General features: G+C 33.6%; 4 protein-coding genes and 1 long non-coding RNA gene across 6 annotated transcripts; all 5 read right to left on the minus strand.

Moving 5' to 3' along the window:
- Positions 1 to 11067: 11067 nt before the first annotated feature.
- Positions 11068 to 17438, minus strand: LOC132757347 (leucine-rich repeat and fibronectin type-III domain-containing protein 5-like). The gene has a single exon (XM_060748603.1). It carries the CDS (start codon positions 17086 to 17088, stop codon positions 15544 to 15546), a length of 1545 nt encoding a protein of 514 aa, XP_060604586.1. The 5' UTR covers positions 17089 to 17438; the 3' UTR covers positions 11068 to 15543.
- A 10048-nt stretch (positions 17439 to 27486) lies between these two features.
- LOC132757348 (uncharacterized) lies at positions 27487 to 31599 on the minus strand. Its single transcript, XM_060748604.1, has 2 exons — positions 31354 to 31599; positions 27487 to 28677 (listed from the first exon to the last, which is right to left on the minus strand). Exon 2 carries the CDS (start codon positions 28646 to 28648, stop codon positions 27740 to 27742), a length of 909 nt encoding a protein of 302 aa, XP_060604587.1. The 5' UTR covers positions 28649 to 28677; positions 31354 to 31599; the 3' UTR covers positions 27487 to 27739.
- Positions 31600 to 37866: 6267 nt separating this feature from the next.
- LOC132757370 (exportin-7-like) lies at positions 37867 to 71557 on the minus strand. The gene is made up of 27 exons (XM_060748638.1): positions 71458 to 71557; positions 67201 to 67347; positions 66797 to 66890; positions 66140 to 66210; positions 65219 to 65392; positions 63353 to 63502; positions 62535 to 62661; positions 56244 to 56317; positions 54772 to 55044; positions 53860 to 54032; positions 53465 to 53522; positions 52535 to 52640; positions 51886 to 51991; positions 50593 to 50728; positions 49780 to 49853; positions 49405 to 49549; positions 48463 to 48619; positions 47270 to 47334; positions 46838 to 47034; positions 46102 to 46184; positions 45111 to 45167; positions 44136 to 44293; positions 43469 to 43607; positions 42847 to 43007; positions 41797 to 41895; positions 40951 to 41078; positions 37867 to 40523 (listed from the first exon to the last, which is right to left on the minus strand). The coding sequence occupies exons 1-27, from the start codon at positions 71470 to 71472 to the stop codon at positions 40412 to 40414; spliced, it is 3279 nt and encodes a 1092-aa protein (XP_060604621.1). The 5' UTR covers positions 71473 to 71557; the 3' UTR covers positions 37867 to 40411.
- Positions 71558 to 77393: 5836 nt separating this feature from the next.
- Positions 77394 to 81806, minus strand: LOC132757372 (uncharacterized). The gene is made up of 3 exons (XR_009629444.1): positions 81645 to 81806; positions 79705 to 79915; positions 77394 to 78045 (listed from the first exon to the last, which is right to left on the minus strand). It is a non-coding gene; the product is annotated as an uncharacterized LOC132757372 (long non-coding RNA).
- Positions 81807 to 92192: 10386 nt separating this feature from the next.
- On the minus strand, positions 92193 to 108006 carry LOC132757349 (solute carrier family 23 member 2-like). Of its 2 annotated transcripts, none has more exons than XM_060748606.1 (11): positions 107702 to 108006; positions 102252 to 102406; positions 100658 to 100746; positions 100267 to 100346; positions 98581 to 98762; positions 98039 to 98159; positions 95568 to 95724; positions 95147 to 95400; positions 94379 to 94658; positions 93699 to 93794; positions 92193 to 93140 (listed from the first exon to the last, which is right to left on the minus strand). In XM_060748606.1, the coding sequence occupies exons 1-11, from the start codon at positions 107822 to 107824 to the stop codon at positions 92842 to 92844; spliced, it is 1836 nt and encodes a 611-aa protein (XP_060604589.1). In that variant the 5' UTR covers positions 107825 to 108006; the 3' UTR covers positions 92193 to 92841. The 2 variants fall into 2 exon arrangements, with proteins under 2 accessions (XP_060604589.1, XP_060604590.1); XM_060748607.1 differs by having other exon boundaries at positions 100267 to 100343; positions 107702 to 108005.
- Positions 108007 to 113276: the final 5270 nt, after the last annotated feature.

Consider the following 113276-nt stretch of genomic DNA (forward strand, 5'->3'; position numbering starts at 1 on the left):
TGTTACACAGTTACGTCAATTGAAAAGTGTTGAATTTAAGAGAAAGATTTTACTCCCAAACGGAATTATAAATGCTCGGTATAAAAGGCTTAGTAACTTATGTAATCAAGATGGGACAATTAAATGAATACGTCATTGGTAGATGATAAATTTGCATTACCTCCAGATGTCGATATAAATAAAAACTTTTTTGTCTTTTTGAACAAGTGTGACAATAGTAGTGATTTCAATACATAAGATAACATAATAAGTGTAAAGATACGAAAATTATTTGTAATGTTGATTTAAAACCATCTTATAGATTTAATTTTTTGATAGAGAATTAAACTGACGTAGGCACGTTTTCAAACTTCAAACATCTTTTATGCACAGAAGTATTTTACCTAAATCAACATTGTTGTATTTAAATTAAGTCAATATGATTAGAGTTCTCACATCATAAAGTGAATTGGTCTATAATGGGCACTTTTTAAGTTTTTCAAATATCGATAAAAATAGTAGTCTAAATGAATCATTTTGATATTCGTATTAAATATTTCTGAAAAACAGAATGTTGATAGAGGTTTAAAGTGATTTAGTATGAACATATTTATTATAATTAATATTATTTCATGTGCATTTAATCTAAATAGATTGAATGACTTCATTAATCCTGATTTGCTATCAGTTAAATTGAACCTTTTTTACTTTACTTTTGTACTTCTTTTTTGATGAATTCTTTTGGAAAATTAACAAGTGCTTTTCTTTCTTCTTGTAGAAGGGTATATGTACATTGTACCTAGGGGAAGTGGATCATGGAATATTATAGCACATCATTCGCATAAAAACTATCGAATACACTAACCATTTTTAACATGCTATTGTTACATCTATTTTTTCCAAGCATACTCGTATCTTGTCTTTTTTGTTGTATTGTTTTGCAAAACAAAAAGCAAAGTATTATACGCCTTGGTTGTCTTCGTCAATAAAATGTTTCGAGATACGCATCGACGTGTGTGAGTACTTTTTTTAGCTGTACAAAGTCGTTTAATTTGGTAATGTTTTCAAGACAGGTACTTCATGTTTATGTGTTTGTAATCCGTGTTCCGTTACAGTGTTAACAGCTGTGTTTCTACTTGATTCATTGTAATCAACAGAAGTGTAAAAATTGTATGTTTCAACGACATTTTTATATTCAGAAGTGTTTAAGAACTTACAATGCGATGCACATTTGTATTACTATGTATTGATATATGTGATGATTGATATATGTGTATGTATTGATATATGTGAATCATTTGATTTGTCACAATAATCACAACAAAACATGTACATTGAGAGCTAAACAAATACAAGGGGACAAAACATCAACATCTTAATTGTAATCGCACACTGTAAAAAAGGGAGAGAAAAAATCTGGAGAAAGAGTGAACCCTCATAAGCATCAATCACAACAAAATTACATGAAAAAATGCAGACGCGGTGTACATGAGGGATAATGAAAAATTGCAACATTCCCACGCTCCCTAGCACCGACTTGAACAGTACTCCAATTTCAACACTTATCAGTGATGGAATTCATGAACCCGAAAGTCCAGAAAAATATAACAACACTGAAGTACGTGGCAACTTTTTACAGTTGTAACACAGCATTTGACACCTAGTGTTGTGAAGTATAAAAATCTAGAGAAAGTGTGATTTCTCGGAAGCATTAATCACAACAAAATTACATGAAAATTGCAGTATCGGTTTGATTGAGTCTGTACATGAGGGATAATGAAAATTGCAACATCCTAAAGGCCCCATAGCAAGTAAGTTTACACTTTCATCAAATGAAAATTGAAATTCTTATACAACGTACATAAATATCATAAAAAGTAAATAAACAACACAATTCTAGCCATACTTTAATATATTTTTAGCTATCCACAATGCATTTTTAATGATGACATTTCCCTGAAATGAGTTTGAAATATCAATATCGCCCATTTTGATTAACCAGATCTTTCAAACAACGATAAACTTAAATGAATGCTTTGTGCTGCATAAAGATTGGTACAATTAAGTAAAACCCATTTGCTTTTGTTTTGTTCTATTTTGTGTGTATATTTACATGTATATAGGCAATAAAATATGGTTAAACTAAATAAATGAAAGCAATAAGTTTTCGTTTGATTAAACTCTTCTATACCATTCACCTTGTGGGCTATGTGCACGTAAAACGATACCCTTCATCATCATATCAAAATTATTTGACGCGACTCTATCGTTATTTGGTTGTATACTTCACATGCATTTGAACAATTACAATTTGAGAAATGAGGACCCGTTTATTATTGAGATTTATTTGGATTTCACCGAGTCAAATTTTTACTCCATTGTGGTTTGTGGTTGATTTCTAAACCTGATAAGATGTTGATATGGTATATATTTACTGCTTACATTACAACAACGACTCACACCAGGTTCTTGTTAGTGAAAACATTCAATTTGTTACATTCATTGTGGCATTTTTATTTACACAAAAATACTGAGCAAAAATGATATATTGGTGATTAGCACGTCATGAAAATGCTTTAAATTGTAATGTGTTATTTTACTTTTTTTATTTATGACCGTAATAAATGCATTGTAAAATGCATTAGTTATTAACTAACACGTGATAATTATCTCGTTAAAACTTGGAAACGGTTTCTTGAATTGATTAAGAACGGGCTATTTTGTCTCGTTTATGTTAATAGAACAGTTGGTAATTGGTAATATTTATTAGTACCCAATATACTTTTATTACATGCCATGACTTTCGCGTGTTAAGAGGGCATAAATTGCTTTGGCACCTGTATCAATTGAAATATATGACATATAACTACCAGACGACTTGCAATCGGTGTTGTCGCAAACAATAAGGATATTTTAGAGACTTACTCAAACATAATTAATCCGGTGGTTGCATCAGTTATGATTTTTATGTTTATATGTTAAATTCTGCTTAAGCCGATGCAAGGGGGCGTGGACGGTAACTTGCACTTTCCATTACCGTCCATGAACAGGCTCAATCAAACCGAGCCTGGTACATTTTCAATTTTGTCGTTTTAGGCGTTTTCTAGGTATTTCGTTTTTCTCAAATTAAACTTTCGTTATGATAAGCTTGTTTGGATGGAAGCATTTTGTTTTGCAATATTCTGTTATTAGCTTGATTTATATAAAGGTCAACCAGCAGTAGGTAGAATTCCTTTTGACTGATTAAATCCTGCTTGAAGCATTGTTGGTAAAGGTCATCCAGATTTTGGTGAGAAGTATTTTGATTGGTTTTATTAAGCTTGCAGTTTGTGTAGCTTGGTACATGTTTGGTACGACGCATTTGTTTTTTGTTTGTTTCTTTTTGTTGTTGTTGTATTTAGTTTTTTTCATTCTTTAATTTGATCAATATATACATACAACGTTAAGTTCATCGATTCCAGCCATTTTAAGTGTTGAAAATTGGGTACCGCCCAAGACGGTGATAGGGGACGTTAGGGATGGTGCAATTTTTCATTATCCCTCATGTGCAGACTCAATCTAACCGAGTCTGCAAGTTTCATGTAAATTTGTTGTGCTTAATGCTTCCGAGGGATCACCCTTTTCCACATTAACTACTCTTAACTTAAATGTCTCAAAGGCAACACATGACAGAATGTACAAATAACATCAATTTCGTGATTCACGTGCAGAAAAAAAAGATAATTAATAGTATTCTTAGCAGCAATTCAGATCAAATCACAGCATCTGACAGGGAAAATAGTACATTTCTTATTCTATATTCATATAATATGACTGCTCTAGGTTTCACATATGTTTTATTGTATTTGGCTGAATTAACACAAGTTAGGCTTTCAATATCTTGTGACAGTAAATTATTTCCACTTTAATGAGAATTTGTAAGAAAAACTGTTTCGTGTATATTGGCTTGAGGTAAAACTTAAAATCGAAATATTTGCATTAGTGCTGCCGGTGAGGTATTCAACCATTTGAAGATTGTTTCCGATATGTCACTCAAACGGAATTATCCGAAGCAAATATCGCAGATGTTACGACTTATTAAACTGAGTATGAACATTTTCCCGTTAGCAATATGTGTGAATTCATAAACCATTAATGAAAATAATGACAGGTCGTGTTTTATGAAACGCGAGTGCGCATGGTTTTCTTTCAATATCTTCACAGGTCTTGAATGGAGGTCATCCGTGGTCATCCGAGGTAAGGCTGAAACTTTTGAGAGAAAAATAAATAAAAATCGGGGTATATGATAATTGAAGTTGTAAAATTGAAATGTAAAATTAAAAAGTGCTATACCTTAACGGTAATGCCAATGAACTGCGGAAGATATTTGTATGTCTTTGTTGGTCATGCTGTATGGTACATTGACTTGATATGACATTTTAACATTTGATATGGCTTTTTGATTAATACAGAATTTATTTTAGTTCGATTGTGTAGGAAGCAATAAGCTTAAAGACTCACTCTCGAATCCGTTCCTGGAACAAGCCAGTATTGAGCAATGAGTGTAAAGTTTCTTACTTAAGCCCCTGACGGGGTTTGAACCAACAGAGACAACGATCCTTACATTATTGCTCCGACGCGATAACCATTCGGCCATGCCGCCAAAACAATGTTATGGCTTTTTTAACATTTGATGTGACTTTTTTGAACACATGACTTTTTTGAACACTTTTTATATCAATTTTGATTGTAAAGAAAAGCTATAACTTATTTGAACTTATATCGAGTCATGCTGTAATTCACACAGATATTATCCATCAACACAGTTACATATTTCAAGCATTGAGTAAGTCGCACTTTGTTCCGTCACATTTAAACACAATCATACACATTTTTGCAAATTGTTTTTTTCCACTACAGTTAATGAATTTCGTATAACCACTAATTTCATCATACAATCAATGCTTATTCTGCTTATTCTTAGTCAAACTATACCAGATGTTGATTTCCGGAAGTTAAAAGGACGGTAACCGACGTGTGGCAGGTATCGATTATTTGTATATATGGATAAATCCTTTACTAATTTCATAGGGATCAATTCGCTTCCCAATTATTAAGAATGCCATTTCGTAATGGGAATAAATTGTTGTCACGCCGGTAAGTATAAGTGTAAGTGTGATATGCAATACATAATATAGCCAACATCCCCAGGGGTGCTATATCACTGATATTAACGAATAATTTGATGTTCGGACATGACCTAGAGATGAACTTAAGATATCGCACATGGAAGGCGTTATCGTAAAATATATTTCACACGGATCGCTATTTATATTATCCATAATAATATTGACCCGTTCGTCTTCCGATTCTATTGCAGAAATAACACGGTTTGTATTGCCGTAATTTACCGCGGTTGTTAATTCATAATTTACAGCTATATGGCATTAATAAAAGCGATTTTTATGAGTTCATATCTAGGTAACTGTGGCGAGGGCCATAATACAATGTACTTGCATTGACTTGCTTTTATATTTGTAGTTTTTGTTTACTGCACAGTCTGGCATTAAAGGATTGACCTGCGTTTAGAAATTCTGTACCTTTGTCTAGATGTATTTCGATATACACTTATTGTAAAAGAATGCTATCAAAGCATATGATTTCATGTAAAATCTATCAAAAGATTATATAAAATAATAAAAAGTTTGTTCATCTTTTTGTACATAAAAACTGTTAGATGGCTTATAAGGTGAACTACTTTTTGAGACTTTATGCGATTATGCTTAATTGTTCATCAGGTTTATGCTATTCATGTTGTTATTTCCAATGCCATGTCAATCAAGCTCTTTTGTTTCGTATTTATTAATCCTGAAGTAAACTAATCTACATGGTATGTCTGTCTTATATGACGACTCAGAATTCCGTTAAAGTTCTTTAAAATAAAGATCAAAATATATGGGCGACAAAGCAGACATATATTTAAAAGTCATACAAGTATCTTTGACGATTTTTGAAAAAAGAAATGCCCTTAATGATGGTGAGAGTCCTTGTTTGCCTCCTTCTTACAATATTTAGTACACGGGTTTAGGGCCTTGGCAAAATCAACGGCCTTTCGTAGGCTAGTTGGACAGCTTCCACACATAGAAGAATGCAAAGTCCGGGAAGGGATTTGAACCCATACGGGTGGCATTAACGTTAAGCACTTAGTCATGGACGGATTCTAATATATTTCAGACCAGTGAAGCTTTTGATTTTTTTCAAGTGCTTTATACGTATAATGAAAATTTTCATTTAATTTAAAATGTATTATATATAACCAGAAAGCTAGTTAAGAGAAATTATTTCTCGTTCAACGGTAGACAAAATCTGATATAACAAGAAAGCGTAAATTGGTTTCAAATATATTTTTTTATTTCATTTCATAAAAACATAACAATATATAAATGAGAAAACGGTTTCCCTAGTAACGCTTATACTTGATCGACACATTTATACAGGTGAAATTACTAAATATAGATTTTATCAGATTATAATTTTTCGCAACTGAGAACAAAATTGGTTTTCAGCTGACTACATTCCTTGACAAATGGTATTTTAATAACACAATAAAAAAACGCTCACGTGCTCTTTACGTACAAACATAATGTGCAATATATTAATGAAAAATGCAGTTCGAGGCTGTATTTGCTTCATTTAAAATGAAAATTAGAAAAAGTAGTATCAAAATTAATGCTTTAACAATGGTATTAACAATGAAATATGGGAGGAAAACTAAATATATTATGATTTTCAACAATATTTAAACGTGTTACTTAATGTCTTCCCTAACTGCGAGTTTGAATGATGAAAAATAGAACAATTTAGACATTCGATTATTTTTTATAATATTTTTCAATTTTGACTTCGTTAGAGTTCTTATGTACATGTACTGATGCCACTGAAAAGGCTTAGCTTTGTGTCCACTAACAGAAAATATCTAAATTCATACGTTCACTTGTGTCAAAAATATGAAACAAAAAAAACAAATCTCACATAATTTACAAGCAATAATAGGTTATTAACTCGGATGAAAAAAAATATATCATTGTGAAAAAAAACAAAATACATTTTTAATCAAGAAATGGATTACATTTGTAATAACATGTTCAAAAATACTTAATTTTGGTAATTACATATTATCGCAAACCCTTTGAAATACATTTTTGGTTCACAAACTCTTTCCAACTTTGAGATCTAATTCATTATAATATCAAATAACTGACACATTAGCAGACGACATTAATGTGTTTCTAGCGATATACAATAAACAATCGTAACATATATTTTCAAAATCTCAGCAAAACACGAATACATGAATAAGAAAAAACATAACATAAATCATAGTTTTACATTTTGAATTTGTCGTCTGCTATTGAATGAAGATCATCAGAAATGCACACATTGTATTATAAACCTGCTAGATCATAGCTTGTGTAAAATCGTAACAAAAATGCCCTATTTACTGTGTATTATAACTTTATCAAGTAGGCTATCTACTAAAACGTTACAAACGGTTTACCACAATTTTACAAGGATTGGTTTTTTTTCAACAGAAACTGAACAGCATAAAAATCAGATATGTCAAAATCAGCATGTTCGTAAATCAACGACTGCAACATAAATAAAGATTTGATTTTCATATCCTATTTTCGCAATTCATGAAACATTCGTGGAATAGTTGCATTTGTAGAAAAAAATAGTCCAGATAAACAAGTTCGTACAAAGTACATAACTATATACATTACAAATTGACACTTTACATATGTTTGTCCCATTCTCATAATAGCCACATAAAATGCCGTGCGAAAGTTATACATACGGCGGCAATAAATATAGTACTAAATGCTATAATTATGTTATTACATGCCATAGTTGCCAGCCCATGAGATATGGCTTAATATCGTGTAAAATACACTCAGCTGACAAAAAATAAGCTGATCAATTTAAAAAGATAAACGACATAAGCAGTCTGGTAATAAAAAATCTCTTGGGAAATACGAGATATGCGATAATTCCTAAAGGGTCTTGTAGTATGGTATCAAACAAGACGCCGAGCAAACCTTGACTGGTACCCAGTTGATTAGCAGACGATATTTGTAGCAGACGACAATTTTCCCAAAATGCAAAGGTTAAATAAGGTACACAACCTGATTTCATACAATAACTCATAATCTGATATCGACTGTAAATGAGCATTTTGTTACTATGACTAATAATAAACATTCAATCAATGTGATTGCAGTGTTTAGCAACATCTAGCCTCGTTCTATGTTGTTAATACCACACTTATACGTCTATCACTAAATCTAATAACTTTAAAAAAAATCAATAGCAGCCGTAAACCTGTACTGTGAAAATAGATTTTATAGTTTCTGAATTCAGCGATAGGGGAAATTTAATAAAATCAATTTTCAGAAACAGCTGAGAGTAGAAAAAAAAACATGAGACTTTCCCACCGGTATAGGATATTCAAAGTTCATGAAAATATGCTTATAACAAAAACATATCCCGTAGCTTGTTCTGATATATTAAAACATACGGTTGGTATTCGTCAAATCTGAAGTTCTACGTTTATAAGAACTGATAAGCCAACTGGCTTTCCATTTATTCATAGCCTGTAGAGAAAGTAAATTCACAAACTGACGAGCTGAATATCAAAAACATGGCCGATATAATTTTGCATTTTCACAAGCAAATAGAAATAACAATAATTCAGCGCAATATTACAGAAAATGATCGCTAAAAGTAGTTTGTAAAATGAGCAATTTATATCATACATTTATTTCCGGGATATTATTTTGTAAACTAGAACTATTTTAATATTCACTTGTCATCTGGAGTCTTCGTTATTGAAGGAAGAGGGGAAACATGCACAGATAAATTTCTGGAAAGTTTTTATATTTCCCTAGAGCATACATCTTGAATTAGGAATGATTTGCCTACATTATACTGAAAAGATCTACTTGAGAAAAAAAATAAAAAAAAACACAGTGATTTATGTGAAAATGGAACAACGCGAAGTCATTTACTTTATCGATACATAATCTAAATAATACTGCATTTTTTTTCTTCAATTGAAATGCCCTTCAAAACAGCATAATGAGTTTTATCAAATTACACTTTAAAAACAAAAAATATCTCAGAATGCAGTTGAGAAAAAAAACTGTTTTAAGATTTAAAAGCAGTTGGGTTCCTGGCACTGATTCAAAACAACAGAGTTCTGCCGATTATCGCAATTGTGAGACCCGAATATTCTAAAATTTTGAATTTGTTTTTCCAAGATATGTCGACATATCGCAAGCATCTATATTTCATACAAAAAAAACTAGAAATGAGGAACGCTTGCTCAGAAATGACATGTATGAAAACTAAGTGTTTCTTTTGTAAATATAAATGCCCTTTACATCGTTTTAAATGCAAATAAAATGGTACAAAAGAGTAGTAACTTTTTAAATAAAAAGAGTAGTAACTCTTTAAATAAAAAAAAATAAAAATCAGATACAGTGAAAGAGTTATTGCCCTTACTATGTGATTATGTAAAAAATGTAATTCTTTAAACAAAATAAAATACATTGAAAAAAAGTTATCGCCCTTACTATAATTATGTAAAAAAAAGAGTTGTAACTCTAGCAAATGAGAAATAGTGATTGTAAGAGTTATCGTTCCTAGATACATATCAACAAATACAGATACAAATGTATTACAATGCAAGAATGATACTTTAATAAATGCACGAATCATAATGCCACATTCAAACATCAAGTTTCAAGATTTGCACAATTTCCCAGCAATTATGAATGAAAAAACCATATCAATTTCTTACAAACAGCTATAGAGCCTAGAATAATGAACAATATTTACTTCAAATACAAACAAAAATGACATGTACACAATACATTTCACCTACTTCCGGTTAAATTAGCAATTAATAATTCATTGTATGTCGCTAATTACTTTCAGTATCAATAAACCCACGACACCAATAAATTAATCACGAGTTCTGCTTCCTATCAAGATAATACCAGACGCAAAGAGTAAGGTCATATTTGTTCAACCGAATGTATTCACTACTTTTTTGTGCTAATGCAGTGAATAGTTTCTTTTTCCTGGGGTAACAGAAAGAGGTCAGGAGTAACAGAAAGAGAGTCTTTAATTATTCAGAGAGACCAAATACTGCATTTTTATGTGATAGAGTTACAAATTCTAGGAGATTTGCTTCTTACATAAACTTTTTTACCCAATCTTCGTATGTAATGTCTATCACTGTTCAAGAAGAAATAATTACAGCACCTTAATGGTGGCACTTTCAGGGCTTTACTCTAAAAGTATTTTCCATCATATATACAGTTGTATAAAAGACGGAGAGGAGAAAAAATGCCATTAACGTCTCTAAATTAAATAATGAATTTTCTCTCTTGGTCTTATTTTCTCGCGAGATTCACAAAGGGTTACAGCCCAAGGCAGCAGCTATGGACAATTAGAGGTTGACAAGTAAAGCGTTACTATGGCAACCGTTTTGTGCTGTCTTCAGATTTATGAGAAAAAATGGTCAGAGGATGCTTCAGAAGCGCAAAAACTCACAATTGTCTCACCAAATAAATCGATGATTGTTATTTTTTTCTTTGAGTTGTACACAAAAGAATGTCTGAATGGTGTGAAATAATAATTAACAATAAAATGTCGATGATTTCTCATGAATACATGTACAAACAAAAAAACAAATTCTTGGCGAGATAAAAAGTGTAAAAACAATATATGTATATGAAGCTATCAACACCATAGACATGAGACACATAGATAAATAAAATTGCACTAAAATGTCTGTGAAAACAACTATGTACACCAAAAATAATATACATGTATACATTATACAATACGATTCAATCTTTAACAATGTAACATAGATCCGATGGTCGCGATGAAATGAGCCGCGTCACGACAAAACCAATGGGTTTGCGACCAGCATGGAACCAGACCAGCCTGCGCATCCACGCAGTCTGATCAGGATCCATGCTGTTCGCTATCAGTTTCTCTACTTGTTATAGGGTATGCTGGTCGCAAACCCATTATGTTGGTTTTGTCGTGACACGGCTCAAATGTTCATAACATTGAGAAATGACAAAACTTTTATCGTGGTTTAAAAACGGGCAAACAATGCCATAATGCTGTTGTAAAACATCTTAAGTTTATTTCGAGTGAAAAAAATCCGGACGGTTTGTGGATCCCTTTTAACATTTTCATAAATATTTTGCATTTAGATTGAGTAAAAATGTACCATTTGTATAGATTTTTAGAAAACTGTTATTTTTAACTGGTCTTAAATACTTATACTTCTTAGACTTAAAAAAGGGAAAAGACACAAATTCAGTAACAGTGTCAGTGTCGCCATTGTCTATCTAACGTCATTAAATAAAACATCTTATGAGCCAATCAAAACCACGGTCACATTCAAATAATTTGAGCGATGCTATGAAAATTCAGTATCTAACAAAATTATAGCCCTAGATAAAATACCCCATCAATGATGCGCAGTTGTGAACAATGAACGCTGTCATGCTTTTCAAACCAAATCAAGCGTTTAACAATACGGATTATCATTGAATTGATCACGATTGGCAGATGCTTTCATCTTTTAATTGTCAGTTGCTGTTATGCGTGAAAAAAATACCCTATATATTACAGATAACGTTGTATTTCTCTATAAATTGTTGTGAAACACGAATCCAAAATGGTTTCAAGCCATGTATACATGTGATACACAATTTATATTGTATGCTATATATTATTTATACTGTATAATATCTTGCCACTTAGTATTTTATCTATGTGAACATTAATCTACCTACGATAAAAATTTTATGATGAAAAAAATAAGAGCAATGCTTCAAGAAACTCTTGAGTAGAGAAAAGGGTTCTATCTTCAGGAACTCTGGAACAAGCGTTCCTGGAGTAATATTTTTTTCGAATAAAATTGCGTCATTTGCGTAATTTTTTTTGCAAACAATTACGTATTCTGGCGTATGGATTTCCCATTATAAAGGTATTATAAATGCAAACGCAAGCTGTTACGCCATTACTAATCATTTGTAATGAAACATTTCGATAATTTCTATTTTCAAGAGCATTGACGCCATAACAGTGATATGCTCGTATCGCTTAGATAAAAACAATCAGAAATTCATTCTAAATATCTGTTATTAAAATCTTATAGACAGAAAGGTGCTACTTTACAGCAAAAATTAGGATAAAACAGTGTTAGATTTGTTTACTCGCGCTTTTGTTTTCATATCGACACATATTTTTGTTGTTGCCACACAGCTGTGAAAATGCGTTATGAAAACAATTGTAGTTTTAATCAAACCATAGTGTAAACATAACAGACTTTATGGTGCCAAATTATGATACGAAAAAAATCTGGGTGAAAAAAAATCCACCCAAGATGAACCGCTTAAGATACGAGAGAGGCGCTAAAAATAGATACTGGGAACGCGGAACATAAACATCACTTTAGAAATATCGACCTGTCAAAACAAATCTAACTCTTGCATTTATGTCAAATTATCTAAATGTAGATAACCAATAGATTATCAAATCTACCTTCGAAAACAAAAAAATAGCAGAAGGTAGATAGGTAAATTCTTTAAGATTGTTATCTTTGATTTATTCAAATTAAGATATAGATTAACGCTAATCCCAAAAAAGTTAAATAAACTTAAACAAAAGGATGAGCTTCGATAGTAATGAAAGTAATAATGTTCCTTACATTCACAGAAAAACTTTTGCAAAAAAATAAGGAAAGAGAAAAAAAACAGAAAAAAATATATATTAATATAACCTTGCATCAAGATAATACGTGTTTGACAGAACCCGGTTTTATTGAGTCTGTGAGATAATTAAAAGTTCAACATCTCCTACGCCCCCTAGCACCGGCTGAATCGGTATTCAAAGTTTAACACTAAACAAATTAAACTCAACAAGTCGGTCTTAATAACAAACCTATAAGCATCAAATTAAAAGTGCACGTTTCCCCTGAAACAGTTGAAGCAAAGATTATTTTCTTCTGGTTCAATGCTTGAAACATATGTATTCATGTAAATTTAAAACATATGTATTCATGTAAATTAAAACAACAGACTGACTTGTAATTAAGGTAAGTGAAGTGGCCTTAAGGCAGATGTTTAAATTAAGTTTTATGGACAGAACAATCATGTTTTATTCAAGGGCAGGCCTCGAGTTTAGAAATAAACTTGAAAAAAGATCAATATATAAACTTTACTAAATCAGATACACTTAAAAAAGGTTTCTAAGTTCAATTCGTTTGTTGGTGCTTTTGTTTGTTGTTGGTAATGGTTATAATGGTGGCTGGGGAGCTTGTCGATGTTGTTAATAATTAAACTTTAATGTTCATGTATTTATATTACTAGATCCGTTGACACGAGCAACTGACGAAAGACGTAGTAATAAAAAAATATCGAAAAATTCAGCGCTACTTATTTTCTGAAGGAGACATTTAATGACATTGGTCGCCGTGACATGTCAAAAACAATAGTTTTACTGCAAGTAATAAACGCGCCTTACTTATACAATTAGTGTATCTGCCATTGAAATGTTTGTGGTGGACAACCTGACGCTTATTTTCATATGCAGTGCATGACCGAAATCGTAAATCAGACCAAATCTACATTTTAATGCAGAAAGATTTGCATTCAGCATCAGAAATTAATTGTCCAAGTTGATGAACTTGTAAACTCATGAATAATTAAGTGACTATAGGTCACCAAGTTCAATCAATATACATGGTCGTTATTGTCTTCTTTTTCTTTCCTCTTAATGTAATACATCAAGAAACGTATACTGACTTTTTTCTAGACTTAATTGTAAACGTAATGATTTTTTTTTTACTAAATTTCCTACAGTCTAAAATTTCAGGAGTTTCAAATGCGATTTAAAACGCATTACCCTGTAATTATCGACTTTTAAGACACTTTTTAAAAAAAAGTACAAAAAATACTGAAAACTACCGAAAGCGAATAATTGGCCGTCTTTCCTTTTGTAGGAAAAATAATTAAATTTTTCAAAGAGACGAGCCTTTGATGTTTCAATTAGTGACGCTTTTTAGTCAGTTATTGTTAAAAACCCGCGATAAGAAAAATAAAAATGTTGTTGTTGAAAAATATCAATTAGTTCTGAATAAAAAGGTCCCTATATATCTTCAACACATCTAGTGTATCGATAACCAAAATGGCCTTAAGGCTATTCAACTGTCAAAATTAATGAAATTATTAAATTTCGTCCCACAATCAAGATTTAGGTTTTTGTTGTTCATTTATACTACAAAACTTTAAAATAATGATAATATAATATACGATGCATTGGATATTTACCTGTATCAGCTTTATCAAACAGTATTTTATAGCAAAAATCTAAATATTTTATACTACTCGCTGTAGTCAATATCAGTTGATCTTAAAATCATACAAGTTTAAGATATTAAACGATTTTTGTAAAAAGTAAGCATTTGAATTTATCGGATCATTACTTATCCACGTTTAATGCAATTAAATTTAAGTTTCCGTGACTTGAAACATGTTTCAAATTAATCTTGATCTTTGCGGAATTCGGTATAAATTTATGCATTTTCACAATTTTGCTTTAAGGCTTTTTCGTTAAAACTGGCATTATTTTGATAATTACAGTTTCAAAATAACGTGACAGAAAAATAATTTAGTACAATAAAGATGTGGTTTAAGTGTACGAATTGTCACTGGAAGGCGTAAATTCTTAACACGCAAAGTCTTATTGTACAAATAAAATTGAAGAACACTGAGAAAGAGGTAAAAAAATATATCGATGTAATTATCGCACCCAATACTTTTCGACCTTTCTGTGGTACGATTATTACAATTGACTGTATTGTCCACTATTTCATGACGAAACGCATTACTTGTAAAGTCCCTAGTTTAAAAAAGCCTGTAATTTTCTGTAAAGACAAGGCCTGTTTTTTGTCACATTCCGGAGTATTTAAGAAGCTTTTAATGACCACTTTTACTTTTTTCCCTTTATCTCCGTGATCTTAATTATTTGTGTCAAAACACGTTAAGGAAAAAGGAGAGAAATCTTTGCTACTGGGCTAGTTTAAAGGCCGACAGCAATGTCATCACTTCTTCACTGAATATAAACATTCCTTTGTTGGTTTTATTTAGTAATCCACTCAAACGTAAACCTTATCAAAGAGAGCCCGTATTGTTAAACACCATGGGTATTTGAAATCAGCACAGATTCAATATAATCCACCCGAAGCTTCTTTACCTCTAATAATAGGGTATTTTATCACTGCATCACTTTATTCCATTTGAGCTAATTTGGCAACACGATATTACGTTACCACCCCGAAGAAATTTTAAACGATTTCTATTAAAGAGGTGATTTTAAATACAGATTTCTTACAACGGTGTATGAACCCTTAAGTTTAGACAGGTGTGCTTTGAGCCAAATTGATGATAAAATATTTCAGTTTTATTTTCACAACCGACACAATGCTCAATGCTACACATGGATGTCAAATTTACGTCTTTCTAACATGGTGTGTTCAACCTCGTCCAGCTCCTTTCGACTCGGAGGACCGCTCCGAACGTCCGGGATTGTGATGCCATTTTGATGGGCGTTTGAATACCCTGATTTACTTTTATGTCTATAAAAAATATGGAACACAATAACACACAATAATAATGTTATCAAAAATGTGCCGACGACAGCACCGACGATGTCGCCGGCGGTAAATTGTACACCAGCACTATTAGTTTTCTGCGTCACGGCCTGCATGTTATTGGCAGAAACTTTACTTGAGTTCGTATTTACCACAGACTCTTTTGTCTCAGTTTTTATCTCGTCATATTTTTTCTTCTTTTCACCTTTGTCTATAACTATTTCTTTTATATCTGGTGATACGTCATTCATAGCGACATCTGTTTGATCAACGTCCGTCTGGTACTCTGGCACGGCCGGCCATGCAACGTTGATTGAGAAAGTAACATTTCCCGCCGGGTTATTAGCCACGCATTGGTATCTATTTTTAGAATTGGATTCCGGCGGTGTAACATACATTACACCTTCCATTTCTTTAGCTAAATGCTCTGATTTAGGAATAAACACTTCAGAATCGCCGTCGGGCTTCATCCAATATATCGTCGGCACTGGATCCCCGCTTGCGAGACAAGTCATTTTACCAACGTTATGCTCAAAAATAACATCTACGTTTTTAAACACAGGCAGTTGGCATTTGAAATCATCTTCTTGTAAATTATTGAATGGCTTCCCCCTTAATCGTACCGGGGACCTACACGATGGTGGTGAGCCACCCTCAAATATTCTCGAGTTGGAGAGGTAAAACTCATTCAACCACCTGGCCTCACAGTTACAGTGAATTGGGTTATCCCCTATTCTCAAGTGGCTTAAAGTCTTGAAAAGGAATAGCCACTGTGAATTAAACCTCTCGAATTTGTTGCCGTCCAACCACAAATTCTTCAGCGTCCCATTCATAGGTCGAATAATTTCAAGTGATAATTTATCAAGACCATTGTTTTGCATGTACAGTCCAGTAGTCTTTAACCCCGAGAACGCCATCGTCCTGATCACGACCCCTGGATTATCATTGAGGAATAAATGATCAAGGGTCAAGTCCCTAAAAGTATAGTCATAGATTGTTTTCAGCTTGTTCTTTCCAATGTCTAACCATTTCAGGTTTTTATTGTTTACAAACGTATCCGGTGCTATATGCTCAATACCACACCCTGTCAAATATAACTGTTCAAGATCCCCATATAACGTGAAGTTTTCTTTGCTAATATTCGGGTTAGAGAACGTATTGTCATTAAGATTAAGCTGGATTGTATCTCGCGGTATTCCACTGGGAATAAAAGGCAGTCCCTTTCTAGGGCAATACACTATTCTAGACAGAGATGGACAAAAGCACACCGCTGGGCATGTTGGAGCCGTGGTCCCGAGTCCTAAAAGCGCACATATGATGAGCACACTTAAAGCACTCCAACAATTCATTGTAAATATTCCACACGTTACAAATCCCGGCATCATGTTTGTAAAATTATTTCCACTGCTTAGTAAATACACTATTACTTCTGCAACATCACAATTCTTTCCTTAGATTCCACACTTCCTCAATCCGTTATTAAGTTCTTACGTATAATACTCCAAAATATATACAATATATTCACTTATCCCGCTTCGTGTAGAAAACATGAAGTTCTCTGTGTTAAATCCATTTTATATCTAAATAAATCCAATATTTATAACAAATGTTTGATAATACTGCAAATATTAACTTTCTATCTTCTCTCATCGACTAACATACATGTACTCTCTTTACTTCACATTCGTTAACTGACTACTACTATTGGCGAGAAATGCAGTGATGCGCGCGCAGCCTGGTGCGGAACATCAATACTATCGGTTAAGCGAACGAATTAATAATTTCTATGGGTTTAATAAATCGAGCGCACCTTCGGTTTGATAAAAGCCCCAGACACGATTTATTATGAAATATGAAATTATGTATAATCATATTCATTAAGTCATAATGTGAGCTTTTAATTTGCACAATAATTATTACGGCACTTTACAAATGTTTACAAATTACATAAACAATCGTAATACATCTATCAGGACAAGTAATTCAAGTAGCTACCCTGTTTAAACGTCCATGATATGAGGGAAAATGTAAACAAGCCAAATACATACCTCAATAAAATAAACGTAACCTATGATCCCAATTTTCGATGAGTGTGCTGCTTTAGCTTCTTTTACATTTACAAGCAGACGATGTAAATATTTACACATCCTTAAACAGCGATCGGCCATTATAAAACCTATTCATTATTTCAATTATAACACTCGTTCATTACCAACTACCTCCCGAAAAACGGACTCCGGTGACCTGTACTAGATTTTCATGTTATTTATTTTCCACGCATGGTTTTAAAGCAACTGTTTATAGAGTAGTCAAGTTTCTAATGGAGTGGGTTGATAAGAAAGAAATCATCTCTCAGAATGGTTCTACCTTAATTATGGGACTAAAAATGTAACTTTCTGTCCCAGCTTAATTGTATAGTTAAATCAGTATGATTATCCAATTATTTTAAATTTATTCAGGAAATCTGCTTCGTTAATTAACCAAAAGTAATAAATCTGGTATTGTACACTAAAGATAGAACCGGGGCCGGAATTCTGTCACGCACACATGAGAGTAAAGATCCGAATCCTTAATCTTATAACTTTTAATAGCTTACAAAAACCCCGGATTATCCCATAATCTACCGTAGGTAATCCGCTTATTGCACATCTTTATTTTCACGCGAAACAGTATGATGCTGATTCTAAGCACGTGCGCGTTTGTCTAACAAAAGATATTTTATCGTCAGGCCTGTGGGACGTATATTGTTACAGGGCTTTGTAGTTTTATCATGCTACGGCACGTGTCCAACATTACGATGGGAAGAAATTGAATGAACATATTAGAGCTATATCCATTTAAGTATCTTTCGATCGTGGGAGATTTTCATTTTGATTCACTTTTTCCACTTGACTTACACTTCGTCCTCATTTCCCATTCTCAAATATTGAGGGAAAACGGAAAAAAGGTTTAAGAAGTCAAGCAATTTCATACTTCTTCCTATTTAACATGGTAATACATGTAGTGTATTAACATTGATGTTTATTTACGAAGAACAAAAACAGCTAACTCACTTTAAGAGACATTATTTACAATAATTATACTATGCGAAATGCCTGTATTTAGGAATCGTCCGCGTACAAATGTCCTTTATGGAAAGGTCTGGTCATGACCACAAATGTTCATCTCGGCAATGTAACTTTCAAAATTCTAAAACTCGTAAAAAAACAGAACATTAAGGCTTAAATCGCCCAAAGTAGGCTCAAAAATAACTTTATTGCATGACATTTCTGATGAAATAATACTAAATGTACTAAAACATATAAATCATCCGGACTAAGGTTCTTTGCTCGTGGGAATAGAAAAAAAAGTACTTAAAAGAAAAAGAAAACTGTCGCGACATTTTTAATGTATGACTTTACAAAAAAAAAAGAGACCAAAAATGGGCTCGCCACACTTGGTTTGAACCTGAACAGAGTTGTTAATTGCCCGCTTAAGTAATTGGCATGCTTTGAAATATTAATTTTTTGAATGTCAATAGAAGAATGATAGTAATAGTTTCGTATTTTGTCTGCATTTAATACGTCTGTTAAATTTAAACATTGATCGTAAATTGCACTTAATGTAAACTTACGGCCAACGATGTTTTAATAAAGACTCTTTTATTTGCTCATTTTTCCTTGCCAACAATCAGATTAAATGTTTAGTACACTTTCATACAATTCGCCGTTACGATTTCATTCAATTGGTTAATGCACCAACAATCCCCAGCAATTACGTGTAATTTTGTGGTAGATAAACAAATACTCCGTGGAGTCATTGGAACTCAAAGACATCTTAAGAAAACAAAAGACCAAGGTTTAAATGGAAAGTTTAAACTGTCGTGCACGACGTAAATAACGTGTCATCGAAATATTGCTCAATATTTTGATGAAATTTAATAATGGTTTAATCAAGGGCGAAATTGGATATATCAAGTGGGTTCTACGATTAAATTTTCTTTTATATGCACCGAGACTTACTATGAAAACATTGACAAATATTTGTAGTAGTTTAAATAAGTTGTTTAAAATGAAAACAGTCAGATCAATTGCACTATTTATTGCCTTTGTACTACTTTCGCTGTAAACAAAGGGAGGCCACCTTGTTATTAAAGCAATAAAGTTGGCTACAGAGTTACAATCTCGTGAGTTTGTTTTTCCATTAAACGAAATTATAAACTCATTTTAAAGTCACGGATCGCGTATATCAAAGACGCGGAAAGGCAATAAATCGAAACTGAAAGGAAGACTATAAATCAGAGTTGGCAAGCAGGCAGAAGATTGCACGTACTGATAACGCTAAATACGTTATGTCAATAAATGTAACATCCGTGACGGTCGAGCATCTATTTACCTTAACAAGATATCAGTGACGGATATGACCCTGGGGTCTATAGATGTCATGTTTTTACGTATCGCAGGGTAGCCTTCAGGTGTAATAATTCGAAATCCAAATAACTCGTTACACGTACGTTAGCTCTTGAATAAACAAACCCACAAATATTTTCACAGATACTTACACTGTTTTATTTATCTTTTTGTAATGTTTTCATTGTACAATAGCAGATTAGACACTAAACCAATTTAAGATCTTCCGCCAAAATAAAAAACAACTTTATTCAACATTTTTATTTTTGTTGGTTTTCTTTTTCTATTTTTTTTCTTTACTTTTTCATTTCTTCTTCTTTATTATCACTATCTATACAATCTTCTTTATTATCACTATCTACAATCTGCACCTGATTTTGGCCGGGGTAAATTAAATGTCGACGTTAAAGTATTTACCCCCAAAAAATATCGCGCTGTATCACAGAATATATAAATGTATATGAAGGTTTTCAATATAAGAAAAGGGAATAATTGTTGAAAAATAATGACACTCATATCAATGCCTCGTGAAAAGGGAAAAAAGAAACACGTCATCGAACTTCATATTGGCAGAAACAAATCGATTTTTTTATCGATAAATTAAAATCAAACCTTTAAAAAAACGAATAAAAAGCAAGTTGTCAAATTCTATTTTCTGATTTATTTTGACAGAGTTGACAATCGTGTGACCGATTGCAAACATTAATATGACACAATGTCCATCAGCAGGTATAATTGTTTCAATCATATTTCTGATAGGTGGCGCGCGCACCTGGTTATAAATGGCGTTTATTTATCAGTCTGAAGGTGCAACAAACAATCGAAAATCACATTCCAGGGGAGCGCATCAGTGTAAAAATTCCGATAAAATATAATCTCCGTTAATCACCCCATGCAGATGGTCAAAAGTCGCAACTACCTTTGCAAAACCAACCATGATATGAATTTACCCACTAAGAAGATATACATCGCGTTTTGATGATACCCGATTTTCAGGTGCTTTTTTATGCAAGTCGTTTTTTATCTCCAAAATTGTTTTATCAAGATTTTTTTTCTAGTGTCAGCAATGATTATCTAAGTTGTTTTCCCAGAGCAGAACAAAGCATACTCTTTATTCGGAAAAAAGCACAGATTACAAAATGTTCTGAAATAACAGTGTGCAAATTGTGTACAAGAAAAAAGCAATAAGAATGGTTAATAATTCTTTTGGAATAATATTTAGTAAACAAAATAATCATATAATATGAGTTGCGATTGAAGTTATAGTTCTAACTGAAAAAAAATTGTGTTTGGTTTTAATTGTAATAACTTTGTTTAAAATGAAAAAAGGCAACCATAGCTTGTTTAAGTAAGTCAGTTATAACAAAAGCAGTCCTTTGAATAAGCTTTACGACTAAACGTAGCTAAACGACTTTGCAGAAATGCTTTCAATGTCAGACATGTAATGCATTTTAGGTAATAAATTTATACCGTTTATATGAAAAAATCAGAACAGGAATAATGAGACTGTATTTAATCAATACTTTATCTCCTCAAGACCTATTATTTATACATTGTGCATATTCATGTTAACAATAATAGCAATTTCCATCGCACTCATATTCATTACCAAAAGATAACAAAACTGACATCAGTTTTGATAAACTATCATTCAAACCACACATAAAATCTTGCCAATTTTCTCAACTATTCCCGAAGAGGTCAATCATGTAGGGACAGTAGCGTAAACAGCGCAATATTGTAGTAATGAAATTGTAATGTTGAAGCGTTCAGCGTCCCCATGGGATACAGGGTAATTACGGGGACATGTAATAAGTATTGTTGATCGTGTTTCATTATCAATAGTATGTAATTTAAGTTAACACGTTAATAGTTCTGATCATCATGTAACCCCGCGGGAGAGAAATTGAAACCGACTTGTAATTATCCAATTGAGATAAGTACAACGTACCTTTTATAAACCTACCTTTGTATTTACATTTACTTGTATGTAATTTTATCATGTACAATCCAAGTTACATCAAAATTGGCGATGTTTCTTGAGAGCTGACATGGGAATTCAATAAAAAAAAATGTCATTCAGAAAACTGACTTTTCAAATTGATTAAATGCGTCCAAAATGTAATGTTGATAGTCAAATCTCCAATGGATATCCCCAGGATCTCTCCTACTTTTACCTATGTCCATATTCTGTTGGATTCGGAAGTGATTTGCCAACAGTATTGAATTCTATACAGTTGGCTGACAAACTATGTTTTCATCTCGATCCCAAAAAAAGTTTCCATTTAATTTTCTCCTGATTGACAAAAGCAAAACTGAAAGAAAGAAAAAAAACACACTACCACACATTTTAAACAATGTGTTTGAAAAAACAATAAACAGTATTTGAACAGGAAAATCTCAAATGTAAGAGGTTTAAATTATGAGTGACTAAAAAGGGTGTAATTAGTTTTTTATTAAAGATATTTTATAAAAGTCAAATATAATATGATTTCCTATCAAACAACATATAGTAAAAGGTTTGGAGTATAACTATCTTAACTGATACTCCTAACAGTCAATGTTACACTATTTTTTTTAATTTTATGAAATTAATTTAAACTGGTATATATGATAATGTTCTTTGTAAGAAATTCTAAATAAAAGTTGTTGTATAAATCGGGGGACGAATAAAAAAGTAAATTCTATTAATTCTTTGTCTAATAGTGTCATAATTATTTCTGATAATTATGACTTTATGTATATATGTGAAATTCGACAAGTTTGTGATAATTTTACCCCCATTCATTAATTAACACGTAGTGTTAATTTATATTTCTTTAGCTATTGTCAACAATTATTACTTTTTTTTGACAATATTGAAGATGTGAGACTTTCCTTTCAACATTTTTTTCTCTCTTTAATTTAGCAAATTAATGTTACTTTTTTCCGCCTAAGGTATTGAAACCTTTCCAGGTATCGCTTATAAATCCTTATATCATTTTATATATAAAATTATATCACACCGGCCCGAGATCAAAAAGACTCTTGACAAATTTACGGGCAATTTTAGTGTTAACACCGTTAAACTGTCATCGTTTAATAGAAATTACGCGTAAACCCGTCAAAATAAGATCGTTGCGATAAATGAAGATTTTTATCGAATTTCTAAAAATTGTAAGATTTTAATCAAATAATGTAAATACACGCCGAATTAAACAAAACCGTATTTTTCTGCTGAAATGTAAATTAGCTGCAAGATCTTATCAAAAAGATAACATTTCAGAAACATGTGTAACTTCAATAACATTATTTGTTAAAATCTTTTGTTGGCACAGACTGTTCAATTGCTTCTTGCGCTTTTATCTTTCTTTGATTAAATTCAAGTTCAAAACTTGTTTGAGACTTGTTGCAATGATTTTTGATTGAGGTTACACATTTTAAAACATTTATTTATTTTATTTACGTCGCACTATTGAACATGCAGTCATTCAATATCGCATATTAGGGCTGGGGCGAGTATCCGAGTACTCGGATAATCACAAATCAAAATGAAAAATCGAGTTTGAATATTCGTAAGCCCAGAGATCGTGGATCGCGATCTAATTTTTTTTATACATTCACTGTTTTTCACACTCATAAAATCTAGAAAAATACAATTTGAGTATAAATTATATGAAGTTTACCTACATACAATTTGCCGGTTAAAGACCATGTACCATGATGCTGAGCTAGGAAGTAATTGGTTTCAAAAAAAAAAAAAAAAAAAAAAAAAATACTCATCCAAAGAATAAAAACATAATCCTAGTTTATATTTTATATCTTTAATGTTTAGTATTGTTTTTTTTTTTTAAATAAACATGTTTTTATGGGTGTCTTGATAACAAAAGATTTGTGGTTCGATTTGTGAATCGTAAGTGCTAAATCGTGGTTTGGATCGGATCGTCACTTATTGGACGATCCACGCCCCTATCGCATATTATGGTGACTGATTTGCGCCATGTCGTATTTTCGGTTTGAGGAGGGGGGGGGAAAACGTGAAAATTCGACAATGTCCCCTTTTTATTTGTATCCCATTGTCTTCGCCTGCCGCCCGCGGAGCGAAAATTAGACACGGCCGAATTTCATCTTCGTGAATTTACAATTTTAACTTCGTGAACACACGTTTCAAACATACGGCTTTCACAAATTAATGAAGTTGAAATAGTAAATTCATGAAGTTGAAATCATGAATTCGTGAAGATGAAAACTTGATTTCGTGAAGTTGAAATCGTGAAGTTCATGAAAGTTTAATTCATGAAGTTGAAATCGTGAATTCGTGAAGTTGTAATCGTGAAGTTCACAAAGTTAAAATTGTGAATTGAGGAAGATAAAATCGGGAATTTATAAAGTTAAAATGTCCGCAACGGTCTTTAGTACTGAATAGCTTTCATAAGACCTCATTATGACTTGTTAGTATCCCTCTGACAGAATTCTTATACAGATCTTTTTTTATTTCTATTTATACTATATTAACATACTGTGACCCGTTGGGGCCATCGCGAGACACGCATAACTAGAAACAACGAAAACACGGAAATACGATGGTGAAAAGTCGAAATAACAAAACTACGATGGACTCCGTATTAACGTTGCACAGGGTCTCAATTGATTCTAATCTCATGAAAATACTTCCAAGAAAGGAAATTAAAATTGTCAGTCCTGAACATTGACCTTTAAATGTTACTAGAACTTGACCCTTTCTAAAATGAACTTGTCAAGTTTCCTTTTTTTGAACTGACCATCATTCTGGGAATATCAAGATACACATTTAAAGTAAGTAAATAACAGTAAAAAGTCTGATCAGACTGCACGACTGGCTTGTCTTTGCCCTGATAGCATTTGCTTTTAGTTGGTTGAGGGTTAAGGTCAAACTCCTCGCAGCAGTTACTTCCCTTTCCTTAATCAGTACAGAATAAAGGGGAGATCACTGCGTGGAGATTGGGTTAAGGTATCATTTAGTTTTATATACACATATGCAGCTGTTTCGTAATTCAAAATAACACCATTTTAATGTTTGAATAATGAATTCTGCTTAAGCAGGTGCTTGGGGGCGTAGATGGCAACTTGCACTTTCTAGTAACGTCAATGAACAGGCTCAATTAAACCGAGCCTGTAGCATGTTTAGGGCGTTCTTTAGGGATTCGGTTTTTCTCTATTTTGAGCTGATGTGAATACGATACGTGCAATCGCCAAACTGTAATACACATTTATACAAATTTAAAGAAATCCTATAAGGAATAAAATATCAAGTACGAATCTGTTAGCTGGGAAATTAATTATATTCGCACCGTTAATACCCTACTTTATTCTATATAATAAGTTATACGTTAGAAATTTATTTATTTTTTACGTTAATATTACGTTAATGTGTGAAGCGTACGTGACGATGACGTAAATAGGGCTAGGTTAACGTTAGTTTACACTGACCCTGAAACGGTAAAGAAATAAGAAAAACATCTCCTATGTTTTATGTTAAATATCTAACTGCCGGATATGACGTCATCCTGCGGCAGACGACAAATTAATGTGAAATGTCGAATGATTTAAGCGGTTTAATTACATTATGTTAAAGTTGAAAAGTTAGTGTGTTTTGTTTACATCTTTTTTGTTTGTGATTTGATTCACACATGAATATTTTTTGGTTGAGACACCCAGGTCTTCCTCCACCAGTAAAGCTGGAAAGTCGCCATATGACCTATACTGTGTCAGTCCGACGTAAAACCCAATCAAATAAACATTTTCCAAATGCAAAAGCTGGGCAAATTCATTACACAAATTCAGCATGTTACGGTTAAAACCATTTAACTTTTTCTGAATAATTATATATATCACTTTCTTTACATTTTATTAATATGAATGAGAAAGAAATAGAGTCACAAAAGTTGTTATAATTATATAAATATGACGATAAATTTAGATATATAAGAAAACTGTGTCCCAGACAGAAAGAAAAACCGTTTGTTACGGTTTACTGTTAAACTTGAGTGTTGTCAAATTATTTATAACAGTTTCTAGCCTTAACAAATTTACTTATTTTAGCAGTTTTGAAAGCAAAATCTATACACTTTAACTTGAAAAACAATAACAGTAACAACGCCACCAAAAGCAACAACAACAACAGCAGCAACAACAAGAAGTAAATAACATTGCATGTTTTAAGGTTGAAAAGTTATGCAATTTATGTGACAAAAACTTGACAGGCGTTTACATGTATTTGAGCCGCGTCATGACAAAACCAACATAATGGGTTTGCGACCAGCATGGATCCAGACCAGCCTGCGCATCCACGCAGTCTGATCAGGATCCATGCTGTTCGCTAACAAACTCTGAAACTGATAGCGAACGGCATGGATCCTGATCAGACTGCGCGGATGCGCAGGCTGGTTTGGATCCATGCTGGTCGCAAACGCATTACGTTGGTTTTGTCATGACGCGGCTCATTTTATAATTATAATTAATATTTGATAGCTTAAATATGATGCTAGTCCATACTCATCTCTAATATCTGTAATATGTAATAATTTAATTGTTCCGCATAGAAAACGGATGTTGTTATCCACATATAAATTTATATGTTCAGTAAATATGAACTTCTGCCATAAAAATGAGCTTCTTCCATTCATATATCAAAATAGATGATGAATTGTCGGTTGTTTTATTTAACACACGTGTCGCAGAAATTTAAAAAGTATCATCTTCAATGACTATGAAAAGTAAGCTAGTTAATCGGTATTTCACCTACAATGATTGCATTACAAAGATTTCACACTTGCTTTCAATTATATTTGTATAAATGAATGGTTAAAAGGTTTATCGAGGGAGCGTGGACGGTATCTTGCATTTTCCGGTACCGTTCATGAACAAGCTCAATAAAACCGAGTCTGCAACATTTTTAATTTTGTCCTTGTGAGAGTTCTCATTCCGTTTTTCCCTATTTTATAGGTAGTCGATTTGGCACACAGCATACATTAAATGCATGCCAATGTTAACACACTGAATATATCCGAGTATAAATCAACTTAATCTTAGATCAAACTATTTTTCAGGTTACATCTTCTTCATTGAATGTTCATTGAATGTTCTAACTGAAACATTTGAGCCGCGTCACGACAAAACCAACATAATGCGTTTGCGAACAGCATGGATCCAGGCCAGCCTGCGCATCCTATTACAAGTAGAGAAACTGATAGCGAACAGCATGGATCCTGATCAGACTGCAGGCTGGTCTGGATCCATGCTGGTCGCAAACCCATTATGTTGGTTTTGTCGTGGCTCATTTATTTTACGTAAATGACACACAAAAACCTTTTATGTATATTGCAGTAGAGCAATAGAGACTTTTGTTGGGTATTCAAAAAATATGAACGAAAGAAACCAGGGATCAAAGATGTGATTTATTTAGTTCCCATTTGTATATTTTGTAAATAAGATACTCCCTACAACGACTTCCTCTCCACAACAAACACTCTGCTTATCTTTGTCTTATGTTGCTTTACTAAGGGATTAATGCAAATTTGTGTCGCATTGTCGTGTGTCCATATTCTTAAGGTAAAATCGAACTTCATATTGTTAGAAATACAAAAATGTACCAAAAACATTACATCAGACTAACATTAAACGTCATTTCCTAATTTGGTGATTCACTCACAAATTGACGTACATAATCTGCTGCAAAATATATTGAAATTGACAGAAAAGCAACTCCGATAATGGATCCAAGCAGATAAAAGAACGTTGAAAATTTCCCAAAGTTCTTAGCGCTGCGGTTGTTTCCGTTCTTGAATGAGCGGTCAGACTTTTGCATCAAGTGAACTGCCGGTAAACAGCACAGGAAGAAGAAAAACAGGAAGCAAGGACATTGCAGCGTGCTGTGGAAGCGGTGATTGATTTTGTTGAATGGATTTGGAACGATATGATGCTGTTTAAGTGGATTTGACGACGAAGAATTGAACAAAAAATGAAACGGAAATGGATCTTTTGTTTTATCCGATGAATCAGTCAGATCTTGATCGATTTCAGCCCCAGGCTCACTTGCAGCGTATCCGGGGTTGTCACGCCCACTGAGTATTTTATCGTCCTTTCTACTACTCACTGGACTTGGTGGGCAGCTTATAGATTTATTCGGGCGAATTGTTTGAAATTGTTCCCATTCTTCACCTATTTCAAAAGTACACTGCCTCGTGGACACCTCACGTGCTTTAAGTTCAAGTCGAGGCTTTTCGTCACTTCCGCCTACTGTGTAAACGGAAGTTGGTGATTTCGGTGCTTTTGATTTAGTAGATGAGGATTTTTCAGAGATTGGAGAGCTAGGCTTTTCAACATGAATACCAATCTGGGCGTACTGAGAGTGCTCGTCTTTGAATGACCTTGGCCTTTTTCGGCGCCTTTTTTCTCGCAGTTCTTTATTGCACGATGAATCCTGATCAGAAGTCTCGATGGTGATGTCCTGGTTATGAATCACTATTTCATTATGACTTGGAAATGAGGTTGCTATGGCAACATCGCCAGATTCTAGTCTGTCATTGACATCCGCCATTCTCGGATTTCTGCTAACATAGGAACACCCTGAAATAAGAGACCTTTATCAATAAAACGCCCATCATAAAACACGACATTTAAACATAACTAATTAACACTTTAAAAAGGCGAAGAAAAAATAAAATACAACAACACTCGTTAATTGTAATTCGTAATTTTTTGACGGTAAGATTGATAGATGTGAAAAGTAACAAATGTTGATCTTTTAAATGGTTAATCTTTTTATGTGACGTATTACAACATACATAATTATGTATTTACGAGTTACCTTAATGTGTTTTTGACGGTGTAAATATAAGATATATACAAAAAGTAAGTTTTACAAAGTTTTTGATTCAAAGCCCAATTTGTTCAGAAATGTTTTGAGTTGTCCTAATTTCTAAAATAAATCTTTCTTTTTTTATATTGGCCAAATACTATTTTAGGCAAACACATGTAATGTTAGGACTATATTGTCCATTTTTTTATAGTTTCATTAAAACTACAGAGAGCTTACGTTGCTTTATATGCATTGTAGTTTATCCTTGTTTGAATTAAGACAATCGTTTTATGGGATTTCAATTAAAATTGAACCTTTGATCAGTCGGCTGTTCTTACACTTCGACCTATTGAAATGAAAATATGTTTGGCTTTAATTGACGGGACCAAAAACTCTTTTCGACTGAACACGAGTCCCAGTAAGAAAAAAAATGACCTAAGCGGAGTTAAAGTACAAAGATAAAGAAGGAAATTTGACGAGACTTTATAAATTCTTCGACTTATGAGGAATTTTGAGAAAGGCGATTTCGATTTTGAGTTATTAAGAGTCAACTGTACACTAAGAGTGAACAGTTTTGCAAAACTGCACGGACGGACCAACATTTTGGAATATTATGACCTTCAGAAACATTTGAGACGTTTGCCCAGGACTGGTTCTACAAAGGTATAGGTGCGTAAAAAAGTTACATTAGACATCCGTGGCTTACTGTTCACTGTCGCGTTCTTCGGATCACATCAACACTGGAGGTTTGAATCCCGCCATGGAGGGCGGATTTTGTTATACGAGGAAGGAAATTGGATAAAAAGGTAAGGTTTTGAGGGTAGAATGAACGAGGCATATCTGTTGTTTGAAGTTGTAGTGTACAATAAATTGCGAGACACTCAATAAAAACAACAAGGGCTACTTTAATTGATGACATTTCACAAATATAACACCAAAATAAATGCTCTTTGTTTAACCTTTTTGTGTGAACTACTTTGTAGACCAATAACAATAAATCTAATTTTCTCATTTTTGCATGAAAAAAAAAATCCGAAAAAAAAATCCCGAACGCGCTCTTAGTGATGTTATATACATGTACGTACGGAAGTTTGAATTAAACTGTTATTTTATTCTTCAGTTTCACTAGTAAAAGAGCCACATGACGCAAATTCTTGGTGCGGTGTTTAGTTCAATGTCGGGCATTTGAATGTGATGCGGTAATTTGTATGAGTTCTTAAAATAAATACATTGTCCTTTACTGCGGAAGGGAACAGTTCAGTCAATAGAACAATACCATGCCCTTTCGCAGAACTGTTTCAGTTTGGAAGTTTGACCAAGGATTTGGGAGTTGGGGTTGTGGTGGGGGTAGTAGACACTTAAATTTTCAATATATATCCATCCAGGCTAAAAAAATATTATATAATTATAACGATGAGAATACCTACATTTGCATATAACTCGAATCACTCTCTGCATATAAATCAAATACACAATTATTATAGAATATCTTAGATAGGTTATAAAAAAAACAAAATGTTGCAATCAAATTTCGTGCTCAAAACTATAAGTTTTTATAAGTTTTATGTCTCTGCACCCAGATACCGTGCTTTCGAGCCTTTTCAAGGACTGCCATGGTCTTTATTCCTGTGCTACTTGTAGTTGTTAATCTAGTTAGATTACTTTGATATAAGCGATAATAATAATAATAATTATTATTATTATTAACATTATTATTATTTTTTTGTTATTATTATTATTCATTATCATTAACACTTTTATTTTCATTATTATTATTATACAATCTTATATTTTAATTATAATCATTATACATGTAATATGTATTGTAATTATTCATTATTACTTTTATTATTATCATCATTATAACCATCATCATCATCACCATCATTGTCATTCATTCATTCATTCAATCAATCAATCAATCAATCAATCAATCAATCAATCAATCAATTAATCAATCAAGTATTCAACACCACCGCTTGTATCATCATCATCAGCAGCAGCAGCAGCAGCAGCATCAGTTGAAATAACATACTGAGCATGTTGAAATATTTACCTAAAGCACATACATGTACATGTACTATCGAAAATAATCTTTTCTTTTTTCTTCTGTCTCAAAAATCATTTTCTCGCTTAACGACGATTTGTTGAAAATAACTGTATAAATGACAGAAATCTTTTCAAAAAAATGAAAATGAAAAAAAAACCACCCGACCCTCTCAAAATAATAACTACTAAGTAAATAAATAAATTAATATGGTGCTTTAACATTTATACAAAATTCTAGCGACAAAATGTATTATTTAAACGAAGAACATGTACATAATTTATAAATTAAACAATCTGAACTGACTCTGGAATTAATTAGATCTAAGTTTTATTTCAATTTCATTGAATTTAATTAATTCATCATTTATTTATGATATATAAAAAAGAATAATTACATATATGCGATTGTGAATGAATCCCGTCGTATTCGTTTAAATCCAACACTTAATTTTTCACTATAAGTATTTCTGATGTTCACGCAACGAAGTCCGTAAACGGACAGAAAAAGAGCTAAGTTCTAAATCCACATTTCTCTCAAAAAATCAACTATTCTGTGTAGCGTTTAATGATGAATGCTAAAGGGTGTACCAAGTATTCAGGCAGACTTTTCAGTCATTTTGACAAATTAGATTTTCCACATGTTGTGGTTTGTTTACGTTGAAACGCTCAACTAACGTTCCGTTTTTTACGCATAAATTAATGACGGTACGTAATTTAACGTAGACAGAGGGAGGTGACAAGTCATATACTGTAAGCTGTAGTTATTAAACACAATTAATGAAGCGAGTTAAAAGATATAAATTCACAAGTGTCTTTTGGCATACCTCTTGTTTATATACTTTATAGTGTTAAGTAAAAACAAGCACGGTAAAAAAATGTGAATAACGTCACGTGACAAGCGCAAAAGTTTACGACCCGACACTGTTGAAAAGGGTAAAAATTCATCATTTTGTAAATGCCTTAATACAATGCATTTGTCTACTCTCACCAGACTTTCACCTTAGAACCTGCAAAAAATCACAGCCATGCGGGGTTCAATGAAATGATTTCAAAATCCCATCAAACTGCGGGTCAAGCTCTGCCTCCGGCTAATTTCCACTGCCGAGAGCGCGATGAGACAAAATTATGGCCCAATGGATGCATGGTCGAGGAAGGGCATAAAATTATCAGTCAATCGAATTTCAAAAAACGTAGTGACTTCATGATATTTTTTTTTCAATTCATATGTCGAAAAAAATACTCAAGAAAATTTTTACGTGGAAATATTGGGCATTATAGTGAGCAGCGTCAGGGGCGTTCCTATAATACAACCCGTTTGTAACGGGCATATAAAATGGTCAAATAGATCTAAATAACCTACAAAAATGAGAAGAAAATACATATGATAATTTCATAATAGCATTTATTTTTCTGTAACCAACATTCAATGTACATAGTATCAAAGCTACGTTTAAGTATAATAGAAAACACAACAGTTACCAATAGATCACTATATCCCTTACAGAAAAAGTCTTTAAACCAATCTCCAAACCTGAATAACAAAACAAAAATATGTAACCCCACCCATCCCCAAAAATATCTGAAATATTATTCTACTAACCATTTCCAAAAAAAAAGCTAACAAAAAAAAGAATACCCCACCCATCCCTACAAGTAACGCAGACATAATAATAAAAACATGTGATTTTTCAGCAGCACTTGTAAAGGTAATGGGTCAATCAAGGTCAAACTTTTAATTTTTTTATATTTTTTATTATATAAAATACATCTTAATTTTTAATCTCCTTCAAGAATCACCTACAGAAGATAATAAGAAAAAAACTGTCCTTTTCCTAATACTTACAGGAAAAAAAACAATACACAAACTTTAGTAGCAGCTGTAACTTTATAGAACTTAGCAATAAATGAAGTTTTCAACAATTTCATTTCAAAACAAATCATTAACAAGCAATTATCATAGTATTGCAAGCAATCCATAAGTCCCCTACCGGTTCGAAACCCATCAACATTCTGAAGGGCCATTGGCCATTCACTAATGTTTCAATTTTTCTCTATTTTAAGTAAATTTGTTGGAAAAGTTCTTTAAAAGTGATCACAGGAAACAGTTTTTATGAACAGACAGACAGACGGACTGAAGGACACTCTAAAGTTAATATTTGAAACATCCCTGTTACCAAAATATAACATTTTAAAAGCAAAATTCTTAAAGAGGAGATAACTCTTGAATTAAAGATGCAATTTCATAAAAATTTTCAGCTCTTTTTGACTAATCACAAATATTGTTATATTTGCCATGTTTTAAGCCTATTTGTTGCCAAGGCAACAGATATTTTTTTTCAAAATAGGAAGAACAGATAAGACCTGCATAATCTCAATCTACCCATATGTCAAGTTTCATAAAAATATTTCCAGTACTTTTTGCGTTATCACTGGATCCAGTTTATGTGTAAAATTTGCCATATTTTCAGCCTATTTGTTGCCATAGCAACCAGAATTTTCAACATAGGAAGAAAAGAAAAAGACGTGCATAATCTCAAGACTGTCATCTACCCATATGTCAAGTTTCATAAAAATATTTCCAGTATTTTTTGCGTTATCACTGGATCCAGTTTATTTGTAAAATTTGCCACATTTTCAGCCTATTTGTTGCCATAGCAACCAGAATTTTCAACATAGGAAGAAAAGAAAAAGACGTGCATAATCTCAAGACTGCCATCTACCAATATGTCAAGTTTCATAAAAAAAAGTTCCAGTACTTTTTGCGTTATCACTGGATCCAGTTTATGTGTAAAATTTGCCATATTTTCAGCCCATTTGTTGCCATAGCAACCAGAATTTTCAACATAGGAAGAAAATAAAAAGACGTGCATAATCTCCATACTGCCATCTATCCATATACCAAGTTTCATAAAAATATTTTCAGTACTTTTCAAGTTATCGCGGGATCCAGTTTTGTGGACGGACGGACTGACGGACTGACAGACAGACGGACGGACGGACAGATGGACAGACGGACGGACAGACGGACAGACGGACGGAGGGTAAACCTAAAGTCCCCTCCGGTAAACCGGTAGGGGACTAATAACGTGTAAATGTACATAACATCTCAAAGATATGCAAATATCAGACAATTTACATAGTTTTATATATTCATTTAACATATGAATTATTTTAACTGTCATTAAGTTATGCAGAGAAATTATCCTAACCTAGATACACTAACATGACAGATTTAGTTTACAAGTAGTAGGTTAAAATTGCATTAAAGGCACATTATGCCTCAGAAATAAATACATTCGTACTTCCTTAGAAAGGGTAAACATGAATTTTATAATGTTTTATTTAAAAATGACTTAAAAAATGTTAGATGCTATACTAGTGAAAATGTGAAACACTTTATCATAAAAGTAGCAAAATGTAAACAAAGTAGTATTTTGACTTCCATACAAAATACTTATTCACTTAATAATAACTGTACTTATTACCATTAAAAGCAACAGATGTAAAAGATGGTTCAGGTAATTGGCCAATGAGTAACTTTTTTGGCTACTATATAAGTGCACCAAAATTAAAAGAGCTTTCGAGCAGTAAAGATGAAAATATTTCTGAGGCATAATGGGCCTTTAAGTAATCTGCAACCTAAAATGTTTATAGACCAACATGGGCATGTTACCATCACTGTTGGCCTACTATGCCCTCAAATTTTCTCAGTGCTCCACAGTAAGAAAAGGGAAATAAAACAGTATAGGGGTAACCCAGAGTTATGTAACCTGTGCCCAACATGTAAGATAATCACAGATAACAAGTGTGTAAAGTTTCAACCCATTCTCTTCAGTGCTTTTGGAGATACCAATTTACACATTAAAACTTAGTGTGATGGCAACGCAAGGACGAGTGCAATAGCTCTCCCTATTCTGCTGAAACATATACTGCAAAATTGTTACTTTTCGTGAGGGCATTAATTTTCGTAGATAGGACATTCCACAAACTCGAGATCCAACAAAATTTAGCCTTCTGTCAGATTATTTTGAATTACATTATCTGCATTTTACTTTATTGCAAAAATCGACAATCAAAGAATTTAAAAACCAAGAATTTGAAAACCCATGAAAGCGCTCTTTTTCACAAAAATACAAAATTTCATGACCACAGAATTAAGTGAATTTACAGTATATGGATATATATATTACTTTAATTCAAATTGCACAAACACATATTTATCTTGTGTATACCTAAACATTTTAAATGTATATCCTCAATAATTCATTACCAAAAAAACAACAACAAAAAACCTGCTGATAAAGTATTTGATGTTACATAGCAAGGTACCATATTTGTGTCTTAATCGGCCTTTAATAAACACATCTCAAAATGGTAATTGTATTAACTCTAAAAATCTAGCAAGGAATTTATTTTGCCCGATACACCAGTACACAGCCAGGCCAACCCTGTACATCTGAGCAGCCCAACCCATCTTGTATCCCACTGACTGCCGGGGTTTTAACCCATAACCTGCTGAATTTGTAAAATTGGGGTTTTCCAGCCATGAATTTAGAACAGTCCATTCTGAAGTTATAAAAGATCCCATTAAGCCAATATCAAACAAGCAAATTCGTTGAATTTATATCCCCCGCCGAGTTCTGGTTATTACTAACACAACAACTGAAGACATAAGGCTTTATTTATATATTTATCATGGCATAAACAGTAATATTCTTTGAACTTGATAAATATTTAGGGCAATAACAGTGCCATAACTCTGTGTTAAATAGTGATATCTGGAAATGCCAATGAGATGTATGCATACTGCATAACTAATCAAGGGCCATAAATCTGAGTTATAACTGTCTGACCGGAACAAGGCGACTATATGCACATCTCCTCTTCGTATCCCTTAAAGTTTCATTGAATTCCAGCCAGTAGTTACAGAGAAGTAGCACGGAAACGATTATTGCTCTGGTTGTATACTGCATAACTTATCATGGGCCATAACTCTGAGTTCAAGTGTCTGACCGGAACAAGCCAACGATATGCGCATCCCCTCTTGATATTGAAGGTTCCCATAAAGTTTCGTTGAATTCCAGCCAGTAGTTGCAGAGAAGTAGCGCGGAAACGATTTTTACTCTATATGCATACTGCATAACTAATCAAGGGCCATAACTCTGAGTTCAAGTGTCGGACCGGAACAAGCCGACGATATGCCCATCCCCTCTTGATATTGAAGGTTCCCATAAAGTTTCGTTGAATTCCAGTCAGTAGTTGCTGAGAAGTAGCGCGGAAACGATTTTTACTCTATATGCATACTGCATAACTAATCAAGGGCCATAACTCTGAGTTCAAGTGTCGGACCGGAACAAGCCGACGATATGCGCATCCCCTCTTGATATTGAAGGTTCCCAGAAAGTTTCGTTGAATTCCAGCCAGTTGTTGCAGAGAAGTAGCGCGGAAACGATTTTTACCCTATATGCATACTGCATAACTAATCAAGGGCCATAACTCTGAGTTAAAGTGTCAGACCGGAACAAGCCGACGATATGCGCATCTCCTCTTGATATTGATGATTCCCATAAAGTTTCGTTGAATTCCAGCCGGTAGTTGCAGAGAACTAGTCTGGAAGCGAAATTTGGACGGACAGATGGAATGACGGACAACGCCAAAACAATATCCCCCTCCGATTTCCCCGGGGGGGATAATAAAAAAAATTTTGCTACCCAAAAATAAGTACCGGGCAACAGATGTCTAGCTGGGGTGCTTATACTGCGCATTTGGGTTATCATCCCCGTCTAGCAAGGGAGAATTACTAAATGGGTTTTTTTTAATTAAAAATCACTTAAAATTCAAAAGGGAAAATCCAAATTTTAAAGACCAATTTAAAAATACAAATTCATTTAGTACAATTACAATACTTTAAACCCCTTTTCGGGTAAAGATTTTCCCCCGCTTTTAAATGGGAACACTATTAAAAAATTTTGGGATTTCAATATCAAAATACGAATGAACAATATAGACAGATCCTGGGCAGACTGCATTGATGTCCAGGCTAGACTGGTTCTTGGGTCTCTTGACTGCTGGTAAAAGCTGCGCACCAGTCCATTTCAGGTTTGGCTAGACCGGTACTGGACTGCTGGAAAAAAGCTAAGCACCAGTCCATTCCAAAAGGTAAAGGGTGAAAATAAGGTGTGTGTAGTAGAAAGCAAGTAATTTTGAAAATGAACAGTCTAATGGGCCAAATGACCCCACCAATTATTTCAGCCATATAACAAAATCACATTAACATGGCTAACGAAAGTAACAAAGCTCTAATTTTTTTTTTGATATGGCACCTGGTTGTGGTTTTTTTTTAATTAGGAACAAATGGAGAAAAGCCTTCGAGTTTCAGATTAAGATTGTCCTTGCAAAAGACCAAAAATGGTCGGCAGAAGACTTTTGGAAATTTTCAAGATTTATTTTTATCAGTCGAGAAATTTTCTGACTCAATTTTCTGAACAACCCCCTTAAAATAACAAAAATAATTGGTAATTACATAGCACATTCATAATACACGTATAATATTTCTTTTGGAAAAATAAAAGATAGCACATTATGTAAAACAGTTAAATATGTAGCACTTTTAATTTAAAATTTTAGCACAAAAATTAAAAGAGTCTAAGGGGTAAATTTACCGTGTCATGCAAAAACCAAAAAAAGGGTTGCGCACATGGATCCAACCCGCTGTCAGCACATCTGATAGATCCCTGCTGTTAGCTTACCAACCCTTACAAAGAGTAAATAAAGCGCAGCAAGGATCCTACCCAAATGCGCGGATGCCAGGGGGCTGGGTCAGCTGGCGCAAAGCACTTTTGTTGGTTTTTCGTGACGCGGCTCAATTTAAACATTAAACCAACAACTACACGTTTAAATGGGGGTAGAATTAACCCTTTCAGGGAAGCATTAATTCGTATAACTTAACTTACCGAAAGTTACTTGCATATAGATATTTCACAAAATGTAAGGTACAGGTAAAAAACCTGGCTGCCTAAAACATGTTATTACTCTATACCCTTGATTATGTGGGGCATCTTCACACAAACAGAATAAAAAAAGTAATTTTTTAAAGGGTTAAACAAACAAAACAAATTCAACAATTTTTCTTTACAGGCACTGGATAAATATATCTGATTTACAAATAAGCTAAGTAGATAAATGTTTAAATTTGTTCCAGTATTTTGCCTATAGGTTTAAAACATTAACCTTTTAAAGAAATGTGAAGTCCCTTCTATAAAATTGATCGAACAAACCATCTTATAACAAATAGAATATCATAAAAATTTCATGTAACAGTAAAGTTTTGTATAATCATTAATGGTCAAAATCTTGTCTATATTTCCATTATATTTTAATGACCAGATATACTATAAACACTACGATCAGTAATAACAATCTTAAAAGATACATTCCACCAGAATACTAATGCTGTATGCCTCCATATGAACCAAAATATTTCAAGAAAATCAAATTTAAAACTGAAAATAACATTTGCTTTTTTTCCTTATCCCGTAGGAATTTTTAAAATGGACTTGTCCGGTTTCTATTCTTGGCATTGTCCATTATCAATTTTAGGGATACCAAGCTGATAATTTGAAGCAGGTCGCAAATCAGTCCACAGTCCCATCAACTGCAGACTGGCCCAGCTATATCCTGGTGGAAACGACTCTGGTTTACTTTTGGTTGTAGCATTCAAAAGATTCAAAATCCTAAATCATGTACTAAATGTACCACAAGAAATCACGTTTGAAAATTTCTAACATTTTCTTTAAAACACAATTCGATTATTTCATTTACAAAGTATCAAAAAATATTTACAAAAACAAACAGGACTTAAGGTCGTTATTCACATCGAAGTACATGTATATAACATTAATTGCACCATTCATTGTTTACACAAACAAAATCAGAAATTTAACTTCATCCCGATTCCTTTCTATATCTACATGTATATCAAACAATAAGACACAATCATGTATTAACTTTTTATACTCAATCAAATCAACTGTCCGCACAATCATGCATGCATCAGTAATTCAATTGACCTAAAACAGAGAAAATAATTGATACAGTAGCTACAATGTATTTTTGTGTCTATATTCATATAGATTTATTGTCACTTCTTCCTAGAGAAAGTTCCAGTCACATATCATCACTGTAGTGCAGTAACAGGTTTACTCCTATTTAATTATGTAAGGAGTTAACCTGTTCCTGCACTGTGTTGATATTATAATCCTAAAGTTCTGTAGTAACCATTCACCATTTTCCCATATATTAAACTACAAAAACACATAATTTAAAAATACCTGTTTAAAACAGAAGTATCTGATTGGTCTAATTACAAACACAGATTTCAAAACTAACCAATGACAAATCTTCAGAACAATTTTTTTAACCATTGACCCCCGACTTCAATTATATTGAGCCCATGTCCAAAATAAAAAAAGTTTGTGTATGTTCCATCCACTTTGGTCCAATCCTATGAACTCTGAAGTCTCCAAAAAATGCACCAAAAGTAAAAATGAGAAAATCTCTTCATGGCGGATACACAATGATGTCATAATGTGACATCACAACTTGACAATTATACCATGACACAAGATGACATCACAATCTGACAATGATGTCAAAACAAAACGACATGAACAATGATGTCATAAAGCCTCAGTATGAAAATTAACCTTGACCAAGAAATCATAAAGCCACAATATGACATAACAATTTGCCTGTGAAATGACAAAATGACATCACCACTTGGCAATGAGGTCATAAAACAAAATATGACATCATAACTTGCTTATGATGTCATAAGGCCTCCATATTACATCACAACTTGGCAAGGAGACCATAGAGCAACAATATGACATCATAACTTTATCTGAATGTCATTAAGTAACAATATGCGTAACAACTTGCCTGTGAGGTCATAAACCAATAATATTACATCACAACAAGCCTTTGATGTCATAAAGTATTTATCTGACAAAGAGGTCATAATGCTATTAAATGGCATCTTAACTTGGCAATGAGGCCATAGAGCAAAACTATGACATCACAATTAAACAATTAGGTCATAAAGCAACAATATGACATTACAACTTGGCAAACAAGGTCCAAAATGCAAACAACATTACATCATCATAACTCAACGATGATGTCATAAAGTGACACTATGACATCAAAGCTCTACAATGATGCCATGAAACAACAATTTATAATGGTAATGATTTGTAGGGTGAACAAGATGATTGTGATGATTTCTTTAATGACGAGATCACTGGTAATTTCATCACGTGAAATGATGCTGATGATTCCAAGCTGGACATATAGGCAGTGTGAATAGTTCAAACTACGTGTATGTATACTAGGGGAAGTGCGTGTTGCTGCGCTGTTCCGGATGATAACGACGACTTTAGACATCAGTTTATGCTACAAGTTCATCATATCCAGGGATGACTGTGAGGTTGAAGGACTGTTGTTACCGGTTGCTTTTAAAGAGTCATTTACGTCTCGTCTGAACAGGGACAAATTCTGTGTGAATCTGAAAAATTAAATCAACAGCATGCTTTGGTTGTAATAACTTTTTATGAGTAATTCAAAACAATAATCCAATAACCTCATACTCAGATTACTCTGTTGTATTTTTAAAACTGAAGATTTGTCAAAAATGGTCTTTATTTACATGGTGGGCTTTATTGGAGGTGGATTTTTGCACAGGTTTGATTGTAAGTATAATCTTATGAATTTTCCTAGCCTTTATTTTTCAAGCCTTTACAGGCCTTTATTTACCAGTTACAAAAGTAAACAATTATAAACAATGAAAGAATGATTTGTGAAACGTAATTCATAACTAGATGTAACATTGTCATAACTTTAGATTACTTTTTTTGAACTCATCTTTAATCAAAGGGTTAGAGTGTATTAAAACAACATTAAAAACTTGGTACATTTTCCATTTATCTACCCACCGATCTCGGTTCTTGGTGACCAATGATCGCTCAATGCCTTCCATGAGACTATCAAAGCACTGGGCCATAGTTGGTTGTTTATCCTGCGGCTGACTGGAGATTATACTCTCTCGTAACTTGTTAAAATACTGAAATAAAATTAACAAATAATTGAGCCACGTCATGACAAAACCAACATAATGGGTTTGCGACCAGCATAGATCCAGACCAGCCTGCGCAGTCTGATCAGGATCCATGCTGTTCGCTATCAGTTTTTCTACTTGTTATAGGGTTTGTAAGTGAACAGCATGGATCGTGATCAGACTGCGACTGCGCAGATGCGCAGGCTGGTCTGGATCCATGCTGGTCGCAAACCCATTATGTTGGTTTTGTCGTGACACGGCTCTTATTTCATTTCAAAGACAGTATAGTGAATAATTTCAAAAAGCAACAGAGTCTGAAATGTCAAGACAGTTTTCGCACTAACAGGCTTCTTCAGTTTACAAATTAGTAACAAAGGAAAGGATGTAAAAAACCCTAAGTCAAGGGTCATATTAATATATCAGATAAAATTACTTTACTCAAAAATACAAAATTGTTTACAAAATTATACAAAACTTTATATTAAGGGGTTATCCCTTAACCTGCTAGAAACAGATGTGCTTCCACCGGAGTAAAGCCAGGCCACTGCACTTCTGTGCGATTTTCCAAGGCTCTATACTGTTGGCTGACCAACTTCAAATTTTTATCCTATAAGTTGATAATAAAAGAGTTCGAAAAATGTCAGCCATACATGCCCATTTAAGAAATTCATCAGGCTAGGGTTTAAACATGGTTATCAAGTCTACAGGAAAGACAATTCTATACCTCCTCATTTAGAAGAATAAGACCCAACAGCGGCCTTGACATTGACCATTGGTTACGGCAGTCTTCAAACATAATAATGTTTAACACAGTCTGTAACATCTGAAACAGAAAAATAATTGAGCCGCGTCACGACAAAACCAACATAGTGTGTTTGCGACCAGCATGGATCCAGACCAGACTGCGCATTCGCGCAGTCTGATCAGGATCCATGCTGGTCGCTTACAAACCCTATTACAAGAAGAGAATCTGATAGCGAACAGCATGGATCCTGATCAGACTGCGAGGATGCGCAGGCTGGTCTGGATCCATGCTGGTCGCAAACCCACTATGTTGGTTTTGTCGTGACACGGCTCAATCGTATATCTAAATGACAACAAATTGACAACTGGTTTCACAAAACTTACAAAAAATTGTCAATTAAAATCGCAAGTCTAAAAACATATTGAAGATTTCTATCAGCAAAATACATCATCAAATGTTTCTGAATCAATTTGTGAAATTATAAATTGAGAAGTGACCCTGACATGATGCCCCAGCCAAGGACAGATGTCCATGATAGGTATTAGTTATGTGCACCACTAAAAGTCATATTTATATACTACGATATCAGTTAATAAATGTGAAACAACACTATTTGTAATGGAAAGGATGGAAAGTCCTAACTAATCTGTACACAAATGTTTTTGGTTGACTTTTACATCACAAACACTGTAATGGTAATATGGCAACTTTCCAGCTTTAATGAAGACCTCAGGTGCCCCTCCATGCATTATTTAAGTCGCAAATGGGCACCTGACTACAACAACAGACATTCCATAATCTAGCTGGATAGTTTTGTCACAAGGAAGAATCTGAAGTTCCTGGTGGTATTCAAACCAACAGCAATGAGGGGCAAGTGGTTTGAGGTAGACCATAACTACTAAGCCACACACCCTACTTATTGTTTCAATAGCCACTTACCACTTTAGAAACCATCAATTATTGTGAATGAACAAAACCGTAACATTACTTATGCCCCAGAGAGGTGCGATAAAAATGTTTCGTAATTACCTGTTGCAATATTTCAGGATGTAATTCTAGGATTCTCAGGAATGCTTCGCTATCAGGCAAATTGCTGGCTGAACTCTTCTTTTTCTTACTCGTTAATTTTCTAAACAAGTAAGTTATAATGTTGTCTAGTGTAGCACAACAACCTGTGCATACCATCGTATCTGAAACAACAATATATTTTAATATATCTCATGCGATTTATTTATTATATAGCCTTATGTGATGTCAGAGGGTTACACGATGTAATGTCATATGACAGCATCACGTTTTGGCCAGCTAACATTATCTAACAGCTTTCGTGCACATACCAGGTGACACATTTTATTATAAGTTACTATGATTAAGATTTTTTTTAATGGAATAATGAAATAATTATCATATCCCACCGAGGGTAATTCATCAACACGTTCATCCTTGACAAGGTAAAGTTAACCACGACTAAAGCATCAGTCGACATTACTTATCTGAGGTGAACATTTCCTTCTTTCACCCACAGGTGTGATACGATACTTATTTAATGTATTATTACAATTTATTTTGTTTAGTAACAACCTTATTAACATTTTAAACATGGTAATCGGCAAGTCCAATCAGCCGGTAAAGGGTTAAAACTTGTACATACCTAGTGCAGTAAGACCTTCTGAAATGGTTGAGAGTATATAGAGAAACACCTGAGGTTCTAAATTACTGATAAATGTCATATGATCTTGGGCGAGACTTTCTAGTAAACCATAGTAGTTCTGACTCAGCTTCGGGTAATCCTGCAATCAAAAAGAGGCATTTTTTAAACATGTTCAGTTATTGTTTGAGCAAGAAACTTTACAATGATTGCTTAGTACTAGTTCATTACAGGAACAGATTCCAGTGTGCCTTATAAGCGTCATACATTAGTGGCGGCATGGCACCGGATTATAGATCTAACGATTGATTTCTGTGGGGGTTTAAACCTAGTCAGGGGCAAACCATTGTTTCCTTGAGCAAGAAACTATACTCATTGCTCAGTACTTGTTTCAAGAGTGTGTCTATAAACTTTAAGCTTCCTGCACAATCAAACTAAAAATAATTTCTTAAAACACCAAAAGCTTCATATGCAATAGAACTAAAGACAAATGCTATACTAACTTTGACAAAACTGAAGAATTTAGTTTTACAGTAATAAAACTTTGATTTGCATGTCACAAAAGCATACATATTTTTATAATTATGTTGATGATGAACTCTCTAAAATACAAACACATAACTTTCCGCAACGCCTTAAACACGTTATTATTTAAGTATGTTAAACTTACCAGTAAATCAGTCTGTGAAATGGAAAGGAGTAACTTGACAAAGACAGCAAGTGCGTTGTCTAGGGCGTCATCACCATAGAGACGGAACACACCAAAATTGACATAGTTACCACATAGAGCTGCTCGTAACATTGAAAAACATATTGATATACCTTTTAATGTACCAATGGTTAAGGAATCTATTTTGACAATGAATACTAAACCAACAGCTATGGCTCTAATTGTATAACATGAAACAGACAAACGAAGCAATAGACCAAACTTAATAATATGATTATGTTCATATTATAAAATATGATTGTTTATATTATAACATACAACTTTAAAGGCCCTTTATGCTCCAAAAATGCTTTCCAAAAATACCTAAACCATCTTTTGATTCTGATGGTTTTTTATATATTTTTTTGACAGTTATAGCTATTTAGTATTTTGTATGGAAGTCATAAATACTACTTTATTAACATTTTGGTACCTTTATAAAAAAAATAATTTCACATTCTTTGCTACTTTCTTCAGCATTCATGAAATATGCATAAAAATTTGCAAAACATTTTAATTTGTTTTGAATTTTCACACATTTAAGATAAATATTCTTATTGTTAACATTTTTATATTTGTTAACAATAGTCCTTAAAACATAGACCTGGAAGTGTATTTTCAAATGGTCAATCATTTTACATTTTGAGCTTTGTTGTTATATGAATTTTGGCCTACTTTCACTTTGGACCCAATTCTTAAGTAAAAAAAATTTTTTTTCCCCGCACATTAATGTGAACAGTGTCAATCTGGATTGAAAATCATGTCCAAGGATCGTAAACATTGATGTCTTAACCAGAAACACATTGATTTAAAAAACAAAATATTGACCAATGAAAGTGACTCCATTTTGAGACTAATTTTTTTCTCTCTCTCACTAAGATAAAGTTACAAGAGGTAAATCTAATGTGTAGAATCCAATCAACTATTATAAAGGATATTTCATTGGATAAATTCGATCCTTTGGGATTTCTCCAAGAGTTAATATTCTGGACCCTGAAATAAGAAAACAATATGTAAGCAAACAAATAATTTTCAGCCTGCAATATTCTATAGCACTCATACATTGATAAAGGAAGGAGACAGAGGTTATGTATTTTGCTAAAATTCGCAACAAAAATTTGTCTTTAGCCATCCGGCTAGCTTTGGTATTTTCTTAAACCCTTTACCTGCTGAAAACTTTTAAAAGACTTGTCCAACTTCCATTTTTGGAACTTTTTATAATCAATTTTATAGATTTTAAGATGAAAACTTGATGAAAAGTGGGTCAGCCAAAGTATAGAGCCTTGTCAGACTGCAAAAGCTGATTGCTTTCGATTCCAGCAATGAAATGGTTAACATTCCTTACTGGCTATATTGAGAAATGACATTGTTAACTACACTCTTGGAAAAAGCAAAATTGAGCCGCGTCACGACAAAACCAAAATAGTGCGTTTGCGACCAGCATGGATCCAGGCCAGCCTGCGCATCCACACAGTCTGATCAGGATCCATGCTGTTCGCTATCATTTTCCCTACTTGTATAAGGGTTGATAGGGGAAAGCATGGATCCTGATCGGACTGCGCGGATGCGCAGGCTGGTCTGGATGCATGCTGGTCGCAAACGCACTATGTTGGTTTTGTCGTGGCTCTGCTCAAATGATTTGAAGAAGCAATCATAACAACTTTCGTCACAAAGAAACTTTTACTCTAGATGATATAGTTTGTCAACTTCTGAGCATTTAGTAGCTGTACATTCATTAGCCATCTCTCCATTGTTTAAACAGGAAAATTGTGAATATTATCTAATAAAACAAATGTAAAATCAATGAGGAAGAATACAGAACTGCACTAATATGGACTGCCTGTATGGTTGTCATTGTAGCTTGACCTAAGTTATACTTTTGATATGTAGTATTAAAATGAGATAAAAAAAAGAAGTGTTCACATACCATAACTAACTATCATTTTACTAACTTCCCTGAATAGTAAGATGCCATTTGGTGAGGAAACATCAAACTGAAGTCTCTGAGCTCTGTAAATATACATGATTTAGTCTGTAAATTTTCAACAATATTCATTCACGTTGCTCATTAAATATAAACTCATATGAACATAGGTATGTATAGAAAAATCCACATGTTTTTTTTTCTACAGGTACCTTGCATGAAAAATTCCAGCGAAACTACTACTTTAGAGACCCTTTCACAAAATCTTATAATCAAGGTAAGACTTGGCAGGATTTATCCAACTTGCCAAAATAGATTAATTGCACGGACAGATTATTTATTTACTATAAAGTCTGATGCAATCAAATTGACATGGTCTCGTATGGTAATGCATTTTTTTGGGGTCTTATGCTCCTTTCAATATGTTATGACCCTATCTCGACAGTCAATCCAGTAATTACCAACTTCTCAAAAAGTGACCAAACTTACTTATCCCACATGATTCCTGAGTCACTAGCAAGAAACAAAAGATCATAAGCCCAACTGTCCGAGACCAATAAATTGTTACGAAACTTTTTTTATGTCTGGCCCAAGGTTTGATACAGCCACACCTGTATACTTATACAATGCTCACATTGTACCGAGTAGACTGACAAGACCATTTGTAAAATAATATCCCTTTTCATCAAATGCACAAATGTTGAAGACTGATATATTTATATTCTGTATTTTCCCTTACCTACTCTGGGCTAGTTCTGCCATTAGTTTCAGTACAGGTGTTGTAACACTGGGCTCGTTGTACCAGATTTCTATTGCACGATGTAAGACCGGCGTGTAGTTTGGATACAGCCAATCAAATAATAACATGTAGCTAGTCTTTGTGTTAAATGCAAACGCTACTCCACGTAAATCACGAGCTAAACCAATCAGAGATCTCTGAAAAAATACAGTAATATGCCAAAATCAGGGCATCACATCACGTCAGTTATTTAAGATTTTAAGGACAAAACCATTTTCATTCTTCAATAAAAATCATTTAATTTACTTAAATAATCATAGTCTTTGTTCACAAAATATGTAAAACCTATTTATTTACTATTCATTTTTCTTTTTGTTTCTGATTGCTATTGATCAAGGTAATATATATTTCATACTTGAAACAAACACTTACTTTTGCTTCCTCTACTTTGATTGGTGTATCTGCATTGGCAAGCATATTGTTCACTTTATCAAATACTGAAAGCAACAAATATAAAATATCAAAACATGTTAGAAATATTATATGCAGAGCAACACACTTGAGAGGCAAAGACTTTGGTTGTTGCAGAGAGGTGAAGCTCTTGTGAGATTAATGAAGTACTACTTTGGGAAAATTTAATTCCTTCATCAACACTAATAAATGCTCCCTCCGTTAACACTAATGAATCCTCCATTAACACTAATTAAGGCTCCCCTTCATTAAACTTATAAATGCTCCCTTCATTAATAAATGCTCTCATCATTACACTAATAAATGCTCCCTTTATCAAAGCTAATAAATGCTCCCTTCATTAATAAATGCTCTCATCATTACACTAATGAATACTCACTTTATCAAAGCTAATAAATGCTATCTTCATTAATAAATGCTCTCATCATTACACTAATAAATGCTCCCTTTATCAAAGCTAATAAATGCTCTCTTCATTACACTTATAACTGCTCCCCCTTCATTAACACTAATAAATGCTCTTTTCATTACACTAATAAATGCTCTCCCTTCATTAACACTAATAAATGCTCCCTTTATCTACACAAATAAATGCTCCCTTCATTAATAAATGCTCCCTTCATTAACACTAATAAATGCTCCCTTCATTAAAGGGAATAGATAAATTCATCTACCACTTGCTCCTCATCGCTTTGTGTTCAAATTGAAAGGGACTTTGGATTCTTTCATGTGAGGAAGCGTTCCAGCAGGCTTACAGGACATCGGTGTCTTACCATTAGTGATATTAAGAAATCCATTTTTTAGGCCAAGTTTAAGTAAGAGATTCTATTTTAATAATCTGGAAACAGTGATCCCTCGGAAGCATTAATCACAACAAAATTACATAAGAATTGCAGACTGTGTTTGATTGTATTTGTACATGAGGGATAATGAACAAGTGCAACATCCCTCACGCCCCCCTAGCACCGGCTTGAGCGGTACTCAATTCTCAACACTTAATAGTGCTGACATCAATTTAAGCCTAAATTTATTTGACCTTAACTCAACAAGAAACAACACCCATACCTTTTACATACTAACACACAAAATGTCTATATTAAATGTCACAATATAGAAAACAATCTTAAAATATACAGATAGGCGGGGCCACATACCAGCTAAAGGCATCATAAATTGTTCAAATCTCTCTTCATCTTCTCCAAGATCCACCATTAACAGTCTGCCAAGTGCGATATAGAATGTTGTTCTACATCGCATATCTGTCATTGGACTGTTACCAGCATTGATACCAAGGAATGGAAAATGATCGCTCTGTAAAAGAAAACAAGTACAGGTTATACACAGTGATTGATACAGAGTGAGAAAACAAATTTAGGTAAAATCTATTTTCTTACATCAAATACTGTATAAGTGGTTAAGTTAGCAACGTGGAAATATTGGCTATAATTTCACAAGATTTTATACAAAGAGTTACACAAAATCATCAATTTGGTAATCAAACTCTTATGAGTGAATGAAATTCAAAGGCAAACAAGTCCATTTTATGATTTTAGTGGCAAATTCAAAAGCAAACAAGGAGGATTTGTCCATTTTTTAAGTTTAGGGGTAAAATCAAAGGCAAACAATGGGGATTAGTCCATTTTATAAGTTAAGTGGTAAATTCAAAGGCAAACAATGGGGATTAGTCCATTTTATAAGTTTAGTGGTAAATTTCAAGGAAAACAGGGTGAATAAGTTGTAAATTCAAAGGCAAACAAGTCCATTTTATAAGTTTAGTGGTAAATTCAAGGCAAACAAGTCCATTTTATAAGTTTAATTGTAAATTCGAAGGCAAACAATTTCATCATTTTAAAAGTTAAGTTGTAAATTCGAAGGCAAACGGGGATGGGGGGTGCGGGTGATAAGTCCATTTTATAAGTTTAGTGGTAAATTTAAAGGCATTCAAGGGGGATAAGTCCATTTTATAAGTTAACTGGTAAACTCAAAGGCATTCAAGGGGGATAAGTCCTTTTTATAAGTTAACTGGTAAACTCAAAGGCAAACAAGGGAGATCAGTCCATTTTAGAAATTTACTGGTATAAGCATTAAGAACTTACAGTATGATTATTGAGCATAAACTGGACAGCTTCTAACTTGACTAGTTTTCTAACGCTACTATATCCCACCGACAAGTCACTGAGTAACTGCAGCGTTTTTGATATTATCTGTTCACTTCGTCCCCAAAACTTCAAATTTGTGATTCTAAAATGTAAAACAAAATACACAACATCATAAACACAATACATTCTATTGACATCAATAGACAAAATGTCATTCATGTAAGTCAGTTTCTCTGTCTATAAGAATTATGAACATAATTATGTGGCCTTTAACAGGGTTTCCAAAGGTGACTCTTTTAGCACATAAAAAACCATTACTAAGAAATGGAAATATATACATTTTAAAGGTACTAGAGCTAATAAGAAACTTACATTTTTCCAATGAACACACTCAGTACCATAGATTCATCATTTAATCCAAGAACTTCTGAAAGACGTCTGTAAACCTGCAAAATACAAGAAATTATACACATACATGAGTGGTTAACGCATCAGACTAGTAATCTAGTGATCACTATCTATAAGACTAAATGTCCAAGATCAAATAACATGGGTGAAATTTCGCTTTAACAAGAACTGTACCAGTGGCACCTGGATTACGAATCCGATGCGCTACCTATTGTGCGGAATGGCAGATAAACAAGGATAAGCAGTCAACAATGAATTATGGTCAAACTGACCTTGAAAATGACTAGTCTGGCTCTGTTCTTGAAAAATATGTCTTTCATTCCCCCCCCCCCCCCTTTACTTCTTAGGCTTGAAAACATGAACACAAATTCATTAGACAAACTAGGGTCCAAGATTATAAAGAAAATCATCTAAACTCAAACTCAAATCTATGTATTTGATTAGTCAAAAACTGCCTCAGAATGCTCACTGACCAATGAAAACTCAGATAATTGTGACAGAATTCAGAACAAAACAAATTATTTTTAACCTAGCTTTGAGTTATAAAACTTTTTTCCAAAGTTCTGTCTCAAATCCCAGGATTTTCATTGGTCATTGGACATTCTATGGAAGTTTCTGACCAAGCAAATGCCTGAGATTTGAGTTTGAGTTTAGAGGATTTTTTTATAACCTCTGACCCTGAAGGCCAGTATCATCTTAGCAAGCTTGGCACAACAATATCTTCACATTTTAGACCATACAACATTATAAATGAATGTATAGTAAACAGTGTCATACCTTTGAAGATTTCTGCACTTGGTCACCGACATAAATCTTTTTGAATTGTTCGAAGAAGCTGAGGATTGCCAGATCTAACTTCTCACAGCCACTCTGTGATAACCTAGAATCTGTTAGATTCATCAGCTGTAATACCCTGTAAAAATAGCAACACATTTTATGGTAAATATATTTGTCCTTAAATAACATAAAATGTAAACCAATTACATTGCGACTCTCACTGTTTAACCTGCTGTGAATTTAACCCTTTTATCATTTTTTTTATGGAAAGTTTCAAAATACGTACTGACTAAATAGTAAACAGTACAGACCATGATTAGACAGCTAATCTTGGTCTGCACTGGTCGCATGGGTAAAAACTGTTGCTATCAGCAGACTATGAATTAAAACAAGAGCTGTCGGTAGGACAGCAACGCTGGACTATTCTTAGTGCTTGATAGTAAAAAAATGCTTGATACAGTTACCTCCTAAGTCAAAAAAGGGGCATAATTCTGTCAAAATGCTTGATAGAGTTACCTCCTCCTGTCTACAGGTTGGGGTCATGATGGTGAACAAGTGTGCAAAGTTTCAAAGCCATATGTCAATGGACTTTGAAAATATTTGAGGAATTACAAAAACTTTAACATAAATTCTAAGTTCAAAAAAGGGGGCATAATTCTGTCAAAATGCTTGATACAGGTACCTCCTCCTGTCTACAGGTTGGGGTCATGATGGTGAACAAGTGTGCAAAGTTTCAAAGCCATATGTCAATGGACTTTGAAAATATTTGAGGAATTACAAAAATTTTAAAAACTTTAAAAAAGTTTTTTTTTTTATTTTTTTTTTTTTTTTTTTAAAAAAAAATTTAAATTCTTTTAAAAAAAAAAAAAAAAGTCGAAAAAAGGGGGCATAATTCTGTCAAAATGCTTGATACAGTACTCCCCCCTGTCTACAGGTTGGGGTCATGATGGTGAACAAGTGTGCAAAGTTTCAAAGCCATATGTCAATGGACTTTGAAAATATTTGAACTATTACAAAAACTTTAACATAAGTGGTTACGCCGACGCTCGGGTGACTACAATAGCTCTACTTATTCTTATGGAATAGTCGAGCTAACAAAGTACATCAATTACAGCGATATCATCAAGGGGAGTTTAAAGAAATTATGGTTCTAATCAGCCATTAATCAATTTGCACAAGTCCATTTAGAAATTGAACAGTATCTTTAGAAAGGAAATACATAACATTTTATATTTAATACATATTATTAGACTTGCTAAATTTCTAATGAGAAAAAAGCATCGAGTCTCTGACCTGCATACTAATTCCCCATCCATGGCATCATGTTCATCTGTACTAGCAAACGCTACACGACCACCTATCACCGAGCCTATGATGTACACAAGCCACGTTAAACGCCCTGAAATATATATATATAATTATGCTACCTTGTTTGTTTGATAGGACTTTTCATCACATCAACACAGTATAGGTCGTATCGTGACGTTCCAGCTTTACTGGTGGAGGAAGACCTCAGCGTTGCCCTTTTCTGTGCATTTATTTCAGGCACAAAACGGGCCCACCTGTGTAAGAAACCACATCGACGTTTCCGTAAAGTAAGGCTGGAAGCTTCCTCACATGAAAGAGTCCAAAGTCCCTATCGGGATTCGAACCCCACAAAACGGTGAGGGGTCAAAGTGGTTTTGGGAATGCTCCCGATCAAACATTTTGGATAGCTCTACCTTTTTAATGTTGAAAGATGTTTAATAACAACCTGCAATGAAATATGCAGTATTTAAACAATCCTATAATGTACTTTCTTAGGAAATGTAAACCAAAATGTTTTAATCCAATACAATTTTAATATAGTTCCTTATTTTAAGAACTACAAAATTTCAAATCATTCTAGTCTTTTAAAATTAACATCAATTTGAGAAAACTACAAAATCGATGTACAATGTACCTTCTTGGACAGCAATGTCCGCACTCTGTGTTCCTGATGACGAAATTAATTCCTGGTATCTCTGTGCCGACTCGTCAAACAATCGTACGAGTAACGCCACATGTTTTATCATTACTCACCACCCGACCCAATTTGCTAGGGGGGAAAACAAGCGGGGGGGGGCGGCTTTGGGGGAATTTTTTAAATTAAAAAAAACAATCGTAATTCACTCCCAACCCCTGAACACGCCTGTAATGGATTTCGCCCTCTATCAAAACTGGAACAGTCCAATATGAATTCAAAGTTTTTAACAGAAAAATGCTAAAATCGAGCGGTCAACAGAATGTTCGAATTAGGATGGTCTCCCAATCTTACTTCTTGTTAAGTCAAGTAAAGTCAAGACTTTATAGGCCCTACACTTTAGAAAGTTGAATATTCATAACAGAGCCATTGAGCTTTCACAATTCACCGAAGAACATTTGTTAACTACATTTTGCAAATAGTTTATGCGGAATACTGAAAACTTGCATCTTTTGTTTCTTTGATTAGGTTTTACATCATATGGAAACAGTTTAGGTCATAAGGCGATGTTCCAGCTTTACTGGTGGAGGAAGACCAAAGATAAAATTGCATCTTTTAAACTGACAACAAAACCTTTCCAGGATATTGTATGTTGTTAAGCACAGATTTGCATGTAGGATATGAGCCGCTTCATGACAAAACCAACATAGTGCGTTTGCGACCAGCAAGGATCCAGACCAACCTGCTCATCCCCACAGTCTGATCAGGATCCATGCTGTTCGCTTACAAACTCTTTTACAAGTAGAGAAATAATAACCAACAGCATGGATCCTGATCAGACTGCTGTGCAGGCTAGTCTGGATCCATGCTGGTCGAAAACGCACTAGGTTGGTTTTACTGTGACGTGGCTCATACAACGAGTAAAATTACCTGTTCCAGTTGTTGAGATATTACACCATGATCATCTAGTGGATCTTCTAATCCGTCTCTGTAATGTATAAGTTATTTCGTATCATACTTAACAGTAATAATTAGTACTTTTTAATTTGTTTTCTTTTTTTCGTTTCTCTTCATTTTTTCTTCTTTCAACAGTGATTTTCCTCCTTAAAAACAGAGGCCTATAAAAGACCTCTTCCCAATTGAAATTTTCTTTAAAATCATGCTTTCCCAATATCTGTCTTACACCAACTTTTTACTTCCCAAATTGGTAACTGTAGCAAATTTTTTTTCTCAAAATAAAGAGGCTATTTCAGTTCTTTGAAATACAAAAATTTTGCACAAAAGAATGCAGGAACCCAGGGTCAATCGAAACGTTGTTTACGTACCTGACAACTACATGTACAGATTCTAATCTAGACGTGATATAAGCTTTGGTAACTTCAGGAGTATATGTTTCTAACATGTGTGGTTCTGTTGCCTTCACATAGGGTACTGATGCAACCATTCTTTGCCATAGACTTAGTAAATAATGAACACTGTTGGGCGCAAACTGCCACATCTGAAATACATCGAGGATATTCAAGTTTTTTTCTATAAATACAGGATTTATTTCATCAAGTGGTGGGGAAAAAACTTGGATGGGTGAGTCCATTATACAAATCGTTGAAGATTAGGACTTATACAAATGATCCAGATATAACTTCACAAGTGTGTCTTATCAAGCTTTGTTTTTTTAAACAAAAAATACAAGAAAATTAGTCCAGAACACCAAAATAAAATATCCATTATAGATTAAATCAGGACTAAACAAACAGACATTGACATATAACAAAATATTTTCAAGAAACATCTAAGAAAGTATTTTTTGTAGTTCAGTCATTTTCTTTTTTCAATTTTCAAAAAAACCTGTGGCTTTCTGAAGGGGAAAATGTAGCACAATAAATCAAAAGGGGAAAAAACTTAAATCAATTCCAACAACTGAGAATGGAATTTAGCCACACATTTTATAAAAGATTTGATTTCAATTTCAATTTAACATGCAAGGTACATAGCAGTGGCTATCTATAGAGACAGCTTTCTGTCTTTCCGTCAATTTAATCTATCAACTAGCTGATATTAAAAGCTGCTTTTAAGTCACTGTTCTAGACAGACTGTTTACAAGGGCATTTCAGAGGAAAATATAGCATTTTTAGGGGAAAATATACCTATTTGGGCTAGGGAAAACAGCCTTTATTCTGCTGTATAAAATGGAGAAAAAAAATCACTGGGCCTACACAATATTTATCAATATCTATTACCTGTAAACTAGTCACAGTAAATTCTGCTATAAGTTTTATCACTGTTTGATAGTTGTCTACTTTCACTAACTCTCCCAGCTGATAGTTCGACTTCAGCCGTGCCAGTAATCTACAGAACTCGTGATAATTACTAGGATCAGACAAGCCCTGCATTTGCGGGTTTTCTAAAATGTCTTTTACACCAGTCACTATGTGATTGAGAAACTTGGCACGCTCGGCATTGTTAAACAATGAACGTCTCACAGATGCTATCTGTACTAAACATGATAATGCCTGAAAGAAAGAAACAATAGAATGATGCTAGTGTTATATAGAATAATGCTAGTGTTATATAGAATAATGCTAGTGTTATATAGAATAATGCTAATGTCATACAGAATCAAAATTTGCTAGTTCCTATTATGCTCTCAAATAAGTGTGTGAAGTTTCAACTTATACCCTTCGGTACTTTTTGCGATACCAACTTGCAGGCAAAAAACTTAACCAAAGTGTGACGCTGATGCCAAAGTTGGAGTGAGAGTAATAGCTCTCTCAATTCTTCAAAAACCCAAGCTAAAAATACACTTTATGAGGTATAGAATGTTTACAAATCAAATGACATCAGATGTGATGTCACAAAACTCATGATGTCATACAAAAAAACTTCTCCAATCAATGTAGATCAACATATTGCTACTGAATTCCTTTCCATGAACATGTTATGTGGAAATAAATATCCCTTTTCATTGCACTTCAGTACAATAATGCATTAGTTAAATGTCCAAATGCTTTGTAATTTATAACTCAAGCTCTGTTTTTCAAAGTCATAAGTCAATGACAATTTTCATGGATGACTACAATTTGGCAATTGTAAATCTTTATTAAACAACTTGGGAGGGGAGGGGTGGATGGGTGTGTGGGGAATACAAATGGTAGTGAAGTAAACCCAACAACTGTCAGTCATTATGCAATTTCCTTGCTTCATACTGTATCTTTCCTGCTTTACTTGTGACTGTAGTTATATTTTCATAAAGCAAGATAACAGACATTCCATAAAGTACCTGGATAGCTTCATATAAAAGAATTCAAAGCCTCTTGTGGATTTCGAACGTACAGTGGCAAGGAAACAAAAATAATTGAGCCGTGTCACGACAAAACCAACATAGTGGGTTTGCGACCAGCATGGATCCAGACCAGCCTGCGCCTCCGCGCAGTCTGATCAGGATCCATGCTGTTCGCTATCAGTTTCTCTACTTGTTATACGGTTTGTAAGCGAACAGCATGGATCCTGATCAGATCGCAAACGCATTACGTTGGTTTTGTCATGACGCGGCTCAATTAGTCAGAGACCTCAACAACACTGCCACAGCTGGACCGTTTCAATCTTACATGCAAATTACATGCATTTTTCACATACAAGCTGAAACAAGTATAAACCCAATGTAAATTAGTTTTATAGATTGATAGGGAAAAAAAATCATAGTTTTACTTACCATTGGTGATAATGATGATGGAAGGCCAGAATATAAATTGAAAAATAACTGAAGCGTAGAAATGTCAAGAAATGCTGAAATCAGAAAGAAAGTTGTTTAGTATGTATCACATTTAATCAATAGGTAATTATCAAGATGTTGCTGTCAAAGAATTATAAATGAGCCACGTCACAACCAAACCAACATAGTGCGTTTGCGACAAGCATGGATCCAGACCAGCCTGCGCATCTGCGCAGTCTGATCAGGATCCATGCTGTTCGCTATCAGTTTCTCTACTTGTTATACGGTTTGTTAGTGAACAGCATGGATCCTGATCAGACTATGCGGATGCGCAGGCTGGTCTGAATCCAAGCTGGTGGCAAAACCATTATGTTGGTTTTTCATGGCGCGGCTCTTATAAATAATATCTTACAACCCTGATGAAGACTCCTGCAAGTGGAACGGTTGGTTAACTTATCCTGTTTTGATTGTCCCACTTGTATCATTTTTCTTAGAATTATAAATAAAATCAATCTATCTATTAAAGATTTCTTCATAAAACATAGGTGTTATAGCCTGCATGGCAATTTTGTCCTTATCAATATTGAATGAGAGCATACTGTGAAATCATTATTATTCGTGGGGCACGAATTTTCGTGGTTTTCGTGGATAGGTCAATCCACAAATTTTGGGCCCAAGGAAATTTTATCTCAATAAATACTTCTTACCATGTCTCTGTTCCATATATCACAACATGGGTCGGCGCTTTTCCGGCCGATTTTTTGTGGTATGAATGAATACTAATAATCAGGTCAGTGACAAATTTAATCCAAAAATAGTTTGGTTTTGCAATATTTAAGAAACTTGAAAAACAAGAATGTCGAACGACACATATACCCCCCTTTCTAGCCATTGACTCACATAATTGATAATTTTATTACATAAACTTGCCAAAAATGGGTACATGGAAGTGTTTAATTATGGAAAAATCAACGGAAACCATTTTGACATTTAAGGCCCATGTGACATTGACCTTTGACCTAATGACCACTAAATCAATAGAGGTCATCTACTTCTTATGACCAATAACTAGGTGAAATATGAAGACTTTGTGATGAATACTTTTCAAGATAATCAGCGGAAACCATTTTGACATTTAAGGCCCCTGTGACCTTGACCTTTGACCTAGTGACCCCAAAATCAATAGGGGTCATCTACAAGTTATGACCAATCACTAGGTGAAATATGAAGACTTTGTGATGAATAATTTTCAAAATAATCAGCGGATACCATTTTGACATTTTAAGGTCCCTGTGACCTTGACCTTTGACCTAGTGACCCCAAAATCAATAGGGGTCATCTACTAGTGATGACCAATCACTATGTGAAATATGAAGACTTTGTGATACATACTTTTCAAGATAATCAGCGGAAACCATTTTGACATTTAAGGTCCTTGTGACCTTGACCTTTGACCTAGTGACCCCAAAATCAATAGGGGTCATCTACTAGTGATGACCAATCACTATGTGAAATATGAAGACTTTGTGATACATACTTTTCAAGATAATCAGCGGAAACCATTTTGACATTTAAAGCCCCTGTGACCTTGACCTTTGACCTAGTGACCCCAAAATCAATAGGGGTCATCTAATAGTTATGACCAATCACTGTGTGAAATATGAAGACTTTGTGATACATACTTTTCAAGATAATCAGCGGAAACCATTTGACATTCAAGGTCCCTGTGACCTTGACCTTTGACCTAGTGACCCCTAAATCAATTGGGGTCATCTACTAGTGATGACGAATCACTATGTGAAATATGAAGACTTTGTGATACATACTTTTCAAGATAATCAGCGGAAACCATTTTGACATTTAAAGCCCCTGTGACCTTGACCTTTGACCTAGTGACCCCAAAATCAATAGGGGTCATCTACTAATGCTGGCCAATCACTATGTGAAATATGAAGGATAATCAGTGGAAACCATTTTGACATTTAAAGCCCCTGTGACCTTGACCTTTGACCTCAAAATCAATAGGGTCATCTAATAGTGATGACAAATCACTATGTGAAATATGAAGACTTTGTGATACATACTTTTCAAGATAATCAGCGGAAACCATTTTGACATTTAAGGCCCCTGTGACCTTGACCTTTGACCTAGTGATTCCAAAATCAATATGCCATTGGGTCATCTTCTAGTGATGACAAATTACTATGTGAAATATGAAGACTTTGTGATACATACTTTTCAAGATAATCAGCGGAAACCATTTTGACATTTAAGGCCCCTGTGACCTTGACCTTTGACCTAGTGACCCCAAAATCAATAGGGGTCATCTACTAGTGATGACCAATCACTATGTGAAATATGAAGACTTTGTGATAGTGATACATACTTTTCAAGATAATCAGCGGAAACCATGTGGTCTACCGACGGACAGACCGACGGACCGACAGACAGACAGACAGACCGACATTAACAAAACTAGAGGATGCTTTTGTAAAAAAGCGCATGTCTCCCCCACTGCTGAGAATAACTGTGAATGGAAACAGGAATGGAAATGGAGATAAGATAATGTAAATACCCGGTAGTCACTTCAATGAAGGCTGTCTATGGATGGTTTCTATTGTTAAGGTTGTATGAGAAGATGCTTCCTAAACTGTTTGTTTTTAACCAGGTATTCAATTTTGAAAATCCTGGTTATTCAATCAGCGTATGGCAGGCGGGCGTCAAACGAAATTGCACTTGATGGTCATATCATATATAGTTTCACAAATGAAATTAAATGAAATTGTGTCTGCTCCATAATTCTTCAAACCTTTAAAGGATTTTGATGATACTATGAAGTTTGAGGGCTGTAGGTCAAAAGGAACTCTAGTTATCATCTGGAAACGAGAAATTGACCAACAGTCACTGTGACCTTGACCTTTGAACTACTGACCCCAAAAACAATAGGGATCATCTGCTCAATAAGACCAATCATCCTATGAAGTTTGAGGTCTGTAGGTCTAAAGGAACTCTAGTTATCATCCGGAAACAAGAAATTGACCAACGGTCAGTGTGACCTTGACCTTTGACCTACTGACCCCAAAAACAATAGGGATCATCAGCTCTATAAGACCAATCATCCTATGAAGTTTGAGGGTTGTAGGTCAAAAGGACAACTCTAGTTATCATCCCGGAAATGAGAAATTGACCAACGGTCACTGTGACCTTGACCTTTGACCTACTGACCCCAAAAGCAATAGGGATCATCTGCTCTATAAGACCAATCATCCTATGAAGTTTGAGGGCTGTAGGTCAAAAGGAACTCTAGTTATCATCCGGAAACGAGAAATTGACCAACGGTCACTGTGACCTTGACCTTTGAACTACTGACCCCAAAAACAATAGGGATCATCTGCTCAATAAGACCAATCATCCTATGAAGTTTGAGGTCTGTAGGTCTAAAGGAACTCTAGTTATCATCCGGAAACGAAAAATTGACCTACGGTCACTGTGACCTTGACCTTTGACCTACTGACCCCAAAAACAATAGGGATCATCAGCTCTATAAGACCAATCATCCTATGAAGTTTGAGGGCTGTAGGTCAAAAGGAACTCTAGTTATCGTCCGGAAACGAAGAATGGACGGACGGACGGACTGACGGACGGACGGACTGACGGACGGACGGACGGACGGACGGACAGGGCAAAAACAATATGTCTCCCCCCGAGGTGGGGGAGACATAACAATATACCCCCTCTTCTTCGAAGGGGGGCATAAAAATTTTAATTGTAATTGTCTTCAATTTGCTGTCACAAATGTTCGTCACATATAAACATCAGGGGGACAACTTCATCGTTGTAGACTACTTGATTGTGTTAGCCAGAATACGTGATATAGCCTAATCGAGTAAATATGGGAACCCAGTGCATTAATTAACGCTGATAAAACTTAACACGACTAGTGATTATATGATCCATTTAAATAATGATATTTCAATATGTATTTGTGTGACTGCTATTCCAAAAATATCAAAGAAGTTGCCGTCTTTTTACTAGAATCTAACTGTGTTGAGCCACTTACTCGTATTAATTTGTATGCATATAAATTTACACAGTCAATGTGATGTAGTGTGTAGTTTTGGACCGATTCAGAGTGTAAACTTAAAAAGTGGCAGATGTCGTATAATTTAAGCGATGTTTACATTGGCGAATTATAGGGGCAGTGTTACCAATGGAGCTGCATATCATGTCACACAAATGTCAGGGTTGCCAGCACTTTGGTGAAATAAAATTCCCTGACTTTTCCCTGACTTTTCACTGACCAATTCATGTTTTTTACTGACCAAAATCGTCAAACACATAAACGTCCTCCTGACCTCCCCTTTAAGCCGTCCAATCCTCCCATTATATTTTGCATATAAACTTGTATTTATTTTCCAAAATATAAAACATTTACATCAAAGTAATGATTCAAACATTGTGTTCTACTATTCTTAACTATTTCTATTCAAATACAGTGTGACTGTTGGTCAGTGAAACATATGACATGAAAATCAGAAGAATCATAATATAAGCATCTGTATTAGAAATCACATAAGTCACTCTTTCCTTCCCAGTAGTAACACATAAAACACCAAGACTATAAGAGTAATACTTGTATGACAAAACTTAAAATTCAAACATCTCTAAACTATAAGAACAATAAACATTTAACACAGTTTACTTGTATAAGGCATCATGATAAACTCCACTGATTGTTGAAAACAAGAACATAGGGCTCATTTTGGCATATCATGAAATAATCAGTATAAAATTAAAGACTTTTGAATGAGTGAAGTAAGTTAGTTTTGAAAAAAAGTTAGAGTGAAAAAACATAGCATTGCATAATTTAACCAGTTTCAATCATGTTTGCAAGACAAATCCTCTTGTACAATTTCTTAGTGTCAAAGCAAAAAGCAAAGAAGGGCTTTTAATTACTAACAAAATCTAGTCAGTACATGTATACCAAACTACCATATTGGCATATAACCTGCTTTGATTTTTGCTTTGACACTAAGAAATTGTACAAGAATATTTGTCTTGCAAACATGATGGAAACTGGTTAAATTATGCAACAGAAATTACGTATTAGTCAGCTCTGGAGACAAGGGTTGCAAAGCCTTTCAGTCTTTAGGCTGAATGATGTTCTAAGGTTAATGGGTATTATAATCACTAAGTTAACATATAATTCTTCTTAATATCATAGTTTACTGTTATTTGAATTTAATGCTAACTGTGAGAGTGATAAAGTCAAATATTAAATGCCTAAAGACTGCCATAGCCAAGAAAGACCTTCAATGCGTATATTTTTCGACCTTTGAAATAACTTTTCCCTGACTTTTCACTGACTTTTCAGGATTTTCATTTTTCACTGACCAAATTTCAAAATTCCCTGACAATTCCCTGACCTTGAAAAAATACCCAATTTCCCTGACTTTTCAAGTCCGCTGGCAACCCTGAATGTGTTAATTGCTGTCAATTATCGGCAGTAACCGTGTTACTGCCAGAGGCAAGGATTAAATTTATTGACAAGAGCTGTGTTATATACACGCAGTAAGTAAAACAGCGCGGTGATTAAGTGAAAGATTACTTTCCATTGCTTAATTTTTATTTTACAAGGAAATGAAAATCCACGAATTTAAGAACCCACGAAAATGCCAGTTTTGATAAAACCACGAAATTTCATGCCCACGAATACAAATGATTTCACAGTATACTATAAATACGATTGGTTTACAGTATCCAAAATACCAGGTATTAGCAGGCTGACTTGGCTCTATATCAAGGCTTATTTATTTTCTAGAAAACTGCATAAAAAATTCCAACTGCCCCACTCTTTTTCTCAATTGAACATTGCCGATATATTCTGAAGGATATTTATAGAAATTTTCAAGAGTCATATGTGTTAATAATCATTCATGCAATAAATTGTGTGCAACATTTCAAATAGTTCGTTCATAACATTTTTCAAGAATGATAATTCAAATTGTAAAAAAATCAATCCAAAATTGTAAAGCGTTCCCACTTTAGAATGCTTTTACACCTAAATTGTGCTAAAATAGCACAAAAATATTTATTCTGAGTATATTTCTAAAACATCTCTTGCATATTGTTCTGTTGTAAGTGTTCAAGTTGAGCTATGTAAGGAATTAAAATTTCAGGTTTCTGGATCTCGATGGAGTTCCTTGAAAAGGTTGGCTTGAATTATTCTCATATCCCGCGTGAGCCTTGGTATTATAAGGGTAAATTGACTTAACAGTTAAACGTACATACCTGTTCTCCAACTGGTTGGAATCTGTACAGTACAGAGATCATCTGATGACTCGTCTGTAGATGTACCAATAAAATCAAACGTCAAGCAGTTGTGGGCCAGTCGGAGGGAATGTAACAGTAAACCATGCTGTAATCAAATACATTGCACAATTTGTTATCATACATGTTTCTAATTATAAATACATGGGTGCAAGTTAAAAGTATCTGAAAACTCTGAATTAAGCATTATTTCAATTGGTTTTACATAGAAAAAGAGAGATTTCATGAGTAAAAAATCCCTGAACTTCAGACAAATGCCAGAAAACTTGTACCAATGTAAATATATTCAAAACATCAATTTAACTTTCACTGACTTCGTGCCAAATCTATTATGAATACTCAAACTGACAAGTTTTACTGTGATTTTTTTGTTCACCTTTTATATTTCCTAGTTATTTTATTTTTTTCCCAATCTGCCACTAATTGTAATGCAAAGAAGTTTTTATCCTGCTAAAAAGTTGGATTTTTTTAGCACATTGTCTACTTGAACTTACTCATGCAAAAGTTATACAATCAATATCTGTGAAAACGTTAGTGCTTGTAAATATAAGTATATGTAGCAAGTCAAACATTATACTTTTAGCTGGAGACTTGGAAATTAGGCACGCTGGTTAGGATTTCTTTTCCGGAAATACTGTCTTTGGAAACTAGCTATTAGAAACCATTGATGTCTAAGATTAAAATCCCATGTTTCCTTCTTACTTTAATAAGAGAAATGACAAATAAAACACTGCTTGTAATAAAAGAATGATTAAACTTGAATAAAAACTCAGCATTACCTGGTTTTCATCAGAAAAGTCGAGTGTTTTGATATTTCCTGCAGCTGTTCTAAGAAGTGAGCATGCCAGTTGAAATATTTCAAACAGTTGAGTATCTCTAAATGAAGAGGCGATCTTTCTGTGCTTGGTCAGGGAACGACTTGCTTCAGCCTGTATGATAAACATGTAACCACAACTTGAAACTTTTACACAGCTAAATTTGTATACACTTGCCCCTCTTTAACTTTGGACCAATCCATTGTCACATAGCTATCTTATTCAAAACTTCTTGTCTGTTTCTTGACTACGAAAACGACTAGAGCTATCACTTAGGGGGATTCATACCCCCATCCATCACCTTAATTTTTTTAAAAATAAGTGGTCTGAAACCAAATTTGAACTTGGCCTATATTTCATGTTTTTTTCTGTGTACCAATAATTATTACAAACTAGTACCTTGTTAAAAAGACTATAATAATCTGTTAACCATCATCTTGGTTAAATAAAGAGGAGAAATCAATACGTAAAAGTTAGCAAAATTTGAATTAAACCTGTATATGATCATGTAACATTTATGAATAAAAAATATTACAATCCATTGTCCTATTAACAGTAATCATTGAAAATGCCAGTGTGCAAAATAGCTCAATTATATAAGTTAAAACTTTACCATGATCAAGATTAACCAACATATTTTAAAATGGACAAGAGCCATGTCAACATGGCCATCCCCCGCCGAATGTGTTTGCTCATTGGTAAAAATTGTATATGTAGTAGAGCGGAATAATTCCATTTTAAGAGGTCTTTTGGTAATGAAAACTGATGGCTATAGTGATTACAGATTTGAAACCTATGTGAATACTGATGGCTGAAAATAACAAAGGGCAATTACTGAAAAATAATGCAGGGTAGGTTATCATTCTTGTGTGCTGCATCCCTCCTCAGTAAAATCTATCCACCTATGAAATTTCAAGTTGATACCTCAAATACTTTTTGAGAAAAAAATTGAATTGAAAAATTAAGTATGAAAAAGAACAAAGGGCAATAACACAACAATTATAAAAGGTAGAGTTATCATTCTTGTGCAGTGCACACCTTCTGAGTGAGATCTATGCACCTATGAAGTTTCATTTTGATATCTCAAAGGCTTTTTGAGTTATGCTCTGGACAAAAATTAATTTTGAAAAATAACAAAGGGCAATAACTCAAAAATAATGCAGGGTAGAGTTATCATTCTTAAGCACTGCACTCCTCCTCAATGAGATCCATCCACCTTTGAAGTTTCAAGTTGATACCTCAAATACTTTTTCAGATAAGCTCTGGACAAAATAGCATGAAAAAAAACAAAGGGCAATAACTCAAAAATTGTATAGGGAAGAGTTATCATTCTTGCGCACAACATTCCTCCTCAATAAGATCTATCCACCTATGACATTTCATGTTGATATCTCAAACACTTTTTGAGTTATGCTCCACTCAGGTGAAAAATTAGGTATGAAAAATAACAAAGGGCAATAACTCAAAAATTATGAAAGGTAGAGTTATCATTCTTGTGCACTGCACACCTCCTGAGTAAGATCTATGCACCTATGAAGTTTCATGTTAATATCTCATAGGATGCTCTGGACAAAAATCAATTTTGAAAAATAGCAAAGGGCAATAACTCAAAAATCATGCAAGGTAGAGTTATCATTCTTGTGCACTGCACTACTCCTCAATGAGGTCTATCCACCTATGAAGTTTCAAGTTGATAACTCAAATACTTTAGAGATATGCTCTGGACAAAAATGTCGGACGGAAGGGAGGTCGGACGGACGGAGACTATTTCTATACCCTCAGCCGAAATTTTTCGGCGGGGGATAATAAGATGTTTTAAAGGGAATTTACCTCAGTGACTCTGTTCATTTCAACGACAAGTTGTGACAACAACTGTACACCTATCATAACGTGTTGTGTTGACCCGCTCTGTATAAACTTGCCAACATCTGTGACAACATTTCTAAATACATACTCATCTTTGATGACATCGTACCAACCAAGCTTTGTAATTCTAGAAAATAACTGAAAAATACGACGTAAATTTGTAATAATGTCTTCTTACACTTAACCATAAATAATAAACAATGAAACATTGTATGCAACATGACATGCCTATTGGTTTAACTACCCACTATTACTAATTATTTTGGTTGGGTTTTACATCACAACACTGTTTGAGACATTTGACATCTTTCCAGCATAATGGTTGTAATCCTGAACTCGGCAAATGTGGGTTTTTCCATGCTAATGCCCCGTACAAACAAACTTTTACCTTTATAGCTTCATGATGCACTTCCTGTCACACTGAAAAGGTCAAACTGTTGCGCTTATTTTGAAGCTGTAACTGTAAAAGTTTGTTTGTTCCCCTCCATTAGCTGGGATAACCCAAAATATTCTTAATTCCAGAGTAAGTATATTGGTAGAATACCTGCATTATTCTATGCACAAATCTCCCCCTGGTAAGAAACTTCTGACTATAAACTGCTTATACTTGTACTACTTAGAAACATTGAGTACCATGAGGAAAATTATTTAATATACCGGTAAACACATGTAGACATATCCACAAACCTTACATGATAACATACTTATTCTCTTCGCAAAAATAACACCCCCAACAAGAAACAGCCTATTATCAAATCAAACTGAGGCGATCATTTGAATCATTAAGCAACTCTTATCTACAGGGCCCCATTTCTTCAAGCTCAACAGTTTAGGATTTAGTGTTGTATATCAATTGTTACATTTACGCAAATAAAATGACCATACCTGTACAAGAGCTTGTAAAACATAGTGTACTAATTTAGGTCTGGTAGCCAAGTAGTTTAGTATATAATTTCCTGAAATGTAACAATAGTTTAAAATTAATATATGTCTTAATATAGAATATCTACATGTTAAACATCTTAAAATTAGTAAAAATATTGCTTTAAACTAGTCAAATAATGCCAGTTTAAGGAGACAAATTACATTAGGGCATGTGTCCTGCTATTTAACTATCATATTTTTTTGTGTTATATTTTCAATTGTGTCACATTACATGCTGGATTAAATTCCTTTTTAAAATATTAAAACAATGCTCCTTCAAGACTTGAGAAATAAAATTTCTAAAATATCACAGTGTTTATTTTTATTTTTTTTATTCTATAACTGTAGCTAATTTTATTCTATAACTGTGGCTTGATAACCGTTACATACCCCATAGACAATTTCTTTAAAATCATGCAATTCTCCCCCAATATGATAAAACTTACACCTGTAAATTTGATTCCACTTTCAGTTTTATGATGTTAAATTTGACCCTTAACTCTAGTTCACACGCGTATCTGAAGTTATTCCCCTAACATAGAAAGGCTAGGGCAAGGACCCCTAAGCCTAAAAAACTTGAAATACTGCCCTGGTAAAACATGTTTATTATATACTTACTTATGTCAATTCTTTGTTCAAGCGGCAGTGTAATATTGATTCGACTAACAAGTTTGGTCAGGGTAGTGGCAGCCAGTAGTTGTGCATATGGGGACTATAAATACAAATCAACTCATACAATCAAACTGACAGCCATTTACCACACTCTTTTCTTATTACAACAGAAACAGATATTGTATTACTACACCCTTTTTTCTTATTACAACAGAAACAGATATTGTATTATGTTAAAACCAAAAAAAAATCTTTATAAACTTACAAGTATCCTAAAACTTCTATTCTTACTTGCATTAACTCTTGGCACTTAAATACAAATAATTCCAACTAAATGATCTGACTTGCGACTTTGTCAACATTCAATGTTTTACAGTAAACCAAACCAGAGGTGATATCAAAGTACTTACGTTTCCTCGTTCTAGTAGCAACTGACATTTACTCAAACAGTCAGGAGTATTGGCAAAGGCGACCAGGGCCTTCTCTGCCTCTGTACGTAGGTTTGTGTCTGCCGTCTCATAAAGCTGTTTACAGAGACTCTCCAACTGCAGTAGCTCCTGAAAATAAGTTAATAATGTACCATTAGAGTAACTAACCAACACAACTTCTCCAAAACACAGAGGAAACAAGTAAATGTAATGCAAGATCTGATTAATGTTAAAATATACTTTGTAACAACACCGTCTTAGTAGTTACACCTTATATGAGGGTTATTTAACATAGAACTGTACAATTAAAGAATTTACTGACAAGTACACAGGTGGCAGTTCAGCAGCCAAGCAGATTAAAAATGATTTCTAAAGCTACATGTTTAAGTCCAAATTCTTGTACAGAACATTTCAAAACTTATATTAGTTTCTTCTAATTACAAAATTTAAAGCAAGACACCTTGAATGTGCAATGATTTTCCAGCGACCTTTTCCCTCAAATTGTGAATGGGTCTCAGGTACTGTGACAATTGTGATTTTTTTTCTTAACAAGAACTGTCGGAGGACAGTAACGCTCGACTATTCGAAAATTTGTCACAAGGGTGTTTCATTGAGTATAATAATGCTTACCTATATAAATACATAAAATTGTCCGAAAAGGTACAAACCCTTCAAGTTTCAATACATTCCCTTCAGTAGGTATGGAGATACAAGCTTACACACAAAAACTTAACCAAGAATTTCTAAGTCGAAAAAGGGGCATTATTATGTAAAAAAGCAAATCAGAGTTATGGGACTTGTGCCAATCATCTAAGATAATCACAGAAAACAAGTGTGTGAAGTTTCAATCCATTCCCTTCAGTAGTTATGGAAATACCAGCTTACACGCAAAAACTTAACCAAGAATTTCTAAGTCGAAAAAGGGGCATTATTTTGTAAAAAAGCAAATCAGAGTTATGGGACTCGTGCCAATCATCTTAGATAATCACAGAGAACAAGTGTGTGAAGTTTCAATCCATTCCCTTCAGTAGTTATGGAGATACCAGCTTACACGCAAAAACTTAACCAAGAATTTCTAAGTCGAAAAAGGGGCATAATTATGTAAAAAGGCAAATCAGAGTTATGGGACTTGTGCCAATCATCTTAGATAATCACAGAGAACAAGTGTGTGATGTTTCAATCCATTCCCTTCAGTAGTTATGGAGATACCAGCTTACATACAAAAACTTAACCAAGAATTTCTAAGTCGAAAAAGGGGCATAATTATGTAAAAAGGCAAATCAGAGTTATGGGACTTGTACCAATCATCTTAGATAATCACAGAGAACAAGTGTGTGAAGTTTCAATCCATTCCCATCAGTAGTTATGGAGATACCAGCTTACACGCAAAAACTTAACCAAGACATACATGTGACAACTGAAATGGGCCAAAACTGGATTTTCAGCTGGATTTTGGGGCTCAAAACTGGATTTTTTTATCGACTTAAATTTCAATGCGCGTTAAGCAAATTTGGTAGAAACCTTTTACACAAAGACCATTTTATAATAACAATGACAGAAAGTAAAAAGTAAAGTTTCTATTATTTTATTCATGATCTAATCAAGCACATTTAACAAAACAAAAACATAATACTATTACATGTCCTATATCTAATTTCTAACGTTAGTCACATTTCAATATCAATGTCACATCAGTTCTTTCTGGAACAATCACATTCCTTTATCAATCATTGTCATCACATCACTTATCTAATGTCATCACATCACTTATCTTTATACAGTTGGCAAGCATTTTTAACAGCAGTCATGAGTGACTTTTCAGTAAATATGCCAGGAAAGGGCTTGACAAATCTTTTTTTTTTCTCCATCGTAAAATAATTATACTAAACGTGCTAAAATAATTAAAGTAGATCAAAAGACGAATAGTTTTTCTCTGACAGTGTCCTATTATCCGGACATAAACATCTTTTGGACATCACAAAATACGGCCGCGTATTATACAAATCCGCTAATTGCAGTCAGGTGGCTATTCAAAGACACGCTTAACGTGTGATTTCAATAATTATTATCCAAACAAACAATCAATTATCCAATAAACAATATAAAGTGTCACTCGTTAATCCTCTCATTCGGCACACTTGGACACTTACGTCCGAGATAATCGGCACACTTTGACTTTACCTTAAGGTGCGAGATATGGAATTTTACCGACGATTTTTTTTTTGTGAGAGACAAATATCGGGATTTCATAAGCTGATATCGGGAATCGGGATAAGGGTCTCAACATCGGGATTTTTTAAAATCCCGTCGGGATATCACATGTATGCCAAGAATTTCTAAGTCGAAAAAGGGGCATAATTATGTAAAAAGGCAAATCAGAGTTATGGGACTTGTACCAATCATCTTAGATAATCACAGAGAACAAGTGTGTGAAGTTTCAATCCATTCCCATCAGTAGTTATGGAGATACCAGCTTACACGCAAAAACTTAACCAAGAATTTCTAAGTCGAAAAAGGGGCATAATTATGTAAAAAAGCAAATCAGAGTTATGGGACTTGTACCAATCATCTTAGATAATCACAGAGAACAAGTGTGTGAAGTTTCAATCCATTCCCTTCAGTAGTTATGGAGATACCAGCTTACATACAAAAACTTAACCAAGAATTTCTAAATCGAAAAAGGGGCATAATTATGAAAAAAAGCAAATCAGAGTTATGGGACTTGTGCCAATCATCTTAGATAATCACAGAGAACAAGTGTGTTAAGTTTCAATCTATTCCCTTCAGTAGTTATGGAGATACCAGCTTACATACAAAAACTTAACCACAGGGACGCCGATGCCGACAAATGGGTGACTGCATTAGCTCGATTATTCTGCGAATAGTCGAGCTAAAAATGAAAATTTAATACATGTTGCAGTCTTTTAATTAAATGAAAAGTTTACATAGATCTACATGGAATTTACCCAAATGACGCTTTTTGAGATATTTCACAAAGAATTTACCACTGAGGACATTTTTCGTCTGTTACACTATAACCAAATGTTTACCTTGTATTTATAACAGATTTGTTTGCAATGCACAACTTGACCTGAATATGTTGCAGGGTTTTCATTTTTATTTGAGGCAAAGAAAACATCTGATTTTGCCAAGGGTCAAGAGTAATACTTGAATATACAGGATGAAAATACAACCGAATTTTACAGCATTTTAACCAGTGGTTTGTATCACCAATTGATTATTGATAACGAAAACCTTGATGTTCTAAAAAAAAATTCCAGTTTGCTGGAAAATATCTTTTATTACTCCATAACCTTACAACTGGAAGACAAATCTAAATTCATTCAGCTTGAAAAACTATGTTCCAAAGTTTAAAATATCAAATCAAAAATACTGCCGCAAAATTCCCATTCATTTGGGTCTCATGTAACTGAAAGACCCTGATTTGACATATTATTTTGCTGTTTCAGACATTTACTTGATTAAACTGTTATAAAAAAAAATCTGTGAAGCAATAAAAAAAATCTGTGAAGCAATTCAACTTTCTGTTTGAAGATCAGCAGTAAGATGTTTTAATTTTAAACAATACATCAACACAAATCGAGATTTTAATCAATTTATTAGAAAAAAAATCAGGAAAAAGGAGCAATTGTAAGCTTAAGCTATGCAGATTGTAAATTTTGAACGGGTCTGTCGCACCTATTCTGAAAATTGTGAAAGACCATTCATGATTGTGTATATTGTAATACATAATAAAACAACAATTTTTTTGTATGAAACATTTATTTTTAGTATATTTAGACAATATTTGTGTATATTTGGGCAATATTTGTGTATATTTGTGTATTTCGTGCTGCCCACACATCGTCTTGATGTGGTAGACATTTGTCAGTTTGTGCCAAGTTATTTCAAAATCCCTAAATGTATGACAAAGTTACAGTCGGTCACGAATAAAGTGGGGATGCACAGACGGACGAAAGGTGCGATTATATTATGCCTCCCTTCGGGGGCATAAAAAGTATTTCCCTGCAGAAAAGTGATTGGAAAACAACCTTTCCACAAAACATGCATAATTTTCGTCATTTCTCAATGATTTCAACAGAACTGGAAGTCGTTTTAGTTAAGAACGCGGCAGTATATTAATCAAATACAGATGCTCAATGTAACTTTATTTGGAATTAACGCTGACATGCGTGAATTAGGTTGCAAACAAGAAAATAAATTGAGAATTGCAATTACCTGTTCTTCCGCCATTTTTGTTTTCCCTCACTAAACTCGTCGAGTGCGCATGTCGAGATTTACTACAAGAACGGAAAAAAACTACCACCAAGAGAAAGATAAGACCAATTTTTTTTAAGGCCCTTTGTTCTTTCCTTTATGTATTTCAATTGTGTTTAAGCGCCGTAAGATGCCCTTAAAGTATACAAGGGGATATCCGCCATAACAAATACAATTCCATTAGTGTAAATTATTTATTCTTACATGTAAAATAGGGTTTGCCTAAAATACGAAAGTGACTTTTTTGAAGAAAGTGAGCGAAAGTGACTTTTAAAAAATTGATTATAACGTTTTAATAGACTTTTGCAATAAAATTGCAGTTTGTAGAGGTATATTATTAGAAATTGCTTATATTTATTATCAAAAATTATCATAATGATAATTTAATCGCTTTTTATTTGCATAATTTCTATACACAAGTTCTTATATCTTCCTAAAATAAGTGACTTTATAGTGAGAGCAATGAATCATATACCCCTTAAGGCCTCAACAGCCGGTAGGATTTTGAACTACAACACCAATTAAAACTAAGATGTACAAGCAAATCTTAATGTGTGAAGGCTACTATTTCTTGAATGCGTAAACCTTAAGTCTAGATGTAAGGTATAGGCCATGTTCTATTTTGAAAATCTTGTCGTACAGATTTCTACATACCTCCCACAATGACAAGTAACAGATTACCAAATAATCTCCTGATAAAGGGTGTAATGAATGAAATTCCAGAACAATTAGGACTAAAAGGTAAACATAGTAGAAAGATGGGTCAAAAATAATGTTGAAAAAACTCTTCAGGAGACCCAAAGTTCTGGTACGTTCGAATCCCAAATTGTTCTGAAAATGATTATGTCACGGTATTGAACTGTTCTCTAATCAGGGAAGGTTGTTTGTAGGCAGCCAGATAGCTCAGTCAGTAGAACCGCGGTACGGTATTCCGAGAGTCCTAGGTTTGATTCTCGGTCAGGCTTCATATTAAAAATAAAAAATTAACAATTTGAAAAAATGGAGGTGTTTCAATCATTACTCATGGAGAAAAAATATTTAATGAGTAAAGTATATAAGGGATCAATTGGGAGGGAACTTTTTTTATAGGAAAACCTGAGATGATTCCTACAATGCAGAATAACGTCTGAATGCAAGTATTGTATTGCTTTGAAAATTGTACATCTTATCTCTAATTAGTGTTATACAACTAAATCCTATCGTCTGTTGAGGCCTTTAATGAGCGAGAAAACTATCAGATAATTGTCTTTAGGGCTGAGAGAGAAGTCATTATTTTACCTAATGGATGAGAGCAAAGCACTATAAAACACAGTGATAGATTTATAATATTATTATTCTAAAGAATGACAGAGGTGTTATTATTTGTCCTAATTTGTGAGAGCAATGAATCATATAACACTTATGAGTGAGAGCAAAGTACTTTAAAACTTTTAATGAGTGAGAGAATTATTATAGAAAACAACACGCTTTTGGGTGTCAAAATTAGGGTTTCATCTTTTGAATTCTGAGTTTGGCCAGGCTTTCAGCTTTGGTTTAAGGGTGATAAATAACCCAGATTCGGACATAAAATATATAATAGCTTCTCACTCATGAGGTGTTACATAGTCCTTATCTCACCATTCAATTGTACAGGAGCATATACATGTATAATAAAGTAAGTATTTCAACAGATATGTTTATTGGCGTCCGCGCCGAAGCGTAACGCCCTTTATGGAATGAAAAATCAGATTTTGTGAAAGGGCAATTGTATCTTCTCGGGCCTTTACCTCGGTTATAACAGCCGATCACTCCGATTGGTATGAGGGCGTTTGATTATCAAAAATGAAATGTCGCGATATGTACAATGAATAGCGAACTGGAGAATTTCGCTCTTCGTTTTTTTATTAATCAATGTAATTGTTGCACCTATTCGTGTCGCGCTATTGTAATGAATAACAAACTGGATAATTTTGCAGAACAAACAGTTGAAATTTAAGTAGGCCATTTTTTACGAATTGTTATATATAGTATTATCATTCCAGTTTTCTTTTTTACGGTCCTGCACATGTCATTTTACCGTTAATATTTAAATAGACCTAGTTCTTAACTTTAAATGTGGCTTTTATTTCGACGTTGTGCGACAGTGAACAGGTCTAACAGTAGTATACTACAAGGTTAGCTTTTAAAAAAGCTAGTAGTGACTCGCTTCGTTTTTTTTCCAGGGTGTGTGTTTAAATGTAAAAATGACAGTTCTGTTAGCTGAAGAGACTTCAGCGAACATCAAAATAAAAGTGACATATAAAGTTATGGAAGCCAGTTCTCTCAGTTTAACAAAGAGGAATATGAGTATATATGAAGATGCATGTAAACAGATAGAATGAAGTCCCTATGTCTTTGCACATTTACTATATGACCTGTTGACCTTGACCAAAAAAAATGTTAGATAGGTAGAATTCATAAAGATGTCTCCTTATACGAAGTTAAGTTGTAATATGTTATTTAGTATTGAAATGAGTGTCAGACACAAGTCCTAAAGTAAACACTAGTTGTCAATCAATTCAGCCAGAAAAGCCGGGATCCTATTAAATAATATAGTGATCCCGGAAATTGACCAGTCTAAGAAGATGTTTTTCAGATAAGTCGGGGTTCTATTAAAACATATTGGGATCCCGAGAATTGACCAGTTCAAGAATATAGTTTTCAGAAAAGCCGGGATCGTATTAGAATATAAAGAGATCCCAGGAATTGGCCAGTTCAAGAATATAGTTTTCAGAAAAGCTGGGATCGTATTAAAACATATAAGGATCCCGGAATTTGACCAATTCAACAATATAGTCTTTGATTTTCCAATTAATTAGGTATATAATTATAAGTATTGTGATTTTGTTAATAAATAGCTCTAAATATATCTATATATCTATATCCTAAGTTAAATTAATTTAACGTTCATTACATAGAATAAAAAAAATGTTAAAACTTAACGTTTAATGGCCTTTCATTACGACAATAATCAACACAAATATAGTTTATTTGTTTTTTCCTCTATATCTTATACGATCCCGGATCCCGGGCGTCCCGGATCCCGGTCAGTAAATACATACTCTAAACACCGGAAAGGATGAAATGACCGGAAAAAGGAAAAAGAAAAAAATTGCACAGAACCAAATGTACACTTATGTAAATTAACCAAACGAAAACTTACTACAGAGAAAACAGGACTGGTGAAATTGCTAAATCAAAAGTCAGTGTAAATATGATATATTGAAATGAATTCATGAACTTTGCGCTCAAAGCAATACTTGCTGCTTTATAAAAATGGCGTGAAAATTGAAGGTTTTTTGACGCTATGTAAGATTAAATTTGATTGGCTAAATAATTTTGGATCCTAGCCCTGATAGATACATTTTGTAGAAAGCTGGAAGCCCAGCTTCGATTAAATTTTTGGATGGATTCGGAGTTTTAGGTTGTTTCTCAGTAAAATCCTAACGTAATACCGGCTCGCCGTGGCGAGCCGGCATAAAATCTATTCGCTTTTCAAGTTTTTAAGCTAAAATCGAACTTGATTTCCCGGATTTTTTGCTGTTTTATATTTTGTTTGAAGGCAATCGATTTTATGGTAGTTTGAGTGGAATATTGATTTGCCGAATATTGTGACATTTTAACAATAGAAAATTTCGTCTGCAATTATAACATGATCCAGTTGTTATGAGTTCATTAATTGGAATGTAAACACACTGGTGGGTCAGATGAGGTTTTTGAAGCAATTCATTAGAATAGTAGATTGACCTAAGAATAATTCTATTAACAAACATTTTGGCTACTATTTTCTATCTTCCAAAGAATTAAAATACCACATGCAAATGAAATCTTATCAAATAGCCAATATGAATGATAATATCCAACAATACCCCCTATATAGAATTAATAAACTTATACCATATAGGGGGGTACAGTTTGGATATTATAGACGTGTATATTTTGGATATTATCTTTAATATTGATTGAATTTTAAGTTCCTGTGGAAAAGACATTTAATATTCTAATCTCTAGCATGACTACCAAAGTTCATGATGAACAATGACTTTCGTCCGCCCATTCAAATGATATACAATTCTGGTAAAAAATAATTTACCATTGAAAAGTTTATATATAGTTTATATAAGAATATCTGGTCATCAGATGTCTTTAGTTCATCTTCACTTCACTTGCTGCATTTCTTGCTTGGACACCCTTTAATGCTTTGCATCAATGCTTTTCTTGTATACATACTTGCTACGAAATTGACGAAGTTGTCCTCCGGGTAAGAACCAAGCTGCTATTTATAGCACTGGGAAACACATGGAAAAACATCGTGCGATAGTCACGATTGAAGTGCGCGAACCGGTATTTCTGGTTCCTTCTAAGTTGTAATTTCTATGTAGCTGGATACCAGTATTATTGGTACCCTTCCAAATTCTAACTTTTAAATGTTTAGAAGGCAGTACACAGTTTCGGTCGTTTAGTTTCGAATTGGCCTGGTTCAAATTTTCAAATAATAGACCATTTAGTAATTGAAGTGGATATTTGAGCTTCTTAATATTTAAAAGTGCTATATTTCAAATTTCAGTGGCTAGTATTGTGTTTGTAAAATTGTTTTTAGTGGTGTTTGACCCATACATTTTGAGGAGTACCTGTTAGATTCGAATGTATCATAAAGCTAGCTCGCAAATCTTTAATTAAAGGGTGTGCAGAAGATTTAAAATAGTGAAAAATCTAATCCCATGTGCCCCCGTGTGGATGTTGTATTCAGATAGTGCATTGTTTAAGAAGGAAAAAACACTATAGCTCGTGATTTAATTTTGGGGCGTTATTATATTTTTATTATTTTGCGAATAGGGGTAATCAACTCTTTTTGTTGTTGATTTTAACGACCAAAACAATGAAAAACGATGGGCTATGTGCCAGAAAACTAGAAGGTGGACATGTATTTTGAATTGTTTGCTTTGAGATACATATGTATATTTAAATTATGAAATACATTTATTTCAACTGTGTGATTACAGACGTGTGTGTTTTGATTGTGACGCAGTCAATCATTTGCCACGAAGCCTTGAAAAGTGTGTATTGCCCCCTTTAGGAGGCATGTTTCCTATGATAAGTTCTGAGTGATGTTATATACATGTAACTTCTAAATGATGTTATTTAGAAAATGCGAACAACGAGACGGAATATATAGTAATAAGCAAATTAGGACAAAGAAAAGGAAATATGGCGAAAGAAATATACATGTAAGTTCAGCATTTACATTTGAACCATACAAAATATGTCTAATACATTTTGCGTTAATGGATTTTCCGTTCAGGAATTTGTGTGACAAAATGATATGTTTACATTATTTATTATCTAAAATTCCGTAAAAAACATATGAGAAAATGGGACATAGAAATTAGAAACTAGAACAAAGAATAGAAGAATATAAATTTGCCATAGTATTCATGTAATGTGAATGCAAGAATAAGTCATTTACATGAATGGATTTCACTTTAAGAGGTAAGAATTTAATTTAATTAACAAGCAAGAATAAGTAATTTACATGAATGAAAGTTTTACATTTTTATTATTATTTAACTCTTATTTCTTGTGATTATACATATCTTGCAGAAACAGTCGAATCATTCACATCTTATCCTCACAACTCCCTGCATAAAATCGCGAAACATATATGACACAAATGTGTCGTCTGCAAAATTCCTGTAATTGTGCCATTCAATTTTCATTCTGCTCTTATTCACATATCTATAGAAATCAGCAGCTTCGCAGTCATATGACCAGACCCAAACCGAGGCTATAGCATTTTTATTCTCAATCATTGGCGTTCTTATAGTTTTCTATTTTTCTTTCATTTTTACTTGACAATTTAATGGAATACTAGCTGTCAAAACAAACCAAGTTCAATGAATTTGATTTTATTTATTTATTTACATATAGTTGAAATACACTAGTGAAATACACAAAAATGATAAAAGTCATATAAAATTATTCTACGCTTAATGAAAGTTATACGTACTCCGACTAAGGGCTGCCAGAAATCTCAGAATTAGAAAACGTAAATCAAAGTTTTGACTAATTAATTAAATTATATTTGTTTGCATTATTTACTATACATGTATAGAATGCAGACAACATACTTTGCTATAATGATTCGGCAAACTTTTGCACATTCTGGAAATTACACCTTTTCCTGAAAATTTGAAACTGGAGTACTTACAAGGTCCTTTAAGACAATGTCAATTATAATAATTGCGATTTTTGATTCAATATGTGGAAAAATTTGAGACAGGATAGTAAAGTTTAAATGTTAAAGTTCAAGGTCATATGACACAACATAAATTGAACTAATGTTGTTGCAAATGATAACTGTTCAAAAACTGGGCATTCTGCTAAAACGGTTACAGTACTATAAATCATTATAAAGGATGGATGTGGAAGTTCTAACAATGTACATGGCGATGCGGATGACGTGAGAGACAACTTTGTTGACATTTCTATCTATAGATGGGCCATTGTTATCAGTAGCATTTTCACAAAATCCTGAAAACAGAACAAAACCATCATTAAAACATTACTATGTATCAAATACAATACTACATATCAAATATCAACAATGTATCAAATTCAATTAAAAAGAGACATAGGCCCTAGGACATTGTATTAATTCAATTCAATTCAATATTTATTTGGCATAAACATATACAATGTTTATCGCCAATACACAACTGTATGGCGGATATAATGTACAATTGAGAAAAGTATGTTATTACAAAGTTACAGTTGTAGATAATACATGAATTTAATAATTGATTAGGCAATAAATGGCATTAGTCATATATAATTCTTTTAAATTATTTTATAATATCAACACAATGCAGGAAGTAGTTAACAAGCTATAACAATAAATACAAACTCATTAGAAACTATGTACCGAACAGAAGCCCTACAAATGTAATGGGTTTTGAAAATGTGTTGTTGTTTTTTAATTTGTAATATTTTACTATATTCTATTTGTTTGGTGACTTTAAAGTGATTTTATTTATTACATTATGCCTAAAAAAGAATAAATTTTCCTTCTTTTGGAAAGTGAAAACATGAGTTTTATAACGTTTAAAGAATGGATTTATAGAATGTTAGATGCTCATCATCTGGAGAATGCGCTGAATGTAAAATTATTTGTCATAAAAGTAACAAAATATAAACATAGTTGTATTTTGACTTTCATGCAAAATACAAAATCACTATATAACTGTAATAACTGCCAAAAATCAACAGGAGCAAAAAAATGGTTTTAGGATTTCTTCTTTGGAAACTGCAACGGGACGCCAAAATCACAAAAGCATTGAGAAATAAAAGCATTTCTGTGGCATAATTTTTTTTTATATATGACTGATCTGAAATTATACTATCATGTGTTTGTACTAGCAGAGATATATGTTTCTGGTACAAGTTATTTTATATTACAGTAAGAATCTAAGATTTATTGAAAAAACTAGTTGACAGCATTTTAAAGGAACTCCACTGAGTTCTAAGGGCCTAAAGACACATAATGTGAAGATTTTACGAAAAACGGACAAAAGCCCTCCCGTGAAAATGACAGGGCGGACAAAAGCCCTTTTTTTTGCTATTCTTATCCAGATTTGAGTTATAATCGTTTTTAAAAAGACTTTCACTTTGGATCACAAATGAGATAATTGTAATACTTCAGGTCAAATGGAGTGAGCGAATGAAATTTTGGGTGTAAGTTATTGGTTAACCTTCATCAAATGGTACATCTGCATAAATCTCGAAACCTTCGTGTGGAGTCCCTTTAAAAAGATCTCCCGGACGATTCCCCTTCCATATTATATATTTTCATAACCCGGACATTTCCCCTTTCGTTATTTTAGTAGGGCGGACATTTCCCCTCCCGTATTTTGGTTTATACAAATTTATTTTAGTTCGATTGTGTTGGAAGCTATAAGCTTATTGAAACACTCTCGAATCCGTTCCTGGAACCAACCAGTACTAAGCAATGAATGTAAAGTTTCTTGCTCAAGGAAACAACGGCTTGCCCCTGACAGGGTTTGAACCCACGCGGTCAGCAATCCTTAGATTACTAGTCCAACGCGTTAACCACTCGGCCACGCCGCCACTTTGATATTAATCTACTAATAAATTATTGTTTAATATAATATAATGATAAACTATGTCACTTACCGTTATTTACGAGTTAAAATTGAAGTCTGGTGAATCATAACCGTCTCCGTAATATACAACAGGTGCTCGATTGTAGACTACCCGTCTGTAATAAGTCGGTGCAGGCATGTAGTATGATGGCACGTGATGGTAGATGACGTAACTGCTCACGACAATTGACGAAATTGCAATGCACAGGCACAATGAAAACAAAAATTTACCAAACATATTTCTGCAAAAGAAAATAATTTTATTCTGAAAAGGTCTGTAACACATGTTTGACTGTACTTGTATTGAGTAAAATTGTTCTTGTCTTCAAGATGGATGCGATTAGTTTTCCATTTCAATAAAAGATGCAGTTGGATTATCCAAAGTCTCAAGAAGTCTGTTCTGCACAAGTCAGTTGTAACCGTGGCCTCCTACACCTCACGGAATAGCCGCCGGGTACTTTGATTTTTGTTTATGACAAAAGCCTACTCTGCCCCTTTTATTCCCCAGAACTGCGATTTGGACAAATTTTGGTCATTTTGGCGCCAAAATATAACTACTGTGCAAATAGTGTGGGGCAGACGTCGGAAATACGGGTTTACTGGACGTAGAGGGTAAGGGAAATAAATCAACATATTGTATGGGGTCTGTTGGTCTCGTTAGACCAACAACTCCATGTATGTTGAAAGTTATATCTTAATATGTCCCTTTGATTACGCTCTTCTACTTTCATAATCTATTCAATCTCTAAGATATTGTTTTCTACATCGGAAATGTCGTTTTAGATATCAGGAAAATTCATTCATAGTTTCATACATAATGAAAAGAATCATCTGAAATCAACTTAATAAATGGTATCCTTTTGTCATAAAGAAATAGAAACAAACTGCTGAAAAAGTAATATTGCAAGTCTGCAATACGTCAATATTTTAACTGAAAACGTATATAACTGACGTCAACCTTTGTCAAAATCAAATCATTTTATGTCTGAATGTATTAATTTAACTCATTTCAAAGAACAATATTGTTTTCATATTATATTTACTACTACTATAAAATCAAAGGAAATGTTGATATTACAGTTATTTGACGAACAGTCATGTAATATTCGAAACGGAAGGTGTTTATTTTTATCCGTTTCTTTCAAAATTAGAAAACACCAACTCTTTAAAAACGGCAAATATATTTAATGTTACTCTGTATATAGTTGATTCTTTCCCTTTGTCAAAATAAGAGAGAAAGTAAAATTATGACGCTGCAAAAAAAAACGTTCGTTACTTTAAATATACTGTCCGTGTGGAAAAGGGCTAAAAGTAACATAGCAAATTTTATTTAAATGTTATGTATTTAACTGTACAAAATTCTTATGGTAAATCTTATTTTAGAAACGATTCTTTTCGTGTTCAGAAGAGTATTATTTTTAAAAGCATGAACATACAAAAAACAATTATTGCAACTTGTATATTCTTACATAAATCCATAATTTTAGAAAGTTCAAAATTAGTGCCAGAAAAGTCAAATTTAAATAGCAAAGAGCTAATTAATTCTACGATATGAGTTTAAAAAGACTAGCATTTTCTTAAAACAACTCCACTGAGATCCAAAAACTTAAAAACATATAATTTGAATTTCTTACATGTGGAACACTAAAACAGAAAGATATATGCAAAAGGTAATTAAGAAATATACTCAGAAATAAAATAAAAATCGTATTTTTGTGATTTTTTTCAGTCCGATTGAGTAAAAAGCGTTGCAACGCTATTTTTCACAATTACAATTATTATTCTGGAAAACATGGTGAGTAAATGATCTAAGATTTTGCATACAAGTTATAAGTCTAGACCTACATCAAATGGAACATATTTATCTCCACAAATTATTTCCAGGCTCGTCATGTCAAAAAACCTCCGTGGAGTCCTTTTTTTATAAAAAAAAATCAATTTTGCAATTAAATACGAGAAGTTCATACATACCTGATACTGGTTATAAAAAAAGCCAAAAATTATTCTTGAAAACAGATTTATTTGTCTAGAGACAAAAGTCTTGACAAGCTTGAAATCCTAACATGAAACTGACTCACGTAAAGCCATGTTTCCCCTTTTATATGACCAATCCACAACCTGGCAACAAAAATAACAAATAAGATATGACGTTATTTGCGTGTTTTCGATAGAGAGGTCAATTAATGTCATATATCTAACCACTGTTTTTAGCTAACAAATAAATAAAGTTGTCAATCAAATGACAGCTATAGGGGTCTACTTATTACATACAAATTATACAGAAAAAACGCGTAAAAAATAGCGTGACCATTTATAAATCTGTCTAGTTTTTTAAAATTCAGACTATTTTGACCCCCATTTACACATGTATAATTCAAATACATGGTAATAATATGTAATATGACAACACATGTGACCTTTTTCCCAAAGTGCCAACTATCTATAAAAAAATGACACATAATGAAAATTGACCACTTTATATTGAAGCTTTTTAAAATGTTAATAATATCATTTTTAATTATCATGATTTTTTTTAATAATTACTATAATTAATATGAGTGTCAGACGATTATCTAACCTTTACATTAAAGGATATATTTTATTTTGTGTTTGTACAAACAAGATTTCAAATTTTGTATAGATCTACAAGTATTTTTTTTTTATAATTGTTATTTTTTGTTTGTTTTGTTATTGTTAAATCTGAAGTCCGTACTGTAAATAAGTATACATGTTCTTTTTTGTGTAAACTTTGCATGAATAAATATTTGATGATGATGATGATGATAATAATAATTACTATTATTATCATTAATATTATCATCATCATCACCATCATCATCATCATCATCATCATTATTATTATTATTATTATTATTATTATTATATCTAAACGATTTGATATAGCTTACAAGAACAATTTTTGCCTGCATTATACCAGTTCAATTTTACATTATTATACGAATGGTGACTTGCACGATGTGATGTAAGAGTATTTAAGACAGAACAACATAAAAACATGGGATGAAGGGATGGGGCCAGGAAAGAGGAGGTCGGTCGTTCGCTTTTGTTGTAAGATAACAATTTTATAATTCATTATTTCGAAAACCTGCTGTTTCTTTATATATTTTCATATATACATTAGCAATGAAATATATTATAATTAAACTGTAATAATAAAAACAAAAGTCATCCATATATCTTATAATCGCCATTTCACTTTGTACTTCGGCAAAAATAAATGACCAATATGTATTTTCTAAATAAATTGACATGCGACGTATTTTTAACAATAAATTAGGCATTAATTACCAAGAATCCACCTGCACTGTATGTGACTCATCGAGTTAAAACGAGCATACACGCTTTGGTTGTTTACAGTCAATAACAACAAATTGCCATTTTATGCTCATTGTCACGATGTTAAGCGTGTAAATGACAAGTAACCAAGACAAACAAATAAATATCGGGGATTGTCCAGTGACAGGCGTAAATGCTTGTAAATAAAACACATTGACCAAAATAGGACTATTTCAGTCTGAGCGAAAGAGCTAAAAATTTGTATGTGAAAAAAATTGTCGAAATTTTTCTAAATATAGAAATACAAAACACAAATGCAAGGAACAAGTTTTAAAAGATTTTGATCAAGAAACAAAATTGTAAGGGCATCAACTGCAACAAATCTTGCATAAGTTGTAAATCATTCCAATCACCTGCCTGCCTGCCTGCCTGCCTGCCTCCCTTCCAGCCTCCCAGCCTGCCTATCTACCTACCTATACCTACTCACCTAAATAAATATATTTTACAATAAGTAAATTAGTCATCATAATTATGTCATTCAAACAATCAAAGTTATAATGATAGATCCGTATCTGTAATTGCTAAAAGTAATCAAACGTTTTTGAACATTATGAACATAATTAATCATATAAAATAGGAGTGATCGCTTAAACAGTTTTTTTGTTTTTTTGCGAAAGGTGGGGGTAAAGGGGAGGTGGATGGTGAAGAAAATAAATTAATTTAAGAAAGTTGTGGCTGATCGTTGTTTCCGTAAGCACGAAACTTTACACTCATTGCTTCGTACTGGTTGGTTCCAGGAACGGATTCGAGAATGCTTCAATAAACGCATAGCTTCCAACATAATCGAACTAAAATAAATTAGTATAAACGAAACTAATGATTCTGCAATTTTGTGAAAATTACTCAAGGCTCCATTGCTATAATTAAAGTTATACTCAGGCAAATGAATGAAATTAATGTTAAAATGATTTTATGTACTCAAACCATCCCTAAAATGACATTTTTTTAAGTCCCAGTATGAATTTGTAAAAATTCTATGTATTTTGGGTTTGAAGCGTAAATATATCTATATATGTTGAACGAAATTTAGACGCCGACAGAATTTTAAAACAAGTCATGTGATTTGAACAAATCCTGAAGGGTAAAATAACAGATATTGCGGATATTGTATGATTGAAACAAGTCTAAGTCATTCATTTGGTATCGTCTCTAACGTTTCCAGAGTTCACTGTAGGAAACCACCATTTTATTCTGATCAGGAGAAAAGTTTTGTTCCTATGACTGCCCTGTTTATTCATTTTGAGGATATTTACAGAATTATGAATGAAAAATTCAAAACGAAGAGATGAAAATTTTGCCAGTGTCTTCATTTAATCATTTAAGCAAGGGACGATATCCAAATAATTCGGATGCCATTGATGATATACCTATATAGTACTTTAATGTTTGTTTGATTTGCAAAATACATGCATATATAAATATCTAACTATTGTCCGGAACTTCATTTTTAACATACCCAAAAACTGAAGCTAACCAAGGATGAAAATAACACCACAAGAACCGCTTATCTATATAATCAGAATAAAAATCCTTGTGGCAGGTCTTAAAAGTGTCATAAACGATAATACGATTTTCAACCCGTTCTTTGAAAGACTGTCCGGTCACGTGTAGCTATCCTGTCTACAATAGTCTATGAAATAAAAAGGTCTATGCCATTTGGCATTTTCAAAATGTGCAAGTCATCCCGGATGTAGGTTAACTTAAGGTTATGTGAGGTTATGCGAGGTTATGAAATCTATACCTTCACATAACTCATATTGAAGTGACAGGGAAAAAAACGTTTTTGTCATATAGTACCATTTGTGTTAGTATAAGCATCTACGGTAATCATTATTATACTTAAAACACAATAAAACAACAGAAGGGGGAAACGGTAATGTTGAGGACGGAACATAAAACAATCGATACAATTTCCTTAAAATACATGTAGGCAGCAATATGCTTTGGAGTCGGGTCAACTTTATTATCCAGTTGTCATTTTTATTCGAATCGTGATTTGCAATAGTTTCTTTTTCAGGCACATGATTTATTTATGTACAGCGTTATACATTATGGATATTTTCACAAATTTCTCAAACAAAAAATGTTGTTATGGTTTTATATTTCTAAAATAGTCGTAATGGTCTTACATGTTTATAGAAATATTGTTATGATCGTACATTTCTAAGAATAGACGGTAAACGTTATGGTCGTACATTTCTTAGAATAGTCGTTTTTTTTAAAAAAAACAAAGATATAGTTATGGTCGTACTTTTCTACAATTAGGTGTTATGATCGTACATTTCTAAGAAAAGTCGTAATGGTCGTCCATTTTTTAAATGTCGTTATGGTCGTACATTTGAAAAAAAATTTGTTATGGTCGTACATTTCTAAAAAAATTGTTATGGTCGTACATTTCTAAAAAAAAATGTTATGGTCGTATATTTCTAAAAAAAATTGTTATGGTCGTACATTTCTAAAAAAATTGTTATGGTCGTACATTTCTAAAAAAAAATTGTTATGGTCGTACATTTCTAAAAAAAATTGTTATGATCGTACATTTCTAAAAAAAATTGTTATGATCGTACATTTCTAAAAAAATTGTTATGGTCGTACATTTCTAAAAAAAATGTTATGGTCGTACATTTCTAAAAAAATTGTTATGGTCGTACATTTCTAAAAAAAATTGTTATGGTCGTACATTTCTAAAAAAAATTGTTATGGTCGTACATTTCTAAAAATGTTTTTATGAGAATAATCGTTAAATAAAACTCGTATATGTTAATCATCAATACCAATTAATACAACGTTTAGCATTCTGCAATTTTGCAATTCCAGTAAAACAATTGCAATAACTCGCAATTTTAATGGCAATCATCTTTTCCCTTCTTAAAAAACAACAACAACAACAACAACAAAGTAATACTACTTATTCCCTTGTCTAGTATATTCTAACTATTAATTTATTTAAGAAAAAACATATAGTTTGCACAGATGGTCCTTCAGAACTGTCAGCTGTCTGCATTTTCTCAATAAGAGCTCGCCTCAGAAGAACAATTCTGTAAGACTCGTCTTTCGTTCTCATCCTTTTCCATTTTGTAGAAATATTTTGTTTGATGCTTATTTGTATGTACATTATATATACTTTTGGGAATACATATGTTTAAACCAAAAAAATAATCTAACATAAACATAAACAAGGTTAGCTTTTAGAAAAGCTAGTAGCGACTCACTTTGTAATTTTTTTCCAGGGGTGTGTTTAAATGTAAAAATGACAGTTCTGATAGCTGAAGAGACTTCAGCGAACATCAAAATAAAAGTGACATATAAAGTTATGGAAGTCAGTTCTCTCAGTTTAACAAAGAGGAATATGAGTATATGTGAAGATGCACGTAAACAGATAGAATGAAGTCCCTATGTCTATGCACATTTACTATGTGGCCTGTTGACCTTGACCAAAAAAAAATGTAAGATAGGTTGAATTCATAAAGATGTCTCTTTCAATACGAAGTTAAGTTGTAATATGTTATTTAGTTTTGGAATGAGTGACAGACACAAGTCCTTTACAGGAATATATTACTGAAGAACTCTCTTGGGTGTGGGCGAATTTAGATTCATGGGGCATGATTAACATCTGATTTGTACAAGTTCTCAAGGCATTGGTGCATATTCAATATTAAAGCTGGAGGCATTGAAGTTTATATCAATAACACTTAAGCATATTTTCCCTAAGCATTTTAATAAAAATTATGTCCACTTCATCTTGGTATGTGAAACATTTTAAACAAATGGATATGATGTAGATACATGAACAAAATTTTAAAGTGGTCAACAAGGCAATACCACATGCCAAATATTTAAGGTTTAGGCATTAATAAGGTATAAAGGTGTGCGTATGTGTTTCTATATAAGACATGTCCTTGACCTATGTGTAGAACAATATGAACAACTATGAAAGAGGACTCATGTAGTGTGGTTAATGTGCAGTCTTTGGTTTCATAGATACCATTTAAAGAGAAACTAAATTACACATTAGGGACAAAAGATGGATAGGGATCCCAATTCCTGTTTATACTCACCAGAGCACAACTTGCTCATAGTGAGCATAAAAGGGAATTATATTGTAAGAGGGCTTGGTATAATGATCATCTCCTGTACAAAGATTCAACGACAATAATCGTCACAAATATAGTTTATTCCTTTTCCCTATATATCTAATACTATCCCGGATCCCGGGCGTCCCGGATTCCGGGATTTTCCCCCCACCCTAAATACCAGAAAGGATAAAATGACCGGAAAAAATAAGAAGAAAAAATGCACAGAACCAGATGTACACTTATGTTAATTAACCAAACGAAAACTTACTACAGAGAAAACAGGTGAAATCGCTAAATCAAAAGTCAGTGTAAATATGATTTATTGAAAAGAATTCATGAAAACAAACATTTTAATCATCATTATATCTTTGCGCTCAAAGCAATACTTGCTGCTTTTTAAAAATGGCGTGAAAATTGAAGGTTTTTTGACGCTATGTAAGATTAAATTTGATTGGCTAAATAATTTTGGATTCCAGCCCTGCCAGATAAATTTTGTAGAAAGCTGGAAGCCAAGCTTCGATTAATTTTTTGGATGGATTCGGAGTTTTAGGTTGTTTCTCGGTAAAATCCTAACGTAATACCGGCATCATTTACTTATATGCGCGTTTGTTTGTATGTTCCATTTTACGCCTTTTTCCAACAGTATTTCAGTCATATAGGCGGGTAGTTTCCTAACCATCGTTCTTGGAGAGTTACACCAGTACTAGACTACCTTCCTCCGCGCTAAACTACCAAAGCATCTCCAGGGGATCTAACCCACGCCAGAGAGGTAACTGGATTAGAAGTCATCTACTCTAACACCTCGACCACGGAGGCGGTTAGAATGCATATAATACAACATTAGATGTGTAAGCGGTTGGACATTATATTCTTGCACGAAATTCACGCGTGGCATATAATAACCAACTATGATTCATACGCAGCCGCCGAATTATACCATTAGACAAGCAAAAACAACGGAGAATATGACAGTTCGTTTTATATTTCGTCGGCGCCAAATAAAAATATTTTTACAAGTAATGATTTGCACATAAATGTCAATATGAAGATAAGAAATGCATTTGACCTTTTTGTTTGTTGCTATTTTTGTAACTGCTTTTGATATCTTCATTAAACCCACGCAAATAAACCAATCACTTTATTTAACTCTAAATCACTAATTGACGACTTCTATAAATAGACAAAGGTCACCTTTGGACAGCGGTTGTTTGATGAAGTGTGTTTCTCTGTAAATCGAGAAAATATTACCCTGACCAGCCATTTTCTGTTAAAAGGGTTAAAATAAAATTTACAAATTAACTACTTATTTTTTACAACTGCATTTCAAGTGATGTATGACATACACTAACCTTTTCTGGCATTTTCACTAGGACCGAGTGGTCATCAAGGAACTTGCCCCTGACTTATGTTGGCTCAAATCTTGCCAATGATTTTGAAAATCTCCATATGACCGTTATATTATGGTTCTGCGAAATAAATTGAACATAATAAATTAATTGGTTAGCAATTTGTTCAGTGATCTTAAGCATGTGTTTGTTTTGTTATATGCATTATCCTTAATTATTATAGCATACTAGTACATAAACTTAAATTGTAAAAGAATACTTAAATATTATGTCACTAAAGAAACGTATATCTAGGTGTTCTAAATCTTGCTTCTGAGGAAATTTATATTGAAAGTATCGCGGCGATTTCATCACTTCTGTGCTTCGTCTACGGTATAACAAAGAATTAAATATTTGAGCATTTTTTTAAAAGGGGGGGGGGGCAAATGTCATCCCTTATTTTCTTTTAATACAAAGATATGAGAGGGCAAATGTCCGCCACTGAAAAATGGTGCAAACGTCACGTGGGCAACTGTTCGTTGAGGAGGCAAATGTCCGTTTACCATGTATTGTATGTAATATAGGAAATATGTTACAAATCTGTACGCACCATCAATTCACTCATTTTTGGGACAATAATATATTTAAAAATGTATTAACCAATAACCTAAATAATGTGCAAAACTAGAGAATAAGACAAAACAAACAAATATATATGTCGCTTATACATTAGTTGTATAATGTAAGATGTACAGCATACAATTTCCCGCCTTAATTACGTTATTTGATAGCCCAAGCTAATTGACACTAATTGGTACATAATGTTATATTTTTGACATTGATGACGATTGTCAATCATTTAGGTAATTTATACATTTAAACACTGTAATAAATGTAAAAAAGACAACACACGATGCTTACAAAATGCGTGTATCTTCCAGCGATATCGCCTTCATATGTCATCGTCTTCAAAAAATATGCCCAACAACTACAATATCCATGCATGCATACGCGTCATGCATAAAATAGTTCGATGCTTTTTAAAAAATATCAGCAAAAGAACTTTCAAATAATATATAAAAAAAAGCATCAATTTCTTGAATGCCGTTTCACAGAACTACTGAACAAACTTGTGGAATATTTGTGACACAATATGCTACAGCATATTTTCATCAAAATTTGCCGCCTAGATAAATTTATGCATGCGTAACATGAAAAGTAAAAGAGCTACAATGGAATTGTATATACTAAAGGAATTGGTAAATATTTGCCTGGCACATGGTATATATTTATCATTTAAATGGCAGCCAAATGTATTAACATAAGTCGCTTAGCCAATGAGATAATAGAGGTCACCGGATGTTTCTTGCTCAATCTTCTTTCGTCAAACGTCGAATGAGAAGATAATTATTCCCTACGGTCTGGAGACCGCAGGGTATTGGTACGCGTTTAACTTTTGAGGCATGGAGGAGCACGTGACCTGTTTTCGGTACATGGAGGAGCATGTGATCTGTAAACCGTACATGATTGGTTAATTGACCTTTTCGAAAACCTAGCTAAATACCGTTTGCCGATACGTTACGGATTTACCTTTAGGGAATTAGTCCGATAAAAAACTATTACGTGATATTTCTAATTTTCTATAATTATTTTACCGTTTAGGGTGAAAAAACATGAATGATGTGTTTGAAAATTATCAATGTTTCTTTAAAATCTATCTCAAATTTTACAAATACTGAAAATCTACAAACTTAAAATATTCGTAGTGGCATCTGCCATGATAAATAGAGATATTTTCTGCGTAAACTTGTGTGTTTACTTTATTTTTTTTTGCTCGGAATAATTCATAAAATGGTAGGCCTATTTAATCATTTTCTTTAAAAGAAATAATTGTTTTATCTTCGGCCTTCTCCGGTCTTCAACGGTCATCAGTTTCCAAAGACCTTCTTCTATATTGATCGATTATTGTTAACTATATTCCTGATACAAACGTTTATTTATCCCCCCAACAATGTTGAAGATAGTTAAATGAAATATCTTTATATCATTAAAAATGCCTCGCAGGAAACCATTTTACTTGTTATTGATAATAGCCGAGTTATTCCGATTGGTTTCATGTCATGCTTTATATAGTACCAGTCTATAGTGACATGAGTAATGTTTACTTGTGTGCTACAAAAAGTAGTACAAATATCAACGCATTAACGTTAAATTAACGTGAATGTTATATCGTGTACACTTTTATATTCGATTTTCACCCTTTCCAATGTATTACACATGCGCTCAAACACCTAAGTAATTTATCACGCCCCCCCCCCCCCTCTTCTGCTTTATTTACTGTCGCTTGTGGTTGCCCATAATGCAACACATCACACATCATGCACAATTTTGTAATTTGGGTCACACACCATGTTCAATCATGTACTTATTGGATCACACATTTAGCATAATTATGTACTTATTCGAATATATTAGGTCACACACCTTTCACAGTCAGGTGCTTATTGGGTTACACACCTTATACTTTATGATATACTCATTCATTTTGGAACATCATTACTCTTTTACTGCATAATTATAATTATACAGCAATGCTGGGTACATGTATGCTGCACTAAACTTACGCTTTTGTATGAACATATTTGGCCTCACTCACATAACAAGTTAATTGCAGTAGTATTGTCACAAATATTCTGGGCATTATTTTTGAAGTATATTGATTTTTCATGAAGGAATAAGCAAAATTGTATGTTATATATACATGTACATGTAACTTGGTTATAAAGTAAATTGGTTTTTAGTTATAGAATATATTTTACAAGTATCATCATGTTTTTAAATGTCTCCTATAAATCTATCGAGATTGGTCCAACATGTATTTTAATATGATTGAATATTGTGATGTATTGTATATATGACATGCTTGGAATGAGACAATAAACTATTAAACTCTTAATGCAATGTACCCTTGTAGTTCCGTTGTTGTTTTTTTCTGTGTAGTGCAATTCCAATGAAACCTCGATTCTTTTAAGGCCTCATCCGAATGAACATTAATAGTGTTAGTTTAAGGAGCGGGGGATAGAACCTGCGACCCCTTGAATTCCTTGTACTTATTTAAATATATTATTATCCCCACCTCACCCCACACAATAAACAAACAAATAAAAACACTAATACTGGCATACTGAAAGCTTATTTTTTAACAATTCCGTGTAAAATCATTCAAGTTCGTTAAATTATGTACATTTTGTTAAAGTATGTTTATTTATATATAATAATATAATACCGGTATATTTCAAAGTTAATATAAATTCATTGCACATGATCTACATTCCTGTATACCGAAAAGTTAAGCTATATACAAATATAAAATGGATGTGCAGGCTGGCCTGTCTCCGTCATAGGCACTTGTTTTCGGGATAAAAAGCCTTTTGAGAGGTTTATAGAACTCAAATTTTATTGAATGTAACGATTTTTAACGTAGATGTCTCCATTCTAAAACCGTCATTTTCCCGATATTACTAAACAATTGAGACATCTACGTTAAAAAAAATTGTTACATTTAATCAAATTTTAGTTCTATAAATCTCTCAAAAGGCTTTTTATTTGAGAGGTCATCAGACCTCTCCACAGTGTTGAGAATGATTGCTGGCGGCATCCTTTTTTGCGTATCAAATTGAAGCTAATGCATTGTATTTCAAGCCTTAAAACATTAGAATCAGTCTACAAAAATTGTTATGCGCATGCTCCGCCTCACTTAAACGAAAAATAAACATCGATGTGAACAAATCGGTACCAGGAAAAATCGGAAAATATCATTTATGTTACTAAAACACTACGAGTAATGGTTCATTCCGTTTTTAATCCTTTATAACTGTATAAATCGATACTTGTTGTCTGAATAGCGTTTTACTATTTCGTGTTTTGAAAATTAGGAACAGTGAACATTAAAGCACCATGTACTATTATATGACCAAGTGAACAGTGTACCGAAAATTTGCTGCTACTTTCACCTTTGAACTGGTATGACTAAATAACGCAACGGAGATTTTTTGGCGCAAATGGCGAAAATGGAACAACTTTTTCTCAAGTTTGATTTTCTTGCCACATTGTGGTTGAAGGCATGCAGCAGTATATATTGTTTATTCCAATCAAATGATATATACATTATTAATGTAAATCTGGGATTTAAAATTGTTTGATTTACATACTTTATGCTCGTTTTTGAAAATCTCTGGTGCCTTTTATATCTCCAAATATTTTCAAAATATACAAATCTTCAACAGCTGCAAAAAGACCTCTCGCATGCTTCTTTTTAAAGAAGTAAACTTGTCCCACTGGTGGCAAAGGTGTGCAAGCATTACTCAAAGTCTTCTTGAATTTTCTGCGGCACTGCTATTCCAGCATTACTCAAAGTCTACTTGAATTTTCTGCGGTACTGTCTTCATCAAACGCTGCTTTGTTGTCGTACCCGACTTCAGTTATATTCTCTTGTTTTTTATTTCTGTGACAGCAAGAACAATTAAACTCTATATTTTTATTGAACACGGGTGACACAGGGATATATGTGCAGCAGTTAATTTTTCTAAGATACTTTGTAACGTAGGGATATTCGTACATTTGTAGGGCAGTGCTGTCTGCTGTTTCGGTGTCGTGTGATGATGAAAGACTTTTACGCCATGCGATTATGCCCCTTTCTTCATCTGTGCCTGAAAAGATCCGGTATTTTATCTTGATTTGCGGTTTAAGAATATAAAATTGAAGCCCAAGAAGAAAACAATGTTATACAATACCTTGGATATCTTTTTTGTTTGTTTTGTTTGGATTTACGGCACACCAAGGCAATTTAGGTCATATGGTGCCGAAACAGTAAAAAATGATTTTGGCTGACCTTGGGTGTAAAAAACTTAAAGCAAGTGCATGTGTCAAAACCACCTCACCGGCTGGAGCTAAAAGATGCACAAACTTCAATTATTCAAACCCAATTAGTCGCCTTTTACGATCACGAAGGGATAAACCGTGGTTGCAATTCGGATGATTCAACCATTAAAGGCAACCACTCAGCCACTAGGGAAATAGATATCTTTATTCTCGACTAAAATTAGATTTGCACATCTTTCTGTTTGAAGTTTTCAAGTTTATTTGTGTAAGAAATTCAAATTTTATGTTTATATGCTTTAAGACCTCAGTGGAGTCAAACAAAACAAAACTGAATATTAAGTAAATGTAATTTGTGAATGACAGGTAATCACATGAAATAGGTATACCTGGGACAGTGTTGTCCAGAATAAAACCAACGACGCCACCAACAAACATAGCTGTCCCTAATAACACTTTTATAACCTGGTCTAACTCGCTGTTTCCTGAAATATAGTTACGTATATCAATGAATTATAGAATCATTTTTCCCACTCTCTTTTTCCTTTTTTATGACCGATAAACATATACTATTCAAGTTTGTCCATAAGATAAATAATTTTGGGGTGCATACTAAACGCAATAAATGCAAAACGCATCCGGAAATGGTCCTTGCATTGTGCAAAACTGGTCAAGTAAAAAGTATCATGAGAAAATATGCAAGTTTATGCTGAAAAAATTTCTCGGATTTGCAGATGGGTGTTGAACCGGTTATATAATAGGTCATTTGAAATGGACATCTATAAGATTTAGAGAGAAAAAACTTCTTAGAATGTCTCATACAACGTTTTGCATGTGACTCAAGATCTACTGATTTTGATACAGAAAAAGAAATGTTTCATTAAATAAGAAGAATAAATGAAGAGTATACGGACAAAAATTGAAAATACACAAAGTGAATGAACACCGTGTTTAACCGTAAATACAGTTGTGTGTATCACTTGTGCACTAAAAATGTTTAAGAATCAATCAGAAAAAATAAGATTCATGGTGTATAATTTTAGATAATAACTACATACATGTAGCATACCTGTATCAATTAATGCCGCATTTTCAGGATTACTTATGTACTGTGGTATCATCAGGCCAAGTATGAGTGCCGTTCCTAAAATTGTTAGATTTCTTGTCGAATCCATGTCAATAAACTTAAGAGTAGATAAACCGACAGCAGAAACGATCCCAAACAGTACTGTCAGTGTCCCGCCAATGACCGGATCTGGAATCAGCGTCAATGCGGCCCCAAATTTCCCAACCACACCGCAGAAAACTAATATAAGCCCTGCTGTCAGGAAGACGGCCCTGCTTGCAACCTATAAACACATTATTTGGATCAAACTATTGTTGAAAAACAAATTGTTTTTATTAAAATAAACAGATTGTTTTGTTGAATAAAATATGCTGTATCTTTTATACATAAAGAAAACTATAAGAAGTGGCGTATTACAGATTTTTGTTTTGTTTTTCTTAAGTTTTCGTTTTGACAAAGGAGCAGTGACTTTTTGGTGTAGGTGTTCCGCCTCTCAAACTAGGGATAGTGAGTTTGAGTCTTATTGGAATTACGACCATGTTTCCTCATAGGTTGGTTTCAGGAGGCACTGTCGGGAGTGGTACAAGTACAATGTAATCTAGTTTTCTGAACTGTCGGACTTAAATAGATAACGCATAACTTTATTTTAATGTTAGATGGAGAAAGATTAACCGTTTGTATAACATTATTTGAATGAAGTTATCATTGTCCATGATGACGTTGAGTATGACGTACAAATTTATTTAAATGTCTCTGCCTCGCATATCATACCTTTGTTATACCTATCGCCCCGACATTCTGGCTATATGAGGTAGTCCCGTGTCCAGAACCAACCATGCCAGAGACGATGCTGGACAATCCCTCCATGGCGATACCGCGGTTGAGGGCATGTGCTGGAGGCGGGGGAGCACCGGATATACGGGCAGCGGCGTAGTAGTCCCCCACCGACTCGATGATAGACGATATAGTTGCCGCCAGGAATGCAACATAACCGGCTGCGCTGACAGTCGGAATACCAAACTGAACTAGAAATATGAAAATTTTATTGCGTTGTTTAATTCAATGAAATAATCCTGATTTGTATGTCAGTTTATACAATTCTATTGATACATTATAAATGAATTATTGAATGAAAATGTTTAGTTATTTACCTTAATGTATGTTGCTTAAAACAATATATGCCTGTACTTACAAGGATACGGCCAATAGAACCAAGGTGCCCTTTCTAGAATTTCTAATCTTGAATCTGTCCTTGCCATGTAACTTGGTATTGTAGAATTGTTCGGGAAAACGTCAGTAATTGTTAAAATATGGCAAAACAACCAGCTTATGCATATGCTTAAAATAACCTGTAAAATGATTTAAAGAAAGTGTAGCTTATGCTATAACTACTTTAGTATTTACGTACAAATACAAACGGAAAAGTTTAAGTTTTATTGATATGCATAACATATTTTAGCCAACTTCAAGCTAAGCGCATGTGTCTAAACAATGTCAGACATTTGAGCCGCGTCATGACAAAACCAACGTAATGCGTTTGCGACCAGCATGGATCAAGACCAGCCTGCGCATCCATGCAGTCTGATCAGGATCCATGCTGTTCGCTTACAAATCCTATTACAAGTAGAGAAACTGATAGCAAACAGCATGGATCCTGATCAGACTGCGCGGAGGCGCAGGCTGGTCTGGATCCATGCTGGTCGCAAACCCACTATGTTGGTTTTGTCGTGACGCGGCTCAAATTATGTAAATAGTGTGCGATGTCATGACTGGGACATTTAGAATGTTAGCGAGGAATCAATATCGTACGGTGTTCCGTTTGGACAATCGTGATATTTTATTTCGTCCTTACCCGCGATGCAAAATGGTACGATGGTGAAAACGCGATGGTACGATTATGAAAACACGATGGTACGATGGTGAAAACACGATGGCACGATGGTGAAATCGCGATGGTACGATGGAGAAAACGCGATGTTATATCACCATCGTACCATCGCGCCATCGTGTTTTCACCATCGTAACATCGCACTTTCACTATCGTACCATCGCGATTTCACCATCGTACCATCGCGATTTCACCATCGTACCATCGCGATTTCACCATCGTACCATCGTGTTTTCACCATCGTGCATCGCGGTACAGACTAAATAAAAAATCACGATTGTCCAAACGGAACACCGTACGTTTTCACCATCGTACCATCGCGATTTCACCATAGTACCATCGTGTTTTCACCATCGTACAATCGTGTTTTCATCATCGTACCATCGCGTTTTCACCATCGTGAATCGCGGGTAGGGACGAAATAAAAATCACGAGTGTCCATACGGAACACCGTATAATATTGTCGAGCATAGCCGAAGTTCTCTGAAAGACACAATTTAAGTGGCACAAACTGGACACCGACTAATAGGATATTATAAAATAATATTGTTTCGGAGTAAAAACTGTAACTAATTTCATTTTGGCCAGAACTCTCACAGTACTAAGCCTATTTGGAAACTATGGTGGCTGATTTACGCAATGTCGTAAGTTTGACTTTGACACATTTTCGTATTTTCGCATTTACGTTTTCTCAAAGCGAAGAAGCAAAAAAGACATGGCATAAATCACCCACCATATAAAACTGTGATAGTTATTGTGGCTGATTTAAGTAATTTCGTTTTTCGCAAAAATACGTATCTTTGTGTTTTTTATTTTTTTTAATGTGGTATTATATTTTATCAATGACAATATGACGTAGGTTTACTAACAACAAAATATCTAACTTTATTTCACACATTAAAAAAATATAAACAATGAACTTTCACCTTTTGCCCCACGTCTTGTTCCAATACAAATCGTTATTGAATCCAGTCTTATCACTTATCAATTTAGCCTCGTTTTCATTTCCAGAGTCCAAACAAAATCATATCAAATCTATATCACACACCATATAGCCAGAGTCAAAAATGTTATTTTCAAATCGATATCGCACTCCGTGTAGCCTCTTTTTCATTTTTAGAGTCCAAAAAATCTTTATCTTTGAAAATGCATATCATACTCCATATAGCCTCGTTTCATTTTTGTGAGTCAAAAATCGATATCAAATCCTGATTGTAATTAAAGCAACCATATTCTGTCATATGTCAAAACATGCTGATGTGAAATGCACTGTAAAAAGTTCATTATACACTATTGAGGAAAATACTGATTCTATTGGACTCGTACAAGGCTGCAAAACCTATATCAGACTCGGCTAGCGCCTCGTACAATATACAATGTAGTTTTAAAAGTTTGTCCGACAGAATTCAGTATTGTACTCAACACTGTATAACAACCTCACAAACAACCCTTTTACAGAATCTCTCATTTTGACTATTTCTGCTATCCTTCCGAAAAATCAATGATTAACTTTATACTAGTAATTACTTAAACTGATATTGAAAATGAAAGTATTGCCCAACCCGTTTGCTTTTGTTGTTTTCGTCATCTTTGTATATTTTTACACACACATGTATCTCGCAGCAATGAAATAAAATTACATGTACTATTTGCAATGCATTTAATTGTAAATAATACCCAACTGGTAAAAGGCAACACATGTACAGTGCTCCGATCCCAGTTGATTTTCATTATAAAACAATACGTAAAACTGAAAGACAATAAAGGTTTCTTACTGGAAATAGCTGGAATAGCGGATATCTAACCAGACGACAACCCCGCTTCCGGTTATAAGCCGGAAGTGGAATCTTAATCTCACGAAGATATAGCGAGAACACCAATGTCAGGCTCAGTGACCTTGAGAAATATAAATTTACGTAAATATAGTTAAATAACAACAAAAAAGCATATTGTACCAGATACGTCTGTTTAACTGCAGTAAAAGCATTTGTAATTAACAAAAATTGTAAAAAACAACGGGTAATCTTGTCATATCGCTCCACAGTTTTAATTACATCGTTGCAGTGCTCAAGTTTCATATCGAGTCTATATAATTACAAGTATCAAATGCTTTATTTTTTACTTAATGATCTCATTACTGTTATATAAATATATAATTATCAGAATTCTATCGTGAAAATGATGGTGAACACGCGAAAGAAAAAAAAGCGGGGAAAGGAGGTCGGATAATGTCTTACAAAAATGCGTTAACGCTATATAAATCTTTGAAAATCTGAATGGAGAACATACGAATAAAAAGGGGAAAATAATAACTTACAAGAATGCGATACCCCACTGGTACTTATTGAACTGAATAGCTACTCCTGTAAGAGACAGGCCTATCAATGATATGGTAGGTGCGATCGTCAGTGGTCCTATAAATTGTATTATTATACCCAGCATTCCCGTGCAGCCGAGCACCAGCTGTGTGATTGAAGCGACAATAAGGTTGCCTTGGATCTATGGAACGAAAAGTTTGTCAAAAGTCAGTCAGAATATTCTGGGAACTATATAAACGGATTATATAACAGTGATGTAATGCTGTTTTATTTTTTCTATTTTTCGATGTCAACATGTTAACTAACAATGATGTGTTTTTGTTTGCTGGTAAGATCTACATGTATTTGTTTGCGTGCTTGCGTGTTGTAATTTGCCTTTCGTCCAAAATCCATTGTTTATACAATATAATTATGATATTCTATCGCAACTTTACGATGCAAAAGTATACGCTAATTCAGTCTTTGAAAATATGATATTAAGATATAGACATCACGTAACTTCCAGCAAGCACGGTATGATTAGCAACAAGCGTGATGAAATTACCAGCAAGCATAATAACTACCAGCAAGCATAATAACTACACACATAACAATAAAAAAGGTGCCTCAGGGTTTTAGTGAATAAATTGTAACCTTAACCAGGCATGTGTTATTTTACCTGAATAACGTTCCACATGTACACAAATCTTATAAGTGTGCATGAATAAATCTGTTATAATGTGAGTCTATATTGACCCTATCATGCTGGAATTTTCAATGACATGGTATGATATTCCATTTATTTAATTCCATAACAAACACAAATTTAACACACATACCCAATTGCTTTTATTGTGCATAAAATGTAAATGTCGCTAATTTATTATATCTGTGATCTCTATTTTAATCAACGCGCATGCTTATGTTGACTTTGATAACAACATAGCTGTTTGATTTCATTGTACATTTAATTTTGGGATAGATTTTAGTCTTAAGAAATCTTGAAATATCACCAAAATCTATAGACCTTAATGTGAAAGAAGCTGTACGGAAATATGATAGAAGCTATACGGGGTGAATGAACCGCCTCATAAGAAGTTTTGTCAATGGCCACAAACCATCGCCTACGCATATGCGAAAAGTGTGCAACAGGGAATAAATCTAAGATTGGGTCAAATCCATGCGATAACGCTGCCAGGTTGAAATCAACAGTCAGGGTGGAGATACGATATTAGAATAATTTTCAATGATACATTTATTTTGCGACATTGGCTCATAACGCACATTTACTGGGCATGTTTGCTAAATTTGTGTTTCTTTTGAACTCAATACATGGAATATCAGATCATGTCTCTCAACTGAATTTATTGAAAATTTCAGCATGATCATACCAAAATTGACAAACATAAGATATTATATTATTACATTGTACATGCACACTTAGTGTATATGTTTTTTGTTTGTAGCCGACATAATCATGATTTGTATTGTGATAATACATAAATAAGGAGAACGGTGGCCTTGTGGTTAAGGTGGCTGCCTCTCGAACCCAGGGATCGTGGGTTCGATCTCTGCTCGGGTCACGATCATGTTTCCTCATATCGCAACAGTACTTGTTTGTTCCAGGAAGCGGAGTCGAAAGTGATTAATATAAGTTCAATTTCAGTTTGACTTTAAGTTGAAAATGCAACTGGACTGTACATCACCTCTCTCATCCGACTTTGCCATATCTCATCCCCGTCTTGTACCCCACTTGTATCATTTAGTGGTCGCTGCTCAGAGTCTTAAAATGTAGTATTTTTTCAAATTTATTTTGTTTGTAGATGAAAATATTTGAAAAAAGGATAAAATTATGTTTAAATGCAGAATATTTCTGAATGTTAACTTAAATAGACCAATGAAGAGTCCGTATGCATTTAAATGAAAATGTGAATTTTACTAACATATTGTATTGCTGTTTATTTATATATAATAAAATTTAACTAATCTACACTGAAAACGCAAATATGCACCGTTGTTGGGACAGCAAATGCCTCGTAGACAAAGAATGTTATGAACTCCAGACAAAATGTGAAACTTAAAAAGTCTAAAATATACCGGATTCCGGACACCGCCATTTATCAAGTGCCATCATTGCAACAATGGGGGCAATAAAGGTGTGAGAACCTCCTTGAACAATACCGAGTCTGAAATAAAATCCGTACAAGCTAAATATTGACCAAAGACACTGTAAAATGCCACAGAAACTAATTACATGTGTTTTATTCCAGCTACCAAAATATGTTTTTGTACAATGCACATTGTAATAGCAATTTGTATATTTTGCAAGTTGGGTTTGTCGTTTAAGGTCTTAATTTGGGTAATTCCAGTATCATTCCCATGGCAATAATACATGCAATGCTGACGGTGGTGGTGTTCCTCAGGATCACGGCAGTTAGCCACACTGAATTCATGATTATGACCAAAGGAAAATGATAGATATATGCAGACTTTTAAATATATTTGAACCGCGCCATGACAAAACCAAAATAATGCGTTTGCGACCAGCATGGATCCAGACCAGCCTGCGCACCAGCGCAGTCTGATCAGGAACCATGCTGTTCGCTGTCAGTTTCTTTACTTGTAATAGGGTTTGTAAGCGAACAGCATGGATTCTGATCAGACTGCGCGGATGCGCAGGCTGGTCTGGATCAATGCTGGTCGCAAACGCATTATGTTGGTTCTGTCATGGCGCGGCTCATTTATATATAGCCCTGTGATGTATGTTTATACAGCTCCATATCCCTTTTTTAGTTACAAAGTTTTATCAACTTTATTTTACTTTGCATTTTTAAATATTAATGATCTTTTTTATTTCTGTCATTAACTGTAGCTAAAAAGAAAATGATATATAAAGTGGAAACCTTAAGACGGCCAAAAATTCCCCCTCCCAACCTCAATGTAGTATCGGCTTAAGCAGAATTTAACATTAAACATAAAAAAGTGTAAAATTGAATTCAAAAACGTCCACTGAAGTCAAACTCAGAGTAAAACTAAAAGAAGTGCTTCATATCTATTTCTATAAAACCAGTTAAGCTTCATCAATTAACTTGAAAGTACTCGGTTCCTATGATATCACGGGTTCTATGATATCACGGTATTTACGTTTTCTGTGACTGCTAGTTAAAGCAACTCAGGATAATATTTTAAAAACGGGCACACTAAATTCATTTTCATCTGCCAATAAATTCAATTTTGTAAATAATGAATGTATTCGTGATAAGAAAAATATTTTATAAAATCGTCATATTTTTACACAGTCAATTAAAATATGTTATAATTACATATACTGACATATCATCTGTTTATATAGTTTGAATGTTGAATATATCATAATAACCTCCTCTGAAATTACCCAAAATGGCAGACATTGGAAATAGTTTTAAAAAATGATATTTAATTAGATCTTTTGAAATAATTTTTTGACAAACAGTTTTGGAAAAGGTTCACTTATTAGATAAAAGAAAAATATCTGTCATGTATAATATTTATATTTTAATATTTTCCTATAAATGTTAAGTACCGTGATATCATAGTAGTCCGGGCTACTTTTTAGTTATTCAGGTTCAAACAGATAGAACTAACTATGACAAGCAAACTTTTGATTTTTAAGTAGCGGTAATTGGCGAGGTGTTCCGAATGTTTTATTTACCGTATACCAAACAAGCACTGGAGAATGGTGGCTATTCCACACATGAACATGGTTATGCTGAGCAGAGTTGACGTCACATCGCCACTGCTGGCACACAAAAGTCCGGACAGGATGAACGGAATAGATAACGTTCCGCCAATACACATGATAGCTTGCTGAAATAATGAAATGAAAAGTCAATCGGTAGATATCGACTTATCTCGGGTATAATCCTACCCGAACCCTCCCATCTTGGTTCCTTCCGAAGTAAATTTTGTCACGTGAGAAGGTGATTTCCACTGTGACGTCATTTTTTTTTTATAGAAATACCAATATGGCGACTCGCTTTCAGATTCATAACGGCCCGTTATCCTTTACCTAAATTGTTGCACGCTAAAACACTGCAGTGAAATAGAATTAGACGATGATTCTAAAAAGCACGTGCAATATACTTCACTTTATTACATATCTAGCTTGTATGTACATATATCATATATAGAAAAATATATGCATATAAGTATAAAACACAAATGAACGATAATATCAAATGATTAGATTATAGGATAAAAACAACTAACTTTTTGATAATAATATGTGATTTATTTGAAATAATACACCTTTTTTAAACATGAAACGTTCGTTTTTTGCTGAGATATCAAATTTGCTGCATACACAGGTGTTCGGCGCGTTGATTGGTCACTACCCCCGGGCCAATAAATGCGCCGAACACCTGTGGCTGCACACTTCAAAGACAAGCCCACACATCATGCGATGCTGACGTCATAAATGAAAAATACACTGCATAATCATAATATAATAGATCTACTTTGAATACTTTAAACAGACCTACTTATAATACAAATTCATATCTACCCTACAAAGGGGAACTAATATAAACTGGTTAACGTTTTAAAAAGTATCAATTTACATTAAAATATACACAACAGTTTCTTATATCATATGTATGGGCATTACGATGTTCCGCCAAGATAGGAATAAATAATTCGCGCATGCGCTTTCTGCGTAAGACGAAAAAAAAGTATATGAATTGAAAATTTACATAGAAGAAAAAAAAAACTGATATAATTTATTCAAGGTATACTATCAGCTTAATGCGGAAAGTAACTGTGTAAAAGTAAACAAAAAAATGTTATTTCAGTACCGTGACGACAATAATCTGATTTATGAAAATTCAAAATATTAAAGTAAGATAGAATCTAGTATTACTTAAAATATGCTTAAACATGTTTAATGTAGTTACACATTAACAGTCTTCCAGAAAAAAAGAACGGTATTGTTCTTCAATTTTGAATTATTTTTATGTGAATTTGAAGTATAATAGAAAAATATCGAAATGATAGGATATTAATATTTCTCGGTTACTGGTATAAGTTTTATTTTAATAATATCTTGTCAGTGTTTTGATTGCAGATACATGTAGTTCTTATTTATTGAATTTAATGCTAGCTATGGAACACATATCCACATATGTATCACAATATGCAATTTGACCATTATTCCTTTCACCTGTTGCTGATTTCCAAAGTAATGATCAAATAAGGGCTTGCGTGCATCTTTTTCATCATTACTAGTCAATATTTGTTTGACACAGAATGAATTGGTTATCATAAAGGAACTTTATAAGGGTCGAGTAACATTTCGATTTTTTACAATAATAGTTTATATCCAACAAAAAAAATAACTCAAAATTGTAATAGACTTACCGTTCAATATTGTCATCATATGGGAGTTTAACCAACATATGTTTTACCGGACATAACCGATGCACATTTTGGTGAACCATATGAAGTTGGTTCCCGGCGCTAACGTAACGTTCTTTATAAATGACATAAGATTGTCATTATAACGTTCATGATAATAAAACCACGCGGGAAACCAGCCAACATAATAAATATTTGATGAAACTTGCAAAGCTAGTTCATTTCTTAAAGGCCAATAAAGCCTCAGAAATGCTAAAAAAAATAATTCAAAAGCTTCTTAATTTTAGGGCACTGTTATAGTTTCTAAATTTAATTATTGGCCATAAAGCTGTGACATATTTCGCTTCTTTTGCGTTTTAGCAATGAGTACAGTTATAGTGATTTAGTATTTGGTAAGGGAGTCCAAATACTACCGTGTTTACATTCAGCTACCATTATTTGAAAATATTTTACATTATATTTAGTTTCTTCAGAAGATAAACATCTCACATGTTTAAAATACATTATTGCAACATTATAAAACACATTTTGCCCTTTCTGCAGAATGAAAACAGAATTACATTTAGAGGCATAATGTGCCTTTCAAACTGGTTCGGTGAAATGTTGCGCATCATAATCTTGATTTATAGTGACAGTGCATTTTTACTTTTAACTGAATTTTTAACTACAGTTTTCATACCATTGTACAGTCGACTCCGCTTATAACGAACTCAATGGGACATTTAAATATCTTTCGTTATATCCGAAGTTCGCTAAAAGCGAAGTAGCAACAACTTGCTGATGTAATTTTTTCAAAAGCGTCGCTGCAAAACATAAAAGCGGACATGACTCCACATTGGCGGCATAGGTTTGATATTTATTGTTAGAAGATATATGGCACTTACAGCGTTTTGTGCACAAGTTGAGGAAAATGTATTTACATTTGATACAATTTATTAGAAACATCATTAAAGTTTCTCTGTCATTTATTATTATAGCGTTCGAATTGCTCCATCTGACATGAATAGATAACTTAAATCATTTATACATATAATAATGCAGTGCAAAACCATAAAACGCAATGCATTTTGAGTCACAATATGATAATTATATGTTATCTCATATATGTGAAACTTTTGAATGTTTGCGGCAATGATGACTCGTATAGAACCAGGATCTTAGCCTGGGATACTCTTACACCTTGATAACCTCGCCACGTGATAAATATAATTGTTATAACTTTGTTTTTCAACAAACAAGCACATTTTCACCTAGTGGTATAGGAGCGGGACAGGATGTGTGATTTTTTTTTTGTAAGTTGGTAAACTTTTCAATGTTTTCCAAATAATCTTAGGTAACATTTAGTAGGCAAAATCTGCTTCAAAACGTTCTTTTTACAAAATTACTTTGTTTGATTGGGTTTTACGTCACACCGACACGGTATAGGTCATATCGCTACGGTGGAGGAAGGCCTCAGGTGCCCTTCCGTGCATTATTTCAGGCACGAACGGGCACCTGAGTAGGACCACCGACGTTCCGAACAAACTTACAATAAAGGTAGTTAGAATTGTATTGGCCACAGGACACTGACTTGGGGTAGATTTTTCAAAAATTGTTTAAATATCAACAAAAATAGATAAAACATATAAGATGTAAAAAAATTATAATGCTGATTTCCAGCCATTTTTACTTTAAAATTTAAGTGAAGAATTTCACTACTGTTGCGGGGTAAAAAGACTATGTTTTGTTTACCTGATTCAGGACCTTTTTCCATTTTGATACAAAATTTTTGTAGTGTAATGTAAAGTCATTAAGGACGTTTTCGGGAGTTTTCATGTAGACATGTAGGCAAAATTAAAACTGTTCTATAGAATTTCTTTTCACTTGGAATGTTGTTAGAATATGATAAAAGAAACATTCTTAGAGAAAAAAAATTGGGATCACCGTTCTCGTGTTTTGAGCTATCTGCCCCTGAATGAGAATTTTCTACTTGTTTGAGGTAATTTAAAGGGCATATAACTTATACATACGTAAATAAATCAACGTTTTTACTTCTGGATAATGTTTTTCTTTTAATTGTTGAATACAAAACAAAATTACATGCAATTTCTTACATCGTTAATTTTATTTCAATGAAAATAAAGGTTCATAAAAATAGGCCAATTTTTAAAAAATGCACAGGCTAAGTGAAGAAATGGGAAAAAACTATCCACTCAAATTCATTCCTGAAATTTTGCATAGTGACTTAAACGAAGGTAAGCTTCATGAAACTAAGAAGAAAGAAATGGATTGTTTCGTTTCATTGTAAATTATCTGCCCTTGAATTTAACAAAAAAGTCCAATTCAAGGGCAGATAACACGAAAATGAGAACGGCGACCCCAATTTTTTCCGTTAAAAATGTTTCTGTTATTATATTCTAACAACATGCCAAGTTTAAAGAAATTCTATTTAACAGTTTTAATTTTGCCTATATCTCTATATGAAAACTCCGGAAAACGTCTTTAAACTGAACGTTGTTTGAGGTGAATATATAGAAGAAGATAATTAAGATATTGCAAAAAGTACTCCAACCAAATATACTTACCAAAACATTAATAAAAAAAAATGATAATTGAATTTTACAAGAAAATTATTTTGATACTGCTTTTAATATATATCATTTATTTTAAATTTAGTTCGATAACCTTTTAACATAACATAATTTTTTCCCTGTGTAGAAAAAATATCCTTGATGCGCCAATAAAATGTCCATTTTTCGTCATGTTATCTTTCAAAACATTTATTCCTGAAATGAAATAGCTCATACAGCACTTTAACCAGCATTACATTTTTTTTTCAGGAATATGTTTACTTTTTTAGATCATTCGTGAGAAAGTCAACCTGATTACCGTTTGAAGGTGACTTTTGTGTTTTGTCACATAAATATGTACATTAAACAGATTTAAAACAATATATTTTGCATATTCTGTATACCTAAGACATTTGTCAAACTACACGTGTTGTATAACAATAGAAGGAAGCTCTTACAATATTATTTAGCTACTTTTAACGAGATAACCGCCGTTGCTTCAGTGCTTCATTCACGAATTCGGCGTTACCTCGTAAAAATGGTATCAATTACGTTTTATCTGCTAAATTAAGTGTAATATGACACGCGTAGATTGGAAAATGTCTCAGGTACACCGCATATAAAAAATCAAAAAGTAATATGTAGTATTGTATTTAAAGATGTCAACGAATCTGAAAATCGCCATCAATACGCTACGCCAGTCAGGTTGTCATTTTCACGAATGATCTTAAAAAATAACATTTTCATGGAAATATTTTTGATGAGGTTTAAAGTTTATTTAATGTCTCAGCAACCGTATGCGCTAATTCATTTCTTCCAATTTGGTGAACAATGAAAATATTGGTCCATTTACTTATCGCGGTCCTCATTTTAGCCACCAAATTGCCCAATTCTGCGTTGCCTTTGCACAACTCCTGCGTTATTTGCACATTTCTGCGTTATTGGATATACACGGTGGCAGGGGTAAATAAGAATTTATTTGCCAGTAAAGCCTTAATTAACTAACTTTTTACCACGTTTTTTTACGACGGTTAGAATCATTGCACAGCATTTGAAAAAAAAATCGAGCTCAAAATGCTTTCGTCATATTAAACGTCATTATAATGATATTTTGAGCCGAATTCGTCTGCGCAACAGAAAAAGTCAATTGCAGCAAATTGTTAAGTAAAGCAAAAACTGCAAATGTGGCTTTGTAATTTACCTGAAGTCCAAACAAGAAGCACATTGGTAGCGAAGGAGTATCTTCCACACCATACAGAACATATTTAGACTTATCATTCAAGTTGCCGGACTTCTTTTCAGCTTCATTTAAATCCATTTTCATAGAAGATAAATCGGAATTAATTCTAAATCATCAAAATATACACACTCTTTTATATATTATAGCGGTGATTTAGTATGCAAAAATGTGTATCTATACTGTAGATAATACGTCATGCATTCATCACAAAATATGAGGTTGTGCATACACGTATACCCTGATATGTTATATAAACCTCATTTAATTAATGTTAACTGTGTTAGTTTATGTTACAGGGTAAATATCCATTATGCTCTGTCGCATACACTCTAAAATCATGGGCTATATCTGGGGCATGCATGATAAAATTGAATGAAAACAAGATAAAACTTCCTGATGCAACAATAAAAGACTTCAAAACGTAAAAAGTTAACATAAAACAAATTAAGACCCTGAAATCGCTCACCTGTATATAGGCCCGTGGGCCAAGGCCAATTTTAAACCAGGGTTATTTGAACAAACTTGGTAGACACCCACTAGAAGATGTTTCATGATAAATATCTAAGCTGTCACTTTGTGACATTAACCGATCGAAATAAAATATGGACTGTGACCGCACAGATGACACAATTTCTTTAAGGTTGACTATATCTGCAAGAGTTATCTGCTTTTTTTTATAGGGAAACGATTCTGTAACAAACATGATGCTGTGTATATAGATGATGCGAGTATAAACGTCAAGATTATCCATTGTAAAAACAACTTTTGTGCAGTATTATAAATCTATTGAAAGATGCTGTGGCTGAACTGTGTTTTGGTAAATTCAATGTGGCTTTCTGCCGTGATTCGGAGTGAAAACTGAGCATTTTGTTCTCAGTTGACCTAGTAAATGGACATACTACAGAAAAAAACAAGGACGCACATGTATTAAAAAATTAAACTTATATATTTAAACATCATAATACAATGTATATACTGGCATAATAAGCATTATATAATGTAAAAGGAATGTTTGCATAGTTCAAAGTATAACATGAATATACGAGTATGTTTGCATAATTCAAGGTTCAACAGTTAACATAAATGTATTGATGACAGCTTTTTTTTAACAGCCATGATTGTATCACCAATGTATATCATACCATTTATTGCATACACAAAGATAAATATTCAGAGATAAAAAAAATAAACATCTCCTTTATTTTTTAAATTTTACTTCATCTTCATCTTTTCTAAAAAACAGCTGATTTTCTTATCAAATAAATGGCATCTAAAAAAAAAGTTCAGTTAAAATGGGTTGTTAACTGAATCAGTTTCAAATTATGCTCTAACCAAAAATGTTTACTGGCAAGGTAAAAAAGGGGTTGCATCCCTACAATATCAATGTATAATTCGATATAAACAAATAAAATAAAGCATAATAAATTTAACCCTGAACATGCAGAAACCAAGTGACTTTGCCTTTACCATTAGTATGGAGACAGGCCAGCCTGCATGTGCATCAACGTTCTGACAAGGCTCTATACCACTGGCTAATAACCGTTTTGGCTAACTGAATTTTTCTATTATAAACCCCCAAAATGGATAATAAAAAGTTCCAAAAATGGAAACTAGACATGTCTGCAAAAGAATTTCTTAAACCCCCAAAATTGATAATGGAAAGTTCCACAAAATGGAAACTGGACATGTATGCTTAGGAATTTCTGTAGGTTAAGGGTTGAAATATAAAATGCTTACAAGATATGACTAAAGTGTGTACGGGACGGAATGAGTTTTACATTGTAAAAATGTTATCAATTATAATATTTCATTAAATATATTTAAACACGATACTTTACACTTCATCTTCTTAAAGCTATATTGTAAAAATATGTTTTAACATGTAGAACAAAATTATTTTCATGGTTTGGATATAAAGAAATATGTTTTAGCTAGATAGCTGGATAGATTCCTCACATGATTGACTCAAATGTCCCTGGCTGGAATCAAACCCATAGCTGTTAGGTACAAGTGGTTTTAAATCAACAACCATAACTACTGGACCACAGATGCACCACTAAAAATAGCAAATATAGCAAGGGTTATTATTTCATAGGAGAATCCTGATCATTTGACTAGTGCGGATTTTGCAAGACCTCAATTATCCCAATTGATGAAGCATATAATGCAAGACTGGTTCAAGTAAATCCACAAGAGCTAAATATAAATTATACATCAAAGTACCCACAATATTCAAATTATCTCCCTTTTTGTTTGTTATGTAAAAAAATTTGTCGAAATGAAGAATGATCTGCTGAAATTGACCCATTTTAACTAAAATAAATTACAAAAAGCTGAATACAAAACATTGTCATTGTTTAATCAGAGTCTATTTATTATTTTTTTTTGTAGCAATGTTTTCACACACTTAACAAATACTAGGGGAAGTAACTGTGTCATATATTGGATTTTTTTTTGAGTTACTTCCCGTAGTTGTATTAGTAATTAGGTGATACAGGAATGTACATTCTAAAACACTTCATATTATTCCCCATCAAACAGATAGGGCACACAAATGAGCCGTGTCATGACAAAACCAACATAATGGGTTTGCGACCAGCATGGATCCAGACCTGCCTGCGCATCCGAGCAGTCTGATCAGGATCCATGCTGTTCGCTATCAGTTCCTCTACTGGTTATATGTTTTGTAAGTGAACAGCATGGATCCTGATCAGACTGCGCGGATGCGCAGGCTGGTCTGGATCCATGCTGGTCGCAAACCCATTATGTTGGTTTTGTCATGACACGGCTCATATATGCAAAGCATGAAAAAAGAAATGCTGACAGGAAAATTACTTCTACGCTCAATTCAACGTATTGATATCAATTTTTTTTTTTTATTTGCATGTTAGAATGAAAATAGATATTAATCTTTAGTGCACTAAAGTTTTATAATGTGAATATTTTCGTTTCTATGCTTTGTACTTATTCACAATCTTGATTATATTCCTACACATTTGAACTTAAACTGTGCATTATTTTTCAACAATGCACTCAGAATTGATATCTATTTCCTAATTATAATATCATTTTTTATATTGCAGGCTAACAATAAATACAGTAAAAAAAACTAAATAAAATATTCTAAAAATCTTCTAACAATTACTTATTTCACTTCACTGCTAAAAACTAGAACTGCCACTATCATGGCGTGAATACCCCCGCATACCATTTTGTCAGAATCAACAGTGGCCATTTAGAACTCAAGGACAACCTCCCTGCCAAATCTGAGGTTACTAAGCCAGTGCATTGCTATGTTATGTATTCTACATGCTTCAAATGTGAAAATGTCAAAATCAATACACTCTGGACAGGCATTCTGAAGCAATTGAGGGGGAAAGCTTTATTTTGACAAGGTCCCTGTGACCTTGACCTTTGACCCAGTGACCTCAAAATCAATATGGATCATTTACTTATCATGACTAACCTCCATGCCAAATATGAAGACTGTGGGTCATAGGAACCTTAAGTTATTGGGCGGACAAGCTTTTTGAAGTCAAGGCCCCTGTGGCCTTGACCTTTGGCCTGGTGACCTCAAAATCGATAGGGGTCATCTACTAATCACGACTAACCTCTATGCCAAATATGAAGACTGTGGGTCATAGGAATCTTAAGTTATTGGGCGGACAAGCTTTTTGAAGTCAAGGCCCCTGTGACCTTGACCTTTGACCCGGTGACCTCAAAATCGATAGGGGTCATCTACTAATCACGACTAACCTCCATGCCAAATATGAAGACTGTGGGTCATAGGAATCTTAAGTTATTGGGCGGAAAAGCTTTTTGATGTCAAGGCCCCTGTGACCTTGACCTTTGACCTGGTGACCTCAAAATCGATAGGGGTCATCTACTAATCATGACTAACCTCCATGCCAAATATGAAGACTGTGGGTCATAGGAATCTTAAGTTATTGGGCGGAAAAGCTTTTTGATGTCAAGGCCCCTGTGACCTTGACCTTTGACCTGGTGACCTCAAAATCGATAGGGGTCATCTACTTATCACGACTAACCTCCATGCCAAATATGAAGACTGTGGGTCATAGGAATCTTAAGTTATTGGGCGGAAAAGCTTTTTGATGTCAAGGCCCCTGTGACCTTGACCTTTGACCTGGTGACCTCAAAATCGATAGGGGTCATCTACTTATCATGACTAACCTCCATGCCAAATATGAAGACTGTGGGTCAAAGGAATCTTAAGTTATTGGGCGGACAAGCTTTTTGAAGTCAAGGCCCCTGTGACCTTGACCTTTGACCTGGTGACCTCAAAATCGATAGGGGTCATCTACTAATCATGACTTACCTCCATGCCAAATATGAAGACTGTGGGTCAAAGGAATCTTAAGTTATTGGGCGGACAAGCTTTTTGAAGTCAAGGCCCCTGCGACCTTGACCTTTGACCTGGTGACCTAAAAATCGATAGGGGTTATCTACTAATCATGACTAACCTCCATGCCAAATATGAAGACTGTGGGTCACAGGAATCTTTAGTTATTGGGCGGACAAGAAAAAAACGACGGACGGCCGGACAGCCGAACGGACAGACAATCTGATTCCAGTATACCCCCCTTACAACTTTGTTGTGCGGGGGTATAATAAAATAAAATGAATACATAGAAAATATCAGGAAAATGTTATTTCAAATACACATACATGTATATAATAATCATTTAATTTAAAGTAAGCAAAATATATATATTAATATTGCTAAATAAAAGGCTAATTCAGTCAGATTTTTTTGTTGACATTAGATAATACAAGTATTTATAATAATAATAATAATAATAATACAAGTTCTTCATACATGTATATGACATTGCAACTAGAGCTATACAGTAACATTCAAACTTACATTGTGGAGACAGACTCGTAAATTAAATCACAGCTATCGAAATTATAATCAACAGTGCAAACAAAGTTGATCAATAAAAGAAGAAGAAAAAAAAGAAAAATGAATATAAGAAATTACAAGAACTTACACAAACAAGAACATATTTGAGCCATGTCACAACAAAACCAACGTAATGCGTTTGCGGCCAGCATGGATCCAGACCAGCCTGCGCATCTGCGCAGTCTTATCAGGATCCATGCTGTTTGCTGATAGCGAACAGCATGGATCCTGATCAGACTGCGCAGGCTGGTCTGGATCCATGCTGGTCGCAAATCCATTATGTTAGTTTTGTCATGACGCGGCTCATTTGGTAAACACAAATTTCCCAAGCCCAGATTCTTGTCAGTAAAAAAATGTGTATATTATGAAGTCATTAGTACAGATAGAACTTCAGATACATGTATATCCACCTTGCCGGTTTAGGTTAACCATATCCATTTTCAAAGTGCTCAAAAGGGCAATAACTTGGAAAAAATGAAAGCTTTAGTTGCCCAGATCATATACATTGTACTGTTTAGTAAGAGTATAAATTATGCAGTCATTGAAACAGGTAGAACTTAAGATAAATCCAATATGCCAGTTTAGGTAAACCTCGTACAGACAGACAGATGG

Source organism: Ruditapes philippinarum, unplaced genomic scaffold (genome assembly GCF_026571515.1).
Source record: "Ruditapes philippinarum isolate M1 unplaced genomic scaffold, ASM2657151v2 ctg617_1_1_1_1, whole genome shotgun sequence".
NCBI lineage: Eukaryota > Metazoa > Mollusca > Bivalvia > Venerida > Veneridae > Ruditapes > Ruditapes philippinarum.

Coding starts and splice junctions, on each gene's coding strand:
- LOC132757347 (XM_060748603.1), bottom strand. CDS start 17,088: ATGATGCCGGGATTTGTAACGTGTGGAATATTTACAATGAATTGTTGG.
- LOC132757348 (XM_060748604.1), bottom strand. CDS start 28,648: ATGGCGGATGTCAATGACAGACTAGAATCTGGCGATGTTGCCATAGCA.
- LOC132757370 (XM_060748638.1), bottom strand. Junction 53,523..53,859: donor TCTGTACATGTAGTTGTCAG/GTACGTAAACAA, acceptor TATACATTACAG/AGACGGATTAGAAGATCCAC. Junction 52,641..53,464: donor TATCTCAACAACTGGAACAG/GTAATTTTACTC, acceptor TGAGTAATGATA/AAACATGTGGCGTTACTCGT.
- LOC132757349 (XM_060748606.1), bottom strand. CDS start 107,824: ATGAAAATGGATTTAAATGAAGCTGAAAAGAAGTCCGGCAACTTGAAT. Junction 98,160..98,580: donor CAGTGGGGTATCGCATTCTT/GTAAGTTATTAT, acceptor ATATTTCTCAAG/GTCACTGAGCCTGACATTGG. Junction 93,141..93,698: donor TCTGGACAACACTGTCCCAG/GTATACCTATTT, acceptor GGATCTTTTCAG/GCACAGATGAAGAAAGGGGC.